This window comes from Hyperolius riggenbachi, chromosome 4 (genome assembly GCF_040937935.1).
Source record: "Hyperolius riggenbachi isolate aHypRig1 chromosome 4, aHypRig1.pri, whole genome shotgun sequence".
In the NCBI taxonomy this organism is placed as follows: domain Eukaryota; kingdom Metazoa; phylum Chordata; class Amphibia; order Anura; family Hyperoliidae; genus Hyperolius; species Hyperolius riggenbachi.
Window position 1 is genome coordinate 465947584 of NC_090649.1, and position 144179 is coordinate 466091762.

The 144179-nt window shown below is 45.3% G+C and overlaps 1 protein-coding gene across 5 annotated transcripts; it reads left to right on the forward strand.

Moving 5' to 3' along the window:
• Window positions 1–10425: 10425 nt before the first annotated feature.
• DISP1 (dispatched RND transporter family member 1) lies at window positions 10426–113773 on the forward strand. Of its 5 annotated transcripts, none has more exons than XM_068232869.1 (9): window positions 10426–10559; window positions 23692–23796; window positions 68693–69207; window positions 91340–91369; window positions 94162–94285; window positions 95735–95862; window positions 97403–97500; window positions 99540–99637; window positions 106747–113773. In XM_068232869.1, the coding sequence occupies exons 3-9, from the start codon at window positions 68726–68728 to the stop codon at window positions 109375–109377; spliced, it is 3591 nt and encodes a 1196-aa protein (XP_068088970.1). In that variant the 5' UTR covers window positions 10426–10559; window positions 23692–23796; window positions 68693–68725; the 3' UTR covers window positions 109378–113773. The 5 variants fall into 5 exon arrangements, with proteins under 5 accessions (XP_068088970.1, XP_068088965.1, XP_068088967.1 ...); XM_068232864.1 differs by having other exon boundaries at window positions 10427–10559; window positions 95735–95865; window positions 106747–113772; XM_068232866.1 differs by lacking the exons at window positions 10426–10559; window positions 23692–23796 and adding an exon at window positions 30651–30689 and having other exon boundaries at window positions 95735–95865; window positions 106747–113772.
• The last annotated feature ends 30406 nt before the right edge of the window (window positions 113774–144179 follow it).

Sequence of the window (144179 nt, forward strand, 5' to 3'; positions counted from 1 at the left end):
AGTCCACCACTGCCTTCTCATGTTTTAAACTTTTTAGATTCTTTTATCCTTTTGATGCCTCTGTATCCATACTAAGCTATATTAAGTCCACCCCTGGTGGAGGGGTGTTACCCCCTTTTTTCCTCATCTACGGAGAATGACTTCTTAATCCTGAGTGGGGTCAGGTCTAATCTCCCCACCTGCTTATACAGTGCTTGCCTTTGAGGTAACCCTGCTTTGTGAGTATAGCTTATTACTCTATCATACTTCATTTCAACTATCAGTACATTCTACACTATACTTGGCTCTTGGTGTCCCTATTCTGTGTTTTATTATGTAGGCTTGTGGACAATGGCTTCAATTCATCAAAGGGTGTTCGATAACAAAACCCCAGTCCTTAAAATACCGCATTCGGTATTTTACACTTCACTGTGCTAATTCATCAATATTTTCCCATGTGTGGTAGAGGTTCCTTAAAGGGACTCCGAGCAGTGCAGAAACTATGGAAAGATGCACATCATTTTAAAGCTCTCTTTCTCCTCTTTCCAATGATATATAAACTGCCACCCTACGCCTTTTAGTTTTCGCTATTTTCGCGATTGAAATTGCCGCGGCCGCGATTCCGATCGCGAAAATAGAGAAAACTAAAAGGTGTAGGTCAACGATTTAGGTGTCGTCAGAAAGAGGAGAAAGAGAGCTTTAAAATGATATCCATCAAGCCATAGTTATATTGTATTACACAGGGCGACTTTTTGTCAAAGTCAGCAGCTGCATTCAGCAGAATGGAGCTGCTGACACTGGGGAAAGTGTCGTCCTGTTTAATACAATATAACTATGGCTTGATGGATATCATTTTAAAGCTCTCTTTCTCCTCTTTCTGATGACACCTAAATCGTTGCCCTACACCTTTTAGTTTTCTCTATTTTCGCGATCGAAATCGCGGCCGCGGCAATTTCAATCGCGAAAATAGCGAAAACTAAATGACGTAGGGTGGTGGTTTATATATCATTGGAAAGAGGAGAAAGAGAGCTTTAAAATGATATGCATCTTTCCATAGTTTTTGCACTGCTCGGAGTCCCTTTAAGTTACCGAACTACTAGGCTTCAATTCATCAAAGGCTGTTCGATAACAGCAGAGTGGTGCAGAGCAGCTTGGAATGTCCCTGTGTTGTTACAAGCTGATAACAATAGAAGGCATCCAGACATCCCTTTAGATGTAAAGGTGTTATAGTTACTGTTATTTATACTGCCTCTGCTGCTCTGAATCTGTCGATCAGTCTTTCTTAACATTTTATTTATTTGCCACAACGTAGATGAACTTCCTGGAGACATTACAAATGCCATGCTTGGTGATTTCACCACCAGCATCTTTGCATTATCAAACAGGGCCTGAAAGGGTTACACCACCGAAGGGAATCTGGGGATATATTTTGACCCGTTCTCTCTGCTCACTGCCTGGGGCTTCTGAAAGCTTGTGTGGAGAAGCTTGTGTGACCTATCAGCGGCACTTGCAGGAAAACAGGGGCTGTTTCTATTGGCTGCCTGCTCCTGCTAATCATGAAAACATTCACACAGAAGGCTTTCGAAGCCTGTAACGACAGGGGAGAGCTTGAGATAAACACCGAATGTGTTAGCGAATGTGGGAACCTTGATGAATTAACATTTGTTGAGCACATGTCGGTAATTTATCTCATTGCTGTGTCATTTCAGCTTCTCATTTGGTAACAGCTTTGATGAATTAACATTTTCTAAAGTGCTTCGTTAAGTCAGCTGTTTTCAGCATTACCGAATGCGGTAATGCTTGATGAATTGAAGCCAATGGCTTCAATTCATCAAAGGGTGTTCGATAACAAAATCCCAGTCCTTAAAATACCGCATTCGGTATTTTACACTTCACTGTGCTAATTCATCAATATTTTCCCATGTGTGGTAGAGGTTCGTTAAGTTACCGAAGTAGGCTGTTAGATAACGGCAGAGTGGTGCAGAGCAGCTTGGAATGTCCGTGTGTTGTTACAAGCTGATAACAATAGAAGGCATCCAGACATCCCTTTACATGAAAACGTGTTATATTTACTGTTACTTATACTGCCTCTGCTGCTCTGAATCTGTCCATCAGTGTTTCTTAACATTTTACTTCTTTGCCACAACGTAGATAAACTTCCTGGAGACTTTACAAATGTCATGCTTGGTGATTTCACCACTTGCATCTTTGTATATTCAAACAGGGACTCAAAGGGTTAAACCACCGAAGGACATCTGGGGATATCTTTTGTCCCGTTATCTCTGCTCACTGCCTGGGAGGTCTGGAAGCCTGTGTGGAGAAGCCTGTGTGACCTATCAGCAGCACTTGCAGGAGAACAGGGGCTGTTTCTATTGGCTGCCTGCTCCTGTTAATCATGAAAACATTCACACAGAAGGCTTTCGAAGCCTGTAACGACAGGGGAGAGCTGGAGATAAACACCGAATGTGCTAGCGAATGTGGTAACCTTGATGAATTAACATTTACTGACATTTGCTGACATGTGTTGAGCACAAGTCGGTAATTTATCTCATTGCTCTGTGATTTCAGCTTCTCATTCGGTAACAGCTTTGATGAATTAACATTTTCTTAAGTGCCCTGTTAACTCAGCTGTTTTCAGCATTACCGAATGCGGTAATGCTTGATGAATTGAAGCCAATGTCTTGGAGGACCACCTAGACCAAGATTGCCCAACTCCAGTCCTCGAAGGGTCACATCCATGCCAATGTTTAAGATAGATTGAGAAATGTGTTCTACTTGATGAACAACACCTTTTACAATTCAGTCCCATAAATTCATTTGAGCTGTGCCAAAAATGTGTGAGGACCTCGAGGATTGGAGTTGGACAGCCTTGGTCTAGGTGGTCCTCCAGGACATTGTCCACCATGCAGTCAGCTCCTCAATCTTGAATAGCTCAACGGTGGCCTAGTCTACTTACTGAAGGGGAGGACAAACATGGGGGTGGTGGTCATAAAGAGATTTTTTGTTCAAATAACAGTCTACAATTTATACCCCCTGCTAAAACTACCTGTTGCAGTCTGAGGCTCATCCTACGTATGACAATTATGGCCAATGTCGTCCACCGTCCCCCCATTCCCCTCCCTTGACAAGCTGCATAGCTACATTCTGCCCCCTCTCCTCTTTCAATCTGGCAGCATGTCATTCCATTGAATATTTTAGTGATGGGAATTCCGGCTCTTCTCAAAGAATCGGCTCTTCTGAATCGGCTCCCATTAAAGAGCCGGCTCTTACGGCTCTGAATCGGCTCTTCATTAAATATCACTGGACACCACACAGAATCGGAGTAAAAGCCCCGCCCCCGTCTCCATGACAACTCCAGACTGCTTCTCTAACTGGGGCAATCCCTCCTGCTACTGCTCTACTCCGCCCCATACACTCCTACAAGCTGCACGAGGAGGACTACATCTCCCAGCATGCCTCAGCACCCTTTATTACAGAGCAAAGCAGAGCTGTGTGGGGCGGCTGAGGCATCGGCTCTCCTTTTTTAAAACTGAGAACCGGCTCTTGTCGTTCGCAGCAAAGAGCCGAACTAGAATATTTGCCCCATTTGTGAACTTTAATGGGAACTTGAAGTGAGAGGAATATGGAGGCTGCCATCTTATGTCTGTAATACACAATGCCAGTTGCCTGGCTTCTGGCAGATGCTCTGTCTCTAATACTTTAGGTTGCTGGCCAAGAATGAGCATGCAAATCAGATGTTGTGACGCCACTGGCTGCATTGCTTGTTGCAGGTGTGTGACCCAAACAAAACTAAGGCCATACACTTAGCAGGACAGCCAGGCAACTGTTATTGTGTATAAGGGAATGAAGATGGCAGTCTCCATATTCCTTTCACTCCAGATTCCATTTAAAACCTTTGGAAAGGCAGCTTTTCCCATTGTAAGGGAGGGACAGCACATCCAGTATCCTTTACCAAATAAGTTCCATGGTAAGTGCCCCTGTATAGGTTAGCCAGGTATAAGTGTCTCTAGTATAGGTTAGCCAGGTATAGGTGCCCTAGTATATGTTAGCCAGGTATAGGTGCCCCAGTATAGGTATACCTGGCTAACCTATACTGGGGCACCTATACCTGGCTAACCTATACTGGAGCACTTGTAAGTGCTCCAGTATAGGTTAGCCAGTTATAGGTGCCCCAGTATAGGTTAGCCAGGTATAAGTGCCTCTAGTATAGGTTAGCCAGGTATAGGTGCCCCAGTATAGGTTAGCCAGGTATAAGTGCCTCTAGTATAGGTTAGCCAGTTATAGGTGCCCCAGTATAGGTTAGCCAGGTATAAGTGCCTCTAGTATAGGTTAGCCAGGTATAGGTGCCCCAGTATAGGTTAGCCAGGTATAAGTGCCTCTAGTATAGGTTAGCCAGGTATAGTTGCCCCAGTATAGGTTAGCCAGGTATAAGTGCCTCTAGTATAGGTTAGCCAGGTATAGGTGACCCAGTATAGGTTAGCAAGGTATACGTGCCCCATTATAGGTTAGCCAGGTATAGGTGCCCCCAGTATGGGTTAGCCAGGTATAGGTGCCCTCAGTATAGGTTAGCCAGGTATAGGTGCCCTCAGTATAGGTTAGCCAGGTATAGGTGCCCTCAGTATAGGTTAGCCAGGTATAGGTGCCCTCAGTATAGGTTAGCCAGGTGTATGCACCCTCAGTATAGGTTAACCAGGTATAGGTGCCCCCAGTATATGTTAGCCAGGTATAGGTGCCCAGTGAACCCAGTCGCCAATGCTAAGCCCCATGCAGTCACTGCATTGCTCTGCAATGCCCGCTCTATAAACAATAAGACAGCCATTATTGCGGACCTTATTCAGACATGCGATTTTTCATGCATCACTGAAACCTGGATTGATGCCAATGCGGGCCCCACATTGGAAGCAACCATCCCATACAATTACTCAGTCCTAAGTGAGGGAAGACGAGACCGCAGAGGAGGGGGTGTAGCAATTTGTGGCAAAACAACTCTGCAGCTCAGGGCCCTGAATGTTGGCTTAACAAAGTCCTTTGAATGTATAGGTGCCCAGATCTCAGCTGGTAAAGGCTTCAAAATTTTAGTGGTTTATCGTCCCCCCGGAGATGCTGACCCTTTCCTACAGGAATTCCCAGAACTTCTGGCCATGCTGGCTCTGTCTTATCCGAGATGGATCATCCTTGGTGACTTCAACATCCGGGCTGATAACACTCAATCACAAGATGCAAATGAACTAATAAATCTCATGGGTGGACTAGGCTTCACACAAGTTGTAAAATCAGCTACCCACAGAGGAGGGCATACGCTAGACTTACTGTTCCACCTCGGAATGGACATTAGTAACATAACAGTAACCCCAGTGGTGTGGTCAGACCATCACATAATACAGTTTACTATTGAACATCACCCTATCAAGCAGCTCCCTAAAGAAACAATCAAAACCCGTCCCCTGAGTAAATTAACACCGGAGAGGATAACTGCCAACCTGGATTTTACAAATCTGCTCCACAGTCAAATGGACCCAAACTCTCTAGTAACCCAGTACAACAACACGATATATGAAACACTTGACAGTATTGCCCCATGGCGCACCAAATCAGCAACCAAAAAGCAGAAAGCTAATTGGTTTGACAAAACCATCATGGATCTAAAAAAGAAAGGGCGCAGACTAGAAAGACAGTGGCGTAAATCAGGGACTGGGGAGCACAAATCTAGCCTAGTTCAACACCTCAGACAATACCAACAAGCAATAACCAAAAAAAAATCAGACTTTATCTCGCACAAAATATCTACAGCCAACAACAGAGCTGCTCAACTCTTCCACACAGTGGAATCACTCTGCAATCCTTCCTGCCTAAAAGCCCCAACCACATACTCCAGGGAAAGGTGTGAAGAATTCTCTGCCTTCTTCACAAACCAGGTGTCTACCATCCGTGCCAGCATTACACCAACAACATCAATTGACCACTGGACGTTGCATATGCCTACTACCGTACCACCATGGCAAGTCTTTGAAACTCTGAGTGTAGAAGATTTTGGAATTCTCATTCAAAGTCTCCGCCCCACTACCTGCGACCTGGATCCTGGCCCAACTGGATCCTTAATGCAGTGCCCAGCGCTGTTCAGGCCAGCACTTCACAAAATCACTCAGTGCTCCTTGCAAAGTGGTCTTTTCCCAGAAGAACTAAAGAAAGCAATCATAAAACCCCTCCTGAAGAAACCATCACTAGATCCTGATTCTGTAACCAACTACAGACCTGTGGCGAACTTACCATTCCTATCAAAAGTTATCGAGAAAGCAGTCGCCAACCAGCTAGAAGCCAGGATTACAGATAACAACATCTTTGATACTTTTCAGTCAGGATTCAGGAAAAGGCACAGCACTGAAACAGCATTAGTCCGAGTAATGAATGATCTACTTACTGCAAGGGACAAGGGTGATTGCTCAATTCTGATTCTTCTTGACTTGTCAGCAGCATTTGATACTGTGGATCATGAAATACTAATCCAGCGACTGAAGAATTACTGTGGCCTAAGGGGTACTGTTCTTAGCTGGTTTCAGACCTTCCTATCTGGCAGGACACAGCAAGTATGTCTGGGCACACACTACTCTAATCCAGTGCCACTTGCCTATGGAGTTCCACAGGGTTCTGTACTATCACCATTACTCTTTGCAGTCTACATGCTCCCACTGGGCAAAATAATCCAGAACTATGGTTTAGGATACCATTGTTATGCAGATGACACACAACTGTATCTGTCCTTCAAGCCTGGAACCCAAGACCCATCAGCATCCATAAATGCGTGTCTAGTGGATTTACAAAATTGGATGAACACCAGCTGGCTGAGGCTGAACTCTGACAAAACAGAGGTGTTGGTGGTAAGTGGTCCACACATGATGGATAAAGTTCAAAACGCTCACCACCTCAAACTAGCAATTGGGGGAGATACTGTACAGTATAAAGACTCTGTGCGAAACCTTGGGGTGATCCTGGATGGAAATCTAAAACTCAGACAGCAGGTATCAGCTGTCGTCAAGTCTTCCTTCTTCCATCTAAGAAATATAGCGAAAATAAAACACCTTATCCCAGCTGAAGACCTACCTGCCCTGGTTCACGCATTTGTATCCTCCCGCCTAGACTACTGCAACGCCCTGTTCATCGGATCTACAGATAAGGTTCTGCACCCCTTACAGCTAGTACAGAATGCTGCAGCCAGACTCCTAGCCAATGCCCCCCGCAGCTCACACATCACCCCAGTACTGCAAACTCTTCACTGGTTGCCAGTAAAATGGAGAATCAATTTTAAGATCTGCCTGCTGACATTCAAGGCTCTACACCACATGGGACCCAAATACATAGCGGATCTATTGGAACTTTATGCCCCTCCACGCACCCTCCGCTCTGCCAACAAGATGAAGCTGGTTATTCCCAGGATACACTTAACATTTGGTGCTCGGGCCTTTTCCTACGCAGCCCCTACTCTATGGAACTCACTTCCACAATCAGTACGAGAGGCTCCTTCTCTGGACAGCTTTAAAAAAAGGCTAAAAACTCACCTCTTTTCCCTAGCCTTTGAGACTGCATAATGCAGGGTCACAGCGCTTTGAGTCCCCAGGGAGAAAAGCGCTATATAAATATTATTGTTATTGTTGTTATTGTTATTATAGGTTAGCCAGGTATAGGTGCTCCCAGTATAGGATAGCCAGGTATAGGTGCCCTCAGTATAGGTTAGCCCGGTATAGGCCCCCCAGTATAGGTCAGCCAGGTATAGGTGCCCCCAGTATAGGTTAGCCAGGTATAGGTGCCTCAGTATAGGTTAGCCAGGTATAGGTGCCCTCAGTATAGGTTAGCCAGGTATAGGCGCCCCAGTATAGGTCAGCCAGGTATAGGTGCCCCCAGTATAGGTTAGCCAGGTATAGGTGCCTCAGTATAGGTTAGCCAGGTATAGGTGCCCCCAGAATAGGTTAGCCATCTATTGGTGCCCCCAGAATAGGTTAGCCAGTTATAGGTGCTCCAGTATAGGTTAGCGGCGAGCCAGTCATAGGTACTTCAGTATAGGCTGTTCAGGCTCAGTGTTAAAAGCTGAGCCTGATCTGGCTGGGCAGGCACAAGGCATCCTGTGCAGTGTTGCCACATACATTCACGGACGGGAGCCAACTAGACCATATCCAAGAGGTTCGGGGTTGAAGGGTAGGGGACTTTTTTCCCCTTCAGTTACACTTTTAATGGCTACTGCATAGCTTACAACCGTCCCTCTTTTGGAGGGACAGTCCTTCTTTGGGAGCCCTGTCCCTCGGCCCTATTTCTTCCCCATTTTTTCCCTCTTCCAGAACTGATGTACAGATCTGTGTGTGTATATATATTTTTTCCCTACTAAAAAATATGATTTGTTTAGTATTACCTCAAAACGGCTGAGAAACTCTTTATCATCTAAAAAATTGTAGGTCAAATCTGTGATCTGGCACCTCTTGGGATACGTGCCTTTGGCTGCTGTCATAAGCCTATACGCTATGCTACTATTGATAATGCTTTTAATAACTTTGTAATGCATCCTAACACTATATGCACTTAATGCACTGCACTTTTCCCTTGAGAAAGCTTCCAATTAGGAAGTGAAACATGTTGGGTTTTTCATGTATGGTGGGGGGTCTTTTGTAAACAGTTATTATCTGGTTGACAGTGGGAGGAGTATTTGACTCTTTATATTATTACCTACCATGTCAACCTTCTATGTAGATACTAATATGACAGTAATCCTAGTTTTTTAATGTAATAATAAATGTTAAGTTTTATCCTTTTGTGAGGGAACTCTTGTTATATGCTGACTAATTCAGGTTCTGTGTTGTATACGTGTATCTTTATAATATTTTGCAAGAGTTTGTCCTTGTAATTCCAGGTCTATATTGTGTCTCTCAATTTTCTCTAGCTCTTTAAGATCAACTGTGTTACTGTCCACATCTGCTAAAAATTGACAGTCGTCTTCCACATAATTTAGAATGTGTTGGATGTCATCATCGAAATAGGAAAATTGTGGAACAATAGGGTTTGCATTGCAGTTTCTTTCTCCAGTGCAGACAGATTATTGGAGGACATGTATAACCAAAAAAGGTACAAAAAGAGAAAAAGAAAAAGCATCAAAAAATCATAAAAAATAAATAAAAGTGGTAACAATGTATTTCAAATATTATTGAAATACAATAATAAAACAAAGAAAACCCTGAGTATCCCCTATGAGGAGATGGACTAGTTGAAAACCTGCAGGCTCTGTCAGATTTTAAGTGGCTACTTTTTTTAGCGATAGTGGTTCTTTAATTGACTCTAAACTGTATTCACATCTCTAAATGTATATATTTCTTATATTCAAATGTTAATATGAAGGAAAATTAACCAGGATAGAAAGGATCAGTGTGGTTTGAAAGCTAATTTCACCAAGCATTGCTTACTAGTAGGAGGGCTTTTCGGTCTCTTTTATCCCCCTGTACACTCCTAGTGGTTTGGGTCACCCCGAGCAGCTTGGTTACTCTGTTGAATTATACAACATACAGTTTTTTCTCATAAAATCTTTGTGGTATGTGTGGTTAGGGGTGTGTCATGGGGCGTGGTTAGAGGTGTGGCGAGGGTGTGGCTTAAGTGTCCCTCTTTCTTATCTCAAAAAGTTGGGAGGTATGCTACTGTACATATATTTTTATCTCATCATGTTGCTTATCACTTCAGGGTGACGATTAAGGGGCAGAGAGAGGTGATCAATAATCAACAAAAAACATAAACTCAGTTCCTTCCCCAATCTCTGATTTTAAACCATTGCATAATCTGTCTTTTTACAGCATCACTCTGTTTAATTTGAATTCATCCAAAAGATGTTTGTATGTTTTCCCGTGTCTGTGTGGGTTTCCTGCAGGCACTCTGGTTTCCTTCCCCACCCCCAAAACATACAGATACGTTAAATGGCTTCCCCCCTAAATTAGCCCTAGACTACAATACACTACACAATATAGACATATCACTATGGCAGGGATTAGATTGTGAGCTCCTTCGAGGTACAGTTAGTGACAAGACCATATATACTCTGTACAGCACTGCGGAAAATGTCAGCGCCATATAAATACATAATAATAATAATAATAATAAGTACAGTATAAAACTTTTAACCAAGCATGCCGTTCCACTTTCCTCCACCAGATGGCACTGCAGTACCACACATTTTATGTCGTTCTGCTTTTGCTTTATAGATTTTGCGGGCTGAATGTGTGAGCGCAGGGCTAGCAGCTCTGGGTATGAGCATTGCGCAGCATTGTTAGGGGTCGCGCAGCCCCCCTGCTCGCACAGGCATACAGTGCAGGTGTTGTACAGCGAGCAGTGGTGTCATGAGGTGGGAGGTGCATGGATCTGCCTGCTGGGAGTCGGGCTGGATAATAGTACAGGGATTATGGCAGTGACACGGGAAGCAGTCTGTCCATAGCTTCCTGTGATCAGAGGAGGAGCTGGGCGCTGCACTCACATACAGCCAGCTAGGATGTGCAGCCAGTGCTGGAGGAGGACTGGACTCAGCGCTGAAAGCTGCCAGGACTCTGCCTACCCTGCAGGTAAGGCAGCCAGATCACCCCACCACTAGGGTCACATCTACACCAGATCACTGGGATCACATGTATTCCAGATCACCCCACCACTAGGGTCACATCTACACCAGATCACTGGGATCACATCTATTCCAGATCACCCAATCACTGGGGTCACATCTACACCAGATCACTGGGATCACATCTATTCCAGATCACCCCATCACTGGGGTCACTTACATACTAGATCACATCTATTCCAGATCACCCAATCACTGGGGTCACATCTACACCAGATCACTGGGATCACATCTATTCCAGATCACCCCATCACTGGGGTCACTTACATACTAGATCACATCTATTCCAGATCATCCAATCACTGGGGTCACATCTACACCAGATCACTGGGATCATATCTATTCCAGATCACCCCATCACTGGGGTCACACCAGATCACCCAATCACTGTGGTCACATCTACACCAGATCACTGGGATCACATCACTTATATGCCAGATCACTGGGGTTCCATTACATATATCAGATCACTGGAGTCACTTCAGATCACCCCATCACTGAGATTACATCTATGCCAGATCACCCATCACTGGGATTACACCAGATTAACCCACCACTGGTTACTTATATATCAGATCACTGGGGTCACATCTATACTAGATCACATCTATACCGGATCACCCCATCACTGGGGTCACTTATATATAAGCTCACTGGGGATGAAATCTATACCAGATCTCCACATCATTGGGGTCACATCTATACTAGATAATATATATACCAGATCACCCCTTCACTGGGGCACATATATACCAGATCACTGGGGTCACATTTATAGTAGATCACCTCATCACTGGGGTCACATATATACCAGATCACTGGGGTCACATTTATAGCAAATCACCCCATGAGTTGGGTCAGACCAGATCACCCCATCACTGGGATCACATCTATACCAGATCACCACATCTCTGGGATCACATCTATACCAGATCACTACATCCGTTTAAGTTCCAGCCAGGGCTCTATCCGCAAGGAGTTTGCAAGTTCTCCTGTGTCTGTGTGGGTTTCCTCCGGGCACTCTGGTTTCCTCGCACATCCCAAAAACATTCAGATAAGATAATTGGCTTCCCCCTAGATAAATAAATACTAAATTATAATCATCACTGGGTTCACATCTATACCAGATCACTAGGATCACATCTATACCAGATCACCCCACCACTGGGATCACATATAGTACAGGCTACTCCTGCACCACTTTTCTGCATAGCGAGTATGTCTTCTCTTTGAAAGCAATGGCTACTGTAAAAAAAAGTCTGGGCTCTAGTCTACTTTAGGGGACCTAGCAGGAAACCTCATAGGGAGAAGTTCTCCAATCACAGCACCCTCTGCAGCACAATGCGTTGTTATTGGCTGAATAGTGTGGGCGTGGTTTACTACAACCTATTGGAAACAAAGCAGCTTGAGATGCTGTCCACCCAATCACTTTAGCAGAATTTCCCTATGAGGTTTCCTGCTGGGTCCCCTAAAGTAGAGTTGTGCCAAATTCTGCTTGTGTATTTTCCATCCATGCCAGTTTCACGTCTCTAGGTTGTTGTACGGGGTCTGGGTGATGTTCTTGTTTTGGAAATAATAAATACTATTGAAAGCCAGCTTCACTGAGCCCTCTTAGCAGGCATTGAACTGGACTTTTGTACAGGGCTTATCAGCTGATGATTGATTAAAGAAAACTTGTAACACAAAAAAGTGCCTCCCGGGGGGTACTTACCTCGGGAGGGAGACCTCTTTGGATCCTATTGAGGCTTCCCCCGTCCTCCTGTGTCCCACTGTGGTCTCACTGGGCCCCTCCGAATGGCGGTCATGTAAAGATTTACCTCCTCGGTGCAGGCGCAGTAGCGGCTCACGGTCAGGCGGAAATAGCTGATCCCAGTTGGATCGGCTTTACTGTGCAGGTGCAAGTTGCCTGCGCAGCACAGCGTATCTGACTGGGATCGGCTATTTCTGCCTGATCACGAGCTGAGAGCCACTACTGCGCCTGCCCTGGAGCTGGGGAAGGTAAGTATTGCAGGCGCTATTGCGCCACAGCCTGACAAATTGTCGACTGTGGCTTCGGAGGGGCCAGCAAGACCACCGTGGGATGGAGGAAGACTAGATGGGATCCAGAAACTTCCCCCTCCTGAAGCAAGTATCCCCCAGGGGCTCTTTTTTTGCTACAGGGTCTCTTTAACTGACAGCTTAATTAAACGAATGACTCCATAGCTTCCATATCCAATTAGCGCTGTGCAGTTTGGGCCCGTTTTTTGACAGATGCTACAGATTGAAAAATTTGGATAAGTCAAACTTTAAATTTGCACAAAAGGTGAAAAGTAAATCTGGCCATACATGCGTGGATTAAGACCTGATATGCCAAAACGATTGATCCCCGTTTGGGGCTAGATTCACAGTAGGACGTTGCGTTGTGATGCAACGTAAAATCTTAACACAATTGCAACGCAACAAAAAGTTGCAACTTAACGCTGTGTTACCGTCGCATACAGTACAGCACACAGACAATGAAAAGTATGCTTACCGTACTCAGTAACGTGGACATTTAGAGGGAACGCACTGCAGCAGTGCATCACAATAAGTGCAACATTTACGTCGCACCGTGAAGGTTGCATGGGGTTAACATTGCAGTGCGGTAACCTGCGTTATGTGACTTTATAAACCAGGGCTGTGGAGTCGGTACAATCTTCCGACTCCTCAGGCTCCAACTCCGGGTACCTAAAATGTCTCCGACTCCTCGACTCTGACTCCTGGCTTAGTCTAATACTTAAAGGATTCCCCAACTGGCACGTGACATAATGAGATAGACATGTGTATGTACAGTGCCTAGCACACAAATAACTATGCTGTGTTCCTTTTTTTCTTTCTCAGCCTCAAAGAGTTAAAGAGAACCCGAGGTGTGTTTAAAGAATATTATCTACATACAGAGGCTGGATCTGCCTATACAGCCCAGCCTCTGTTGCTATCCCAAACCCCCCTAAGGTCCCCCTGCACTCTGCAATCCCTGATAAATCACAGCCGTGTTGTGAGGCTGTGTTTACATCTGTAGTGTCAGTCTCAGCTGCTCCCCCGCCTCCTGCAAAGCTCCGGTCCCTGCCCCCGTCCCTTCCCTCCAATCAGCAGGGAGGGAAGGGGTGCAGGCGGGGACTGGAGTTCTGCAGGAGGCGGGGAGAGCAGCAGACTGACACTATAGAGATAAACACAGCCAGCTCTGACAAGCTGTTTGTCAGCAGTGTGGCTGTGATTTATGAGGGATTGCAGAGTGCAGGGGGATCTTAGGGGGGTTTGGGATAGCAACAGAGGCTGGGCTGTATAGGCAGATCCAGCCTCTGTATGCAGATAATATTCTTCAAACCCACCTCGGGTTCTCTTTAAATATCAGGTATGTAAGTGGCTGACTCAGTCCTGACTCAGATAGGAAGTGACTGCAGTGTGACCCTCAATGATAAGAAATTCCAACTATAAAACACTTTCCTGGCAGAAAATGGCTTCTGAGAGCAAGAAAGAGATAAAAAGGGGAATTTCTTATCAGTGAGGGTCACACTGTAGTCACTTCCTGTCTGAGTCAGCCACTTGCCTACCTGATATTTAACTCTTTCAGGCATAGAAAGGAAAAAAAGGAACACAGCCTAGTTATTTGTGTGCTAGGCACTGTACATACACATGTCTATCTCATCATGTCACATGTCACCTCAGGTATCCTTTAACAGGGCTGTGGATTTTGTACAAAAATCATCCGACTCCTCAGCTTATGAAATCAGCGACTCCAACTCCGACTCCACAGCTCTGTTATAAACACCCCACTTTGAACCTAGCCTGATGCGCTAGTAATTCATTTCTTCTCTACAACCCAACCCCCCCTACCCCTCCCCCACCCCTCCCCCACCCCTCCTTCCCACATGAAACAAAAAAAAATCTTATGATATAATGAATTGCATGTATAGTGTGAATAATGAATAGAACATCAGTAGGAAAGAAAAGCGGTTTTCAGTTATATAGCCTCATATTTTTGTATTCGGTTTTATATAATTTTTTTTCATTGCGTTGCATCATTCTGTCATGCAGTTTGCAAATTACATTCTGTATTATAAATGACTAGTAAAAAGGCCCGCCTGTTAGAAAACAGGCGCTAGGCCACCACGGCCGCTATTCCGCGCGCGCAATGCGCAAAGATGCGTCCAGCTTGCCCATCCCCCACCACTGTCCGAAGTATATGCACACGGGGAGGTGTGGCTTGGCAGTTGGAAAAAGCTGATATTTCCCACAATGCAATGAGGTTCACAGACCGCAAACTGTCAGGTCTGGAAGCACAGGACACTATGTCAAAAGAACAGATAAGTGTGGCACTCCAATGTGGCAGATGGAGAATATGTGGGAAATACTCCGTCGAGTCGAACACCCCCACAAGACGTTCACCTTCACGCATGCATTCACATAAGTCACTGACATGTGCTCCGTACAAATTGAACAGGAAGGAAGAACATCAAGTAAATCTTTGTTATGAAGAAGCAGCTACGAGCACCTTCCGTCATTCAACTTCATTTAATTTGCAAAGTGACAAACATGCTCGCTGCGTTCCACAGCACACAGCGTGACCAAGCGTCCTATTGGACGCGAAACGGCTGTCGCCGACCCTCTTGCAGTCCCGACCACCCACTTCCACCCCCGCACCAGCCACCGCAACATGATCAGGTGATGTTTGACGATTCCTACATCTCGCATGTTTGTCACTTTGCAAAATAAATGAAGTTGAATGACGGAAGGTGCCCGAAGCTGCTTCTTCATATCAAAGATTTACTGGAAGCACAGGACACAGAGACACAGGGGTTTTATTATTTAGGATGAAGCAGAGTAAAGCTAATGACCCTTTGAACTTCCTAGCAGTAAAACCTTAAACGAGAAACCGTGAGACAGGTTGAGATAAGTGCTTCAGAAAATAGCACCGCAGCCAACCAAGCTAAGAGAAGTTCTTTTGCATAGATAACACGTTTCTTAACTCTTCCTGTTCTGGAAACAATAGGAGACGTATATCTGTGCTACTAATGTTCTTTTACTTAGCTGTTCTACACATACAATTCATTATATCATACGTTTATTTTCACTTCAGATTCCCTTTAATTAAGTTCTTCTTGACCATCTCTACAGGACAGGGTGATAGTCCTACTTACCTCCCAGGTAGTCTACTCATCCCTACAGGACAGGGTGATAGTCATATTTCCTCCCTCATCGATTTCTTTCTCCTCTGCTGCGTCCTGTTTGTCCACTGTGATTGATGGAATTCTCCGCCCTCCATTTTAAAAAATGGCGATGACCCTGTAACAGCTTCCTGGTCAGCACACTGTTAATTTGTAATATCGCCCACTTGAGCCATAGGGAATGATGTACATTACCTTGCACATCAGTTGTCCTTTCAGTTAGCAACTGATCTAGTGGAAAAGGGCCCTAAGGCTTTCAGTTCTGACAAAATCTTATCAGAACTGGAAGAAATTGTAAGAAGAAAATGGTGAGCTTCTGAGAGGAACTGACGGGGAGGTAAGTATGTAATATTCAACTGCAGCTACATCATGTGTTTATTTTAAATAATTTTACTTGGTTCAGGTTCATTTTAAATACAAGAATGATATAATCCGTGTCCATCAGACGTGATATAATGGGTGACGTGGCGTGCAATTGGTGGAGCTTTGCAGTCCTGGCTCTAATTCTGGAATTTATGTTAAGATGTTGGCACCAGCGATTGCGCTAAAGAATAAAGGGAACGGCCTTGTACAGACGTCAGACTTACTGATGCCCCCAAAAATGTTATTCATATGCAGGCGACATTCTTATGTCTGTACAGGCGTCCTCTGCGGCCAACACTTCCATGGGAGGAGGGTGGGGATTGTGACGGGCCGTGTTGGATTCTTTAAAGAGACACTGAAGTGAAATAAAATTATGATGTAATGATTTGTATGTGTAGTACAGCTAAGAAATAAAACATTAGGAGCAGAGACATCAGCCTAATATTGTTTCCAGTACAAGAAGAGTTAAGAAACTTCAGTTGTTATTTATGCAAAAGAGCCATTGAGCTCCCAGACTTTTTCAAAGTCGCAGAGAGCTACAGTCTTCTGAAGCTTGTTCTCTCAAGTGTCTGTCAATGTAGCTTCTTTTTCCCTGCAGAGAAGGGTTCAAAAGTTCACTAGCCTACTCTGTAAAATATTTTAGAATGCTGAGTAGTGTGTAAACTGCAAATATTGGAGAATTATGCAATGTTATAAAAACACTACATAACTGAAAATAAAAAAAAAGAGAATATTTTCTTTGCTGCTAATGTTCTAGTAATTATCCGTTCTACACAACCAATTCATTATATCAATTTTTTTTTCGCTTCAGTGTCTCTTTAAAGGATACCCCAACTGAAATGTGACATAATGAGATAGACATGTGTATGTACAGTGCCTAGTACACAAATAACTATGCTGTGCTCCTTTTTTTCTTTCTCTGCCTGAAAGAGTTAAATATCAGGTATGTAAGTGGCTGACTCAGTCCTGACTCAGACAGGAAGTGACTACAGTGTGACCCTCACTGATAAGAAATTCCCCTTTTTTTTATCTCTTTCTTGCTCTCAGAAGCCATTTTCTGCTAGAAAAGTGTTTTATAGTTGTAATTTCTTATCAGTGAGGGTCACACTGTAGTCACTTCCTGTCTGAGTCAGGACTGAGTCAGCCACTTGCATACCTTATATTTAACTCTTTCAGACAGAGAAAGAAAAAAAGGAACACAGCATAGTTATTTGTGTACTAGGCACTGTACATAAACATGTCTATCTCATTATGTCACATTTCAGTTGGGGTATCCTTTAAAGCAGCAGAGACAGCCCTACTATCCCAGGAAAAAAAACACATATGTAAGTAGATAACTACTTGTTTTACTTACATAACATACAGTATGTATTGTACTGTCCATGTTTTGATTTCAGTGAATTTTATACAGTAAATAAAGAGAATTCCTTTCCTGACATTTTCCATCTTGGTTTCCTTTGACTGAAGCTGCATTGTCATAGCTAGCTTGCTTTGTAATCACATGTGAGCACAGCATAGATCAGATTCACTGAACTGCCCTCAGCCAGTCAGTGCGGAGCAGGAATGTGGGTGAGGACAAGCTTCCTTCTCCTCGGCAATGGAACAAATAGAGCAAGACTGACTGAGATAAGATTTATTACAGCAGAATCATTTACGAATAGATTGGAGTGCTTGCAATGCAGGGTCAAGTTGCAGGCTGCATGTTAGGGCCCATTTACACTTGCACTTTTGCACGGGTGGTTTTACCGCGATTAGCACAGTAAAATCACTGTACTCGCGATTCCGAGCGATCGCGATAAGTGCTTTTTTCCCTTATGCATTGTGTAGCGATCTCTCCAGAATTGCGGTAAAGTGCTGCAGTGAATGTTTTTTGCGATTGCAAACCGCGAAACACCGGTCGGCGGCAATCGCGGCAGTGGGATCACTGCCATTATGTTTATATTGCGCTAACACTTCAGCAAATAGCAGGAATTACCCACTAATTGCCCGAGTGAGAACCACTTAACCACTTGACGACCGCGGTGTTAAACCCCCCTAAAGACCAGGCCATTTCGCATTAAATTGGCCACTGCAGCTTTAAGGGCTCGCTGCAGGGCCGTCCAACTCGGCACACAAGTGATTTTCCCCCCCACCCCTTTTCCCCCCCTCCAGCAGAGCTTTCTGTTGGTGGGGTCTGATCACCCCCCCCCCCTTTTTTTTTTATAAGTATTTAATACATTATTTTTAAATAAATTTGCCTATTTTTTTTTTTCACTCCACACCCTCCCCCCCTGCCCTCCCCCCCCGCCAGCCAATCGGCGTGATCAGCTGTCATGGGCTTCAGCCTATGACAGCCGATTACTTCCTGCACAACAGAGGGGACAGCCGTGTCACACAGCTGTCCCCAGTACAGCGCTGCCTTACATCGCAGCGCTGTACAGCAATAAAAGACGGCTGTTTCGCCACTGGGAAACTGAAGGCTGAGCAGAGCTCCGCCATCAGAGCGGGGATGCGCGCGCGATCGCCCACAAACCACGCCCCAAGGACCTTACGCCGATCGAGCAGTGGGTAAATGGAATTTGTTTTTGTGGCTTAGAATCCCTCTTTAACGACGTACTTCAGCTTGTGCAGTATATCTACATCCTGGGAAGCTTCATCTGAAGGCCCAGGAACGTAGATATTCATCTTTTGCCACCACGTACTCTAATTATGGAAGTAACACATCCACGCACTACTTCCTGTTAGCGTACTAATAGTATGCTTACAGGAAATAATGCTCGAGGACATCTTGTGGCCAAATAGTAGAATTACACACCTACATACATAATTTTTTTTTTTAAAATAAAACGCATACACATACATTTAAAATTAACCCCTTACCTCCCACACTCTCCCATAGTTACCCAAATAAAACTTTTGCATAAACAAAATAAAAATAAAAGGACAATAAAAAACAAACATAAATAGTTAGTTACCTTAGGGACTGAACTTTTTTTTTAATATATATGTCAAGAGGGTGTATTAATGTTATTGTTTTAAATTATGGGCTTGTAATTAGTGATGGACGCAACACTGGAAAAAAAATTACCTTTTCCAAATAAAATATTGTTGCCATACATTGTACTAAGGAAATATTTTTATAACCAGGGCAAGTAAAATGCGTGGGTTTTATTTTAAAACTATAATCGCCGAAATAATTTTTATAATTTTTTTCTTATTATTCCTGTTAAAATGCATTTGGGATAAAATAATTCTTAGCAAAATGTACCACTCAAAAAAAAGCCTAATTGGTGGCGAAAAAAAACAAGATACTGATCGTTTTGTTGTGATATGTAGTGAAAAAGTTATTGGAGAATGAATGACAGGTGAAAATTGCTCTGGTCCATAGTATCAGTAGTGAAGTGGTTAAACAAGTCTGTAAACCCGTATCCGATCGAGGCATAAAAATGCAGTCATGAATAATTAGGTGACTGGAGCAGGATCCCTAGTTACTTACATTCAACACTTTGGACTAAGGCCGGGTTTCAGAACAGATTTTAACACTCCCATTTGGCAGGAACACTGCGGGATTATTGTACTTTGTAAGTACTAAAAAACAAGGTAGGCAAGCTGGGATATTTGCTATCAAAGGAAACATGAAGGGGAAAAAAGTGTTGTAAATAGTGCTTATCTCGGTAGAGGCAGGCCTCTGTCCCCCTCAACTCCCTCAATCCAGCGCTGGGACCCCCAAACCATTATGACAAGGGCCTGTGGGCGAGGCTGTGAACCCCCCGCGATCCTGTCGTGAACTAGTGTGTTTGCACAGTAGCACGGAGCTGCTTGGGTTGACCATAAAAAGCTGTGCAGGCGCGAGGCATCCTGTGCAATGCGGCTGCGCTCATTCAGGGATGTCGGCGCCGCAGCGAACTTCCTCAGGGTCCTGGCGCTGGATCGGTGGTCTCGAGGACCATAAACAGCATAGACCTTGCCTTAAAAGTGTAGCCATTATCAGGGGGTTTCTCAGAACTGATTATCGTGGTCTCTGGCGTCAGTACATTGAAGTCTGGTTGCCAGCGGTTACTGACCTCTGTACGCTGTCATCGCTGTCTGCCGCGTCGCATTTCGTAACAGACTTTTTGTCCGTGTTCCAAATATGCAAAGGGCATGACTGTGCTGAGAGCTGTCGGCTGTAGGAAAGACAGAAAGACAGTACAAAAGACAGTCATCCCGCCCCGGGTCTGCTGCTGCCGCCACCTTCACAGCACTCTCTTGTCATTGCTTCAGATCCCTTCCTTTATATAGTAATTTAAAGAGGCCCTGTAGTGACATGTAGTAAATTATTCAAGATACCATTGAAGACGCTGCTGCTCTATAAATCAATAATAGTAATACCAACTTTTACCTTCATTATCCAGGTTTCAGTACCAGAAACCCTTCCTATATCTGTATATTGGTATGCAACCACGCCCTCCCACTTATGTCAGAGCCTAGGCTGTTTAGCTATGCAGCGTTCTCCTCCCAGAGCACTGTGGGAGACCAGGTTTGTTTTCACCGGTTTCGGAACGCTCAGTAAACAAACATTCCGCAGAGCGTCACCTGACAGGACTAAAGTTGTTACCGCCAGTGATACATTTCAGAATGTAAATCAGGGTGAGGAAAGATTTTACAATTGGCAAATGCTGACTACCAGTAAATAATTTTTAAAGTAATGTAAAAAATAAACAGTTTTAATTATTATGTTACTTTCACTACAGTTCCTCTTTAACCGGAACTTTTTTGTATGAACTATAGTCTCTTTCCACTAAAAATCGCAAATGCGCTGTGAGTGTGATTTTCTCTACACTGTACACGTGACATATTTGGGTGGGTTTCATTGCAGGGTTGCGTTCGCAATTTTCAAAGGTAAAAAAAACAAAAAGTGACATCGGAGATCGCAAGAAAATTGCATTGACACCGCATGCAATTTTTTTTCTTTTCTTGAAATTTCTTGCATTCTTTGATTGGCCAAATGCTTCCGAGTTCTGTGACTGGGCTAAAATGACCGAGTTGCGGTATTTCTCGAAAAATTAGATTTCTGTTTTCCGGCCCTAATTGCCGACGTGAAAATTTCAATTCCACGAAATCCGAATGAGCATGCCTAGTGGATACCCAGTATTACCTAAATCTGAATAGAGAGCCCAGGAGCCCAGTGGTGCAGATAAGCATTTGGATGATGTATAAGCAATTGTGATTTATACAGACAAGGATGGGTTGCAGATCCCTGCAACCACTGTATAAGCCTGTGGGAAAATAACCACCCTGCTCCTTGGAAGAACCATAAGAGGTGGAGGTCTAAACTTTATAGTACTATGGTGGAGGCGCCCGGTATATTAAATAACCCTTACTAATTAGGCTATCTATAAAATGGTCACGAAAATAATAATTTCTTACCTTAAAGAGAGTCTGTACTCTAATATTCTTACACTAAAAACCATACCATTCTATTCATTATTTTCTCCTGTGCCCCTCTGTGCTGTTTCTGCAACTCCCTGCTGCAATCCTGGCTTGTAATTAACAGTTTTAGGCAGTGTTTACAAACAAACTAACCAGCTTGTGATAGGCTCACATAAACAGAGTGTGTAGGGGGCCTGCAGAGGGTGTGTATCGCTTCTATCCAATCACAAGCAGCCCTACACATTCAAGCCTTAGCCCAACAGAGGAAAGGAGATAAGATTTATTACAGAGACAGTGCAATTAGGAAAGGCTGCAGTAAGCCAGAGCACATTAGAACAGGTATAGGAACTTATAGGATAGAAGAACTAAGGCTGAAAAATTTGTTACAGAGTCTCTTGAAAGATACTCTGAAGCGAGTCTCAGTCCACTTTTTTAACTCTTATTAATGTAAAGGACTATAAGCCCTGCTAAACCGCCGCATCACCGTGGCAAAACGAGGGGTTTATACCCCCCAAATCCCCTCTGCTGAGTTCGGGGAGCGCTTCCTGCTTGAGGCAGAGCTTAGCGCTGAAGCTCTGCCTCTTCGCGCGTCAATCCCGGCTGATCGCTGCCTCTCCCCGTCCCTCTCAATCTGTCTTCACAGACAGGGGCGGGGAGAGGCGGAGATTGACGCGAATGGAGGCAGAGCTGCAACTCAAAGCTCTGCCTCCATGGGCAGCAAAATCCACGACCAAGAAAGTCGTGGATTTTGCAGAGGGGATTTGGGGGTATAAACCCCTCGTTTTTGCCGCGGGGATGCAGCGGTTTAGCAGAGCTTATAGTGCTTAAAGGGAACCAGAGACGAAGCACCCTTGTGTATCTTACCATATATATCAGTAAGAACATTAGAGAAAACACTTACCATGCTCTCTGTTTCATCCTCACTGCTAAAAGTGTCTGTTTTCAGCTGTGATAAGAATCCCAGACTGAGCATTCAGTCTGGCTTTGCAGGGAATAATTATAGCTGAGTCATTATAGCAGAGCCACAAGGGGGCAGGCTTGGGCTTGAAAAGACACCAGAGAAGACAGACTCGGCTATAATCTTTCCATAGCAAAGCTAGACTGAGTGCTCAGTCGGGGATTCTTATCAGAGGTGATAACAGTCAGATTAAACAGATTCAATGAAACAAAGAGCAGATTAGGTATTTACTGTCATGTTCCCACTGATTTATAAGGTAAGATACAACAGGGTGCTTCATCTCTGGCTCTCTTTAACATTAAAGGGAACCTAAACTGAGAGCAATATGGATGTTTCCTATTAAACAATACCAGTTCCCTGGCAGTCCTGCTGGTCTTTTTGGCTGTAGTAGTGACTTGATCTGCATGCTTGTTCAGGGGCTGTGGCTAAAATTATTAGAGACACAGGATCAGCTGGAGAATCAGGCAACTGGTATTATGTTAAAAGGAAAAATCCACATCCTTCTCAGTTTAGATTTCCTTTAAAAAAGAGGAGTTAGACTCGCTTCAGAGTCTCTTTAAACAAGTTGAACTAGATTTTTTTTTTATTTATTTTTTTTTAGCACAAATTTAGACAACACGTTTCACAGATACGTGCCTGCTTCCTCAGGTCAGTAAAAGATCAAATTATTGAGATCTGCTGTATATACCATATACTGGGGAGACAACGAGAGATTGAGCGGCCTTAAGGGGGTGTAAGGAAGCCCCAGGTAAGTATGGAACCTGACACTTCTTTCGTCTCAGGTTTAATGCTGCCGGCACGTTTGCAGATGCAGGGGAGCCTTATTTTGGCTTCACCCTGCGCCCAAATGCAAGCATGTATGCTATTTGATATACCGAGTGCCTCCACCCTAGTACTATATTACAGGGGCGCCTGTCAAGAGGTGGTGTATATTAGGCAACGAGTGATCAGTCAGGTTTTGTAGGTGACGTGCTGGAAGCAGAAAAAATGGGTGAGTGTAAGTATCTGAGTGACTATAGCAGGAGCACCTTGCAGTTGTCGGCAGCAGTCTAGGCTGGCATGCCCTGAATGATTCCTTATTTACTGGGCAGGGGAGGGGGCTGGTTGTATACTACAGGAATGTATTCTAGTCCCGCCCCCTTCTCCCCCACCTCACTGTAAAATATTTACCTTTTGTTTCATAGGAACCGACGGCGCTATCTGATGTTGGATGGGAGCCGGATGATTGGCGGTGCGGAGGCCTGGACCCTGATCCCTATGTGAGAATACACCCAGCACATTCCTCACAGGTACGGCGTGCATTCCTCTGATACTGCGGTATAAACAATCCGCCCTTATCTGCTGCTACCGCCATAGTGCGGCCCGCTGTGTGCATAAACTCCACCGGTTAACCCTTCAGTCATGGAGGCACTTTCACCCCGTCTGCAAAGGGGGCCATTAACGACTTCTAGCAAACGATCGTATTGTTTTATCAGATCATTGAGATCAAAAGTACAGGTTGGATTTCATGGATCCGCAGTATTAACGAAACCAATTTTCAACCGAATCTATGAAAAGTTCCACTGCGCCAATTGACCATTTCTTTGAGGACCCCTTTATGCTTTTATGCATTTCGTTATCCATTCTGCATACAGGGTAACACAACAGCAAAGAAAGTGTATGGGGCCCAGTACACTTTCTGCGCAGTATCCGATTTGCTGCCGACCCATTGCAAAGTCAACAACTCGTTACTGTGTGACTTCCGCGGTGACGGAATGCATTGAAGTCGATGCGCGATGCACAAATTTTAAATTTGTTGGTGGCGGTGCGCATGTGTGGAACGACGCAAATACGATGCCGAATTTGCGTTTGCAAGCGTGTTTGCCTGGGTGAACTCCATCCCTATTGGCCATTCTATTCCAGCTGACCTTAAAAATTTAAAGCATACCAGAGCCGAAATAACCTAAAGAAATGGGAGGAGCAGGCATATACTGTCACCTCTCCTGATGCTCACTGCTTCCCCTGTTCTCCTCTCTGCCCCCCCCCTCCCCCCATCCTACTTAAATGCCCCTCCGGCAGCCTCTTCTGGGCCGCTGAAGTCGGGCACTACTGTGCAGGCGCTAGCCGGGCTGCGTGCGCCATACAGCACGCACCCGTGGCCAGGAGTGCTTTGCACATGTGTATGACATCACTATGTCATACACATGTGCAGACTGCTCCTGGCCACGGGCACGTGCTGTATGACGTGCGCAGCCTGGCCAGCGCCTTCGCAGAAAAGTCTGGCTCCAGTAACCCGGAAGAGGCTGCCAGAGGGGCATTTAGGTCGGATGGGGGCAAAGAGGAGAACGGGTTGGAGTGGTAGGCATCAGGAGAGGTGACGGGATATGCCTGCTTCCTCTTTTCTCTAGGTTATTTCGTCTCTGGTATCCTTTAAAGAGAATCTGTATTGTTAAAATCGCACAAAAGTAAACATACCAGTGCGTTAGGGGACATCTCCTATTACCCTCTGTCACAATTTCGCCGCTCCTCGCCGCATTAAAAGTGGTTAAAAACAGTTTTAAAAAGTTTGTTTATAAACAAACAAAATGGCCACCAAAACAGGAAGTAGGTTGATGTACAGTATGTCCACACATAGAAAATACATTCATACACAAGCAGGCTGTATACAGCTTTCCTTTTGAACCTCAAGAGATCATTTGTGTGTTTCTTTCCCCCTGCAGCTATCTTCCACTGAAGTGTCAGGCTGTTTCTTCCTGCAGAGTGCAGACAGCTCTGCCTGTATGTAATTCCTCAGTATGTGAAAGCCCAGCCAGCTCAGAGGAAGATTTATCCAGCTTGTAAAAGATGAGAGAGAAGAGAGAAGCTGTCCTAATCTAAATAACACACAGGCAGTGTGCAGAGAGGGGTCGGGAAGGGGGAGTTCATAGCAGAACCACAACACTGAAGAACTTGGCAGCCTTCCAGACACAGGCTGACAAGTCTGACAAGAGAGAGATAAGTTGATTTATTACAGAGATGGTGATAGCTGAAAGTGTTGCAGTTAGCCAGAACACATTAGAATAGCTTTTGGAACTTGTAGAATGATAAAAAACAGGATGCAATTTTTGTTATGGACTCTCTTTTGTTATGATCCTGGCAAGGCATTCTGGGACAAAAACAATAGTTTGCAAACACCAGTGGTCGTGAACGTGCGTTCATGTTCACTGAGAGACAACCTCCTCACAAATAGTACATTTTCTTGTACGTCAGGGCCACTGTCAGCATACTAGAAACCACATACCTGATTCTTCAGAGACCAATGTGGTGAGGACTGTAGTTACGCTTGCAAATCGTCACCCACAATTCCTGGGGTTGGAACAGGAAGTGCAGAATGTCAGGATGGCTGGTGACCGTATCCAGATATGCAGCACTTCAATGGCAGATGAAGCCATCTCCAGATGGTCAGCCAGTAGGCAGGCTGGATTCACGTCAGCAAAGACAGGTACACAAGCAGGATACACCCTCCAGGCAGGATACACACTCCATCCAGTGAGCAGGCACCGGACCTGATGGAAGACTGCAATGTTCAGTGAAGGTGCAGGTGGTCGTACAAGCCGGGGCTATGGAGTGGGTACAAAAATCATCAGACTCCTCAGTTTATAAAACCACCAGCTCTGACTCCAGGTTCCCAAAATGACTCCAACTCGGACTCCTTATGGTGCCCATACACGGTACAATATAAACTTTCAATTTATTCGACCGAAACGATCGAATCGAATGAAAGTTTAAAATAATCTTTTTTTTCTATCAAGAAAAAAGGATCGATTATCCCGTTTTTTCACTAAAAATCTGATTGGACATGTTGGAAATATCTTTATATTCGAGGTAACGTAATAATTGAACAAAATTATCGAATCGGAAAAAAAAAATCAAGAAATTGTACCATCTATGGGCACCATAAGTCTAATTTTTACAAAGGCTATGTATTTGGTTCAAAAATCAACCAAGTCCGACTCCTCAATTTATTGAAGTCACCAACTCCAGGTACCCAAAATAGCTCCGACTCCACGGACCTGCTTGCGTGATGTGCAAAAAACCCTGGTATAAGTAGGTCGGCAATAAAACTGGTAGCCGGGCAAAGGAGAGGTCGGCAACAGAGCGGATTCTCGCTCAAGCCAGGGCCGGTATCAGTAACGGGTCGGGTACTCAAGATGGGCCAGGTTCAGCATCAAGACAGGTAGACAGGGCAGAGACAAATCAGCTGCAATACTACAGCAACTTACTAGTGGCCTTCCTCAGTTTCAGTAGGCCTTTTGGCGCCAATGTGTATATGCTTGCTCATGTGCAGAAAGCTTGCACCTTTACACTCATAGACGAGCGTGCAAAGCGAACGCGAGCACGCTACTACGCACTTCCGCAATGCGGAAATGCGCACAAGCGCACGCATGGATACCTGTTTGTAGCCACTGCCATCACTGAGACCGTAAGTGACTGTAAAAGGAACTTTATACTACAGAGTCCCTGGTATTCGGCACCAGCGGGGGGGTCACCTGATGCCGGATACATGTATTTGCCGGTTGCTTGAGCAACTGGCTGAAAAAGCACAAACCTCCCCCTGAAATACTTACCGAGCCTCCAGTAATGTCTTGTAGACTTCCTACAGTTCCCAGCGGATTTCCGTGCCCAGGGGAAGCCGGCGTGTCACCTGACCCGTATTGGGTCACATTGGGTAGGTGCAAGAGCAAGGCTGCAAGATGTCGCTGGAGGCTCTGGAGAGCATTTTTCTAGCACTTTCCTAGCGGTGTTATTATTTCCAGATTTTAGGATATGGAAGAAGTGCAATTTTTTCACAAGCTTTTAGACCCTAAAAATCATACTAGATAGATCTGTGGCAGCCCTGCACATTACTCTCCTCCCTTGGATCCAGCTCGGGGTTACCGCTCAGAGATGTGGAATTCCATCCCAAGCCTGACTCGGGGGCTGCCACTAAGGAGGTTGTAAACACCCCAAAAAGAAAGCCCTGTTATCCAACAGGCATGCCAGTTAGTGGAGGCTTCCAGTTGCCTGAGTTCCGAATAACACGGACTTTGCTGTATTTGGGGGACTGTCTGTGTACACAACGCTGGTATTGTCTATGGAGCTGCAGTAAATCCACAATGAGGATTTTTTGATCACAGAGCCTACAGGTAGATGACTTGTGTGATTTTATGGTACGCTGAGCCTCATGTAAGCATAACACGTGAGTATGCATGGAGAGACAGTCTGGCGGTACGGAATAGCAGCCTTCACCGGCCTGTCAGGCGACCGAAAGCAATGTTGTTATAACGGGTGATGCAGCAGAGCGTAAATCTCCTTTTTTCTTGCTTAGAAAAATATGATCACCCCCATTTCAGCTCTGCACATTGTGAGGAATATTATTGTCCAATTTTATGTCAGATAATACAAAAATAACGATAGATCTAATAATGGGTACTTTTGCTAAAGCTTGAGGCCCACTAGTGTGATTTCAGCTTTTGCATCACTAACCATTGCGGCAATCACAAAAAGCGCTATACTGATGAAAGTGCGTGCAGGTGAACCAAATAGGCCAAATAGCAATCGCGGGCCCTGCTTCAATTTTTGAAGCAATTGTGCGCCAATTGAATTGATCAAAACGGTTAGCAGGAATTCGGCCATTATTGGGCATGACTGATCATTTCCAAATGACCACCACAGAAATGATCAATCAGTCACGGGGTTGTACCGTTAAAGGGGAACTGAAGTAAGAGTTATACGGAGGCTGCCATATTTATTTCCTTTTAACCAATACCAGTTGCCTGGCAGCCCTGCTGGTCTATTTCTCTGCAGTAGTATCTGAATAACACCAGAAACAAGCATGCAGCTAGTCTTGTCAGATCTGACATGTCAGTAAAGCCGTATCTACACGCGTAGATGCGGCGGCGATGTTCCTTATCAATCGAGCCGCTGATGCGGCTCGATTGATAAGATCTGACAGGACGGATCTCCCCACCGCCGATTTCCTGCTCACTCCCCGTGAGGGGACAATGGCGGGGAATCGAATCCGCGGGGACGCGGCGGGCACGCACGGGGGCGCAGAAGAGGCGATCCGGCGGCTGATCGAGCCGCCGGATCGGAGCCTCATCTACCCGTGTAGATGAGGCTTAAAGTGTACCTTAAGTGTCCCAAAAAAAATGAGTTTTACTCACCTGGGGCTTACCTCAGCCCCCTGCAGCTGATCGGTGCCCACGACGAGTCGCTCTGATGCTCCGGGTCCCGCTGGCGGCCACCTCCGGTTTCGCCGTCAGGACCCGTCAGGCTGGGGAACGCGGCTGATACTACGCGTTCCCAGCCAAAATAGCACCCCTATGCGGCCATATGTCCGCATAGGCACCCGTATGCGGACATATGGCCGCATAGGGGTGCTATTTTGGCTGGGAACGCGTAGTATCAGCCGCGTTCCCCAGCCTGACGGGTCCTGACGGCGAAACCGGAAGTGGCCGCCAGCGGGACCCGGAGCATCAGAGCGACTCGTCGTGGGCACCGATCAGCTGCAGGGGGCTGAGGTAAGCCCCAGGTGAGTAAAACTCATTTTTTTTGGGACACTTAAGGTTCACTTTAACACCTAATCTGCCGTATGCTTGTTCAGGGGCTATGGCTAATAGTATTAGAGGCAGAGAATCAACAGGAGGGCCTGGCAACTGGCATTGCTTAAAAGGAAATAAATATGGAAGCCTCCGTATACCTCTTACTTCAGTTGTCCTTTAATGGGCCAAAAGCTCAGCACGGCAGCCAGACAACTGGCATTATTTATAAGGTAATGAAGATAGAAGCTTTTGTATTCCTCTCACTTCAGTTCCCCTTTAAGTGATTATATGTAAGAAGTCTTTTTGCTAAGTAAAAAAAAGCAACTTCCATACTTCATGAATTCGTAGATCCTCAGTGACTGACAGCTGCCTTCAAATGCCGAGTCTGGGGAGAGGGGAGGAGGTTATTGCTCTATCAACTGAAACCACGCCTCCATGGGGCAGCCCGTTAGCCACTGATTAGAAAAGTGTTATCAGTGTCGGGTATTTTGTAATATGTGGAAGTGGCAGTCAGCTATTGCGCACTTGATCCAGGAGGCGGAGCCCCGATGTGATTAGCGACAATGCCTTTGGTTGGCCCTGTGGGGGGGGGGGGGGGGGGGGAGGGGGGTTAGGGACGGTTAATGTTAGGCGTGGGGTAGAAAGAGTTACGATTAGCAGTGGGCAGGGGTTTGTAGCTGCAGGGACGGTTAATGTTAGCCATGTGTGTGTGGGGGTCAAGGTTAGGCACGGTACAATTAAAATGTTCAATTTTCCTGTTTACTCAACCAAAACAATTGAATAGAACGAAAATAATCCTTTTTATCGATTAAAAAAAAAAAGAACAATTAAGTCTGATCAGACATGTTGGAAAAATCTGGGCGATTGTTTGAAATTGTATAGGGTATGGTAGGTAGTATAATAAAATAATATATACTGTTAGATAAACCAACTTTTTCTAAAAACTATTTGACAGATCGGAACAATTGATTGATTTAATTTTTCTGATCGAAAAAGAAAAAATTTTACAGATATTTTACAGTCTTCTTGTACACTTTAACTGCTTGCCGACCGCGTCACGCCGATAGGCGTGGCCGCAGCAGCCTCCCCCAGGACCGCCTAAAGTCCTTGGGGCTCGCTTTGCAGGAGATCGTGCATGCATCTCCGCTAGGTAGGCGGAGCTCCGCCTTCAGCCTCGATTGCCGCTCGGAGACTGTTAAGACGGCGAAACCGCAAAAAAAAAATTAAAAAAAAATAAAAATAAATACAAAAAATATTTATAAAAAAAACAACACTGGGGGAGCGAACAGACAGCTCTGGTGGTGGGGAGAAAAGGGGGGGGGGGAGTCCCTTGTGTGCTGTGTTGTGCGGCCCTGCAGCGGGGCCTTAAAGTTGCAGTGGCCCTTTTTAAGCAAAATGGCTTGGTCTTTAGGGGGGTGTAACACTGCGGTCCTCAAGAGGTTAACAGAATATTGATAAATTTATCAATATTTTACTATCCGGTTTCCTGGGCGCCCAGATTTTCAGGCGCCCTTTTTTGACATACGCGTATAAATCGAACTTGACCTTTAAGCCCCCCCAGAGGCTGTCCTGTCTGCTGCCCGAGCTCAGTGCTGATTTAGCGTCACTATGACAATACAGCTGAAGGCAGCACTTGGAAAGTAAGATAATATTTTCTTTCTTCTGTCCTCAGCCCGGCATCGCTGGCTTTCTTAAGTGTCTAGAATCTGCAGTTATTTTTCTTTCCCACACAGGCCCGGCCCCCCTCCTGCCCTCATTAAACGCCTGATCATCTGGTTTGTGTCTTTCCGGCTCCTTCTGCAGGATGGGCTGTGATTTCCTCATCCCATGGGAAGCAATCTCTGCCTCTGGGATAAGAGGAAGCTGGAGATACTTCTCTGTATTCGCCATAAGGGGGGCTCCCACCCTCATGCATCCATCAAAGGGCCGGCCTAACATCTCAGGAAACCCCTTTGATTATTTTGTTACTGTATGTTGGTCCTGGTGGGAACCGTGTGCCCAGCCCAGACTCCTAGTCACCATGACAACATATGGACATTTACATGAACCATTTTTGCATTATTTTTTTTTAAAGAGAACCTGCAAGAAAAAAAGCCCCTGGGGGGGGGGGGGAGGGTACTTACCTCAGGAGGGGGAAGCCTATGGATCCTCCCCCTTCCTCTTGTGCAGCACTGAACCAGCGCTGGGACCCCTTTTTTCCTTACAGTGTCTCTTTAAGAGATCACTATCGCAAAAAGAAAAAAATGGGAAAATACCTACACATACAATGTATATTACTCAGAGTACCAGAGTAGAATGCACTATAATTTTTTTTATGTCACTGTCACTTACAGTGGGTAGTGAAAATCTGACAGACCTGTCAGGTTTTGGACTAGTCCATCACCTCATGGGGGATTCTCAGTTTTTTTTTATTTACAAAAACAGAAGGCTTTACATTATCCCTTGGGATGGGGAGCCCGGCCAGCATTGCTGTTTCTTCTGCAAGAGCTAAGTGAACAGAGTTCTGATGTATCGGTAAGAGAATTTAAAGGACACTTGAAGTGAGAGGAATATGGTGGCTGCCATATTTATTTCCATTTAAACAATACCAGTTGCCTGTCCTGATTATTTTTTGATGCATCAGTACTGTCTGAATCACTCACCTGAAACGAGCATGCTGCAAATCCAGTCAGACTTCAGTCAGAATTTAAAACCTCTGATCTTCATGCTTGTTTAGGGCCGATGGTTGAAAGCGTTAGGGGCAGAGGATCAGCAGGACAGCCAGGCAATGTGCATTGCCTAAAAGGAACTAAACATGTCAACCTCCAAATCCCTCTCTGGTGTGTTGTCTATTTAGGCTTCTTTCACACCAAGACGTTGTGTTAGGTGCCACGTTAAGGTCGCATAACGTGCACCTAACACAACGTATGGTGCTGCAAAAGCCGACGGTAGAGTGAGCCGCGTTCGGCGGCTCGATTCCTATAATGTCTCCCAGAGTGGCGCTGATTGGCCAGCGGGACCACGTGATGCGGAGCGAGACACTCCGCATCACGTGGTCCCGCCGGCCAATCAGCTGCCGCCAGTGCAGTGAATATTAAGTAGCCATGTGCGCGGCTACTGTAGCTGGCTCTCCCCGCCTCCTCTCCGCCCCCCCACTGCGCATGTGCAAACAGTCTAACGCGGCTATAGCCGCTCCAACGCCGTAGCATGCTGCACTTTGCACCGAACGTGCAGCATTACATGTAACGCAACGTGGGCTGTGTGAACAGCCCACTTGTGTTACATTGCTGTGCGTTCGGGGAGCGTTACAGGCGCACTAACGTGCGCCTGTAACGTCTTGGTGTGTAAGCAGCCTAAAAGGGAGTCTTTTAAAGAGGCACTGTAACGACATATAGTAGAGGTAGAGGATCAGCAGGACAGCAATTTGCTTTGTTTAAAAGGAAATAAATCCGTGAAAGGGATGCCTGCACGGGGCGGTCCTGCTAGCGATTGCGTCTAACTGAAGCCTCCCACCTGAATGCTAATGGCTGCTAGATGTGGTATGGCAGGTAAAGGGTGTATGACAGTGCATCCTGATTGGCTGATGAGCACCTGCTGACCACTTAAATGTAGCTGGATGCATGTACTGCTGTGTTCTATTGCTTGTGTGTGTTGAATTTAGCATTCAGTATGGAGCCAGTGTTGGTGGGTTTTTTGGATGTGAGAGGTCCAGAGCCTGGGTGTGAGAGGTCCAGGCCCACCTGCACTCCCCTCCAGGTATCGCATGTTGGCCTTGGGGCCCCGGCCAGTGAGAGAGGCCCGGGGCCCCTGGCCATCGTGTGAACCAATCGTGTGTTTTTAAGGAAATAAATATGGCAGCCTCCTTATCCTTCTTATTTCAGGTGTCCTTTAAAGAGGAGCTGTCAGCCCTACTATCTCAGAAAAAAACACACATATGAGTAAATATTTGCTCTACTTACATAACATATGTATTGCACTGTCCGCGTTTTTATTTATTCTACAGTAAAAAAAAAAAGAGAAGATCCTTCTTAGCATTTCCCATTTTAACTGTGGCTATTTTGAAGCCAATCCTGATGTCATTTTCCTCCCTTACTCTCCTCTGTCTGATTGTGTATGCATAGCCTGCCCTTTACTATAGAAGGTACATTGACTCAGCATGAAAAATATTGGCCAATCAAAGAGAAACAGAGGTGTGTGTGTGTTGGGGGGGGGGGGGGGGTTAGAAGGAACAGCAGGGAAAGAGGCTTCAGCTAGTCAGGCTGCATTAGTTAGAGGAACGCCAGTGAAAATAAAATGTTAAAAAAAGTGCTTCACTGTTTACAATAATTATGTATACATGATTTAGTCAGTGTTTGCCCACTGTAAACATCTTTTAAATCCCTGATTTACATTATGACATTTATTACATGGTGCCATTTTTACTGTTGGCAGCTGATTTAGCTGCTGCATGTTTTTTTGGCAGGAAACTGCCAAGAGTACGTACTCAGAATTTCTTTGTGGGAGAGGTTTCACCACAATATCAGCCATACAGCGCCCCCTGATGGCCTGTTTGTAAAAAGGAATAGATTTCTCATGTAAAAGGGGGTATCAGCTACTGATTGGGATAAAGTTCAATTCTTGGTTGGAGTTTCTCTTTAAGTCTGAGGGGAAAGTAGAGAAGAAAAAAAGGACAACCCAGCATGCCCTGCAACTTCCTTTGTGTGTGTACCAAATAAGAGTCAGGTAAACTGGGGAATGATCATTTATCAACAAGAAAAGTAATAGTGATTTTATCTCTTGAAATGCCGGGTTAGCATCCATTTTACTTGTTTACCTGATAAAAAATAATTGATTTTTGATTTTATGCCCGACAGTTACACTTTAATTATGAGGCTTGCGTACACATTAAGGCCTGGAACCCACTGAAATCAGCAAACGCAACCGCTAGCGTTTTGTCTGAGCGGTTTGCAAGCGGATTCATGTGCGTTTTTGGTCGTTTTGCAACATTGTATTTTTTTGCCCAGCGGGTGCGTAGAGTTTTGCGTTTTGCGTTTTGATCCTGATTGGTCCTGTGAATTATTTTTCATTTTGTTACAGTGTGCTGAACCGCAAAACGCTAGCAAAACCGCTCAGTTTAGGTTTTGCTGAGCGTTTCCGCTAGCGGTTCAATACTTGACATTGAAGCGCTAACGCTCCCAAAATGCTGCAGGTCCTGCGTTTGCGTTTCTGAGAAACGCAAACGCTCCTGTGGAAGTTGCCCCATCCATTAACATAAGCCCAGCGTTTTGGCAAACTGCTAGCGTATCGCAGTGCTGCCAAAACGCTACCAAAAGCGCTCCTGTGGGTTCCAGCCCTGATAGTATTGGCGAACTTTACATCAGTGTTGAATTTGCTGTTGTGCTCTGCACTAACTCTGCAAGCGTACTTGCTACAACCCCAATTGTTCTATTTTAGACGTGAAGGAAATGTTGGCGATGGTCTGACCTGGCAATTTCGAGTTATTAGTTTGACATGAGATTAGTGGTTCTGCATTTCTGGCTCTTTGAAGTCCACATCATGCAGGCTTATACTAATGAACTTGTACTGCGCTGCTGGTGGAGATTAAACCGGACCTGAACTCTTGCGCAGGACAGAAGGAAAACTTAGAGACATGCACCCTGTATGTAATTAGAGAGTTTAGTCTGTCTAATTCCCCCTCATCTGTGTTTTAATCACAACTGGAATTCGATCTCTCAGCTGTGCCGGCTGGCTGCCTCGGTAGAACAGCCTATTTGTTTTCACTGGATGTTAACCGTATGTCTGCTTCCATGAAAATAGACACGGCAGATTTATTACAGGATTTGTATCAGTTGTAACAAAGAAGTGTTTTTCTTTAAAAGTCGTCATGATGTTGCTTATCTTTTAGAGCAGAGAGGACATGAGTTGAGGTCGGCTTTAAAGAGAACCAGAGATGAAGCACCCTCTTGTATCTTACCTTTATAAATCAGTGGGAACATGACAGTAAACACTTAATCTGCTCTTTGTTTCATAGTTCTCTGTTTAATCTGACTGTTATCACCTCTGATAAGAATCCCCGACTGAGCACTCAGTCTAGTTTTGCTATGGAAAGATTATAGCCGAGTCTGTCTTCTTTGGTGTCTTTTCAAGCCCAAGCCTGCCCCCTTGTGCCCCTTGTAGCCTAGCGCTAGCTACATGATTGGCTGCTCCCTGCGGCGTCCCCCCAGCGTCTCCGATCGCTCTGGCGTGAAGTCCCATCCGGAAATCCCATTCTGAATGGGATTTCCTTTAGGGCTTCCCCCGGCGCCATGGCGACAAGCGGAGTGACGTCGTGACATCACAGGGACTCCCGATCCACCCCTCAGCGCTGCCTGGCGCTGATTGGCCAGGCTGCGCAGGGGTCCCGGGGGGGGGGCCCTCTTTCTCGTCGGGTAGCGGCGGATCGGCGGCGAGTGTCAGTGATCGAATTAAACAACAATCGAATTTGCGTGTTTGCAAAAAAATTCAAATTGGCCCAGCAGGGCCTGAGCGGTGACCTCCGGCGTCTCTGGACGAGCCGAGCTCGTCCAGAACGCTAGGGAGGTTAAACAGAATTTTCCATTTTATTAGTAGCCAGTGTAGAGAGCAAAGGGTTGGTGTTCTGTGGCAATGGCGGGGTTGGCTTTAACAGCCTTGCATCGGCATTATGTACTAATTGCAGGAGGTGCAGGTCTTTGTTTGGAAGGCCTATATAAACTCACCCATTGCATGCCAATTCCTATTTAGATAAATTACCTTGTGGTTAAATAATGGCGCATGTAAATTTGCATAGGAACGTACACACCCCTGCATGCTATATGCCGGAAGTCACATGGGATCCAACTGTGGAAATACTGCTCGGACATTTGGGAGACGATGTGACAGGTAATGTATAAATGCACAGGCACCGGGGGGCACGTAAAACATTAGGGGGGGGGACAGCGGCCAACAGTTTCCGTCATTTGTGATTATCGCACAGTTACCGCCGCACACCCGATCGACCACGTTGGCCCAAGATTTCCCCACATGTCTGAGTGATATATTTGACCAATTTTGGCCTAAAAACCTTTCAATCGTCGATTGGGCATGCTTATGGCAACACCGTGTGTTTGTTTTTTGTTTTTTTGTTTTTTTTTCATCGCATTCAATAATAATTATCGAATTGGATGGACGATTGGCCGCTAAGTATATAGGTGTATGGCCACCTTTAATCTCTTCAAAGTATGCTTTACCCTTTCAAGTTATATTTTTTCTTCCTATCGCTGATCTGTGTCTCTCCCTGACAGGAACAGAGGCTCCGATACAGATTCCTAACCTTGTGATGCTGTTTGTGTGTCTTTGTTGTGGATCGCCTCAAGGCAGAGAGATTAAGTTACAAAAACAGGAGCTTGCTTTGTCCCAGATTCCATTTATCAAACGCTTGTCATAATGATAATGATGATAAAAAAAGTGGAGTGATTTGAATTGGCTACAGTGGAACTAGCGTTGCCGGGACTTGTTCAGCTCCTGCTCTTTATCGGCTCGCACCTCCTGTCCGCGGCTCTCTCTGCGTCACTCTTTTGTGTCTGGAATGAATAATGTGGTTCCAGGTCGGCGTTTCAGCTCTGGGGTCTGACCGAGGCTCTTGTATACACCAGGGCTGCATGGATGTGCGTGTCCCAGCTGCGTATGACATCATTTCGGTAGGAGGCAGAACAAACTTGCCTCTGTTCACTCAACACGTCTTCACGTTTTAGGTTTTTATCGAGGCAGAATTACAGTCAAAAGTCAAAATTACAGTAAAAAACTGACAATAAGAAACTTGTTTCCCTACTCATACAGTTCTCCTACTAGGCAATCTAGTCATCTAGGCAATGTCATTTGTGTAAAATCGCAATCTAGGCAATGTCATCTGTGTAAAATCACAAGTCTCCACAGTTCTGAGTACATCATTGTCAGGAGCTCTCATTTCCCCTTGGTAAAGTTAAAGGACAACTTTAACGAGAGGGCTATGCTTTGGAGGCTGCCATATTTATTTTCTTTTATGCAATACCAGTTGCCTGGCTATTCTGCTGATCCCCTGCCTCTAATCCTTGCATGCAGACCCTGAACAAGCATGCAGCAGATCAAGTGTTTCTGACATTGTCAGATTTGAAAAGATTAGCTGCATGCTTGTTTCTGGTGTGATTTAGACACTACGGGCTGGAAAGTGTAGTGGTTAAGGGCTCTGCCTCTGACACAGGAGACCTGGGTTCAAATCTCGGCTCTGCCTGTTCAGTAAGCCAGCACCTATATCAGTAAGGAGTTTCTTGGGCAAGTCTCCTTAACACTGCTACTGCCTACTGAGTGCGCTCTAGTGGCTGCCTCGCAAGCGCTTTGAGTCCGTCCGGAGAAAGGCGCTATACAAATACTGCTATTACTGCAGCCAAATAGAGCTGCAGGGATGCCAAACAACTGGTATTGTTTAAAAGGAATGAAATATGGCAGCTTCCTTATTTTTCTCACTCCAGTTGTCCTTTAAATTGTCAAGTGCATTGACAAAACTGTACGGTGAAAATAATTTCCCCCAGAACATGACAGAAGGAAAGCAGAGAGAAATGTTCCATGTATGTATTTAGAGAGTTTAGCCTGTTTAATGCTCCCCTTATTTGGGTCTAATCACAAGTTGTAATTTGATCTCTCCCCGTGTCACCTGACTACCACAGCAGATTTTGAAAGGACACAGGATGTTAACAATATTTCTGCTTCCATGAAAGCAGGAAGTAGAAACTGCAGATTTATTTTAGGAATAGTATCCGCTGTAACAAATACGTTTTTTTTCTTTAAAGGTTATTATGCTGTTGCTTGTATTTAGCAGAGAAGTTCTGAGATATTTAGTCTTATAAATTGCAAGAAGTAATAAAAAAATGTAGGGACGTCTCCCCAAACTGCCAGTCGCACCTTCCCACTCCATAGACACCCATAGGACAGGGTTTGAATAGCAAGTCAACTGAATCCACTTCTCGCATTACAGGTAATCTTCCTGGTTTCAGCATCAGAAACACTTCCTATATACCTATTTATAGCTGTATATAACCCTGCCCTGCCAGTGATGCTTAGCTTAAGGCTGATTAAATATGCAGAATTCTCCTCCCAGAGCATTTTGGGATACCAGGTATATTTTCTACTGGCTCTAGATCTCCCGGTAAACAAACGTTCCGCAGAGCTGCACCTGACAGGATTAAAGACACCGCCACCTATGGAAAATTTCAGACTATAAATTGGGGTTAGGAAAGATTTTACAATAGGCAAACATTGACTAAATAATTTATTAAATATTATTGTAAAAAATGAAGCAATTTTATTTATGACATTAATTTCATTACAGCTCCTCTTTAATTAAGGATGTATATTTTTTAAAGCTGGTTTCTCAGCCATAAAATCAAATTTAATTTACCCACTTCTCTGTATTTATTATGTAGTCTACATCTTGACCCTACGTTGCAAGCATTCCAATATAATCCTAGATGTTTCTTGTGCTGTAATGAATCTCATCTCCTTCAGCCTGGCTCATTTCCCATACGTTGCTGGGGATAGGGAACCCCTCCGACATTCCTGCTCCTCACTGATTGGCCGAGGGCAGTTCAGTGTGACGGGGCTGAGAAGGGAAATACACCTTACTCCTCTGCAGAAGCTGCTGAAATACGATCTATGCTGTGCTCACATGTGTTTACAAAGCAAGCTAGATATGACAGTGCGGTTTTAGTACAGAGCTCAGTGGGGAGGAGGTCTGGCAATGCATACACCATTTTGGGCAGGGGTAGAAGTCCCAGCCCTGCATTCTGTCATCTCGCCCTCCAGACTACTTTTTCATTCCACCCGGCTGGAACAAATTTCTGGGGATAACACTGAAATAGTAATCCCAACTTCTGCTTGGGGTAGCCACCTGAGTCTGTGTTTCTACATCCCTCCCGGGGGATCCCGACGTTTGCCACCATTCTTCTTCCGCTCCTCCGAGGCTCTGCTTCCGCCTGCTGAGATTGCCGGCTGTCGTGATGACAACAGATGTCAGCCTGCAACTTCACGTTAGAGTTGCAGCGCCACCCGGAGGATGGAGGGAAAACTGCAGCGCTGGAGCCTGGGAGGTTTGTGGTTGTGGAACTGCTGCAGATCTCCCTGGCAGCATGATTTTTTTTTCCAGGTTTTAGGGTTGGGAAGGGGGCAAAAAAATTGCACCACTTTTAAAACCCTAAAATCCAGAAAGAATCATAATGGCAAGGGGGTTAAACCGGACCTGAACTCAGAAAGTCCTCTCTGCTCTAAAAGATAAGCAACATCATAATAACTTTGAAAAAAAACCATTTATTTGTTACAGCTGATACAAATCCTGAGATATATCTGCACTGTTTCTACTTCCTGATTCATGGAAGCAGACATATTGTTTACATCCTGTGCTTCAGATGAGCTTATCTGCCATTGCAGTCAGCACAGGGGGGAGATCAAATTACAGATGAGGGGGAATTAGACAGGCTAAGCCAGGCATGCGCAAACTTGGCCCTCCAGCTGTTAAGGAACTACAAGTCCCACAATGCATTGCAGGAGTCTGACAGCCACAGTCATGACTCATAAAGGCAAATACATTGTGGGACTTGTAGTTCCGTAACAGCTGGAGGGCCGAGTTTGCCCATGCCTGGGCTAAGCTCTCTAAATACATACAGTGTGCATTTCAACAGGGCTGTGGATTTGGTACAAAAATCATCCGACTCCAACTACGACTCCTCAGTTTATAAAACTACAGACTCTGACTCCAACTCCACGTACCCAAAATGGCTCCTCGACTCTGACTCCTTAGTCTAATACTTACCAGGGCTGTGGATTTTGTGCAAAAATCATCCGACTCCGATTCCTCAGTTCATGAAACCACCGACTCCAACTCTGACTCCAGGTACCCAAAATTGCTCCGACTCCAACTCCACAGCCCTGCATTTCACTATATTTTCCTTCTGTCCTGTGCAAGAGTTCAGGTCCACAGTAAGTAGGACGGAAAGCGCGAGCCAGACCTATACAGGCATTAAGCCGCCGGGCGGAGAATGGCGAAGAATCCTTTTGACCGTCAGGAGAAGTTTTTGAATGTCAGTCTGTACCTTTTGGATCAGAGTCAGGGCAGGCTATTGCGAAGGCAGACTTGTAAAAGCAGACAGCTGGTTTATATCTGGCTTCCCAGAGCCGTGGACAGACATACCTAACCTATTATGTGCGAGCTTCGCTTGTTTCAAGTAACGTCATCATGCCATGGAGGAGGATGCTAATAAATGGCAACGCATGAGGCGCAAAAGGTGCCTCCCCCCCCCCCCTCTCCTTCTACCACGGGGTTTTGTTGTTTAGCAAGCTGTAAATAATTGAGAATAAAGCAAAACTTCACTCACGATCAGGGATGTTCTTGGCTCGGAGTGCGTATAATTTCATTCGGTACGGTTAATAGGGCCGCGCTGCCAGTCAGTAACGGCGCTTGTTTGGCTCCAGGCTATCGGGGTATAAATTCTGCCTTTTTTATGTCTATCTGTTTATTATTAGGATAACGTTTTAAATTGCAGGCAGATGGCTAAATGCAGAGATGAAATTCGGTATAGGCGATTCGTCTTACCTGCCAAAAGATTTGTCATTCTGTCCGGATGGTTGTGCTTTCCAGACGGCTGGCATGAGCTGCTTTGCCCTCTTCCCCCTCCTACAGCCCAGAAACCCAACTGGAAAATGCCAGTTATCTCGACTGACTCCATTGGCTCCGCCTCCACAACTCCACTCTGTAAATCCCTCCACTGGCTCCCTATCCGCTACAGGATCACCTTCGAAATTCTGTGCCTGGTCTACAAATCTGTACGCAAGACCTACCCGACCAACATCTCTGAATTCATCCACAGACATCCACCTGGCCGCCCCCACTGATCCTCCGACCTGTGTCTCACCGCCCTGCACATCTTCCATGCGAGACTGCAGGACTTCTCAAGAGCTGCCCCCATTCTCTGGAACTCCCTTCCACCACCTATCAGGCTCTCCCCAGCCTTCAACACCTTCAAACAAGCCCTCTTCAAGATCGCCTACCCCCTGCATCAATGCCCTAACTCATGTTGCTGAGGACCTATTATGCAACCTATACCTATTGTGTCCCTACCACTTCCCTTTAAACTGTAAGCCTCATGCACCCCCTTCATCAGGTACCCTTCCTGCAAATTGACTTGGACTTGAACTAGGTGGTCTCTAAGACTTGCATGATCTTGGATCTTGTTGTTTGTTTCCCTTTTTACCTATTGTTCAGGCCCAGGACAGGCAAACAGGGTGCTGGACGTTTGGGGGCTGATGGGCGCCGCCATAGGCTGTAATGTGAATTATGGCTATAGCGCCGCTCAGAGGGTAATTTGGGCGCTGGCAAAAGACTGAGCCCAAATTATGAAAAATACAGTGCAATTCAGCAGCCATCATTAACTGTCAGAAGCCGATATGCATCTTCATTAAGAAGTATTAAATAAGAGGTTTGCACACCCTGAGCATAGTATGAAGCAGATCTGCTGGGTGCTTGGTACAGTAAGACAGACCCGTGGGGAGGTCCTAAATAACAATGTAACTAGAAAAATACCAGCACACCAATTTTGCTTAGTGAATATATATATTGACAAAGGCAAAAATACATACAGCATTAGCAGAAAAAGTTGAAGCACACAGCATAGCAGTTAAACTGGAATGACTGAAACCTTATGCAATCCAGTGAGAGCACAAAACAGACGCAGGAAACATATGTACAAAGTTTAGGTTGCTAGACAAGTAGCAGCAAGTGATGTGTATAATATAGTATTTGAACAAATGGCTAACAATCCAAAATGTACACACAGTTAACTGCACAGAAAATCACCCTGCATAGATTACAATGAGAAAAAAGCATCAGAGTTCAAAAAGAGCAAGTAGAGCTACAGGGATGCAGGGGATGCCAAGAAACAAAAAGTGCTCAGAGATCCATTTACCCTGACAGCGCTGTTTCGGAGTGAATACTCCTTCCTCAGAGGGTAGCCAGGTACTGCTGCAGTGAGCTCTACTTGCTCTTTTTGAACTCTGATGCTTTCTTCTCATTGTAATCTATGCAGGGTGATTTTCTGTGCAGTTAACTGTGTGTACATTTTGGATTGTTAGCCATTTGTTCAAATACTATATTATACACATCACTTGCTGCTACTTGTCTAGCAACCTAAACTTTGTACATATGTTTCCTGCGTCTGTTTTGTGCTCTCACTGGATTGCATAAGGTTTCAGTCATTCCAGTTTAACTGCTATGCTGTGTGCTTCAACTTTTTCTGCTAATGCTGTATGTATTTTTGCCTTTGTCAATATATATATTCACTAAGCAAAATTGGTGTGCTGGTATTTTTCTAGTTACATCTTCATTAAGAAGTGCCATACCCGCGACTGTTGCAAACGTAGGCACTTGTTATTGACCTGAGGAAGTGGACTAGTACCCGTGAAATGCATTGTCTTTTGTGCTTCATTAAAATGTTATATCTACCCTATTGGTTTGGTCCTTTATGGAGATAAGACAAACCTACTCCTACGTTTTATGACTTAGAGTATAGAATATCTTTGGGCACCTCCTACAGTTTCTTTAGCAATAGTTATACCCTTCGGGTGAAGTATTAGACACCACGTCCTTCCATAACCCAAGGAGAAGCAGGTTAGGTGAGTATGTGCCTGTTGCCGGCTCACAGAGAACAGGCACTGGGGAGGAGGAAGGACACAGGAGGAAGCACATTGGCTGGACAGGTAAGTGGTGAATACACTGCTGGTACTCTGCAGGGTTCCTAGAGGAGCACTACTAGCTTTGGGGGAAACCTGAGGGCCCTGGTGGGAGAAGGCCAGGAGTCTGAGGCGATGACCCGCTGTGTGTGAGCAGGTAAATGATCCCTCTCCGATCAGTTTCGATCAGAGAGGTAGCTGTCTAATGGATAATCTTGTGGCAGGTCGAATGATGTATGGGCACCTTAAAGGATACCCGAAATGACATGTGACGTAAGATAGACATGGGTATGTACAGTGCCTAGCACACAAATAACTATGCTGTGTTCCTTTTTTTTTTTTTTTTCCTCTGCCGGAAAGAGTTAAATATCAGGTATGGAAGTGGCTGACTCAGTCCCGACTCAGACTACAGTGTGACTACAGTGTGATCCTCACTGATTAGAAATTCCAACTATAAAACACTTTCCTAGCAGAAAATGGCTTCTGACAGTAGGAAGGGGATAAAAAGGGTCAATAGGTCATAGATTTTAGCTCTGGCATACTTCAATGAATGTGTCATTGAGCAAAAACAATAAAACAGTTAAAACTTAAAAAGTAGATTTAAATATATAATAAAACCGTGAAATATCTTAAAAAGTCATTTTTAGGAGAAGGAAGATAGATACAATCGTTTATTTCATTTGTTTATTTTCTGTTCGGGTGTCCTTTTAAAGTGAACCTGAACCAAGAAAGAAATTATTTAAAATAAACACATGATGTAGCTGCAAATAAATATTACAAATATTACATACTTACCTCACCGTCAGTTCCTCTCAGAAGCTCACCATTTTCTTCTAACAGCGATTCCTTTAAGTTCCGACTACATCTAGTCAGACCTGTCTCAGGAAACTAAAAGCCTCAGGGCCCTTTCACACCGAGGCGGTGCGGTATTTTTGCGCACCCCACTGCCGTGCAATGAAAGTCTATGGAGACTTTCATACTGGGATGTTACCGCGCAATGGGATGGAAGTGAAGTTTTCGCCGCATCCCTGAGGCAGGTCAAGAACTACGTTAACGATGCGGCGAGGGGCGGCGGCCCGGAAGTCATGATAGTCTATGGCGAAACATGCATCTGTAAAAATTCACCATTGCAGCGCGCATACGCGGAAGCGTATTTTAACAATGCGCTTCCGTGCACAAGCAGGCAGCGAAGAAAAGTGTGCATCATGTGCGTGTCACCTCCTGCTTGGCCAGGGGCCAGACAGGGAACACCGCGCAGTAGCGCGGTGTTCCCTGAAGGCCTGTTTTTGACATACCGTCCGTCAGGCGCAACGCATAGCTGACGCTGGTTTCTGGTGTGAAACCAGCCTGTGGGCCCTTTTTCACTATATTTATAATATAATCTAGCGCCAACATTTTCTGCAGCGCTGTACATAGTACAAAACAAGTATTGGGACACATACATTAGTTGATTTTCAAAGTTATGTCCATGTTTTCCTATGACTCAGTTCACACTACACATGACTACCTGAAAGCTTTTTCATCATTTACTGCTATGGAAAGTTAAAACACATCAGTTTTTCATCGTACGGCCCTTTTTTCACTATATCAGTTGCTGTCGGTTATAACTGAAAGGAGAACTGATGTGCAAGGTAATGTCCATGTTTCCCTATGGCTCAAGCGATATTACTGGTTCACAGAGCGCTGACCAGAAAGCTGGTACAAGGTCGTCGCCATTTTTAAAATGGAGGATGGAGAATTCCATTGACCATAGTGAGCAGGACACAGGAGAGAAGAAAGAGATTGATAAGTAGACTACACTGAGATAATTATAACATGTATGTTTTTGACTTTTTTTTTAATTTTTCAGTTCAGGTTTGCTTTAAAGGACAACTGAAGAGAGAGGGATATGGAGGCTGCCATATTTATTTCCTTTTAAGCAATACCGGTTGCCTGGCAGTCCTGCTTATCCTCTGTCTCTAATACTTTTAGCCATAGCCCCTGAACAAGCATGCAGCAGATCAGGTGTGTCTGACATTGTCAGATCTGACAATATTAGCTGCATGCTTGTTTCTTGTGTTATTTAGACACTACTGCAGCCAAATAGATCAGCATCGGCTTCCAACTGGCTCCCCATAAAATGAGTATCATTTCAAAATTAGCATGCTAACATTCAAATCCCTACACGACCTAGGCCCAGAGTCCAACTAAAAACCTTCGGAGCCAGAGCTTTTTCTCATGCTGCCCCAACCTGTGGAATTCCTTGCCAAACTGAATCAAGCTCCAACCCTGGAAAACTTTCAATGAAAACTGAAAAGTCAACTGCTTAGTCTGGTATTTATGATCACTTAACTTTTTCCCCTGAACACATCACTGTTTACTGATCTGAGACAAGCTTATGCACTTTTGAGTCCTACAGGAAAAAAAGCGCTTTACAAATGTTTCATTATTATTATTGTATTGTTTACAAGGAAATAAATATGGCAGCCTCCATATACCTCTCACTTCAGTTGTCCTTTTAGGCCTTGTTCACATTAGACGCGTTGCTGTCCATATTTCGGCAACGCATGTGGAGGGAGACGCGCACGAGCAGCAGAAGTGCATAGACTGCACTGTCTGATGTTCACATGACATGCGTTGCGTAAGTGTCCGATGCGCGAACGCACTGCTGCACGCATTTTTGGGAAAAACGCACAGCTGACCCATTCACTTCACGTTCCGATCACACGCACATCTGCGCGTCATGGTGTGAATGAGGCCTAAAGTAAACCAGAGCTGACTATATAGCAAAAATTGATAATTACCCGGGACTTCCTTCATCCCCACAAGCACGTCTGAGCCCCTCGCCGTCCTCCCTGGGTCTGCTGCTCAGCCGCAATCAGCGGAGATCCGTGCGTGCATTCCAGTGCACATGAGCATAGAGAAAAAAATACACCTTCATTTCCAAATACTATATTGTCACCATACTTTGTACTAGGGACATTATTAAAATCTTGTGATAACCAGAACAAATAGGCAGATAAAATGTGTGGGGTTTATGTACAGTAGCAGTGTTTATATTAAAACTATAGGGGATGAAATTGGAGAAATAGTGTATTTTTTCATTTATTCCTTGTTTTTCCCTTTAAAATGCATAGCAAATAAAGTGATTACTGAAAACACATATCCACCCCAAAAAGCCTAATTGGTGATGAAAAAAACAAGATATAGATAATTTCATTGTGACTAGTAGTGTTTAAGCTATTGGCAAATGAAAGGGATGAGTACGGAAAGGTGAAAATCGCTCTTGTCCGTTAGGGTAAAAACGCCTTTGGGGTGAAGTGGTTAAAGGGGTTCTGTGGAATGTAAACCCTCCCCCCCCCCAAAAACAGACACTTACCTGGTACTTCTATCGGCCCCCCTGTAGCTGTCATGTCCAGCGCCATCCTCCTATGATCATCCGTTCCCCGCTGCTGGTCCTGGTATAATTAGCTTCCTAGCGCAACTGCAGCTGCGCGGCCGGGAGCTTACTGCGCAGGCGCAGTACGAGAAAACCTCGTCCTGCGCAATAAGCTCCCAGAGTAAAGAGTGGGAGCGCACACTATTCGTCTTGTTAGACAACTAATTCACCGGTGCCGGCGGCGGGGAACGGAGGATCGTAGGAGGACGGTGCGAGACATGACAGCTACAGGGGGCCGATAGAAGTCCCAGGTAAGTATTTTTCTTTTTTTTTTACATTTCACAGAACCCCTTTAAAGTGAACCAGAGACGAAGCACCCTCATGTATGTTACCATATATATCAGTGGGAACATTAAAGCGCACACACCTACCCTGCTCTCTGTTTCATTCTTCACTGCTCAGCCTGCTTGTTATCAGCCCTGATAAAATCCCTGACTGAGCATTCAGTCTGACTTTGCTCAGGAATCATTATAGCTGAGTCTGTCTTCTCTGATGTCTTTTCAAGCCCAAGCCTGCCCCCTTCTGGATCTGCTATAATGACTCAGCTATAAAGATTCCTGAGCAAAGCCAGACTGAATGCTCAGTCGAGGATTTTATCAGGGCTGATAACAAGCAGGCTGAGCAGTGAAGAATGAAACAGAGAGCAGGATATGTGTTTTTTTTCTCTAATATTCCCACTGATATATATGGTAAAATACATGAGGTTGCTTCGTCTCTGGTTCACTTTAACCTTCCTGGCGGTAAGCCCGAGCTGAGCTCGGGCTATGCCGCCGGAAGGCACCGCTCAGGCCCCGCTGGGCCGATTTGCATAATTTTTTTTTTTGCTGCACGCAGCTAGCACTTTGCTAGCTGCGTGCAGTGCCCGATCGCCGCCGCTACCCGCCGATCCGCCGCTATCCGTCGCGCCGCAGCCGCCCCCCCCCCCCCCCCCCAGACCCCGTGCGCTGCCTGGCCAATCAGTGCCAGGCAGCTCTATGGGGTGGATAGGAATCCCCTTTGACGTCACGACGTCGGTGACGTCATCCCGCCCCGTCGCCATGGCGACGGGGGAAGCCCTCCAGGAGATCCCGTTCTTTAAACGGGATCTCCTGATCGCCGATCGCCGGAGGCTGGGGGGATGCCGCTGAGCAGCGGCTATCATGTAGCGAGACTTTGTCTCGCTACATGAAAAAAAAAAAAATTAAAAAAGATTTGCTGCCCCCTGGCGATTTTTTTTTTTTAGCAAACCGCCAGGAGGGTTAAGGCTTCATGCACACAGCGCTTGTGTGTCAGTCACTGGCTTCACTCTGTAAAATGCCAGGGCAAAACGTCAACACCGTATAAAATAATAATGGTAATAATTGGGTAGATGTGGCCAGAATAAAATAAAACCAAACACCCCGGCCATGTGCTTTAATCATCTCTCCATATATCTGTCTTTTCATCCTCCTCACAACCTGTCAGCACAGCTAACAAGCTCCTAGGCCCGTGTTTTCCATTTCCAGGGTCTCTCAGGGGTCCCCGGACGAATATTCTTAAAGGCAACTCACTGAACATCTGTTATCAGTTTGTCTAGGAGGATAAAACAAAACTTGGTGCCAGGAAACCAGAAATGAAATGAATTCTCTGAGTTTTCTAGCTCTGTGAGGGGGGCGCAGGACAGGCCGGAGCCCTAACGAGCACCTGGGTAATAGGTAGGTGATAAGCATTAGAGCAGCCTCTGTTGTGCGGGGTTACAGGGCAGCGTTTGATCCGGGCGGGGGCGGTAATTGTGTCTGGCGACACCTCATCACGTCCGCGGGGTTCCCTGTGCTGCAGAACAGCCAGGCCTTGTATTTTATCTTATTACGGTGACAGGCTGCACAGTATGGAAACTTTTCATTTTGTTTTATGGATTCCTCCGTGGGCCTTATTAAGCCGTCCGAGGCGAGCGCTTTGGTTTGAGGGATGATTTCCTGCTTCCTGGCTCGGAATTTCAATATTAGGATTTGTGGGCTGTTGAGGTTGCACCTCAAGCTGAGCTGTAATATTGCCTCCGAACTGCAGGGGGCGCTGGGACGTACACCTGTGTCTAACAAAGAAGGCATTGCAAGACAGAACTTTTGTCTGTTGTGCCTTCTGGACAGGAGCTTTCTGCACATGCGCAGTTTAAGTTTTTGTGAATTGGGCATGAGCAAAACACTCTGAAATGTGAGTGCAATCGAAGAAGAATGCCAATGGGACTGCGCATGTGCAGAAGCACCAACCAGAGTTCTGGTCGTGGTTCTTTCTGATGGGAGCAGTGGCACACTGGAGGGGTTTAGAAGACCTGGTAGACTTGGGAATGGGGGTGAGAATTTAGCAATTTTCAGTACCTTTCAGATATTGGGGGACATTTATCATAGTGTCTGAGACAAAATATTAGTAGGTTTTTAGAAATCTGTGCAGAACTGTGTCAGACAGCCTAAGAAATCCCTAAATAGTGCAGATTCCTTCTTAAACTGTTAGGAATAGGATGAGTTCGGAAGGTATCTGACAGTGCAGTGTGTGAGTGGAATTGCTGTTGCTGAGGTAACCAATACATCTGCTGTATTGCATCAATGCCCAGCACTGGAAGGGTTAAGCACAGAACAGCTTCACAGGACACCTGGCAGCAGGGGGGAGGAGCCTTTAACAACTCATGCCTAGCCTGCACTGCTGCACTATCTGTAGAACTGCTATGAAGCATTTCTTAATCTGCAGCAGTTTTGGGATGGATTTGCACTTTTCTTAACTGTAGTGCAGCTCTAGAAATCCACAGTAAACTGCTGTTATTAAGTAGGATTTGAGAAGTTTCGTATTGTCATGCAGAACAGTTCTGCTGCTGGTTAGAACAGTTTAAGAAGAAAAAACTGTCACTAATTCTTTGATAAATCTGGCCCACTGATCGGTTTGCATCAATCAAACCAGCAAAACTTGAATCGATTTATAATCTGTTCGTTTAAAAGAATCGAACGTGTAGGTCAATCGAACACCAAAATTGATCGGTGTGACATTAGCCTGATTGCTTACGTGTCCATGCGATTTTCACTTAAGATCCTATTCAATACTCAGATCTGACATTGATCCGATATAAAGCCCCATCTACACGATACGATTCTTTATACGATTCAATTACGATTCTATTTACGATCCGATTAAATCCAACATGTCCAATTGGGATTCGATTCAATTCGATTTGCCATTGTTTTGCAATGGCAAATAGAATTGAATTGAATCGAATCCTGATTGGACATGTTGGATTTAATCGGATCGTAAATAGAATCGTAATTGAATCATATAAAGAATCGTATCGTGTAGATTGGGCTTTAAAGAAAACCAACGTACACGTGTACGCAATTTATTTATTTAAATTCCTTTCAGATTTCTGATCATTTTTCCACTTGGCTATTGATCAAAAATAAATCGAACGGACATACACATAGCTAGTATTTCCATCGTTATTTTCCATCACGTCTGATCTGCTTCCAATCAAGAAAGAAATCAATTCTGAGCTTTTTTATTATTTAGTATTTCTATAGCGCGGACATCTTCTGCAGCACTTTACAGAGTGCATAGTCCTGTCACTGACTGTCCTCAGAGGAGCTCACAATCCAATCCCTACCATAGTCCTAGTCTAATGTTCTATCATTTATATGGCACTGACGTCTTCTGCAGCACTTCACAGAGTACATAGTCATGTCACTGACTGTCCTCAGAGGCGCTCTCAATATAATCCTACCATAGTCATGTTTTCATTGTCGCCTAGGGCCAATTTTTTTTTTTTTTTTTTAGAAAGAAGCCAATTAACTGATCTGTATGTTTTTGGGATGTGGGAAGAAACCCATGCAGACACGGGGAGAACATACAAGCTGCTGACTGAGTGGGTAAATATTTACCCCAGACACAACAATAGCAGGGCTGGGAGGAATGTGATGCTCTCTGACACTTGTAGCCCTGAAGGAGAGGCAGTGAGATCCAAGTGTGCGTTCTCACTCGGGGGCTGTTTATGTCTGGTAGCGTGATTCTGGCAGACAGACGTCTGTGTATCTCTACAGAGTGAAGTCAGGGTGTCCAACACCTGTACATAGCGGGGGCTGCTGAGCCGCTGTAGACTGAATGCGTATGTGTATAGCTTATTGGTACGCTGCTTAAAGGGAACCAGATACAAAACACCCTCATGTATTTTACCATATGTATCCGTGGGAACATTAGAGAAACCGCCTACCCTGCTTTCTGTTTCATTCTGCACTGCACAGCCTGCTTCTAATCAGCCCAGATAAAATCCCCGACTGAGCATGCAGTCTGGCTTTGCTCAGGAATCATTATAGCTGAGTTATGATAGCAGAGCCAGAAGGGGGCAGGTTTGGGCTTGGAAAGACATCACACAAGACACTCTGTTATAATAATTCTTGTGCAAAGCCAGACTGAATGCTCAGTCTGGGATTTTATCAGGGCTGATAACAAGCAGGCTGAGCAGTGAAGAATGAAACAGAGAGCAGGGTAGGTGTTTTCTCTAATGTTTCCACTGATGTACAGTATATGGTAAAATACATAAGGGTGCTTAGTCTCTGGTTCGCTTTAAGAGGAACTGTAGTAAAAATTTAATTTTTTTTACAATATTCATTTATACATTATTTAGTCAATCTTTCCTCTCCCTGATTTGCATTCTGAAATGTATCACTGGTAGTGACATCTTTAGTTCTGCCAGGTGATTTGTGCGGAATGTTTGCAACTGAGCGTTCTATGCACAGAGGAAGAAGCTGCTTGCTTGGCAATTGGAAAAAGCCGTTATTTCCCACAATGCAATGAGGTTCACATGCAGCAAACTGTCAGGACCATGGTCATGACATCACACTCTGGTACGGGTTTCACCACAATATCAATGACACAGGTCCCCCTTATAATTTATTCAAAAAAAGGTGAAGATTTCTCATGGGAAATGAGGTATTGCCTACTGATTGCAATGAAGTTCAATCCTAGGTTAGGCCTCTTTCACAGTGCGACGTTAAAGTCACACTTTAGAAAATGTTCCAACGCACACAGCAATACGAAGTCTGTGCGACATTCACAGTGCACACGTTGCGTTGTGTGCAACGTGTAGCAATATTTAGAGAGTGCTGCATGCTGTGCGTTTAGCAATACATTTGCTGCGTTATGTGTGTTGCACATGCTCAGTAATTTTTTTTTTAAATGTAACGCATGCGCCGTTTTCGTTCCATCAGTATGCGATGAAAACAGCGCACCAAGAGACACATAACGTAGTACAAAATAACGTCCAATTTTATAACCTACATGCGCTGCGTTAGGGGCATGTTGTGCGACCTTAACATTGCATCCAACACAATATCTTAGTGTGAAAGAGCCCTTAAAGTTCCTTTTTAAAGCCTGGGACCTGCTTGCGCTTTCGGAAATCAATACGATCTCCGAAAGTGCAAAGTGCCATGTTTTGTAGTGCGATTTCCCAATTTTCTCCTGCGTGAAATGGTGTTTGCATTGTCCGCCCTCCTCCCCACTGAGCCCTGTACAAGAATGTGCACTGTCCTATCTAGCTTGCTTTGTAAACGTGAGCACAGCATAAATTGGATTTGAGGAGCAGCAATGTGGGAGGGGAGATAACACGCTTCCCTCTCCCCGGCAATATACCAGAAGGGAGCCAGGCTGATCGAAATAAGATTCATTACAGCAGACACAGTTACGATTATATCGGAATGCTTGCAATTCAGGGTCAGGATGTAGACTGTATAATAAACACAGATCAGTGGGTAAGTGGAATTTGATCTTATGGCTAACAATCCCGCACGCAACAGTCAATTTTTGAATCGGGCCTTGCACCGGAGGCGGAGTTCTACCTTCACTCTCTGGCTGTAGGCATAAGTGACAGGTTGGCAATAGCACCTTTCAGAGCGGTGGTTTGATCTCTCTCTCCCTCTCTCGCCCGTCCCGACCTCCCAGGACGCCGCGTCCCTGAGCGATGCCGTTCCCGCGTCCCGGGCACATCTCCTGGAAAGTGGTGATTTCATGTTTTGATGTCGCTGGATTCCCCGGCAGAGAAAACATGGCCTCCCACGTCGAGGCCTGTGTAAAGTGATGTTAGTGGCTTTCTTGCGGCTTAATGGTTCCTAATTGGAAACTGACACTGGCTGCCAGGTGGGGCGCGTCACAAGGAGGCTCTTCACCCCGCTGCTAACGAGCGCCATTAGCTAAAAATAATTCCAGAGAGCCCCGGAGTGGTTGCGGCAAATTAAGGCGGCTGCCGGCTTAGGAGGAGCGTGTTTAGGAAACGCCAAAGTAGAATTCCAGATTAATTAATGTGATGAGCATTCAAGTTGCTTTTGCCATTTTTTAAAGTGGTGCTTGGAGTTCATCAGGATAGACGCCTCTGGAGAGCTCACCAATTGCAGATTTACTAATGACTATGTCACCTTTCATTAAAGGACAACTGAAGTGAGAAATATATGGAGGCTGCCATATTTATTTCCTTCTATACAATGCCAGTTGCCTGGCAGTTTGGCTGGTCTATTAGGATGCAGTAGTGTCTGACACCAGAAACAAGCATGAAGCTAATCTTTCAGATCTGACAATAATGTCAGAAACTCCTGATCTGCTGCATGCTTGTTCAGGGGATGTGGCTAAAAGTATTAGAGGCAGAGGATCAATAGTCGTACAGCAAAATCGCTAGATGTGTGGCTATTTTTTAGTTTCGATTTTGGCGATGGAGACAGACGCCGGCCACTGTGCCTGTGCCTCTCTGGCCGTGCGCGTCTTTGATTACGCTCCCACCAAGGGAGCGTTCTGTGCAAGTGCAGTACGGGATTTTCTTGCACTTTTCACTTCAATTCCTCTTTAAAGTGAACCTCCGGATTAAAAATCTACTCAGCAGAACTGAAAAGGCTTGGTGATTCTTTAACAGTTTCACAGCATCAGAACTTTGTTTTTCTTACCAAAGCCTCATTGTTAGCTGCATTTTTAGCTAAGCTCCACCCATCAAAGAAAAAAAAGCCTGAGATTTTTTTCCCTGATGCTGTGCAGAGCATGATGGGGTTTCCTATGTTGTTGTTCACGTTGCCTAGCAACTGGGAGAGGTGCTCAGGACACAGGACAGTTGGAACTGTGTCTCATGCTCCCTGTCACCTCCTTTCAACCAAAAAGATGGCTGCCCTCATGAAATCAAACATTTGCCTGTTCTTTTAAAACAGGGTGGGTAAGAGATTATATTACCTATCTATTTTAATTAACATAACTAATGTAACTTAATGACAGTATGTTTGTTTAGGCTGGAGTTCCTCTTTAACTACATGAATGTTGACTTGAAATTCTGGATTAATAGAGATGTCAGTGATGCTAATAATGCCATGAACAATTAATGCAAATTGCATGCAGCTTCAAATTGACCCTAATGCTCTTCTTAAAGTGTACCTGAGATATGCAGATAAATTCATACATACCTGTACTGCACAGGAGCGGCTATGGGAGCGCGCATAGCCACACTGCACCTGCGCTGACTATCTCCTACTGGATGACTTACTGGGGCCAGTTGTGGGGGCTGCAGGCAGCAGAGGACGACCTAGGAGGAAGCGATCAGGCTGGAGGAAGCCCCAGGCATGTATACTTTTTTTTTTTTTTTTTATATCCCCATCCCAGGTTTATTTCTTCATCGGCCCACATATAAGCTGCATGGACTTTTTAGCGAATCCATCATTCATCTTTTGCTTCAACAAAACGGAAGGATTGCCTTTTTAATTGTTCGTAGGGAGTTTATGGATTGAAAGTATGTTTGGGTATGTTGGAAGATTTCTGTGGGAGGGGGTGGAGCACTGTGGGGGAGCAAAGCACCATGGGAGGGTGGGTGCTGTGGGAGGGGGCGGGGCACCATGGGAGTGGGCGGAGCTGGGTAACGATGGCTGCAAAATGCCTTACTGCATCAAGTAGTACAAGGTTTGCAGTTTGAGTGATGCTCTGTTGGTTGATCATGTTTGAACTTGTCATGTGGTGTAGAAGTCAATGAGGAACAGATCAATTTCTAACTGTATTGAAATCGATTGGTCTTAGGGCTGCGGAGTCGGTATAAAAATCATCCGACTGTATTTCCGACTCCTAGTTCTGTGTATCTGAGGCCTTGGAAGATTGTTGTCAATGTTTTGTGTACTTTTCAGATTAGTGCTATATTTTGTCTCCAGAAGGGGTAGGCAATAAGATACAAATAATTCTGAGTTTATGCAGGATTATGCAATTTTTTTATGCAAATGTATGAAGCTTAAAAATGGACCAATAGAATCCCACCTTGGTGGAGCTTGAATGCTTCATTTTTAAGCTGCATACGTACCGTATGTGTACAAAATGTGCATATTCCTGCATCAACACGAAATGATTTGCATTTCAATGACTATCCCTAGTCCTGAGGTGGAAGTACCTTCTGCTTCTTCTATACTGTATATAGTAGGGAATAGATTGTGAGCTCCTCTGAGAACAGAGGAATTACTCTGTACTCTGTAAAGAGCTGCAATTTCAAACCGATAGAACGGGGTTTTTTTTTTTTTTTGAACCAATATTCTTGTTGTTTATTCTTTCTTTATAATTCCTCCAAATTGCGGACAAGGTATATAGATACAAAGACTGAACTTCCACTTCACATAGAAAGATTGCCTGACACGTGTTTCGAGGCTAGCAGCCACTTCCTCAGAGGCACATCGCATACAAACATCTGTTAAAAGACATATGAACCAACATACATACCGTTAGAGACCCATGCGCAAGTCAGGATAAAAAGCCAATCCAAAGAACAGGTAAGGGTCAAATGTACATGTTTGTCTAAAGCACCTTTAGACAAACATGTACATTTGACCCTTACCTGTTTTTCGGATCGGCTTTTTATCCTGACTTGCGCATGGGTCTCTAACGGTATGTATGTTGGTTCATATGTACACACGCACTACGGTCGCCAACGACTGGTCCGTCAGACCCTCCCGCTGGGCGGACTTTTAGGAGACAGTAGCGCGTGTTTCTGAGTGGATCGCTCAGAAATGGCCTTATCAGTCCGGCGACAGCACGTACACACACGCGTACTGTCGCCCTGAAAGTCCGCCCAGCGGGAGGGTCTGACGGACCAGTCGTTGGCGGCAGTAGTGCGTGTGTACGCACCTTTACCCGTAGGTCTACATCAGGAAACACCGCGATATGAAACAATGCAGACCATAAAATTATAAGCTGGAGTCTAATCTGTAAAGGGCTGCAGAAGATCTCAGTGCTGTATAAATACATAATAATAATAATAATAATAATAATAATATGGTAGGACATTAGACTATGACTATGGTAGGGATCAGATTGTGAGCTCCTCTGAGGACAGTCAGTGACATGACTATGTACTCTGTAAAGTGCTGCAGAAGATGTCAGTACTATATAAATACATAATAATAATATGGTAGGACATTAGACTATGACTATGGTAGGATTAGATTGTGAGCTCCTCTGAGGACAGTCAGTGACAGGACTGTGTAATGTGCTGCAGAAGATGTCAGTGCTATATAAAAACATAACAACAAGAAAGATTCTCATGACACAATATTTTTATTTAATTCTGTACAAATTTCCAACCTGATTGAATTTTAAAATTCAATCGATTTTAGGATGAGGTTTATTGCTTTTCTATCTAAACTCCTCTTTCTGCCGAAGTCATTATTTGGGGTCAAAACTCTGTACTATCTGCCAATCAGATCTTCCTGTGTGTAGCCAGCATTGGCCAGCAGACCGTCAGATCTGTTGCGGCGATCTCCGAAGCTGGCCATTAGCAGTACAATATTTCCCTCAGATGCGATCTTTCAATTAGATTTGCTTGCTCGAGAGTAATTGGAAGGTACCGTAATTATCAATTGTTCGCACAAACTGGACGGTTATGCTAGGTACACATGATACAATTTTCTGGCAGATTTACCCAGCAGATTGACTAATTCCAACATGTCCGATCTGATTTCAGATCGATTTTCTATTGAAGTGATCAGAAAATCGATTGGAAATCAGATCTGACCTGTTGGAAATAGTCAATCTGGCAGGTAAATCTGCCAGAACATTGTATCGTGTTTACCTAGCATTGGGGCTCTCTCTCTCTTCAGATACGATTGCAAAATCTAATATTCTGATCGACAAAATGTTGTATTCCAATCATTCGTAAAATCGTTTTTTGTAAAAGTCTGATCAAAAGAGCGCATCTGAGGGAAATATTGTAGGGTGAATGGGCACCTTAAGGGTGATTGGATGTGATCGGCCCCCTCCCTCCTCCTGCCCCCCCCCCCCCCTCCTGGGAGAGTTTATGAACTGTTCTGACAGCAGAAGCAGTAATGGGAGAGAGCAGCTCTCTGGAAGCAGGAAGCACGTAGCATCGCCTTGTCACCTCTCTATCCTGACTTGCTGACCTTGTGCTGCCTCTAAAGCTGTTACCACTAAACACATGGCCCCTGGGGGGAGACAAGAAAGGAGGCTTCATTCTGCTCTCCTATTGGCCCTCTTCAGCTGGGAGGACCCTCCCTCCTTCATGCCCAGTCTCAGAATTCAGCATGTTCTTGTCAGTCAGTGGAGAGAGAGCAGAGCTGGAGGGAGTCACTGGCCTCTGCCTGCCATCCATCTCTGTGCAGCTGTGCCAGTGTGCTGGGGGATGCCAGCCCTGTGCAGAGCCCCCTGCAGCTGCTGAAGGTAAATCACACACTCTCCTCATTGCATGGACTGGGAGATATAGGCGGATTTCTCACTCCTTCTGGATGGATAGAGAGGGGCAGCCAGGAATGTGCTCAGTATTTGCATTGCAGTGCGTACGTGAGTCTGCTGTCTACTTGTGTCTTTGTGTTATGTTGTGTGTTTTGTGTTTGTACTGTTATGTTTTTCTGTGTCGTTATGTTGTGTGTTTGTACTGTTGCATATTTGTGTCTTCATGTTATGTTGTGTGTTTGTTGTGTTTGTACTGTTATCTGTTTGTGTCATCATTTTATGTTTTGTGTTTGATCTGTTCTGTGTTTGTGTCTTCATGTTGTGTTGTGTGTTTGTACTGTTGTCTGTTTGTATGGTCATTTTATGTTTTGTGTTTGTACTGTTGTGTTTGCGTCTTTGTGTTATGCTGTGTTTGTACTGTTTTGTATTTGTGTCTTCATGTTGTGTTTTGGTGTTTGTATTGTTGTGTATTTGTCTTCATGTTATGTGTTTGTACTGTTACCTGTTTGTCGTCATGTTATGTTTTGTGTTTGTGTTATGTTGTGTGTTTCTATTGTTGTGTATTTGTGTCTTCATGTTGTGTTGTGTGTTTTTGTGTTTGTATTGTTGTGTATTTTTCTTGATGTTATGTTGTGTGTTTGTACTGTTATCTGTTTGTTGTCATGTTCTGTTGTGTTTCTATTGTGTATTTGTGTCTTCGTGTTGTGTTTGTACTGTTATGTATTTGTGTTTTTAAGTTGCTTATTGTTGCTTGTACTGTTGTAAATTTGTGTCTTCATGTTGTGTTTTGTGTTTGGTCTGTTGTGTATTTGTTTTTTGTTTTTTTCATGTCATGTTGTATGTTTTGTGTTGGTACTTTTGGGTGTCTGTGCCTTTGTGTTATACTGTGTGTTTTGTGTTTGTAGTCTTGTGTACTTGTGTCTTCACGTTCTATTGTGTTTTGTGTTTGTAGTGTTGTACATTGCGTTTTCGTGTTATGTTGGGTGTTTGTACAGACTGTTTACCTATAATCATACAGTATTTAGTTATATATGGATTTGTGCCTGTAATATTGTTTGTTTTGCTATAAACTAGATTTTCCCTATTACCGTATGAGTTATGTCATCTCACGTAACCTCTTATATATTTCTTAAGACTAAATCATGTATCGGCTCATTTTGTTGACTTATTGATCATTTTAATTGTGAAATACTTTTCAGGTTTACTTCTGTACGATTGATAATCTTTTGATCCCAAAGTTATCTATAATAGATTGATTATGACAAGTTATACAAGGTTCCCCCTGGGTTACATGTGTTGAGCGACTGACACAGAGGATGAGCCCACACTGGCAATGTGCGGCAGGATTAGGCTTAAAGCATCCGCAATTCCTCCAGTTGTGTTTGTGGGGGGATAGGCAGGCAGTGTGGGGGGATAGGCAGGCAGTGTGGGGGGATAGGCAGGCAGTGTGGGGGGATAGGCAGGCAGTGTGGGGGGGATAGGCAGGCAGTGTGGGGGGGATAGGCAGGCAGTGTGGGGGGGATAGGCAGGCAGTGTGGGGGGATAGGCAGGCAGTGTGGGGGGGATAGGCAGGCAGTGTGGGGGGGATAGGCAGGCAGTGTGGGGGGGATAGGCAGGCAGTGTGGGGGGGATAGGCAGGCAGTGTGGGGGGGATAGGCAGGCAGTGTGGGGGGGATAGGCAGGCAGTGTGGGGGGGATAGGCAGGCAGTGTGGGGGGGATAGGCAGGCAGTGTGGGGGGGATAGGCAGGCAGTGTGGGGGGGATAGGCAGGCAGTGTGGGGGGGATAGGCAGGCAGTGTGGGGGGATAGGCAGGCAGTGTGGGGGGGATAGGCAGGCAGTGTGGGGGGATAGGCAGGCGGTGTGGGGGCTGGTTATAATCGCTGTCAGACGACTGTGCGAGACATTCTGTGCTTTCATATCTGCCAATTCCTGTTCTCTATATCCCCCATAAACTCTGTATCCCCCATGTAGAGAACAGGGATTGGCCGATAAGGAAGCACAGAATACCTGTACAGTATTACAGCAAGGACCCCACTATGACCCCTCCTGTAACATTAACGCAAGTACCCCCTGGACAATTTATTCTCTTATTTGATCATATAATTGTGCATACATGACTTTCAAATCTTTCCTCCTGCCTACAAATATATATTTGAATTGATGTGTGTGTGTGTGTGTGTGTGTGTATATGTTTGTATGTATGTATATATGTGTATATATATATATTATATATATATATATATATATATATATATATATATATATATATATATATATATATATGTATATATATATATATATATATCATATAATTTATTTATTTTTTATTCTAAAACTTTTTGTAATTAATTGACTGTGAAAAGTTCAATCCCCCCGCCCATTATACATACCCTCTAGGGGTATGCGTTCCGAGCCCTTCAATCTCATAACATGTACCCCTTTAATAATGGCTGCACTGGCCTACACGCCCCTACAGGGCAGAGCTGTGGAGTTGGAGCAGTTTTTGGGTACCTGGAGTCAGAGTTGGTGGTTTCATAAACTGAGGAGTCTGATGATTTTTGTACCCACTCCATAGCTCTGCAAGGTGGGATCCTGGGTGCCCACACCGCCTTAGCATTTTTGGGGAGGAGCTGTCTGCACTGCTCCTGCCCCCCTCGAGGTGTGAGCACCAGGGGACCCCGCCTATTTTACATGCCTCTGTGTATTTTTACAATACCACTGGTAAGTTGGCTTCCAGGTCACATATTAGTGGTAGGGCCCCTTTAGACTTTTGGAGAGACCTCAACGTGGTGAAAGGGTCTAGTATGGAATGCCTTTGCATTTTGGAAGTGAACATCCTCCATTATTGCAACTGAATGCAAATAGTGCAACTCATTTCATGCAAGTTCTTTTTATCATCACTAGAGTTTCACCTATTCTGTGTAGTTGAGGGTCTCCCTTTAATTAAGAGGAGATACTGGGGTCAGTTCAGCTCTTGCATAATTTGGTACTGCAGTTTGAATGCACATTCTGTGCCTTGAATTTGCTGACGGGTTTCTGCAGACTCTTTATAAGGCCAATGCTGCTATGAGGTCAGTTCTTACCGATTTGGCTTTTTTTTTTTAATTTACTTTTAAACAATACCAGTTGCCTGGCTGTCTTGCTGATCTCTTTGGCTGCATCAGTGTCTGAATCATACACCTGAAACAAATGTGCTGCTAATCCAGTCAGCCTTCAGGCAGAAACATACGGGGGAGCCGTATGTATGGTTTTGAATGCACAATGGATTAATGTGGATCATTTATTTATTTTAAGTATTTATATAGCGCTGACATATTACGCAGTACTGTACAGAGTATATGGTCTTGTCACTAACTGTCCCTCAGAGGGGCTCACAGTCTAATCCTACCATAGTCTTATGTCTATGTATGTGTCGTGTAGTGTATGTATTGTCTATGTATGTATTGTATGTATCGTAGTCTAGGGCCAATTTTAGGGAGAAGCCAATTAACTTGTCTGTATGTTTTTGGGATGTGTGAGGAAACCGGAGTGCCCAGAGGAAACCCACACAGACATGGGGAGAACATACATACTCCTTGCAGATGTTGACCTGGCTGGGATTCAAACCGGGGACCCAGCGCTGCAAGGCGAGAGCGCTAACCACTACGCCACCGTGCTGCCCAATCATTACAGATTGAATCCACAGCCGTGAAGTGCCTGCTGTTAACTCCTCCAGCTGTGTTTCTTCTGGTCGTGTGGCCATAACTTTTGTAATTCTGGTTTTGAGTGGCAAATGCTTTGTTGTAGACAGTAAAATAAAGAGTATGTTAACATTCGGGCGAACCGCTTCCCATCAGATGGTATACAGAAGTGACATCTGGGGCTGGAGTTCTCCTTTAGTTGGATTTATAAATAGTTTTCTGTCTGGATGGCGCAGGGATGTCAAAAGCCCTTTAGAGTTCAGCAGTGAAGAAGGATATAATTTTAGCCTGTCTGCGGCTTGGAGAGTGTTTGAGATTTCCTGCAGTCCCGGTTGGTTTTCTGTAGGCGGAAGGTTCCTCAGTGTTGGCTGAAAGGGAGAGGCAGTCAGTCACGCAGCACAATGCACTTGTGAGATGGGCAGAGCAGCACAATGCAACAGTATGAGAACAGACCGCTGCCCCTGCTGGCATTACTGCTGCACTTCTGCTTCTCAAGACCAGTGACACAGGTGCCATCATTGCAGGACAGCTAAAGGGATGTGGAGGCTGCCATATTTATTTCATTTTAAAGGATACCCGAAGTGACGTGTGACATGATGAGATAGACATGTGTATGTACAGTGCCTAGCACATAAATAACTAGGCTGTGTTCCTTTTTTTCTTTCTCTGTCTGAAAGAGTCAAATATCAGGTATGTAAGTGGCTGACTCACTGATAAGAAATTCCAACTATAAAACACTTTCCTAGCAGAAAATGGCTTCTGAGAGCAAGGAAGAGATAAAAAGGGGAATTTCTTATCAGTGAGGGTTACACTGTAGTCGCTTCCTGTCTGAGTCGGGCTGAGTCAGCCACTTACATACCTGATATTTAACTCTTTCAGGCAGAGAAAGAAAAAAAGGAACACAGCATAGTTATTTGTGTGCTAGGCACTGTACATACACATGTCTATCTCATCATGTCACACGTCAGTTTGGGTATCCTTTAAACAGTACATATTGCCTGGCTGCTCTGCTGATCCTCTGCCTCTAATACGTTTAGCCAAAGACCCTGAACAAGCATGCAGATCAGATGTTTCTGATTGAAGTCTGGATGAGCCGCAATGCTTTTTTCAGGTGTGTCATTTAGACTCTCCTACAGCTAAATAGGTCAGCAGGACAGCCAGGCAACTGGTATTGTTGGACAAAAGGACATCAATATGGCTACCTCCTTATCCCTCTCACCTCAGGTTCCCTTTAAAGGACAACTGAAGAGAGAGGTATATGGAGGCTGCCATGTTTATTTCCTTTTAAGCAATACCATTTGCCTGGCAGCCCTGCTGATCCTCTGCCTCTAATACTATTAGCCATAGCCCCTGAACAAGCATGCAGACTTTAACCTCCTTGGCGGTAATCCCGAGCTGAGCTCGGGGTATGCCGCCGGAGGTCGCCGCTCAGGCCCTGCTGGGCCGATTTCAATTTTGTAAAAAGCAGCACACGCAGCCGGCACTTTGCCAGCCGCGTGTGCTGCCCGATCGCCGCCGCTCCGCGGCGATCCGCCGCGTGCAGCGGCGAAAGAGGGTCCCCCCAGCCGCCCGAGCCCAGCGCAGCCGGAACAAACAGTTCCGGCCGGCGCTAGGGGCTGGATCGGGCGGCTCTGACGTCAGGACGTCGACTGACGTCCATGACGTCACTCCGCTCGTCGCCATGGCGACGAGGAAAGCGAAACAAGATAGGCCGCTCATTGCGGCCTATCTTGTTACTTTCGATTGCCGGAGGCGATCGAAAGTACGCTTCCGGAGCGCCCTCTAGTGGGCTTTCATGCAGCCAACTTTCAGTTGGCTGCATGAAATACTTTTTTTTTAATTTAAAAAAAACCCTCCCGCAGCCTCCCTGGCGATTTTAATAGAACGCCAGGGAGGTTAAAGTCAGATCTGACAAGACTAGCTGCATGCTTGTTTCTGGTGTTCTTCAGATACTACTGCAGAGAAATAGACCAGCAGGGCTGCCAGGCAACTGGTATTGATTAAAAGGAAATAAATATGGCAGCCTCCGTATACCTCTTACTTCAGTTCCCCTTTAAAGGACAACTGAATTAAGAAGAATATGGAGGCTGCCATATTTATTACCTTTTTAAGCAATACCAGTTGCCTGGCAGCCCTGCTGGTCTGTTTGTTTCTGTTGTGATTCAGACACTACTGCAGTCAATCATGCAGCTAGTCTTGTCAGATCTGACAGTAATGTCAGAAACACCTGATCTGCTGCATGCTTGTTCAGGGTCTATGGCTAAATGTATTCGAGGCAGAGGATCAGCAGGACAGCCAGGCAGCTGGTATTGCTTAAAAGGAAATAAATATGCATCCTCCATATAACTTTCGACGGTCGTTATCGTAAGCACATCCCTAAGCGCCATTCGTAATTGTGCGCCTAAACCCACGTCACGAGATTGCAGAAACTATTCACTCGTTTCTCAAAAAAAAAATCACTGGTCGTCGGAAAAATCCTGGCTGTGGTACAGAGCCTTTAGGCTTTTTCCATTTGCAATTGCGTTTGCAAAAGCTTCTTTTTCCACTTGCGGCATTTGTGATGTGAGCCGCGGTAGTGAAACGCCATCGCACCAATTATCATGCCGCCCGATGATTGCGGTTCACGGAACATCAAAACACCCTAATGGAAAAGCATTATGATTTCACATGTAAATCACAGTGCACTAGTGATCGGCAAAACCCCAGCAATCCACTTTTTAGGCCTCTTTTCCATGGACAATTATAGTGTGTGCTCAGTAAGCAGTTGCCAGGCAGTAGTGAGCAGTTGCCTGCAGCAGTTGCCAGGCAGCAGGGAGCAGTTGCCAGGCAGCAGGGAGCAGTTGCCAGGCAGCCGCAGACAGTTGTGAGAGTTTGAGAGGCATTTCACTGCCTATCAACTGTCCGTGCAAAAGAGGCCTAAAGTGGATCGCAGAGCGGTTTATTGGTGCGTCAAGCATGTTCCACAGTAGAGTCAGCAGAGGTTGCTCTTCTTTCCCTCGGTCCAAGGGGAGGAAACTCTGTCACAGGTTTCTCATCTGGCTGCCTGTGAAGGAAATTAAATCATTTTAGAGTGTGAGACCTGCTGGCGCGCTGCCTCAGGGAGATGTAAGCATCGGGGTGACTTCAGTACGCCTGTTCAGGCCTCATCCCAGCCCTCTGCTTTCACCAGATGAAAGAGGCCGGAGCCTGAGCCAGAGTTCCCTCCGAAGTCTCCTCACAGAGAGTCCCATTCATGGCCGGGGCTGGAATTCATGCCACTCTGCGCACAGAACAAACACGCGCTCCCCGGGCAAACACACAGCGCCGCGCACTGAAACAACTTAACACTTCCTCGCATTCATCATCACCGTGTTACATTCACCGCAGTGCGACGGCGAGAACATCGGCCCCTTCCGACGACCTTCCCAGAGCCAAGGTATTGATTTGGTATTCAGTGGGAATCACACTTGTAGTTTAAACTTTTTTTTTAAAGATACTTTGTAATGTAAACCCCCCCTCCCCCCCCCCCCCCCCTCTGAGTGATACTTACCTTGGCAGGGGGAAACCTCCGGGTCCCAATGAGGCTTCCCGTCCTCTTTAGCTTGGGGGAATCCAGTGCTGGCTCCCCCAAAACCTCCCAACAATCTTGACAAGTGGCGCAATATTTACCTACCGCGATCGTGCGCAGGCGCAATAGCGGCTTTGTTAGGCTAAGGCAGAAATAGCCAGGCCCGTTTGTATCCGCGCTACTACGCAGGCGCGAGTCCTTTGCGCCTGTGCAGTAGAGCGTATGCAATCGGGCTCGGCTATTGTTGCTCAAACGAAAAAAACCGCTACTGTGCACTGGATCGCGGTAGTTATATTTACCTCGCTGATGTTTTGGGGGGGTTGCAGCACTGGATTGCCGGGACACCGGAGGACGGGGGAAGCCTCGTTGGGATCCAGAGGCTTCTCCATGCTGAGGTAAGTATCCCCTAGAGGTTTTTTTTTTGTTACAGGTTTGGTCCTTTGAAAGTTATCAGCTGCGGGACTTGTAAACTTTTTTTTTTTTTTTGTGAAATGGCTCATCCTGTTAGGAGTCAGGAGAGGGCCAGTGGCAGCAGTTAAATTAAAGCAAACTCAAGCTGAAGCTGGGGCGGAAAATAACATACTTACCTAAGAGAGGCTTCCCACACTATCCTCCTCCGGACCTTTGCCACTGCCTGTGATCCTTCGGAACATCGGGGCAATGCACTTTTCCTGGCATGACGCGGCCGCGCCTGCGTAGTGGCACGGAGAGGCTCATGCATGAGTGGCTCCTACTTACTGCACAGGCGTAGTCTGAAGAGTTGTGCAGCCCTAATGTTTGGCCCCTTTGCAATGCACCGCCTGTGTGGTAGGAGAATTGCTGTGTAACAGGTTGCGGTATGCTAACATGGTTACCGTTAAATGCGCACGTTATCTGTAAGTGTGAAGCATACTTTCCATTGATCGTATGCTTCACTATACCTGACACAAAGCGAGCATAACTTGCTGCGCCGCTGTCCCAATCCGTTGTGTTGCGTTCCTGGTGTCCGGAATAGCTGGCTCGCTTGAACGTCTGTGTATTTGCCCTTTAAGCAGGAATATTTCGCATTCTCGGCATCCCTCCTGTGTGTGGGTTTATATTGTTTTGCGGTGATGTTTTCATTTTGTGTTCTGGTTTTACAGTTCTGTCTTGCTGCTTGGCAGGAGAAATGCGTAAAATGTTGATCCTGTTGTCTTTCTCGGGGGGCTCTACCCATGGTGAATGTTATGGTTTCCCAGTTATGTAAATAAAATATACCTGAGGTGAAACAAACCAGGGCTGTGGAGTCTGAGTAAATTTTGGGTGCCTGGAGTCGGGGAAAAAAATACTCCGACTCCTAATGAATTTAAACTGTAATTAAAATAGAAAATATGATAAAATGTTCTATTTCTCAGATAATAGTCATCATAAATAATTTATATATAAAGTAATAGCTGTGCTTAGTCCACAAAAATGAAATAAACCAATTAAAAAATAGTTGTGCTGCTTCACTAAAGCAGTCCCCGTATTTTTAAAGTCCGATATACACATCTGATTGTGACTGTATATATGATGTGTACACAGGAATCTCTCATATATACTAAACATCTATGCTGTAAGAATAAAGCCTGATATGTAGCCGTGTCACTAATAGAGATGGTCAATGAGATGGAAATAATTCTGCGTTGATGCTGGTTTATGCAAATGTATGCACTCCCTTAGCTCATGAAATCAAGTAATTTGATATATTAAAATTTGGTCTGATGACTACGAATTAAAGGGTACCTGAGACGGATGAAAAGAAAAGTGTTATACATACCTGGGGCTTCCTCCAGCCCCCTTCAGACTAATAAGTCCCGCACTGTCCTCCTCTGCCACCTCTTCTGCACTTTTGCTATGAGTCCTGGTAATTAAGCCAGTCAGCGCAGTCCGGCCGGATGCCGCTCCCATACCATGAGCATTCTGCACCTGCGCAATAGTGCTGCGCAGGTGTAGTACGCTCCCAGCGGCGGAGTGTGTGCATGCGCACTACACCAGACTGGCTCAAGTACCTGGACTCATAGCAGAAGATCCAGGTGGCGGAGGAGGACAGCGAGGGACTGATTAGCCTGAAGGGGGCTGGAGGAAGCCTCAGGTATGTATAAAACTTTAATTTCATCTGTCTCAGGTTTTCTTTGTTACACAGTAGTACTATACTCTACATATGCACTCCCCACAGAGCTGCAGGGAATCCACTGAGAATGCTGTGCACATTGAACACAGAGGTGTTGTCTATCACCCATAAACCTGGTTCAGATTGTGCATGAAGAATGTGTAATAGAGGAAGAATCTCCTCATTCCCCTGTAGAGTACCTGCACATCACTCTTACATGTACCCACACTTACATTGCCTAGGGCCTGATAGATGTTCTTTGTTACTGTCTGTACCTTTTACAAGTACTCTTACCAAGGACTAGTTTTAGTTTATGACTAAAAGTATTAGAGGCAGAAGATCAGCCGGCTGGCCAGGTAACTGGTATTGTTTACAAGGGAATAAATATGGCAGCCTCCATATCCCTCTCACTTCAGTTGTCTTTTAAAATTCCTAAGTGTTGGCAGATAAGAGATGCATTTCATGTTACATACTTTCTATCAACAAGATTGTAATATGCAAACTAGAGGAGTCTGAGTCTGTGGAATCCTAACCTGAGGAGTCTGAGTCGGTGGATCTTTGTACCGACTCCACAGCCCTGAAACGAACACATCTCAAAATAGTTCCTTGTGGCTGAAATTATCAGCCAGTGGTCCAACTGCAGACTTGTTCTTTTTTTTTTTTTTTTTTTTAAATGCAAGTTGTGTAGGATATATCATAATTTTCAAAGTGCAATGTTCTGTGCATTTCACATACATTGTTTTTTATATTATTAATATATTTTTTGTGTTACTCTTCAGACTCCACCCACCCCCTCTGTGCTACTGCTCAGACCACGCCCCCCCCCCCCCCCTGTGCTACTGCCCAGACCACAACCAACTGCTCAGGGCTACTACTATTCAGGCTCCACCCACCCCCTGTGTGCTGCTGCCCAGACCCGCCCACCCCCTGTGTGCTGCTGCCCAGACCCGCCCACCCCCTGTGTGCTGCTGCCCAGACCCGCCCACCCCCTGTGTGCTGCTGCCCAGACCCGCCCACCCCCTGTGTGCTGCTGCCCAGACCCGCCCACCCCCTGTGTGCTGCTGCCCAGACCCGCCCACCCCCTGTGTGCTGCTGCCCAGACCCGCCCACCCCCTGTGTGCTACTGCCCAGACCCGCCCACCCCCTGTGTGCTACTGCCCAGACCCGCCCACCCCCTGTGTGCTACTGCCCAGACCCGCCCACCCCCTGTGTGCTACTCTCCAGACCCCACCTACCTCCTCTGTGCTACTGCCCAGACCTCAACCACTGCTTCTGTGCTACTACTCTGACCCCAACCCCACTGTGCTATTGTTTAGACTCCAACACCTTTGTGCTACTGCTCAGACCCCCCCCCCCCCCCCTTCCCTGCTCTACTAATCAGAACTCACCCTCCCTTTTTGTGCAACTGCTCAGACCTCACCGCTTATGAGCTACTGCTCTGACCCCACCCATTCTGTGCTTCTGCTCAGACCCCACCCTTCCCTAATGTGCTACTGCTTCCCCACTAACTCCCGCTGTGCTACTCCTCAGAGGTTAACACTTTGTATCCAGCACTGCAGAGCCTCTTTAGTTGCTGTCAAATTCGTCTGTGTGTAATAAATATTTTACCCTTCGCACACCTTCCCAAGTGTGTTTTTATAAAAAGTATAATTAAGAGTAGTGAGAAATCGGCATGGAATCTGATGAATCTATTGCACAATATGTCAGATTGATCATAAATTTTTTTATTTATTTTTTTTACTGAAAATCTATTTTGTTAGATTGGATTGAAAATCTCAGTCGATTGGTGGGGCAGGAACGGCGGTAGGGCAATGGCCCATAACACTAACCATGTGGCACAGATAACACTGTATGTGAATTTATCATACATGAAACCTTCTTGCGGGAAAACCTACAGGCTCTGAACAAGACGAGTCCATACAGCTAATCAAGTCAGACTTCAGTCAGTAACATCTGATCTAAATGTCATACATCAGGCGACTTGGAGGCTGATCAGCCATCCAATTCGATTATTACAATCGGATGAAAAGAGCATGCCTGATCGACGATGCAACCAATTTCAGGCTGTATCAATTGGACATGCTGCAAGATGTAGGGCCAACATGCTCGATTGGGTGTGGTAACAGCGTGCGATATTGGGCCGAGTGGCGAACATGACTGAACCCGCCGCGCTGTGTCCACCCCCTGTGCAGTACATTTTACCTGTCGGACACCGGCGCTGGCTCCGTGCTCCGTCTAATTGCACACGCCCCATGTGGGTGTCGCCATGTACGAGGGCTGCTCTTTCAGTACGAGAAAGAGTTAATTGAAGTTGCTAAGTTTAGATCTGTTGCCTTCAGTGGGGATTTAATAACAATTCAAAATTGGCAGCACTTATGTTTATATTCCCAGAAGTCTCTTCATGAACCTGCTGGCTCTTGAAGTGCTGCATGTATTAGTCTACCAGTAAGTCCACTCGTTGTTCAGGGATTTATGTCTTCCTTCTTGTCTTGTCTCCTCATAGACCCTTCGATGACTGTGAGGCGTTGGAAAGAGGATGGCCGCTGATAGCAGGAATAGCGACTGTACGTCACACAGCAATGGCAGCGTCTCAACCAAACCTCCTTGTGCAGCACACCCTACGCCTTGCGATGGAGACCAGCCAACGCCAGCCCCTGAGGAACCCTGGAATCAAGGAACTCCCAACGGATGCCTTCCTCACAATGGTGTAGCCAAACCATGTTCAATGTATCCGGAACCTCAGAGACCTCCCATCATGCCTCAGTGCTGCCACCACTGTTATCATCCGCCCCCTAGCAACCAGGAAGACTGTGTGTCCCGTACGGCCGGAACGGCGCCTTTGTTAAACTCGGAGTGCCCACAACTTCACAAAGAACACTCCTCCACCACCGTGTGTCCAAACCACCTACCCGTCTATCACCCGGTCTGCTGCGTGCAGGCTCCACAATCCTTCTGCATTCACCAATGGCGGGAGCACTTCCAGCACCAGCAGGTGCCGCCCCACCTGGTCAACATGAGGTCAGTACAAATTTATTTTATTATTCTACCCTAGGCTTAAAGGACACCCGAAGCAAAAATAAACTAATTAAATAAACAATTGTATCTATCTTCCTTCTGCTAACATTTTAATTTTGTATTTTATGTTTAAATTTACTTTTTAAGTTTTAACTGTTTTTTTTTTTTTTTTTGTATTTTTTTTCCCAATGACACATTCATTGTAGTATTCCAGAGCTAAAATCTATGAACTATTGACCCATTTTATCTCTTTTCTGCTCTCAGAAGCCATTTTCTGCTAGGAAAGTGTTTTTATAGTTGGAATTTCTTATCAGTGAGTGTCACATTGTAGTCACTTCCTGTCTGAGTCAGGACTGAGTCACTTACATACCTGATATTTAACTTTTTCAGTCAAGAGAAAGACAAAAAGGAACAGAGCATAGTTTTATGTGCTAGGCACTGTACATACAGGTGTCTATTTCATCATGTCACAGAGGACCTGAACTCTTGCACAGGACAGATGGAAAACATAGAGAAATACACCCTGTATATATTTAGAGAGTTTAGCCTGTCTAATTCCTGCTCATCTGTGACTAATCACAAGTTGTAATTTGATCTCCCCCTTTGTCACATAACTGCTCATTGAAAGCACAGACTGTTAACAATATGTCTGCTTCCATGAATCAGGAAGTAGAAACAAAACCTTTATTTTAGGATTTGTATCAGCTTTAACAAGGAAATGTTTTTTTCGTTTTAAAGGTTATTATGCTGTTGCTTATCTTTTAGAGCAGCGAAGACGTTCTGAGTTCAGGTCCGCTTTAACACCTACCTTACAATCTAGACCAACTTTTTTTTTTTTTTTTTTTATAATTATTGAGGGCAATTTTTGAACCATTCATAGAAAATCACAGGTGTTACAGGTATGGCAGATAGGGATGATCAGTGAGATGCAAATACTTCTGAGTTTATGCAAATGTATGTAAAATTTTATGCAAATATATGCTGCTTGAAAATGGACCAATGAGCGGCTTGCTAGCTAGTAATGCCGAGTACACATCATACAATTTCCATTCAGATACACGGGTTAAATCAATTATTTCCAACAGCTCCGATCTGATTTCCGTTTATCTGATCTATTTTGTATAGAAGTGATCGGAAAATCTATCAGAAAAACGATCGGAAATCAGGTCGGACCTGTCGAAAATAATCGATTTGACTTGTCTATCTGGTGGGAAATTGCATGGTGTGTACCAGGCATAAGGATTAAAGCATTCCAGCCACTTAGCCAAGTACATCTGTAGGTACCGGTAACTTTTCTTCCGTAATAGCACCATCATTTGGACAATCTGCTCTGCTCAAAAGCCTCTGCATTCCGTTAGTGATGTTTACAAGCAGGGCCGGTTCTCTCATGAAGCAAAGTGAAACATTTGCATCAGATGCAGTTTTACAGGGGCAGCATGTTTGTACTGTGTTTACACTAAAGGTGCGTACACATGCACTATTGTAACAAACGACGGGTCCGTCAGAGCCGTCGTTTGTTACAATAGTGCAAGTGTACGCACCTTAACAGCATGTAGTCAGAGTAGGAGGGAAAGTGAGAGGAGAGCGAGGTGCAGAGGTCATCATTGGGGAAAAGCAGCTTGTTGTGCAGTGTGAGGAGTCTGAAAGTGAGTGAGGAGGGGGAGGCAGAAGAGCATCATTGGGGAAAAGCAGCTTGTTGTGCTGTGTGAGGAGTCTGACAGTGAGTGAGGAGGGGGGAGGCCGGAGAGCATCATTGGGGAAAAGCAGCTTGTTGTGCTGTGTGAGGAGTCTGAAAGTGAGTGAGGAGGGGGGAGGCAGGAGAGCAGCAGTGTTTCATTTGACTTGCACAGCAGAAGGGAGGAGGTGGCACGGATGTCCTGACTGGGGAGGAATGGAATGGAGTGGCTGAGGGTGAGCAGTTAGTTTGTCACTCACAGCCAGCCAGTGTGCTATTGTGTTGAGCTGCAGCATGTCACGTCAGAGCATTTAATGAAGCAGAGGAAATTGTTGGGTGCTGTGTGACCATTCCAAATCGGTGGTGGGGTGGGGGGGATCATCCTCACAAGTTTGCCTCAGGCAGCAAAAAAATCCACAACCGGCCCTGTTTACAAGTGAGGAGGCAGACTTGCAATTTACAAGAGCTAGATGTGTAACCGTGAGGCCACAACCTGCTTACAGTAAACTTCTCAGACAGCGGAGCTCTGCAGGGATGGGTGCACAGCTGCAGGCAGACAGAGCTACACAGTACATTTTTGAACTAAGGTGATAGTCCTAATTTACACCCATCGACGTGTTTGCTTTGAGAATATACCATGATCAGTTTTGGTTAATAGGATTGACAGATTTTCTTCTTACTGGTCAAGCTTGATTGAAAAAGGTTGATTTTTTTAGCTTTCTTCCTATCGGGAACATTTGCTTGTCTTGCTCACAGCCCTGTCATGTTGGATCTTGGCTGGTTTTCAAGTCATGAGTCATAGAGCCATTTAAAAAAAGAAAAAAATGCATTATTGTGAGTTCAAAAGCATTTCATTTGACTTTCAGAGCAGCCTGCCGCTTTTCCCGGCCAAATCAAAGTGCTTCTGGAAGGGATGCATTCCTGCGTACGCTCACCGCGAGTGACGGCAGGGCTTAGCGGTGACGAGAAGCAAATGTCCCTCTGCTGCTTCTGCTATGCTTTGTTCTGCCAGTGTCCTCCTGATAGACTGTCCCTGGTGAAAGGGGAACTATGGACTGCCTGTACCACTTGCTGTATGGGTATTTGGCCACTGCTGGCATATTGCCGTTAAAGTGTATCGGCGCTATTGCTTTTGACTGTCCATCTATTTAGGTTCACTCTTCCTGAATAAAAGACAAACAGAAAAATCAAGTCCTTGGCGTGGCCCGTGTCACCACCATGGTATGGCTTTTGTCACCAGCCTTGGTGTGGCCCTTGTCGCCAGCCTTGACGTGGCCCGTGTCACCACCATGGTATGGCTTTTGTCACCAGCCTTGGTGTGGCCCTTGTCGCCAGCCTTGACGTGGCCCGTATCACCACCATGGTATGGCTTTTGTCACCAGCCTTGGTGTGGCCCTTGTCACCAGCCTTGACGTGGCCCCTGTCACCACCCTGTTGTGGCTTTTGTCACCAGCCTTGGTGTGGCCCTTGTCGCCAGCCTTGGCGTGGCTTTTGTCACCAGCCTTGGCGTGGCTTTTGTCACCAGTCTTGGCATGCCTTTTGTCACCGGCCTTAGTGTGGCCCTTGTTGGCCTTGGCAGGGCTTTTGTCACAAGCCTTGGCGCGGCCTTTGTCACCACCATGACATGGCTTTTTTCTCTGGCTTTTGCAACATCATTTTGTTTTAAGTCTGGGATTTGTAGTCCCTGTTCCACCTAGTCTTTGTCGCATGGTCACACAGATCTGCCCCACCCACTGGCTGAATTCCTGGAATGGCAGTTTAAACCTGAGCTTCAGTGCAATTTGTGCTCGTCCAACCTATATTCTGTCCATTGCTTTACCTCTGCTCCCCACCACTCCTTTTACCCACAATCGAGTTTTTTTTTTTTTTAAATGGTCGTGACCCTGGAGTCACGATACTGCAAGCTCTTCTCTGTAAGTCTCATCACAGAGCAGAGTGCAGGGAGGCGGGGAATGGGCAGAGAAGAGGCCGTGTAGGGGTCAAAGACAGCTAGGAAAGGGGCGTTCCTAATGCCAGAGGGGGCGTTTTGCAGGAGTGCCTCTCCTGCAAGGGACACCACAATAAGCTGTCAATAAACTGCTTATCTGCTTTTCTAGGGGTGACAGCGGGAGGAGGGGGGAGTGGAGCAAGGGGGGCACAGGCATGTCACAGAGCAGGGAACATGCCTCTGTGTCCCATCTGCCACCCCTGCGCCGCCTCGGGTACACTTTAACACCAAGCTATAAATTATTAGCATGGTTTCCGGCAAGTTTGCCAGAAACGTTTGACAGCTGCAGACAGAATTTGATAGTGGCCATTCTGTTACAAAATGGTAAACATTTCATATAGATTGTTTTTGCCCTAGAGTAGTGCAACCCTTTGCAGGCGAAACCTGTCGGGCGTGTAGCATCTGATCTGACGCACGATAGGGCAGCCGATAAACTGCCTCTTTGACAAGTTTGCATTCTGCGGGTTCAACCAGGAACTCTGTTTTCTGGGAGAACGCGTGAGTAATTCTGTGATCTAATGCAGGATAATGCACGGCCAGCGAGGGATCATTACGTCATCTGGAGCCACGATGCCAAGTCCCCGCTGCCTGCTATGAAAGATTGCATTGCGACATCTCACACGTTTTTTATTAGCTGTGAGCGCTCCACATAAACCGAGGTTTTAGCGTCTCGAATAACAAGACATTGTCCCGGCGCTGGCATGGGGCCTCCGCAGCCCTCCACCTGTCCAGACGTTTATGAAACTGCTGGGAACCGCGGATCGGATTTGTCTGCATTCTCGGCTTCTTCCTGGGACTTGTAAAGAGGTTGCAGCGATCCGGGCTGGACGGCGAGCCAACTGATAATACGCAGCTGAAATACGGTATATGGGAAACGCGCTTGCTGCCAGAGGATGCGTCATTCTGTGACTCACAGAGCGCTCCGGTTACAGCCGTCCACTACTCAGGGCTGTGGAGTCTGTACAGAAATCATCCGACTCCTCAGTTTATAAGAAGACTCCGACTCCAGGTACCCAAAATGTCTCTGACTCCACAGCCTTTGCAGGACTATGGAGTGTGTACAAAAACCATACAACTCCGACTGCTCAGTTTATGAAACCTCCGACTTCAGGTAAAACCTTAGGAGGCCAGCGCTACACCTAATATAGGAACAAACACTAAAAGCATCTATGAATTGGAGCTGCTCCTTCTAAAATAATCATAAATCGGTCCCCTTAGAACAGGCATGGGCAAACTTGGCCCTCCAGCTGTTACGGAACTGCAAGTCCCACAATGCATTTGCCTGTATGAGTCATGACTGTGGCTGTCAGACTCCTGCAATGCATTGTGGGACTTGTAGTTCCTTAACAGCTGGAGGGCCAAGTTTGCCCATGCCTGCCTTAGAACAAGGGTGTCAAACTCAAATACAAAGTGGGCTGAAATTGTACACTGAGACCTAGGTGAGGGCCTCAATGTCTACTGGCCACATTCCTACCTTTATAAACTTCCCAGGTGTCTAATTACCCCCCCAACTCCTATACAGTTCCCTGGTGTCTAGTGGTCCTCCTTCCCCTAGATGTCTAGAGGTCCCCACCCTCTCCTATACAGTTCCTAGTGTCTAGTGCTTTCCCCTTCCCTCCGCATATGCCTTCCCTGGTGTTCTAGGGCTTCACCTCCAATATAGCTTCCCTGGTGGTCTAGAGAGTGGGCCAAACATAATACAAAGTGGGGAAACCACTTGAGGGCCAAATATAATGGCTGTGAGGGCCAGATTTGGCTTTCTGAAATTTGGATTGATAGAACAGTCGTTCCTCATCAATCGGAATCTGACAGATTGTACAGTTGATCAGATTTTAGAAACGTGAATGGGGGGTTATGATGTACATTTCTAGTGTATCCACTGTAGATGTCAATATACTTTTTTTGGATCTGTTGGTGCCGGGGGGTTTTGGGGGGTAATTTTGATCAATTTGTCTTGGCCGTTTTTCCTTGAAAGCACTCATAAGAACATCAGTTCGTCAGACTTGGATTGTGTTTGCCGGTGTATGTAATTTACAGGACCACTGTCGCGAAGATCTTAAAATTTAAAATATATGTAAACATATATAAATAAGACGTACGTTTCTTCCAGAGTAAAATGAGCCATAAATGACTTTTCTCCTATGTTGCTGTCACTTACAGTAGTTAGTAGAAATCGGACAGAAGTGACAGGTTTTGGGCTAGTCCATCTCTCCATAGAGGATTCTCAGCATGGCCTTTATTCTTTATAAAGACACTCCCTGAAAATGATTTATATAAAGATGCTGGCCAGCCACCCTGCTCACTGTACACTTTTTTTTGTCAGTTGGACGGAGCAATTGCCATTCACTAAGTGCTTTTGAAAATAAAAACCTTGAGAACCCCCCATGAGGAGATGGGCTAGTCCAAAACCTGTCGTTTCTGTCAGATTTCTACTACCTACCGTAAGTGACAGCAACATGGGAGAAAAGTAATTTATGGCTCATTTTACTCTGGAAGAAATGTACTTCTTGTCTGTCTATGTTTACATATATTTTACATTTTCAAGATTTTCACAACAGTGGTCCTTTAAAAGGAACTTTAACTCAGGCTTGAACTTCATCCCAATCCGTAGCCGATACCCCCTTCCCACAATATTTTTTTCTAGAATAGATCATCAAGGACATCTGTATGGCTGATATTGGTGCGAAACCCCTCCCACAGTGTGATGTCAGCGCCATGGTCCTGACAGTTTGCTGTCTGTGAACCTTGTTGCATTGTGGGAAATAACAGCTGATTCCAATTGTCAAGCATACAGGAGTTTTGTGTGGCTGTGAGTCCTGGATCCAGAGCTCGGTCTCTGTCTTCTGGGGAAGGTTATCCTCTCCACAGGTAAAATCCTACAGAAAGCAGATCTGACAGGATGGAGTCTGGGATTCACTTTTTTTTTTCCGCCTTCCTGTGAACTGTCTCCAGGTGGAAGGAGACTCGCCGATAGCTGTCTGTCTGTCAGCCTCGCGCCCAGATCCCTCAGTCCCTCAACGGCGGCGCAGATTCAGCAGAGGAGGCTTCCGAGAAGATAAACGGCTGGAATACTCGGGCAAGAGGCTGAAGGGGATTACGGAGATAAACTGACAGTTTCCAGAGCACAGTTTCTCTGATTAATTGCTTTGTACTTAATATAATATTTCATCCTTTTTAAGGTAGAACTCCAGACGGCATGTAGAGGCCTATTTATGAAGAAGTGTAGAGAAGGGGGGTAACTACTGATCATGGAGGGGCCCCATGGTTTAGGACCGCCCTGCGGTCACAGGAGCAGCATCCCTATGGTTCCACCCCTGGTGGAGAGGTTTAGGGGGCATATCAGGGAAAACACCAGAATAATAAGTATGTCAGTGTAACGCTGCATTTTTCTTGAAATATATAATGATGATTTAAAGTGGTATGGAACGCAGCATTTCCTCTTTGTTGTAAAAGATTTACAGCATAAAATGTACTATCACAAAAAAATTGTAGCAGAACAGCCTTCAAACAGTTAAACACAACACTCATCAGTGGCAAGCGCCTTGCTTCAGTGGGCAGCTTCTGGCTGCATCCGAAGAGGTGATAACATTATCTTTTGTTTACATTCCTTTGTCAGACACATTCGGCAAACTGAAGAAAATGAGCTGTAATGAGCTGAGAAGTGATCACTAGATCAATTTTATTGTATAAATACAGCAGCTATGCAGTAAAATGCAATGGCAGCTTTCCGAGCAGATAAACTGTACTTTGAGAATGTGTAATTTGTAGACAGACAATATAACTTGTGCACAAAAGCAAATATGGCAACTGTATTGGTGATAAAAAGTAGGAAAACATAGTTTTATTGAATGTTATGCCAATAAGTTGTATCCCACTTTAATGTCTTTATGGTTATTAAAGTGGACCCAAATTAAAAATACAACATTTAAGAAATAAAATCTCTTTTCTAAATTATAATAGCAGCCTTTTTTCAGCTGCATGATGACAAATATAAAATATTTTACATTTATTGGAGGAACTCCTCCCTTCCTTTCATATTGCTGGGACAGAATCCGGCAAACTGGTGGAGTAGATGGTGTGCAGCAAAGGAGGAATTGCTAATGGCTGCCACCTGTATAACCCTAGTTATGAAAAGAGAAGGGTGAATAGCATGCACTGAAATGCTCATAGGCTTGAAGGAGTGTTTATTTATCTTTGTATGTGTCAGAGTGGTGCAACTAAATATTTTGAATTGAATGATTGGTTTGGGTCCGCTTTAAAGGGAACCTTAACTTCACTTACCTGGGGCATCTACCAGCCCCCTGCAGCCATCCTGTGCCCTCGCGGTCACTCATGGCTCCTCTGGTCCCCCGCTACCAGCTAGTTTCGTTTTTGCCAAATGGGAGTCGGCTGGCCCCAATGCGTACATTTTTACACATTCCTATTTGTACAGAAAGCTATTGCGGACATTAACAAGTACATTTTTACACGTTACGGGTGCAATGCGTAAATTGCGCATTGCAACCATAAGCTTAGTGAGTGGCTGCGAGGGCACAGGATGGCTGCAGGGGGCTGGTAGATGCCCCAGGTAAGTGAAACTCATGTTTTTTTAAGTTTCCTTTTAAGGTAGGCAGAGCACTGATTGCCAATATTTAAGAGGTATGGTCTAAGAAGAGATTGGTTGTATTTTTCAGTTTTTGGAATTGTGGACTTTTCTCTCGAGGAACTCCAGTGAAAATAATTTAATATAAAAAGGTGCTTAATTTTTACAATAATTATGTATACATGATTTAGTCAGAGTTTGCTCATTGTAAAATCTTTCCTCTCCCAGATTCACATTCTGACATGTATTACATGGTGACATTGTTACTGTGGGCAGATTATGTAGCTGTTCTGGCTTTAACAAACAGCTATAAACAGCCATTTCCTGTGTGTGTCATTGTTACATTGTGGCAGTTTGCCCAGAGTACCGTATGGTACCAGAGCCTCTTGTGGGAGGGGTTTCAGCACAAAATCAGTCATACAGCGCCCCCTGATGCTCTGTTTGTGAAAATCATTATATTTTTCATGTAAAAGTGGGTATCAGCTACTGATTGGGATAAAGTTCAATTCTTGGTCGGAGTTTCTCTTTTAAAGGGATACTTAAGCCATGGAGAAACAAAATCAGTTTTCCTCACTTGGGTCTTACACCAGCCCCCTGCAGCTGTCCTGTGCCCTCGCAGTCACTCCGGGATCCTCCTGTCCCCCACCGCCAGCTAGTTTTGTTTTCACCGACATGCACACTGCACCTGCGCAGGCCTGGCCACTCGTCTCCTTCGCATTCCAGTCCGCAATAGCGCCCTGCGCAGGTGCAGGACACTAATGCGGATGGGAATGTGAAGAAGACTACACGTGGCCAGTCTTCTGTCGGCGAAATGTAACTAGCTGGCGGTGGGGGACAGGAGGATCCGTGAGTGACTGCGAGGGCACGGGACGGCTGCAGGGGGCTGGTAGAAGCCCCAGGTGAGTAAAACTTTTTTTTTTTTTTTCTCCATGGCTTAACTATCCCTTTAACCTGCCTGGCGTTCTATTAAGATCGCCAGGCAGGCTGCGGGAGGGTTTTTTTTTAATAAAAAAAAAACTATTTCATGCAGCCAACTGAAAGTTGGCTGCATGAAAGCCCACTAGAGGGCGCTCCGGAGGCGATCTTCCGATCGCCTCCGGCGCCCAGAATAAACAAGGAAGGCCGCAATGAGCGGCCTTCCTTGTTTTGCTTATATCGTCGCCATAGCGACGAGCGGAGTGACGTCATCGACGTCAGCCGACGTCGTGACGTCAGCCGCCTCCGATCCAGCCCTTAGCGCTGGCCGGAACTTTTTGTTCCGGCTGCGCAGGGCTCAGGCGGCTAGGGGGGCCCTCTTTCGCCGCTGCTCGCGGCGAATCGCCGCAGAGCGGCGGCGATCAGGCAGCACACGCGGCTGGCAAAGTGCCGGCTGCGTGTGCTGCTTTTTATTTCAGCCAAATCGGCCCAGCAGGGCCTGAGCGGCAGCCTCCGGCGGTACTGGACGAGCTGTGCTCGTCCAGACCGCCCAGCAGGTTAAGGCCTTTACCCATGATGCGATTTCCCCGACGACCAACAATAGACCATCAATCGTTTCCACGATCTCTTGATGTGGGTACAGGCGTGCAATCACACAAATGTCTTCAGGGCCAGATTTACTATAAGGCACTGTAGGCACGTGCCTACAGGCGCCTGATGATGGAAATGCAGCTCAGTCCCCTCCCTGAGCGCCTCCCTCTCTCTCTCCCTCCCTGTGCAGAGTCCTGATGAGAGTGTAAATGAGAAGTTACTCACCCAACTCTCAGCATTCCACTGATGAGATCTCCCTTCAGTCTGGGGCACCTCTTGCTACCTAATACTTGGGAGCACCTCTAGCTACTTAATTTTGAGGGTACTTCTGGCTACCTAATACTAAGGGGCACCTGTAGCTACCTATGATAGGCAAGGGAAGTAAGGGAGAAGTGACAGATGGGACAGCCAGCACACTTGCGGGGCAGTTTGGTGGGGGTTTGTAGGTTCATGGAGGGCAATGTCTAAGGTGCCAGGACACCTGTGCCTATAGGCTCCTGTGAGGTAAATCTGGGCCTGAACGTCATTTAGCGTCACGCAGCGATGACGACCATCATGGCAGATCGGATCTGATCCCTGACTGCTCCGCGCAAAGTACTACGATTGCTTGACTTCACGTTTTGCACCTGTCTTGTGATGCCAGCATACCCACCAGTCGAAAGTTGGATCATGGGGTACTCCTTGTGAAGGGAACATCGCTGGATCCATCTTCCTTGGTCGGTTGGTAAGTATTTATCTTCAAGAGAAACTCAGACCAAAAATTGAACTTTATCCCAATCAGTAGCTGATACCCCCTTTTAACATCAGAGATCTTCACCTTTTCACAAACAGACCATCAGGGGGTGCTGTATGGCTGATATTGTGGTGAAACCCCTCCCACAAAGAAATTCTGAGTACGTACTCTTGGCAGTTTCCTGTCTGTGAACCTTGCTTCATTGTTCGGAAATGGCTGTTTACAGCTGTTTCCAACTGCCAAAACAGCAAGCAGCAGCTACATCACTTGCCAACAGTAAAAATGTCACCATGTAATAAATGTCAGAATGTAAATCAGGGATTTAAAAGATTTTACAATGGGCAAACACTGACTAAATAATTTATACATCATTATTGTAAAAATGAAGCACTTTTTTATTACATTATTTTCACTGGAGTGCCTCTTTAACTTGTGGCTGGAGCCAAAGGGAGTGTTTTGTGGTGTATTGTCGTTCCAAAGATCATTAGATCAGTTACCGGAATAAACACAACTCCTACTCGCTGGATCAAATAAGTATTTTTAACTCCACCCCCTCCCAGTAACTCATTTATCTACTGATATACTTACTTCCTTCCTGATTGTTAAAACCCTTTTCTGGTATCCCTTTGAAATGTCTCTCCTCCACGTCCGCTGGTGCGTCTGAAACTGATCTGCCCAGGACAAGTATGCACAAAAGTGCTAATGCCAAAATTACAGCCCTCATCCAAATTGCTGGGTAGTACTGTAGTGTAAGAAGAAAAAAAATCCCATCATGCAATGCTCCTATTGAATGGAAAAGGGGGGGGGGGAGAAATGGCGAATTGCTATGCTTATCTTCACAGAGCAGCATAGCAAAATAATTTCTGGCCAAGGGGATAATATTCCTCATTGAGCAGCACTATAAAGACATCACGAGAACAGCTGCGCGGTGTGGCTTACACGGCTGGAATGTCTTTGGTGGACGCACATTGTTACGCACGCTTTTTGAAGCAAAAATATTTAACGATAGCAGGTGTGACCTCTGACCCCCGGCTAAGTGTCAGGTCTTGTTTTACTTCATAAAATCTGCAGGTTGGAAGCCCAAAATAAGTTACAAAGCGCTGATCCGTGTGGGAATGGGTGCTGGGGCCGCTCACGTTTCCAGGGCTGAGCACCCCCTACACCTACAACTGCAGCAAGGAGCGCACTTGTCAACGCGGTTTTCCCTGCCAATCCCGGATTTCTCCGGTTCCACGTTGAGACGGCGATTGCATTTTCCCACGCGCAATTATCCACATTCGTTCATGGTGCGGCCGACTTAGCAGGTGGTTTCGACGTTCAGCGGCAAGCGCCAAAACTGAGCACCCCATAGACGTAATGTCATTCTGAGCTGGACACGTAAGCTAAATCGCTAGTGGTTTTTAACTCGCTAGGGTTGCTACTTTATCATTGAGATCCTGAAAAGTATTTTCCACTGTAGTGATTGGATTGGCAAATCGCAATTGCTTTCTGGAGCGATTTTTAAGGCCCTTTTCCACTTGCAGTGCATGGGATGCTGAATCGCAAATCGCTAGCGATTTTTGAATCACGCTCGGGAAAGATGTTTACCCGCCGATTTTGCAAAGTAAGTGTGTTGTGTATGCAAAATTGCGATTGCGTTAAAAAATTTGTGACAAAGTGCAATCGTTAGTGTTTAGCGATTGCTAGTGGAAAAGGGCCCTAATGCTGGGAATACACGGCTCGATTCTGAGCCATTTAGATCACTTCCGACATGTCCGATCTCCCGCCCGATCGTTTCGTCGCTCGATTCCACATTGAAGACCATGCAAAAAGATAAGAAAAACGAGCGGAAGATAAGAGAATCGCCTGCGGAATCGAGCGGGGAATCGAGCCGTGTATGCCCAGCATAAGAGTCATAATGCAATGAAAACGAAAAATCGCAATCGCTGCGTCTGTGATTGCGATTGCTAGTGGAAAAGGGCCCTTAGAGATTCGAGGCCACAAATTACATCTCCCTCCGGGTTGCGAGGACTCATAGGGGGAAATAGCATTTTACGGCGCCGGGGATCTGAATGGTGGCAGGCTGGGCTGCCATACGGCTCACCCTGCGCCCAGCTCACCGGCGGTGTACATATACGTACACCGGGCTGGATCCATTATATTTGCGAACGCGCATATCTTATGGAAAAAGCTGTCTGATTTAAAAAGGGAAGACCACAAGCGGCATGTGATTCCTGATCGGGTTTTTGCCTACTATGGCCTATGCGGGGGTACGCTTCTTGCCATGTATGCACAAATCCGATAAGGCCAGGGGTCACACTAGTTGAAATTACAGTAGTTTCGCTGCAATGCGAAAACGGCAGTAAGCCATCTGCGACACTGTATATCCTTCTAATAAAACATACAAACTGGCAACACAGTGGCGTAGTGGTTAGCTCTCTCGCCTTGCAGCGTTGGGTCCGCAGTTCGAATCCCAGCCAGGTCAACATCTGCAAGGAGTTTGTATGTTCTCCCCGTGTCTGCGTGGGTTTCCTCCGGGCACTCCAGTTTCCTCCCACATACCAAAAACATACAGGTAAGTTAATTGGCTTCCCCCAAAATTGGCCCTAGACTACGATACACACACTACACAATACATACATAGACATGTGACTATGGTAAAGATTAGATTGTGAGCCCCTCTGAGGGACAGTTAGTGCCTAGACAATACACTCTGTACAGCACTGTGGAAGATGTCGGCGCTATATAAATACTAAATAATAATAACCTGCACTACTTTTTCGCACAATGCATTTCCCATTGAGGCAACACACACTATAAAATTGCTATAGCTATAGCTATACAATTGCTATAAAAGCGCTTGTGTAATTATTTCCTATGACCGTGTTCACATTTGAGCATTGCTATTTTTTAAAACTTGCAAATGCGCTACCTGTTACATTTTCTGAGCATTTTGGCTCAATGGCAGGTATAGGGAAATCGCAAACCTAGGAGAAACATTTACAGTGCATTTTAATCTGGGGGAAAGGTACCTCTTATAAGTATGTGTACACATGTATTTTAAAATGGATCCGAACGCAGAACTTCCTCTCTGCTCTAACAGGTCAGCAACAGCATAATAACCTTTAAGCAAAAACATTTTTGTTACAGCTGATACAAACCCTGCAATAAATCTGCAGTGTGTCTACTTCCTGCTTTCATGGAAGCAGGCATAGGGTTAACAGCCTATTTGTACCAATTCGCTGCTCTGCCCTGGCAGAGGAGACTCCTGAGCGGACACAGCTGAGGGATTAAATTACACTTGTGATAAGTCACGGATGAGGGGGAATTAGAAAGTCTAAACTATCCAAATACATACAGGGTGCATTTCTCTGTTTTCCTTCTGTCCTGTGCACGAGTCCGGGTCCAATTAAGGCTGCTTTCACAGTAAGACGGCAGCCCACCGCACAGCAATGATAAATCAATGGGCTGTTCACAGTGCCCACGTTACATTGTAATGCAGCACGTTCAAACAAAGTGCTGCATGCTGTAAGTTATACTAGGCTAAGCCGCGTTAGACTGTTTGCACATGCTCAGTAATGTTGGAGGAGGTGGTCTACCCTCCTCCTCCGCGGCCAGCCACATGGCTAATTAATATTCACTGCACTGTGACGTGCAGTGTTTGCTCCCTGGAGCGGTCGCTCTGTGCGGTGTTTGGCTGGCGGGATCACGTGATGCGGATCACGTGGTCTCCGCATGCATAGCACAGAAAAGGCGCACCAAGAGCTGCATAACGCGGCTCTTGGTAGCGTCCTCCTACAACACCACCAGGCATTGCGTTAGGGGCACGTTATGCGACCTATAACGTCCCCTAAAACGCAACGTCCTGGTGGGAAAGAGGCCTAAATGTTACTATTTTATGTGATAGTGGCCCTGTAAAGAACTGATCCTATGGTACACACAGACCGTGTCCTCCCAGACCGGATGAGCCGATCATCGCACAGTGTGTACAGGACAGCATTGCTCCTCCCACTGTACTTCCAGCCACTCTGCCCCCTGGATCTCCTCCAGCTGTCCTGTCACTCTGATCCAGCCCTTCTCCCTCCCACCCTTTGTTATTCTCCGCATTCCTTCTTCCAGTAAGGAGACTGTCAGCCATAAACATGGGAACTTGACATTTAAAGTGACTTTGTGTTGACAGATATATGGGGGCTGCCATTGCTGGCTTATTTTCCTGTGTATTTCCATTTGCATCTTCCCCGGTTGTTCTTTCTTTCTTTCTATTTGTTCACTACTAAACCACTGTATCAATAATAATGATCCCAAATAAGTTGATGTTCACATTTCTTGTATATTTTTGTATATTTAAGCAATGCAAACTCCTTTTTTGTATAAAGGGTCCATGTTAATCTATGACCTTAGTTAAATCTTATTTAAAGTGATCCTGAACCGAGTAAAATTATTTGAAATAAACACGTGATGTTCCTGCAAATGAATATTACATACTTACCTCACCGTCAGTTCCTCTCAGAAGCTCTCCATTTTCTTCTTCCGACGATTCCTTCCAGTACTGACAACATTTTGTCGGAGCTGAAATATATCAGTACCTGTCAGTTATTTATCAGTTGCTGTCAGTTACAACTGAAAGGACAACTGATGTGCATGGTAATGTCCATGTTTCCCCATGGCTCAAGTGGGCGGCATTACAGTTTAAAGGTACTCAGAGCACCTCTCAGGGGCATGCCTTTAAGACTCCGACCAGTACTGCAAAGTACTTAGATGCATACCATTCTGTAGCTTGTGCTCTCCTCTTTCATTTGATGTCTTAATAGCTGTTCTACACCAAATAGTTTTCGTTCGATTTTTAATTTAAAAATCGCGGCTGCCATCTTGGCTATGTTATAACTTCCGGGTCACTCCTGTCTTCTCTGTTAGAGAAGTGCATCACTGAATGAAGCAGGAAGAGGAAGTGACACGCATGGCCATTGCAAGAGGCTCCTCCGGAGGGGTTATAGCACGACTTTGTTGGAAGTCGTCTATCTTAAAGGCATGCCCATGAGAGGTGCTCAGAGTCCCTTTAACAGTGTGCTGACCCACAAGCTGTTATGGGGTCATCGCCATTTTTACAAAGGAGGACGGAGAATTCCATTGATCACAGTGGACAAACAGGCCACGGGAGAGGAGAAAAAGATTGAGTAGACTACACAGGAGGTGAGTATGACGTGTGTATGTTTATTTTGACTTTTAATATTCAGTTCAGTTTTGCTTTAAAAAACACCTCCCCTCCGCCCATAGGCAGCAAAAAGTGGCCGCACACGTGTGTGCGCATATGTACATACACGTGTATGGGCGCCCCCTCCGTTTTTATACTGTTGCTTATCTTTTAGGCCTCTTTCACAGTGCGACGTTAAAGTCGCACGTTAGAAAATGTTCCAACGCACAGCAATGCAAAGTCTGTGCGACATTCACAGTGCACACGTTGCGTTGTGTGTAACTTGTAGCAATATTTAGAAAGTGCTGCATGCTGTGCGTTTAGCAATAAATCTGCTGCGTTATGAGTGTTGCACATGCTCAGTAATGTTTTTTTGTTTTTTAAATGTAACGCATGCGCCGTTTTTGTTCCATTAGTATGCAGCGAAAATGGCGCACCAAGAGACACATAACGCAGTGCAAAATAACATCCAATTTTATAACCTACATGCGCTGCGTTAGGGGCACGTTGTGCGACTTAAACGTCGCATCAAACGCACCGTCCCAATGAGAAAGAGGCCTTAGAGCAGAGAGGAAGTTCTGAGTTCATGTCCGCTTTTATGATGAAAAAGCTGCCCCAACCCCAACTAGCCTTTTAATCCTGTGACTATGTCAGTAACACAAGCCATCCATCCGTTGATGTTCTTGTTTGAACTCTATCAGATTTGATCACTGCGATCAAATCTGCTAGAAATCTATTGCATCACCTTGGCTTAAAATCGATTATTAGTATCGATTGAACAGTATGTGAAATTTAGGTCGAACAGGTATTGCACAGTAACGATGGTTAAACGATGGGCCATAACGTTGCACTGCATCAAAAACGCTGCATTTCGATTCATTTTTCTATAGATTTCCTGCTGAATTTTTTGGGAAATCGATTGTGTTGTGTGTGGAAGGCATTGAACCTCTTCTGATCATCAAGTCTGGTTCTGAGAGTGATCAATGGTTTTTCCGCCTTTGGGGGAGATTGATGCGTGTATGGGTGCCTTAAAGAGAACCAGAGATGAAGCACCCTCTTGTATTTTACCCTATAAATCAGTGGGAACATGACAGTAAACACCTAATCTGCTCTTTGTTTCATTGTTCTCTGTTTAATCTGACTGTTATCACCTCTGATAAGAACCCCCGACTGAGCATTCAGTCTAGCTTTGCTATGGAAAGATTATAGCTGAGTCTGTCTTCTCTGGTGTCTTTTCAAGGCCAAGCCTGCCCCTTTGTGGCTCTGCTATAATGACTCAACTATAATTATTCCCTGCAAAGCCAGACTGAATGCTCAGTCCGGGATTCTTATCACAGCTGATAACAGACACTTTTAGCAGTGAGGATGAAACCGAAAGCATAGTAAGTGTTTTCTCTAATGTTCTTACTGATATATACGGTAAAATACACAAGGGTGCTTCGTCTCTGGTTCCCTTTAAGTTAGCACCAAGCAAGATGCATGCTGGGAAGTTTACATTAGCAGAGGCTACAGGCTGCCCTGAGCACTCTCTGCTTCTCTATAGTTCTGCGACTGAAAAGCCTGATTTTTTTTTTCCAATAAAACTTTATTGAACAGGCCGAATTGTCACAAAAGAAAGGCACAGGCAGGAGAAATGCAGAGATGAAACAGAGGTCTATAGACTAGTTAGGAGCTCAAAAAACCCACATTACTGCCTGGCAGTAAAATCAGTACAGTTTGTTAACGGAGGTGCGCTTTTACAATTGAGGTCAAGTTTAGTTGCCAAACTTTCTTTTAAGCAAAATCCAGTTTCGAAAAATTAATTACTGCAGTTTGCCCACTATATAAAATGCTCCTTTGCTGATTTCGGTTCCTCCTTTTATTTGATGATATATTGGCCTCTAAATGGATGACACAGGTTGTGGAAAAGTAGCCAGTTGGATGGGAAACAAAGTGTTTTAGGGAAAGAAAAGCGATTAAGAGAAACTAGATCTTCGCCTTCCACCTAAAGCTGTTGAACATCTGTTGGCGAATTCCTTCCAGCTTCAAAGGGTCTCTCTGCAGGGTTTGTCTGTGCCGATATTATGATTCTCATATGTGCTGTGTTTTATTACCTGTGTAATGAGAAGCCGCAGCCTAGATCTCTGATCTGGTGCCCGTGTAGATTAGTCGATAAGGCATGATGGGTAATTTTTCAGGGAATTCTGGGAAACGACCTGGTACTTTCTAAAAGTGTGCTATCTTATGTAGAAGTTCTCCCATGTCTGTGTTGTTTGGTACATGCTGTCCTGTTAAAATCTCATTGGTCGTACAAAACAGAAATGTACTTTCTTAAAGAGGAACTCCAGCCTAAACAAACATACTGTCATTACGTTACATTAGTTATGTAAATTAAAATAGATAGGTAATATAATCTCTTACCCACCCTGTTTTAAAAGAACAGGCAAATGTTTGATTTCATGGGGGCAGCCATCTTTTTGGTTGAAAGGAGGTGACAGGGAGCATGAGACACAGTTCCAATTGTCCAGTGTGCTGAACACCCCTCCCAGTTGCTAGGCAACGTGAATAACATAAGAAATCCCATCATGCTTTGCACAGCATCAGGGAAGAAAAGCCCGGGCAGTTTTCTTTGATGGGTGGAGCTTAGATTTTGTACAGCTAAAATTAAGGCTTATGTAAGAAAAACAAAGTTCTGATGCTGTGAAACTTAAAGAAACACCAAGCCTTTTCAGTTCTGCTGAGGTATTTTTAGTCCGGAGGTTCACTTTAAAGAACCGCTATCGCGAAAACCGCAACATTAAAAGTACATGTAAACATAAAAATAAGCAGTACATCTCTCCCAAAGTAAAACCTGCTATATATTACTTTTCTCTTATGTTGTTGTGACTTACAGTAAGTAGTAGAAATCTGACAGAACGGACAAGTTTTGGACCAGCTCACATCCTCATGGGGGGTGTTTTAAGGGCTTGCTTTATTTTCAAAAGCACTTTGTGAATGGCAGTTGCCCCATCCAACTGCCAAAAAAGTGTGCAGCGAGCAGGGAGGCTGGCCAGTATCTTTATATAAATCCTTTTTATGGATATTCTTTATAGAGAATAAAGGCCATGATGGGAATCCCCCATGAGGAGATGAGCTGGTCTAAAACCAGATCAGATTTCTACTACCTACTGCAAGAGACAGCAACCTAGGAGAAAAAAACTTTAGTGCTCATTTTACTCTGAAAGAAACTTACTACTTATTTGTATGTGTTTACAGCTATTCAAAACGTTATACTATTTCACAATAGTGGTCCTTTAAAATGGACCTGAACTCTTGCACAGGACAGAAGGAAAACCTAGAGAAATTCACCCTGTATGTATTTAGAGAGCTTAGCTGGTCTAATCCCCCCCTCATCTGTGACTAATCACAAAGGTGTAATTTGATCTCCGCTCAGGAATCTCATCTGCCATGGCAAAGAAGCTAATTTGTTAACACAGGAAGTTAACACTGTCTGCTTTCATGAAAGCAGGAAGTGGGCTCACTGCAGATTTATTGCAGGATTTGTATCGGCTGTTACAAATAAATGTTTTTCTATAAAGGTTATTAGGCTGTTGCGTATCTTTTAGAGCAGAGAGTAAGTTCTGAGTTCAGGTCCGCTTTAAAACAGAAGGCATTTGCGAATATTCAGGTTGGAGTGAGCTTATGAGATCTCCCACAATGCATCACTGCTGAATATGCAAATTGTCCCTTTGTTGTCCCTGATAGCTAAACACACCCCCAGAGCAGCTGGGACAGTATGATTTCAGCTTGTTCATTGTACAGAGCCACAAATAACCCCTCATGCATACAGGCTGTTTTGGACTGGTCGGTCCTCATCAGTGCATGGCATGGATTCTGGGCATACTGTTCAGTGCTGTGTGTTCAGTAAGTGCCAGTCTGACTACAGGTCCACTGCATTGTCACCTTCTGGTTCTGCAGATTTCTTCTTGGGGCTAAGCGGTCCCAGGAACTAAGTGCAGGGAGATCAGATTTCTGGGGGTGCAAGTGGTTGGGGAAGCTGGCTAACTAACATCTTTGTATAGCTCCTCTCCTGGAAGTGCTCTTGTAAAGAATAGAAGTAATACTGAGAACTCCGCATGAGGAGATGGACTAGTCCAAAATCTGTCAGACCTGTCAGCTTCTTACTACCTACTGTAAGTGACAGAAACATAGGGAAAAAAATATATACAGTTCATTTTACTCGGGGAGAAAACTACATTTTACATGTATGTATGTACAGAAGATTGAGGCATGGCTCTTAAGCAATATTGACAAATATTATTAAACGTGTAGATTGTAGCTACTGCTGCTCCATTGGGTAACATTTAAAGGACAACTGAAGTGAGGAGGATATGGAGGCTGCCATGTTTATTACCTTTTGAACAATACTAGTTGCCTGGCTGCCCTGCTGGTCTATTTGGCTGCAGTAGTTTCTGAATAACACTAGAAACAAGCATGCAGCTAATCTTGTCAGATCTGACAATAATGTCAGAAACATCTGATCTGCTACATGCTTGTTCAGGGGCTATGGCTAAGAGTATTAGAGGCAGAGGATCAGCAGGGCTGCCAGGCAACTGGTATTTTAAAGGAAATAAATATGGCAGCCTCCATATCCCTCTGACTTCAGTTGTCCTTTAAAGGGTATCTGAAGTGATATGATGATAAAAACGTGTTTGTACAGTCCCAATCCTACTTAGACCTATAAATGTGCTCCTTTTTTCTTTTTTTCCCCCTTAATGTAAGAGTTAAGAATCCAGGACTCTAAATGAGAGTTTATCTGCAGTGGATTGCAATGGATTGTAGTAACTCTCACTGATAACTCATTAGGGTCATAAAACTCTGTGCAACATGAATGCAGGAGGGTCAGTATTTGACTGTCAGGTAAGTGAGGTACCTCCCATACAGACAAAGGTGTTTTTAAAGGGGGTTTTTAACCTTTAAAGGATACCCGAAGTGACGTGACATGATGAGATAGACGTGTTTGTACAGTGCCTGGCACACAAATAACTATGCTGTGTTCCTTTTTTTCTTTCTCTGCCTGAAAGAGTTAAATATCAGGTATGTAAGTGGCTGACTCAGTCCTGACTCAGATAGGAAGTGACTACAGTGTAACCCTCACTAGTAAGAAATTCCCCGTTTGTACCTCTTTCTTGCTCTCAGAAGCCATTTTCTGCTAGGAAAGTGTTTTATAGTTGGAATGTCTTATCAGTGAGGGTCACACTGTAGTCACTTCCTGTCTAAGTCAGGACTGAGTCAGCCACTTACATACCTGATATTTAACTCTTTCAGGCAGAGAAAGAAAAAAAGGAACACAGCATAGTTATTTGTGTGCTGGGCACTGTACATACCCATGTCTATCTCACCATGTCACATGTCACCTCAGGTATCCTTTAAAGGGGAACTGAAGAGAGGGGTGTATGGAGGCTGTCATCTTTATTTCCTTTTAAGCAATACCAGTTGCCTGGCAGCCCTGCTGATCCTCTGCCTCTAATACTATTAGCCATAGCCCCTGAACAAGCATACAGCAGATCAGGTGTTTCAGTGGTTCAGACTTTAAAGTCAGATCTGACAAGACTAGCTGCATGCTTGTTTCTGGTTTTATTCAGATACTACTGCAGAGAAATAGACCGACAGGGCTGCCAGGCAACTGGTATTGATTAAAAGGAAATAAGCATAACAGCCTCCATATACCTCTCTCTTCAGTTCCCCTTTAAATAAGACTCTGGGTATTTCCAACAAGGACCTATTTAGTATTGGGACTTCAGAAATGCTTTTGTCAAGTTTTTCAGTTCACTCCAAACTCTACATGACCTAGGCCTGGATACCTGAAGGATTTGTTGCAACTGCATCACACCTCCCCACAATCAAAAGGATCCCATAACTTGAGCACCCCCAGATTCCACCTCAAAACCTTTGGAGCCAGAGCTTTCTGTCATGCTGCCCCTGTCCTGTGGAATGCCTTGTCAGACTGCATCAAAACAGCTCCAACCCTGGACACGTTTTAATCAAAACTGAAAAGCGCCCTGTTTAGTCCGGCATTTATGATCACATAACTTTCCCCTGTACCCATCACTATGTACTGATCTGAGACAAGCTTATGTGCTTTGGGTCCTCAGGGAGAAAAGCGCTTTACAAAGGTTTTGTCTTCGTTAATAGCGGCTACTTAGCATGTGACATAATCCCTCTCCCTGCAGTAAGGTTGGTTAATTAGATGCTAATAAATCAGCGTTTATGCAAATATATGCAGCTTGGCAATGGATCCATCAGATGCAGCACTTGGTGTATCTTCAAGGTGCATTCGTTTGCCTAAAATTTGCACCAACTCGGAATTATCCACATCTCATTGACCATCCCTACCTTACTGGTGTAATGTGGAGTGATGGTCTAATGATGATGATTTCAGCACAATTTATTCATGGAAATGACTGGCTTTATCCTGTTTTACATTTCTTAACTGATCATTTTTTGTATTTTTTTTCTTACAGAACTGCAAAGCTTTTCCAGCTGCCTAAAAGGTAGGAATGTGTTTTTGTCGTATGTTACGCATCCCATGTATTACCGGGGTAAGAGCACAGGTGACTTATGTAGTTCTGGTTATACGGAACTCAACTAACCAGCAGTCTCAACCACCCAGCACAAACCGCCGGCAGTACTCACTGTAGTAAAGGACATCTTCTGAAGCTGTTTGTGATCCCCGCTGTGCTCCAGGAAGCGGATCGCAGCAGTGTTGCTGTTCACCGCAATATCGCGGTGCTCATTTCCCACTAGCATGTGTCGCTGTTTCCGAATCGCAATTGTCGGCCAATCGTGCTCCATTCCCGGCAGCTATATGGCGCAATCACGGGTAGTGGAAATTGCAGGTTGCGTGATCGCAGGGCGATTGCGATCGCACTTCCTAGTGGAAAAGGGCCCTTATTTCCCCACCGGGCTACTTTTTCATGCCACCCGGCTGAAAAAAATTCTGGGGAGAACACTGTGCTATATTGACTTAAAGTGGATCCGAGATAAACTTTTACTCATTGCATAATTGTGTTACTTTCATATAGTTTATAGGGCATTCCTCAAGCCAAATACTTGTTTTGTTTTAATACTCTAATTCCCTATAAACTAAACAAGCCTCGCCCACAGCTCCTTTTGTGCCTTGTCACTGTAGCAAGGGCTTATGGGAGCTCAGTCTGGGCAGGAGGAGGTGGAGGTTACTAGCCAGAGATTTCAGAGGCAGAGGGGAGGAGGAGAGGGGACTGAATTTGCACACAGGCAAGCTGATAGCATCTCCAGCCCTCAGCCTGTGGCAATGTGACAAACAGAACATGGCTGCCCTCATTGCATCACAGGGATAAATAATCATAAACTTTTGAAGATGTTTGCAGCTAGATTTGCTGTGTAAACTATCTAAACTTTAGATAAGATATATAGACAAGTTACTTGTTATAGTTAGTTTTTCATCTCTGATCCGCTTTAAAGGACACCTAAAGCGAGAGGGATACGGAGGCTGCAACATTTATTTCCTTTTAAATATTACCAGTTGCCTGGCAGCCTTGTTGGTCTTCTGGAATCCTTAGTGTCTGAATCACAACTCTGAAACAAGCATGCAGCTAAACCAATCAGATCCAGTCCAGTCAGAGCAGCTAAACTGCATGCTTGTGCAGGGTCTATGGCTAGTGTTAGAAGCAGAGGGATTAGCAGGACAGCCAGGCAATCTGCATTGTTTAATAGAAAATAAATATGGCAGCCTCCATATCCCTTCTCACTTCAGGTGTCCTTTAAGTGGAGCGTTCCTGCTGAGTCAGCAGAGGATTGTAGATTGGGAGTCTGAGAGGTGTTTTATTCTGTGTACTGATTACGGCGGGATACATCAACTTCTTTTACTGATTATTCTGTCCTGTCACTAAGGTCTGGTTCACACTCGAGTGCTTTTCAGCGCTTTGCTGATCGCCGGTGATCAGCAAAACGCTGTTGCTAATGTATCCCTATGGGATTGTTCTCACTGCAGCGTTCGCGATTCGCATAAATTGCAAACGCGCTGCATGCAGCACTTTGGAGGAGATTGTGTTGTGATTCTCATTCTGTTGAATGGGAATCTGAATGCAAAATCGCAGTTGCAATTCGCAATTTGTGTTCTGAGTGTGCTTCAGACGATTCCCCCTTTGACCTCTCATCAAGTTGCACTCCTATTAGATAACCTAAAAACACACCTAACCTAAAAATACTGCGTCCCCCTTGTTTCCCCCTATTCCTTTACATTGATGGCTTTCTCACCCTTTTGTGTCTTGGAATTTGTTACATATTTTATTCATGTTAAGGTGCCCCTAAAGTGTACAATTTTTCCTTCAGATTCGATCTGTCGATGCAATTTAAAATTATCAAAACTAATCAGAAGGCAGTTATCAATTCTTCCCATGAAAGTGAATGGGAACCGCATTTTTAAAAAAATGAAGCAAATACCTAAGGAGAGGGAAGGCTCTGGGTCATATAGAGCCTTCCGTCTCCTCTCTCGGTGCTCTCTATCCTGTGCTGGCTCCCACCCCCCCGTTTCAATCCCCCCGCCGAAAGGGTATTTGGAAGTCTTCGGGAGCCGTGTCCTCCAGAAGACGTGCGGCTCCATACTGCACAGGCGTGAGCGTGCAAGAGAGCGTGCTTGCGCAGGCGCAGTACAGGGCCGCCCTTCTTCAGGAGCACTGGGGCTCCCTGAAGACTTCTGAAGCCTCCTTTGGCCGGATAAAGCAGTATTTGACTAATTTAGTCAAATACTGCTACCGGGCGAGCCAGCACTGGAACGAGGGGACCAGGAGAGGAGCCGGAAGGCTCTATAGGACCCAGAGCCTTCCCTCTCCTTGGGTAAGTATCTGTCTCATTTTTTTTAAATGCGGTTCCCATTCACTTTAAAGGAACGATTTAAGAAGGTTTTACATTCCAATTCGATCATAAAATCCAACTTTCAGGATCGATACTTTTCCTTTTCAAAACGAAAAAAGAATCGTTTCACATTGATTTGCGCCACAAACGGCACAGTTTTCTATACAAATCGATCATAAAATTTGCATCGAAAGATTAAGGGTGATGGAAAAATTGTACTGTTAATGGGCACTTTTACTTTGTCGCTGTGATTACCAACTTTGTATTTTGTACCATTTCTGTATTGTTTTGTATCCCATGTTTGTTTCTTACTGTGTACAGCGCCACGGAATATGTTGACGCTTTATTAATCAATAATAATAATACTTTGTAGAAAATCCATTACAGAAGCATTTCGAGTCACCTAAAATACATTTCCCAGCTTGTGACTCCGGTTTTGTTTCCCTTTCAGTTATGCTGCCTTAATAGCAGATTGGCCGGTCGTGGTTTTGGGGATGTGCACCGTATTGATCGTTGTCTGTGCCCTGATCGGCATATTGGTTCCCGATCTACCAGATTTTTCCGATCCGCTTCTGGTAAGTGTGCTCTTATTATGTTTAAAGAAAACCTGTAACAACCCACCCCCCTAGGCACCAGGGTGGGCACTTTACACTTGGTGGGCACGCAGGTGGAGATGGTGTCGGTAAGGCGATACCGGATAGATTTCATGTTTGAGTCTATCGGGAATCGTGGTCACAAATAAAGTTGCGCATAAGTCACAATGCTAACAGGTAAAGCAAAACTTTATTGCGCAAAAAGGTATAGACATACATCAACCATCGACCTCAAATTTGCCAGTAAGCCAGGCCAGGAACTCATACACTAAAATCGATTAAAATTGGTAAAGTAGGTCTGCCATCCGTTATCCATTCAATAATCTCCCAGTAAACCCCTAATAATGATCTATCGTTGGCATGTTTTACCCATAGGGCTATATGAGCAGCACACTCATTTACACTGCCTTATAATAATATAATGCAGCAAGGTCTTATTGGGAATCCACCTGCAGCGTATAAGCTGCCAACACATCTCTCTCTGATCAGATTTGATCACAGAGAGATCGGTCTAGGGAACCAGAGGCCCCAGAATGAAGATTTTATACAAACCTGGGGCTTCCTCCAGCCCCATACGCACGGATAGCTCCCACGCCGCCCTCCTCCGCTTCCTGTATCCGGCGGTACCGGGTCCCATAGTTTCGGCCAGTCGGCGGCAGCACGGGGACAATTGTCCGCATTACAGGGGCTCCCGGCATACCCGTACGCGTGCAGCTGCATACTGCGCAGCCGCACGCGTAAGGGTATGGAGGGAGCCCCTGCTCATGCGAACATTTGGCCGCGTCCGCCGGAAGTGACGGGACCCGGTACCGGCGATCCAGGAAGTGGAGGATGGCGGCGTGGGAGCGATGCAGGCTTATGGGGCTGGAAGAAGCCCCAGGTATGTATAAAATCTTTTTTTCTTTTTACGATTGCGGCGTCTCTGCTTCCCTTTAAGGCCAATCTGCCCCATACATCACTAGATGTATAGGAACCTTTACTAAGTAGCTAGATTTGACCCTGTATGTACCTATAACCAATATTCCTTGTCTGTGGTTTTGACTTTGTGTATAGAGCTGTCTGACCAAGATTACCTTCTAAGAAAGAGAAGTCCGTTCAGGAAGTTGCATTTCATCCCTCACAACTTGTAGTGACTTGAGGAAGATAACTGACTGACGTGGGAACAGTCAGCCCAACTATGGCATTTATGAGCGGGGTGAGGTGATGGGCCTGTGTCAGGCCTCTCCTGGGGGCACGTAATACACCCAGCCATTCTTCCCAGCCCCGGGGCTCTCTCTTATCATCCACCTGTTAGCAGGCCGTGACCTCTGACCTGCATCCTCTGACCTCTCTTTGTAGTTGGGGGCTGCACATTAGCTTGTTAGCAGTGTTTGTGTTGCAGAGATCCCCTCATCACAGCGTGGTCATTCACAGCATTCCTTCTTCCCACAGGGGTTTGAGCCCAGAGGGACGGCCATCGGCCAGAGACTGGTCACCTGGAACAACATGGTGGAGAACACCGGCTACAAGGCCACGCTGGCCAACTACCCCTTCAAATACGCCGATGAACAAGCCAAAAAGTAGTTAAGTCGTTTTTATGTTTATTTGTTGGAGTTCTTGAGATATTGACGTCCTTATGTCTTTCTTTATCTAACATTTCAGTGTGTGCACATTTATTGATAACCTTTATGTAAACTTCTAAAGCTGAATGCCCAACAGAAGAGGGATCGGGGAACCTACGGCGACCCCCGAAGGAGCGTTCCCCCGATTCAGCTTGTAACGTGGGAACACGTGGTGGTATACGACGGGCACGGACCATCGTTAAAACGATTGCGGTACTTTGCGAAGGAGTCATCGAGGGTATTAAAGATCTGATCCGCCATGACACTTGTGATTAGCGCACATCGCAAGAGAGTCCTGCAAACGTACCCACAGCATGAAAACGATCTCGCGATGCAGGAGAAGTCACACGTCTTGGGAAAAATCATCAAAAAAAATTGCATCCTGGGTACTGAGCTTAAGGCTCGGAACCCACTACAAGTCGCAAATCACAATCGCTAGCGTTTTGAATTGTTGTTCTGTATGCGATTTCATAAGCGTTTTCCGGCGATTTTAAAAAGTAAGCTTTTTACCAGTGACTTTGATAGCAATTTTAATTCTGATTGGTCGTTTCAAATTATTATTTTTTTACAGTGAGCAGGAATTCAAAATCACACACCAATCTCAAAGTGTAACGATTCATGAGCGATTTTCCAGCCCATCAATACTTTACATTGGAATGCCAACGCTCCCACAATGCTGCAAAAATGCGATTTAAAGCTCTCCCTAAGGGCCTATTCACACTAGGGTGATTAGTGGGCAATTCCCGCTAATCGCCAAAGCGCTAGCGTTTTTTAAAAGCGCTAGTGCTATTTTACCCTATGGCAGTGGTCTCACTACCGCAATTGGCGCTGATCGCAGGCGTTATGAAATTGGCGCCGATCGCAAGCGTTTTGAAATTGGCGCCAATCGCAAACTGGTTACCCGCAGTATTTTTGGAGCGATTGCGCTACAGTGTTAATAAAGTGCTGACCGCAATCTCTCTGAAATGGCGGAAGTGTCTAGTGGTTTTTACCGCTCTAAGTGCTAGAGTTTTGCAACTTTAGACGCTCAAAAGAAAAAAACGCTGTAGTGGGTTTCAGCCTTCATTTAGAGATGCAAGGGTGGGTGAGTGTCAGCAGCAGCAACTCATCCGCCACCTGTAAAATCATTAGAGCTCTGTAACTCTGCCCCCAACCCCTCTGCCCCAAAGCAAACCATCCCCCCCCTGTACTCTGGACAGCGGCACCATAATTTGGTCCAGTTTTTTTGCACCTGTTTTGATAAATTGTCCCCGCCGCACCCCCGATCTGTTGGTAAATCCCCCCCCCCCCTTCTGTCTGCAGATGTCCCCCAGCTATGTGTGGTGGAGGCCATATCTACGATATCTGATCTGCTGTCAGGCCTCAACATCACCTCCACTTTGTCCCTGGCAGCCCTGTAAGCCACACAGCGGAGCTGATGAGTGAGCTTGTCAGGTGTCATCTCCGTCCGTCTCTCTTACCTGCCGTGTAATTATGGGATTTTGTGTTGTTGTTGCAGCCATCAAGCTGACAGATGGTCAGACGATCACTACGACCGGGAGAAGAGACAAGCGGACTGGGACTTCCACAAAGACAGCTCCTTCTGTGCTGTGCCAAGTGAGTCCCCTCCCCCTTCCCCCGAAATAATGGGAGACAGTAGCCTGGTACACACATACAGTTCTGATTGGCTAATCTTAAAGGAGTTCTGTAGGGGGGAAAAAAAAAAGAGTTGAAATTACCCGGGGCTTCTAATGGTCCCCCGCGGACATCCTGTGCCAGTGCAGCCACTCACCGATGCTCCGGCCCCGCCTCCGGTTCACTTCTGGACTTTCAGACTTTACAGTCGGATAACCACTGCGCTTGCACGGCCGTGTCCTCGCTTTAGTTGACGTCGCCAGGAGTGTATTGCGAAGGCCCAGTACAGCCTGCGCAATACACTCCTGGAGCTGGTGATGTCAGTGGGAGAGAGGACACGGCCACGCAGGCGCAGTGGTTATCCGACTTTAAAGTTTTGAACCGGAGGCGGGGCCGGAGCATCGGTGAGTGGCTGCGCGGGCACAGGGTGTCTGCGGGCGACCATTAGAAGCCCTGGGTAAGTTCAAATCATTTTCCCCCCTGACCCCCCTACAGTAGTCCTTTAAGCTACATACTCACCTCACCGATGCAGGGTAATGGATCCAGCAACGTCTCCTTGAGAATGAGCGCTCCCCCAATCCATCTTACAGCTGGTAGACATGCCTGATGTCACACGACGGGCGCAAGCGAGACTTTAAGCGATCACGGTACTTTGCGTGGGAGTCGTCTTGACGGTCATTATCACTAAGCGACGTTGTGTGAAAATGCGCCTGTACCCACCTCGCGAGATTGCAGGAACTACCGCTTGTCGCTCAAAAATACGCCAACCATTGGAAAAATCGTCGGAAGAATCGTGAGGTGGATACGGGCCTTTTGCACTTCCATGTTGTATGAACCTCAACAGATTTTGAACAGATTGAACAGATTGCCTGAGTAGGCCTGATTTCATACTACATGAAGGTGGTAAAAGTAGGCAATCAAAACTGGATGTGTCTACGCATCCTAAAGCCTGGTACAATGTTTCAATTGTTACTACCTCTTTGTAGTATGAGGGTCACCAGCTATTGAATACTATTAGTAGATTGCGGAGGTAAACCCTCATACTACACGGAAGTGGCATTTTTCTGCCAGGCGATCTCTGCGGAATGTATGTTTAGAGACACACTGCAGAGTGCATTGCAAATCGTTCGTGCCGCATTTGCGTTTTTAAAAAACACTCATTGACTTGCATTAAAATCGCAGCACAATTGCTGCGATCACAAAAAAAAAAAAATAAATAAACCTACGATTGCTGAGATTTTTCATGATCATCAGAATTTTATTGCTAGTCAATAAGTTTTTAAAAACGCAAAGGCAGCAAACGGATTGCAGAGTGCTCTGGAACCCTTACTGAGAGTTCCAATGCCAGTAAAAATAATTACTGATCTCCCAGAATGCTCTGGGAGGAGAATTCTGCACAACTAAACAGCCTAGGCTAAGATGCTAGGATGATAGGGCAGCGCTTCATACAAGTATACAGCAATAAGTAGATATAGGAAGTGTTTCTTATGATGAAACCAGGATCATTACCATAAAAGAGGGTGTCCTGAATAGTTTACTGTATTTACTGCATTCTACTAGCTGTTACTACAGGGCCTCTTTAAAGAGAAACTCCGACCAAGAATTCAACTTAATCCCAATCAGTAGCTGATACCCCCTTTTACATGAGAAGTCTATTTCTTTTCACAAACAGACCATCAGGGGGCGCTGCATGACTGATATTGTGGTGAAACCCCTCCCACAAGAAGCTCTGAGTACCAAGGTACTTCTGGCAGTTTCCTGTCTGTGAACCCTGTTGCCTTGTGGAAAATGGCTGTTTCCAACTGCCAAAACCGCATACAGCAGCTACATCACTTGCCAGCAGTAAAAATGTCACCATGTAATAAATGTCAGAATGTAAATCAGGGATTTAAAAGATTTTACAATGGGTAAACACTGACTAAATCATTTATACATAATTATTGTAAAAATGAAGCAGTTTTTTTATTACATTATTTTCACTGGAGTTCCTCTTTAAATTGTAATCTTTTCTCTCCCTCTAGATGACCATTACTCCCGAGTGGTCTTCTCCTCTGTGAGCGGGGAGAGCCTGTGGAATATTCAGTCCATCCAGTCCATGTGCAATATCGATCGCAGTAGGGTAAGCACGGCAACGCCAAATATTTGTGACATTCCTGACATTCTTTCAATAAAGATTGGACATTCTGAATAAACCTGACAACACCCGGGTCACCCTGTGCAAACAGCCGCGCTATAATGGGTGCTGCGAGTCCTGTGTGTTTGGACAGTCTTGTGTTTGCCAGGTCATAGGAACCATTCTGAGACGGAGCGGGGGAGCAGGAAGTCTACAGCCTCTTTTGTGCATCCCTGGATGTGTCCCCAGGGCAAGAGACCCAGCTGTGTGACAATCCCAGCCTGTCTCTATAGTTTGGACAATTTCTTTACAGAGCCAATTCACAGTGGGAAGTGACAATCCTCTATGATCACCAGGGGCAGACTGTGATGGTGGGACAGAGATTATGATGTTGTGATAGGGTTGGGGTTATTTGCAGAGTAAGGACTCATTCACACTGGAGACGGTTTTTGGATTTATTTTTTTTAAAGCACCTGCGATTTTTCAAAATCACCCTGAAAGCACTTACACCATGTAATCCTATTATCTAGTTCAGATTGGGGCGATCCGTCCGCTTTACGCTCAGAGAAGCGCTGCATGGACCATTTTCGGGCGATTTTGCTACAATGGAAGGTATAGGAAACGCTCACAAAATCGTTTTGTGCAGTGATTGCGTTCACGTTTTTAAGAATAAATACATTGTATATAATATTTTCCGGGTCAAAGATTTAACTTCCTGACTGACCTCAGGAATTGGAAAAACGCTTACCAAAAACGCCAACGCACAAAAATCACGGGAATGGAAAAAAATGGCTTCAAAAAACGCCTAACGCCAAAGCGATGTGAACAAGGCCTAACTGATTTGAGCATTTCTTAACCACATCAGGTTTCGGGGTTTTTAACCCCATACGTTTATGACCATTTTGACACTTAAGCTGTGTCACTATTGATAAAGAGGTTAAAAAAAAAATAAAAATATATATATATATATATATATATATATATATATATATATATATATATATATATATATATATATATATATATATATATATATATATGTTTTTTCATGGGACAATCTAGGCCTTATTTGGGTAATATTTTTTTCCCAAGAATTTTCATTGTCATTTTAATAGGTTAAAAAAAAATAGGCATTAAAAAAGAAAAAAATGAATTTTTCACCCTTTCTAATTTTCATATGATAAGTGCCACAGTTATAAAACACCTCAAAGTACGTTATTTGGCTCGTTAGGGTTAAAATTCTACAATTTTCATCACTAGTTTAAATGCAGTCGCTAGGCTGCACAGTTTGGGGACCCCAATGCTGTACAGAAGCATTGCTAGGCAACAACACAGCGATGCATCTATACAGCATTGGGTCCCCAAACTGTTGCCCTGGCGATCACATCCAAGCAGATCTTAATGCCAAGTATAGGTGATACAAATTATGGGATTAATTAGTTTGGTAGGGGTTAACACTTCAGGGAAAACTTAATTTTAACTACCAGTATTACTATTACTTTAATTTTAAAAGAAAACTTTTTATACTTTGTTTTAACTTTCAATGAATGATTGATAAATCCACAATCATTTGACACTTCCCCTTCATTACCATGCAGTACTGCGTAATAAAGGAATTACACTGGCACGCATGTAAGGGGTGGAGCTACAGCCTGCATTCTGGTCCCCTCCCCGCCACTGATGCTGGGACACCTCCTTTCCAGGAAGTACAGACCTTTTGGTTGCTGCCACAAATCCCAATCTCCCATGACAGATCCCCCTCCCGCATGCATAAAAAAAGGGAGGGAGGGGGGTTAGGGGGAGAGGCCTGGTTAATCAGGAAATAGGATTGGATAGGGTTAAAGTGAATCTGAAAATAAATTCTATGTGTAGTAATAATAATAATAACAACTTTTTTTTGTATAGCGCTTTTCTCCTGTCGGACTCAAAGCGCTTGCGAGGCAGCCACTAGAGCGCACTCAGTAGGCAGTAGCAGTGTTAGGGAGTCTTGCCCAAAGAGCTCCTTACTGAATTACTGGCTTACTGAACAGGCAGAGCCGAGATTCGAACCCTGGTCTCCTCTGTCAGAGGCAGAGCCCTTAAACCTTACACCATCCAGCCACTAGTACAGCTAAGAAATAAAACATTAGTAGCAATGAAAAGAGTCTCATATTGTTTCCAGTACTGGAAGAGTTAAAGAGACTCTGAAGTCTCAAGATAATTGTCTTTTTATTTAAAAAATGTGTTTAATATGCTAGCCCTACCTAAACCGCTGCATTCCCGCCGCTGTAATCTATCTAAATCCCCCCCTAACTCCCCGGGGGGCAATCCGGGGAGCGCTTTCATGTGAGGCAGGGCTATGAGCTGCAGCTCTGCCTCTCAGCGCGTCTGTCAGCCCGGATCGCTGCCTCTCCCCCGCCCCTCTGTCTTCCTTCACTGAGAGGGGCGGGGGAGAGGCGGAGATCCGCCGCGGATTGACGCACATGGAGACAGAGCTGCGGCTAGTAGCTCTGCCTCCTAGAGCAGCAAAATCCACCACCAAGAAAGTTGTGGATTTTGCGAGGGAGGGGGAGTTAGGGGGATTTAGTTAGATTACAGCCGCGGGAATGCGGCGGTTTAGGTAGGGCTAGCATGTTAAACACATTTTTTAAATAAAAAGATGATTTTTCTGACACTTCAGCGTCTCTTTAAGAAACTCCACTTGTTATCTGTGCAAAAGAGCTTCTTTTCTCTGATCTCTCCGACTAGATTACATTGCTGTTTTCTGAAGCACTTTTACTTCAAAGAAACAGTGACAGATAAGATTTTTACTGCAGGGAAGTTTGAAGGGTCATTAGCTCTGCTCTGTTTCATAGTTTAAAATAGAGTGTGGCTTGAAATTGCAAATATTACAGATTGATACAATGCTATGAAAAATACCAACTATATACCTGAAAATAAAAACGAGACTCTTTTCTTTGCTACTAATGTTCTATTAGTTATCCGTTCTACATGTACAATGCAGTATATCATAAGTGTTTTTTCGCTTCAGTGTCACTTTAAGAGGGCAAATTTATCTTTAAGGGTGCGATTCCATCTAGAGCGGCGCGCGTCTGCGAGACGCGAGCTGGCTCTTCCGGGTCTGCGGGGAAAGAACACGAATCCCATCTCCCGCGCCGATTCGGATGGAAAAGCCGGCTGAATCACTAGCGGTAGCGATTCGGCCGGCGTTACCATTGCACCCTATGGCAGAGTTTCCCCGCACTATTCGCCTGCGGGGAAACTCTGCGGATTCGCGTCGGTTTCCGCTCAAGTGGAAACGCGCCCTAAAGGATACCTGAAGTGACATGTGACATGATGAGAAAGACGTGTATGTACAGTGCCTAGCACACACATAACTATGCTGTGTTCCTTTTTTTCTTTCTCTGTCTGAAAGAGTTAAATATCAGGTATGTAAGTGGCTGACTCAGTCCTGACTTAGACAGGAAGTGATGGCTAACCTTGGCACTCCAGCTGTGACAAAACTACAAATCCCATCATGCCTCTGCCTCCTCGAGTTATGCTTGGAGCTGTCAAAGTATAGTAATGCCTAATGGGACTTGAGAAGGTTAGCCAACACTGCTATAGTGTAACCCTCACTGATAAGAAATTCCCCTTTTTATCGCTTTCTTGCTCTCAGAAGCCATTTTCTGCTAGGAAAGTGTTTTATAGTTGGAATTTCTTATCAGTGAGGGTCACACTGTAGTCACTTCCTGTCTGAGTCAGGACTGAGTCAGGCACTTACATACCTGATATTTAACTCTTTCAGACAGAGAAAGAAAAAAAGGAACACAGCATAGTTATTTGTGTGCTCGGCACTGTACATACACATGTCTATCTCATCATTTCACATGCCTCTTCGGGTATCCTTTAATGAAACAAAATAAAAGGCAGAGGTATTAATTTGCAAAAATTCGGGAATAGGGGCAGATCCTGGATTTTAAACGGGTTGAGTTTCTTGTGGCCGCTATGCAGTTAGTCTCAGAGCGTTACAAAGGGTTAATGAATTGTCAAGTTGCGTTCGGGTTTAATTTATGGGTTATTTCTTTAAAGCGGAACTGTAGATCTAAAATAAACACATTGTTTCACTTACCTGTGACTTCCCCAAGCCCCCAGCAGCCGCCCTGCCCTGTCTCAACGAGTCTCCGTTCCCCCGCCGCCGCCCGGTTCTGTACCTCGACTTGTAAGTCGATGCCAGCGCAGCTCTAGCCAAGCGTATCCTTTCTTCGCATTCCCCTCTGCAAGAAAGGATACGCGTGGCCAGAGCCGCGCTGGCGCAGTGGCCCGGCGGCGAAACCAAAGGTAGCTGGCGGCGGGCGAACGGAGGCTCGTTGAGGAGCGGCGCGGGACAGGACGGCTGCGGGGGGCTTGGGGAACCCCCAGGTAAGTGAAACAATGTTTATTTTAGATCTACAGTTCCGCTTTAAGGCCTCTTGCACACTGCATGCATTTCCGATTCCGCTTTTTAATCGGTTTTTACCTCCGATTCAGATTTTTAATCTTTCCTGCATGCTGCGTTTTTTGATCCGTTTTTCTGTTGAATGTATTCAGTGAAAATCGGAAACGGAATCAGAAAATGGATTTGCAGTGTGCAGGGAGCCTTATATGTTTTATCAACATGTTTTGTTTTGGCCTTTTGTTTTGTTTTCTTTGCTATTTTATTGCACGACAGTTCGTGCCTCGCAGCCCTGATATTTGTTCCCTTTTATAATATCACATTCTTGGCCGCCATATTTGAGCTGCCTTTGTGCCAGTGTGAATATTAACAGGGATTGGTGTCAGCGTGAGGAAATCCTCCCTGGTTTTATGTGCGGGGTAATTGTGGCCGGAAGACTAATGAGTTTCAGATGGCCGCAGCGCTGGGATCCTACGGCTTAATCACTGCAGGGCATGCAGACAATTAAACATGAAATACAAACTGTGGGAGCCCTTTGGTTACGGTTCACGTCCAGCAGTAAAAACAGCCTCATTAAGGCAGTAAAAATGGAGCTGTAATCTGTTTATGGAAGACATAATGATTTAAGTAAGCAAAACTTTCGGCTTCGCACAACTATTTAAAGCTGCCAGTTGGAGATCTGTTTGGCTATATGCGAAAATGTATTATTAAACTTAGAGGAAATTACTGCATTTCTGTTTTTTTTTTCGTGGGGTTTTTTGTTTCCTTTGTTTCCTGATAACAAAAATTTTATTTCATGTAATTTAGTAGAGCACAAAAGAATTGCTAAATTGCATTAACTTAAAGCACACCTGAAGTGTCATGATGAGATAAACATTGGCACACACTTATAGTACTAGTCCTACTAAGGAATTGTCTGAAGTCCCGTTCTGTTTTCCAGAACAGGAACTAGAGTTATCTATGCAAATGAGCTTGTCCAACAGCTTGTAGAATTCAGTCCTTTTCCTGAAGAGTAAATAGAAGCCAAAACCGCTATATACGAGTGAGAAAAAAAAGTTGCTACTTCAGTTTTGGCCAGCAAGCTCATGGTGAACCAGAACTTCTAGGAGTATGTAAGGGGCTAAAAAGGACCAAAACTCCCTCTTACTACAGCAAGGCAAATTTGTCATTGGCTACCATTAAAAATGAAGTCTTAAAATTAAGCCCTTACACTGAACATAAAAATTTGACACTCAGTTATTTGTTATATTTACCATTAGTAAAATAAATACTATTGGTAATTTTATATCCAGTTTATTTTCACTTCAGGTTTGCTTTAGGTCTAAAGTACATCTCTTTCAGTTAAAATGGCTGTTTCTTGTTTAGCCATCGCTGATCTACACTTCAACTCCACCGTCACTGTTCTTCCACTTTCTCATCCCACTCCTCCCATCATTCATCTGCACTTCCTCCTTTCCCATCTTACTCCTTCATCACTGATCTCCACTTTCTCCTTACCCATCCTACTCCTCCATCACTGATCTGCACTTCCTCCTTACCCATCCTACTCCTCCATCACTGATCTCCACTTCCTCCTTACCCATCCTACTCCTCCATCACTGATCTCCACTTCCTCCTTACCCATCCTACTCCTCCATCACTGATCTGCACTTCCTCCTTACCCATCCTACTCCTCCATCACTGATCTGCACTTCCTCCTTACCCATCCTACTCCTCCATCACTGATCTCCACTTCCTCCTTACCCATCCTACTCCTCCATCACTGATCTGCACTTCCTCGTTTCTCATCCCACTCCTTCATCACTGTCCGCCAATCCCATTCCTCCATCACTGATCTCCACTTCCTCCTTACCCATCCCACTCCTCCATTACTGATCTCCATTTCCTCCTTTCTCATCCCCCTTCTCCATCACTGATCTCCACTTTCTCCTTTCCTATCCCACTCCTCCATCACTGATGTCCTTTTACTACTTTCTCACCCCTTTCCACCATCACTGATTTCCACTTCCTCCTTTCCCAGCCCCCTTCTCCATCACTGATCTCCACTTTCTCCTTTCCCATCCCTCTCCTCCATCACTGATCCCCTCTTCCTCCTTTCCCATCCCTCTCCTCCATCACTGATCCCCTCTTCCTCCTTTCCCATCCCTCTCCTCCATCACTGATCCCCTCTTCCTCCTTTCCCATCCCTCTCCTCCATCTCTGATCCCCTCTTCCTCCTTTCCCATCCCTCTCCTCCATCACTGATCTCCACTTTCTCCTTTCCCATCCCTCTCCTCCATCACTGATCCCCTCTTCCTCCTTTCCCATCCCTCTCCTCCATCACTGATCTCCACTTTCTCCTTTCCCATCCCACTCCTCCATCACTAATCTCTACTTCCTCCTATCCGACCCCACTCCTCCATCACTGATCTCCCTTTTCCTCCTTTCTCACCACTCTCCGCCATCACTGATCTCCACTTCCTCCTTTCCCATCCCTCTCCTCCATCACTGATCTCCACTTCCTCCCACTCCTTCATCACTGATGTCCACTTTCTCCTTTCCCACCCCTCTCCTCCATCACTGATCTCCACTACCTCCTTTCCTATCCCACTCCTCCATCACTGATCCCCTCTTCCTCCTTTCCCATCCCTCTCCTCCATCAATGGTGTTTTAAACTGACCTCTTTTGCAAGTACATCTAAAAATACTAGAGTTGTAATCAGTTTATCTGTTGTATTCTGCAGATCCGCTCCCACCCTCAGTTTGCCGACCTTTGCCAGCGGACCACAGCAGATTCTTGTTGCCCTAGTTGGACGTTGGGAAACTACATTGCCATCCTTTACAACAGATCGTCCTGCCAGAAGATTGTAGAGCGAGATGTGTCTCACACATTAAAGCTAATCCGGTCATGTGCCAAATTCTACTACAACGGAACCTTGGGACCAGATTGTTGGGATATGGTGGCCAAGCGGAAGGACCAGCTAAAGTGTACAAATGTGCCTCGTAAATGTACCAAGTACAATGCCGTCTACCAGATTCTCCACTACTTGGTAGATAAGGACTTTTTCAGCCCAAAGAATGTGGATGCCACCTCTCCCGTTTTACGTCACAGTATGCTTTTCTCCCCAACAGAGAAAGGCGAATCTATGATGGACATTTATTTGGACAATTTTGAGAACTGGAACTGTTCTGATGGCGTGACGACCATCACTGGGATTGAGTTTGGTATCAAACATAGCTTGTTTCAAGACTATCTCTTAATGGATACTGTGTATCCGGCCATTGCCATTGTCATCGTCCTTTTGGTCATGTGTGTTTACACAAGATCAATGTTCATCACGCTGATGACCATGTTTGCCATTATAAGCTCCCTCATTGTGTCTTATTTCCTCTATCGCGTAGTATTTAATTTTGAGTTTTTCCCCTTTATGAACCTCACCGCTTTGATAATTCTTGTAGGAATTGGGGCTGATGATGCTTTCGTCTTGTGTGATGTTTGGAATTACACAAAGTTTGACAAACCCCATGCGGAGACCTCAGAGACGGTCAACATCACCTTACAACATGCCGCCCTTTCTATGTTTGTCACCAGTTTCACCACCGCTGCGGCTTTTTACGCTAACTATGTCAGTAATATAACCGCTATCAGATGCTTTGGCGTCTACGCTGGCACTGCCATAATAGTGAACTACCTTCTCATGGTCACATGGCTCCCTGCCGTCGTCGTACTTCATGAACGCTACCTTCTCAACATCTTCACTTGCTTCAACGATTCTCAGCAGAGACCCTACAACAAGAAGAGCTGTTGGAACAAAATGTGCCAGACCTTAAAGAAACTTTTTTTCTCAGTCTCGGAAGCCTCAAGGATCTTTTTTGAGAAAGTTTTGCCATGTATCGTTATTAAGTTCAGATTTGTTTGGGTGTTTTGTTTCCTCATGTTGACCATTGGCGGAGCCTATATCGTCTGTGTTAATCCAAAGATGAAGCTCCCATCGTTGGAGCTGTCAGAGTTCCAGGTGTTCAGGTCCTCTCATCCCTTTGAACGATATGATGCAGAGTACAAGAAGATTTTTATGTTCGAGAGGGTGCACCATGGTGAAGAGCTGCATATGCCCATCACAATTGTCTGGGGGATTTCTGCCGAAGACAACGGAGATCCCCTCAATCCAAAAAGCAAAGGTAAGCTCAAACTGGACAGTAGCTTTAACATTGCCAGCCCTGCCTCACAAAAGTGGCTCTTGAACTTTTGCCAAAAGTTGAAAAACCAAACCTTCTTTTACCAAACTGATGAACAGGACTTTACGAGTTGTTTCATAGAGACCTTCAAACAGTGGATGGAAAATCAAGATTGTGATGAACCTGCTCTCTACCCATGTTGTAGTCAGTCTGGCTTTCCTTATAAGCAAGAAGTCTTTGAGCTCTGTATTAAGCGGGCCATTATGGAACTGGAAAGAAGCACCGGTTACCACTTAGACAGCAAGACTCCAGGTCCGAGGTTTGATATCAACGATACCATCAGAGCCGTTGTTTTAGAATTTAAAAGTACTTACCTTTTCACATTTGCTTACGAAAAGATGCACCATTTCTACAAAGAGGTGGATGCTTGGATTTCACAAGAACTTAGGACCGCTCCAGTTGGTCTCGGCAATGGCTGGTTTGTTAGCAACCTCGAGTTTTATGATCTACAAGACAGCCTTTCTGATGGAACATTGATTGCCATGGGATTGTCTGTTGCTGTAGCGTTTACTGTCATGCTTCTTACAACGTGGAATATAATAATCAGTCTTTATGCTATAATTTCCATTGCAGGAACCATATTTGTCACCGTTGGGTCTCTTGTCCTACTGGGGTGGGAACTAAACGTCTTGGAATCTGTCACCATCTCTGTTGCTGTTGGGTTGTCTGTGGATTTTGCCGTACATTATGGCGTTGCTTATCGTCTTGCTCCAGATCCAGACCGAGAAGGAAAGGTGGTCTTTTCACTAAGCCGTATGGGTTCTGCCATAGCCATGGCCGCATTGACCACTTTTGTGGCTGGAGCAATGATGATGCCTTCAACTGTTCTGGCCTACACCCAACTGGGCACCTTCATGATGCTCATCATGTGCATTAGCTGGGCTTTTGCAACCTTTTTCTTTCAATGTATGTGCCGCTGCCTAGGCCCACAGGGAACCTGTGGCCAAATACCTTTGCCAAAAAAATTACAGTTTAAAGCCTTTTCTCAAGCCTTATCGTCAAGCAGTTCAGAGCGAGGACAGAACAAAATAAATCACGTTAACAAATACCAGTTGGACGCTCGAGGCATAAAGCCAGAGGCAGACCATGAACATCATGAACTGGAGCCGTTGGCGTCACATAACTCTAGCACGTCTTGACAGATGGATTATGGAAAATTATTTCTCAGATTATGGTGAGAGATGGGACTTTGTGTCTTCACTGCCCTGTGTAAATTCACTAACTTATTTTTATTATTATTGTTGTAACATTCTTTATGACTGTGTATATAAAATGAGGGACCAACGATCTGGTTAATGCTATTTTCAAGTTGGCCTTACACACACTGGTATAGTCCAACTGGTACAGCTAACCCCTCTCTATGTAGGAGATGGAAAAGGTTCAGTTACCAACGGTAAACTTTTTTCGCACTCAAGAAGCCGCCACATGTAAGCGTTGGGTTGGTAGACCTGCCAAATCCAGTCAATTTGGAACATTTGGTCCTGGTGGTCATGTGCTGTTAGATGAGGTTCTGTGACCATTCTTGGCTGCAGGTGGCCTCCTCTCTAGTAGATCAATCTGACAGATCTAGTTCAGTGCTAGCGCTGGTTGCCCCACTTGTCATAGATGATCATATACATTTTATACCTCGTATAACCATTTCTACCATCCTGGTGGTTTGATGAACAAGCAAAAATCTGTCAGCTTTGATTGCAGAATATGCCCATTACATTTTTGGTAGATCTGCTGGCTGTGAAGATCTAGAACTGTCTAGTTAGCCCACCTTTTCTGTGAACAATAGGTGCTTGCTGTAGAGTGCATCTTTCACTTCCTTCTGGTTCAAAATCTCCAAATTAAGTACATCTGGTGACATGGAAAGTTAGACTACATACTAGAAATTAGTGTTGTTGTCCAAATTCGGCATATTGAATTTAGAACACCCGAATCCTGCTTAAAGCGGATCCGAGATGAAAAACTAACTATAACAAGTAACTTGTCTATATATCTTATCTAAAGTTTAGATAGTTTACACAGCAAATCTAGCTGCAAACAGCTTCAATAGTTTATAATTATTTATTCCTGTGATACGAGGGCGGCCATGTTCTGTTCGTCACAGGCTGAGGGCTGGAGATGCTATCCGCTTGCCTGTGTGTAATGTGACAAATTCAGTCCCCTCTCCTTTTCCCTACTCCCCTCTGTCTCTGAAATCTCAGGCTAGTAACCTCCTCCTGCCCATACTGAGCTCCCATAAGCCCTTGCTACAGTGCCAAGGCACTCTAAAAAGCTGTGGTCGAGGCTTGTTTAGTTTATAGGGAATTAAGAGTATTAAAACAAAACAAAGTATTGGGCTTGAGGAATGCCCTATAAACTATATGAAAGGAACACAATTATGCAATGAGTAAAAGTTTATCTCGGATCCACTTTAACGTTACACTTCAGCACCATTTCGGTACCGAACAAGCTGACATGATTGGGGGCAGTTTACTTACTTGCGCTTCATGGCGTGTTTCACGTGACTCCAATGCTTCCTCTGCATGCATGGAAAAAAGGTGCCTAGAAAAAAGGGTGCAGGGGATTGCCAATTAGTAGAATATGGCTAAAATTATTGATATTATACCACTGGATTCCGATAGTAAAATAATGGTAATCTTTACCAATACTTTACTAAGGCTAAATCTAACTAATCTCACACAGATCCCTCCACTACTGATGCCTAGCCTCCCTCCAGTGGCGCCTAATCCTAACCTCCCCCCAGTTCCTAAATCTTAAACAACCCCGTGGCAGAGCTGCAATTTGTAGCAAAGAAGGTACTTTTTGGCGCCCGATAGGGGGTGCCGCCGTTTGCCCAAATTTCCCTTTGCTGCAAATTGCGGCTTCTATAATGCATATGGCTACGCCCTTTATCTGGTAAGGGCTCCTGCACCCATTTTTTCTGATTCGACTTCCTCCTTCCCATGCTGGAAAGAGTAAGCATTGGAGTCATGTGACGCACACATAAGTGAACTGCCCTCTGTCCGCTTGTTCGGTACTGCAATGGTTCTAAAGTGTGATGTTCAGCAGAATTCGGGTGTTCCGAATTCAAACACTAACTAGTAGAGATATATCTCACCACCTGTATGTGTTGCCTCTTCTGTACTCAAGTGAGTCTCCGCAGGCCTAGGCTGGAGTCAGATGTCCTCCTTCTGGTAGAACACTCCCTTGAAATCAAAAGCTCTTCAACTGCTACTGCATTTCATTGGTCCATTTTTCAAGCTGCAGACATTCAGGAAATTTAAAGGTCAACTAAAGCGAGAGGGATATGGAGGCTGCCATATTTATTTCCTTTTAAGCAATACCAGTTGCCTGGCTGTCCTACTGATCCTCTGCTTCTAATACTTTTAGCCATAGCCTCTGAACAAGCCTGCAGCAGATCAGGTGTTCCTGACATTACTGTCAAATCTGACAAGATTAGCTGCATGCTTGTTTCTGGTGTTAATCAGACACTACTGCAGCCAAATAGATCAGCAGGGCTGACAGGTATTGTATAAGAGGAATTAAATATGGCAGCCTCCATATCCCTCTCACTTCAGCTGCCCTTTAAGTAAAAGGTATGTTGTCTTTATACACAATTTAATGCCTCCTAGAAACTGCTTTATGTTGATGCAGCAGGGGATGTGAAAAAAAATCTCTGACAGCAGCCTAACTTACTACATTCACATGCATAGTGTTAGCTGAAACTTATTTTTGATGATATTTCAAAGAATGTCATTAGCAGGAGTAACAATTGGTGACATTTTGTTATATCTGACAGAAGTATGCGTACTTCCATTTAACACAATCTGGAGTTCCCCAATGAACGCCGAAGGGGACCCAAGTATATGAGTCCACCACTATATCCTCAAAAAAAAAGTCTGTACTAAAAGCATTGTTGCTGCTTTTTACCCTGTATTCGTTTTTCTCATCTAACCAACTGAAAATGGTTTTGAAGCTTGACCCCTCCCTTCTGATGATGTCATGCTGTCTGCTCTGGTGACAGCTGCTTTGTGTGCTCCGAGCCAGCCTGTGCAGTGTACACAGGAGAGCGGACAGCATGACTCATGAGAGGGTAGGGGTGAGGGTGGAGTTAGGAGAGAAAATGGGCAGAGCTGCGGATCCTAACATGCTATGATCCGATTTCAACATACTTTACTTTTCAGATGGCTGGATTCAGAAGAAGAAAACTTTTGCTGGATAAGAATTAAAAACCATACTTTGTTAGTCATTGCTCCACTTTCAGGATTTAGTGGTGGATTTATCTTCTTGGATCCACTACAGAGTTCCTTTTAAATATTTCCCTGGTTTCATTTATTGTTACAATTCCTTCCTATTGTTCCAAATGGTTTTCTTCCTGACTTTTGTAATGCACTTTGAAGAATTTCTGAAAACTGCATTTCTGTTCTTGAAATGCTGTGTATAATGGGCGGAGTTTAAACCAGCTTTCATACACGGTTTAATTTGCATCCCCTGCTGAGTCAACCATGTAGAGGGCTGTTTCTTTTAAACTGAACCCGAGGTGAGAGTTACATGGAGGTTGCCATATTGATTTACTTTTAAGCAATACCAGTTGCCCTGCTGATTCTCTGCCTCTAATACTTTTAGCCATAGACCCTGAACAAGCATGCAGCAGATCAGGTGTTTCTGACATTGTCAGATCTGACAAGATTAGCTTCATGCTTGTTTCTGGTTTTATTCAGACACTACTGCAGCCAAATAGATCAGCAGGGCTGCCAGGCAACAGGTATTGTTTATAAGGAAACCAATATGGCAGCCTCCATATCACTCTCACCTCGGGTTCACTTTAAAGATAATAGTCGTTCTTATGCTTCCTATACACCATGCAATTTCCCATCAGATGGGTCAAATCGATAATTTCTGACAGATCCGTTCAGGTTTCCGTTCCATTCGACCCATCGATCTGACAGGAAATTGCATGGAGTGTACCAGGCAATACAGCTGTAATACAAATAATCATTCTCTCTGTTCCCACCCCAGTCATTTGAATAGGATGAGTCTATCTGGAAGGGGGGTGGGGTTAAACATGTGCAACTAATTTTGTTAAGTACAAAACATATTGTTGGAGGTATAACTGATAAATCTTACTGCTAAAGATTTGCCTGAACCCGTGGGACTTCAACTTCTGTTAAAAGTTCAGCTCAATCATAACAGAAGATATTTGAATTTTTGTGTGGAGTCTAGTTTAATAAATAACTTCTTTTTCTACGGTGGCTGGTGACACCTTAAAGGGACCCTGAAAATAAAAATAAAAGAAACTAGTACTTACCTGGGACTTCCTCCCGCCCACTACAGGCCGCAAGGTCCCCGGGCGTCCTCCTGGCTCCTCTCCCGGTCCCGCTGGCGGTTCCGTTACCCCCGACTTTCGGGTTGAAAGTCGGCCAGTTCTTCCTGAACGGGGGCGCTCCACGCCATCACGCCCGCTGCTACGCGTCAGCGTGACAGTCCTGCGCACTGTGAACCGCGCATGCGCAGGAACCTCACACCAGTGCGATGATGTGTAGCGGCCAGCGTGATGACGTGGAGCGCCCTCATTCAGGAAGAACCGATCTTCAACCCGAAAGTCGCCAGTAACTGAGCCACCAGCGGGACCAGGAGAGGACGCCGGGGGACCTCGCGACCTATGGTGGGCTGGAGAAAGCCCCAAGTATCAGTTTCATTTTCTTTTACTGCCCAGGTTCCCTTTAATAAGCGTCTGATGTCATCATTCTCCGTCACAGGAAATGGTAATGGCCTGACGCCGACCTGCAGAACCCTTCCATAGCTGATATACTGACCTGAGCTGTGTAACTTTACTAAGTGCAATTCTGTCTGTCTTCATTTTTTTCCGTTGCCAAACACTGACGCCAACGTGCCTGCTGTACCAAGAGAGATATCAGCGTTTAAGCCAATAAAATGATATAGAGTATTGTGTATTGCTGTGTTTTTATGCAGTCTTGACGCTTTCCAAGTCATTTCTCTATTTCATGTTAGCTTGTCGGCATCACCATTACTTCACAGTTACTGCAAGAGATTTCTTTTTCGCCCCTATTAAAGTGGACCTGAACTCTTGCACAGGACAGGAAAAAAAACCTAGAGAAATGCACCCTGTATGTATTTAGAGAGTTTAGCCTGTCTAATTCCCCCTCATCTGTGTATAATCACAAGTTGTAAATTGATCCCTCAGCTGTGTCCCCTGACTGCACGGCAGAGCAGCTAATTGGTAAACAGAGGATGTTAACAATATTTCTGCTTCCATGACAGCAGGAAGTAGACACACTGCAGATTGATTGCAGGATTTGTATCAGCTGTAACAAAGAAATGTTTTTTTTCTTTAAAGGTTATTATGCTGTTGCTTATCTTTTAAAGCAGAGAGGAAGTTCTGAGTTCAGGTCCACTTTAAGCAATTTAGAACATTGAAGCTATAATGTGCAGAGGCCTTTCTGCTTCAGACATGGAGAGCAGATGTCCACCCAAATCATCGGAAAATAATTCAGTTGGTTTCTGGATTTTCCTTTGAATCGTCCAAACTCTGCATTATCACTGAAGCCTGGTACACATTTTCAATTTTGATTGGCCAATCACTGACCAATTTTACCACCTGCATGTAGTATAAGGGTCAACAGATATTGAATACTATGAGCAGATTGTGTAGGTAGACTCTCGTACTACATTGAAGTGGTAACATTGATTATTGATTGACCAATCAAAATTGAAGGTGTGTACCAGGCTTCACACTGATCAGCTTGAAGATTTTAGCAACTTTGAAGCGAGGAGAAAAAAAAAAAAAAAAGTTAAAGTTACACATGGAAAGAGGGTGCTGCACATGGAATGGAGGGAGGGCTGCTGTACATGGATGTTACACATGGAAGAGGGGGCTGCACATGGAATGGAGGGAGGGCTGCTGTACATGGATGTTACACATGGAAGAGGGGGCTGTAAATGGAATGGGAGGGGGGCTTCTGTGCATGGATGTTACACATGAAAGAGGGGCTGTACATTGAATGGGAGGGGGCTGCTGTACATGGATGTTACACATGGAAGAGGGGGCTGCACATGGAATGGGAGGGGGCTGCTGTACATGGATGTTACACATGGAAGAGGGGGCTGTACATGGAATGGGAGGGGACTGCTGCACATGGATGTTACACATGGAAGAGGGGCAGCACATGGAATGGGAGTAGGGCTGCTGTACATGGATGTTACACATGGAAGAGGGGCAGCACATGGAATGGGAGTAGGGCTGCTGTACATGGATGTTACACATGGAAGAGGGGGCTGTACATCGAATGGGAGGGACTAATCTACATGAAGGATACACATGGAAGAGGGAGCTGTACATGGAATGGGAGGGCCGCTGTACATGGATGTTACACATGGAAGAGGGGGCTGCACATGGAAGGGAGGGGCTGCTGTACATGGATGTTACACATGGAAGAGGGGGCTGCACATGGAATGGGAGCGGGCTGCTGTACATGGATGTTACACATGGAAGAGGGGGCTGTACATCGAATGGGAGGGGGCTGCTGTACATGGATGCTACACAAGAAAGGGGAGGTTGCACGTGAAATGGTTGGGACCCTATTCCACATGCATAGGGAGCATAAAGAAAGTTGCTGGCTCTATAGCTGTTTACTTAAAAGGTACCCGAGCTGTGAGACCATGGAAGCTGCCATATTTATTTACTTTTAAACAGTACCAGTTGCCTGGCAGTCCTGCTGATCTTTCTGGTCAATAGGGTCTAAATCACACACCTGAAACGAGCATACAGCGAATCTTGTCAGATTTGTCATAGACCTGATCTGATTTGCATGCTTGTCATCAGCATCAGCAGGACAGCCAGGCAATGTATATTGTTTAAAGGATACCACAACTGACATGTGACATAATGAGATAGACATGTGTATGTACAGTGCCTAGCACACAAATAACTATGCGGTGTTCCTTTTTTTCTTTCTCTGCCTGAAAGAGGTAAATATCAGGTATGTAAGTGGCTGACTCAGTCCTGACTCAGACAGGGAGTGACTACAGTGTGACCCTCACTGATAAGAAAATCCCCCTTTTTTATCTCTTTCTTGCTCTCAGAAGCCATTTTCTGCTAGGAAAGTATTTTATAGTTGGAATTTCTTATCAGTGAAGGTCACACTGTAGTCACTTCCTGTCTGAGTCAGGACTGAGTCAGCCACTTACATACCTGATATTTACCTCTTTCAGGCAGAGAAAAAAAAAAAGGAACACCGCATAGTTATTTGTGTGCTAGGTACTGTACATACACATGTCTATCTCATTATGCCACATGTCAGTTGTGGTATCCTTTAAAAGGAAATAAACATGTCAGCCTCCATATCCCTCTCACCTCGGGTTCCCGTTAAAGGGAATCTGAAGAGAGAGTAAGCTCATGGCTGCCATATTTATTTCATTTTAAACAATAACAGTTGCCTGGCCGTCTTGCAGATCCTCTGCCTCTAATAGTTGTAGCCATACACTGTGATCAAGCATGCAGATCAGATGCTTCTGACAAGATTATCCACATGCTTGATTCAGACACTACTGCAGCCAACTGCAGTAGGCAACTGGTATCTTTTAAAAGGAAACAAATATGGTAGCTTTACCGTTTTTTTATTAAAAAAAAAAAAAATTCAATTGGAAAATTACAATGACTTTAGTCTGATTTATAGAACATCTGAAAAACAGACCAATGTTTCACACACGTGTTCACATATGACATAGCTAGGTTCACATATGATATAGTGTGAAAATCGGGCGTTTTCCGCAGGTGTGTTTCTTTAAGGGCCCATTTCCACTAGAGCGAATCTGCGTGCGTTTCCTGCATGCAGATTCGCATAGACAGTACAAGTGGATGGGACTGTTTCCACTTGTCAGGATTTCTGAGTGGTTTTCTGTGCAGAAAAAAACTGCACGGCAGAGCCCTCAGAATTAGCACACCGCTATGCGATTCACATACAATTTAATAGGGGATTCGCATGTGGTTTTGGTATGCGAATTTGCATGGAATCAATGGAAAAGCACACAGGCACTGCCATGGTTAAATTCGCATACATCGTCATCCATGAGAATTCGCATGAAAATTCGCATACAACCGCATGCGAAATTTGCATCCGCATGGGAATTTGCATCCGCATGGGAATTTGCATCCGCATGGGAATTTTTAAGTGGAAACGGGCCCTTAGTGTATTGCATTTCTTTGCATTTTTTTCTCGCAGATGCGTTTTTCAAGCGTTTTGTGTGCATATGCGTTTTGTATGCGTTTTTACATTTACATATATGGAAATCAGTGGGAAGACAACAGGAAGCGGAAATACGTCACATCTTTAACTTTAAATTTAAAACACATCAAAAAACGCATTGCAAATGTGTTACCAAGGACCTTCATTATGTGCGTTTTGGCAGCCAGCCTGCATATCATGCAACACTACAAGTGTCTGCAGAACACTTACTGTAAGTCGCAAGTGCAATGCTGGAACTTCTGCGTCCCATAGACTAACATTGCTGCAGAAAACGCAGCGTTTCCCGATATGCAAGCGTTTCTGCCATGTGTGCACCCGGCCTCAATTAAAAAAATATGATTAAAAACTCTGGAAATAAGTATTGCTTGGGTCTATAAATCCATAAACTGACAATCTATCTTAAGATGGCCACTAATGATACAATTTGCTGAGTGATTGATTACGAACGGTTTTTCGTATGAAAGATCGTAAATGATCGTTTCAGACCACTAATCGACAAAAATTTCCTAACCAATCAGATTGATGGGATCAAACCACAGCATATACAATGAGAATGTTAATGAAAATAACAAATGCAATACCTAAACGCGGTCACCGCGCGTTAGGCGCAACAGCGACAAACGCGTTTACGGCGCGGTCTCCGCATGATAAGTGCAACAGAGACAAGCACGCCACCCTAACGAATGAACACAAATGAACAAATAACAGGAACGCTTACTAAACGGCTGCCTTACCTCAGGCAACCGAAAGCGTTTGCTCCAGACAGACAGACGAACGGAAAACAGGAATAGGTCAGATAAGATCCACCGCTCTTCCGCCAGAGCGGTTGCGATCCGGGTTCAGGGACAGGAAGGATCCACTGCTCTTTCCGCCAGAGCAAGTGTGAACCAAGTAGAGAAACAGAGCTAGCAGGATCCACTGCTCTTTTCCACCAGAGCAAGTGTGATCCAAGTGCAGAAACAGAGCTAGCCGGATCCACTGCTCTTTTCCACCAGAGCAAGTGTGATCCAAGTGCAGAAACAGAGCTAGCAGGATCCACTGCTCTTTTCCACCAGAGCAAGTGTGATCCAAGTACAGAAACAGAACTAGCAGGATTCACTGCTCTTTTCCACCAGAGCAAGTGTGATCCAAGTACAGAAACAGAACTAGCAGGATCCACTGCTCTTTTCCACCAGAGCAAGTGCGATCCACACAGCAAGACAGACAGGAATAACCAGTAGCAACCGCAGCTCTGGCTAGCACCCCTAAGACAGTACACAGAAGGAAGCACTGCCACTACCACTAGGGCGAATGCAGTCCAGACAGATGGAGTAGCTAGTAGCAACTGCAGCTCTGGCCTACACTCCCAGACAGACAGGACGATTCGCTGGCGACAAGGCAATTGAGACAGAGAGGGAGAACAAGGCAATACAAATAATACAACCTGACTGCACTAGAAGGAATGCCTAGTGCAGTCCCCAGGAATACTCTAAGATAATCTTTAGCAAACAATAGCAAGGCTGACACTCCAGGAGTGTTTTAGCAGTAACAAACCATCATGACCAGCAAAGGATCCTGGGAGAACATGGTATTTATACTGCAAGCCTTCAAAGGAGGCGGCTAGGCAATTTGCATGACAAGTGTATGCAAATTCCTCAGTGACAGAGCAAGTCTGAAACTTGCAAAGTAAAGACAGGTCTATTTTCCAGAGACCTGCAGCCCTCAGACTTAAAGAATGGTCAAACAGCTGTCTGCCTGTGCAGACAGCTGAGCGGATCATTACAGGCATCCTTTAAAATCCAACTCTCCGCTTGATCATTCTTCCTTTTCCAAAGACTCGTATCACAATCAGACAAAAACAGTTATTCCCAATTGATTTATATTGATTAATACAAGAAATTTAATTAGTATTCTCACTGTAATTAGAAAAAAAAAACTTTCAATGTTTCTGTTCAACCGATCGTTTTTATCGAATGTAATATTTGTATTGTATGGTGTGTGACCACCTTATGAGAGCGCTCAGTGACTACAGGCATCTTGTGTTGGCGCACAGATCCTCATAAGTATCGCAGCGGAAATCCCCCGCCTCTAGGCCCCATTATTGCCTATTTGCTATTTATACCCCTCATTTGCCTTTTCCTGTTGGATGTAAACATTCCAGATAGGATCTTTATCCTGCCGTGGCGTCGATGTCCAGCCTCGATCCGAACAAGAAAACCGGTTGAGCCGAGCGCAGGACCCTTCCTTCCGCCGTCATTGTCTGCTGGCCGGCCGGAGGAGACGACTTGCTTCCCAGGAGCAGGAAGTCATATTTCTCAGTGGCAGGGCCCTATCACTGTACTTCCACCACTATTACTGTGCTGAAAGGAGAGGAAGCAGCGGTGATGTCACAGGAATGTCACAAAGGCCCGCTGTTCTCAGAATGGTATCACTGCGCTCATTTATCTTCCCAATTCAACATTCCAGCATTTTCTGTATCGGACGGCTTTGTAACCCCTACGTGGTGAGATATCGTCTTCAAGCACACCTGAAGCAAAAATAAAGTTGAGAGATAATAAATTGTATGTGTGGTACAGCTAAGAAATAGAACATTGGCAGCAAAGAAAAGAGTCTCATATTGTTTTCCAATACAGAGTTAAAACACGTCAATTGTTATCTATGCAAAAGAGCTTCTCTGAGCTATTACCCCCCCCCCCCCACTTGTTTGAATACATTCCTGTTTTCTGAGGTGCTTATCATGACCTTGAGACTGTACTGTGTGTACTCCTATTTTTTATTGCCTGAGTAAGCGGGAATATACCTGCGAAACGCATTGCAAAAACCCCTGGAGTGTACCACTAAATTTGATTGTTTTGAATACACAGTTTTTGTGTCTGCTTGCGGGGGGTGAGTCCACCACTGCCTCCTAAGCACTTTTAAAAGTTTTAAGAATTGATTTTATCCTGTTGGCGCCTCTGTTCTTCATTACGTTATAATTGATATCCACCCCTGGTGGCGGGGGATACCCCTTTCTATCCCCTGTCTACAGAGAGCGATTTCTAATCCTGAGTGAGGACAGGCTAATCTCCTCACCTGCCTGTACAGTGGTTACTTGGAGGTAACCCTGGTTTGTGAGTATACAGTGGGTTGCAAAAGTATTCGGCCCCCTTGACGTTTTCCACATTTTGTCACATTACTGCCACAAACATGCATCAATTTTATTGGAATTCCACGTGAAAGACCAATACAAAGTGGTGTACACGTGAGAAGTGGATCGAAAATCATACATCATTCCAAACATTTTTTACAAATAAATAACTGCAAAGTGGGGTGTGCGTAATTATTCAGCCCCCTGTAGAACCACTTTTTGCTGCAATTACAGCTGCCAGTCTTTTAGGGTATGTCTCTACCAGCTTTGCACATCTAGAGACTGAAATCCTTGCCCATTCTTCTTTGCAAAACAGCTCCAGCTCAGTCAGATTAGATGGACAGCGTTTGTGAACAGCAGTTTTCAGATCTTGCCACAGATTCTCGATTGGATTTAGATCTGGACTTTGACTGGGCCATTCTAACACATAGATATGTTTTGTTTCAAACCATTCCATTGTTGCCCTGGCTTTATGTTTAGGGTCATTGCCCTGCTGGAAGGTGATCATCCGCCCCAATCGCAAGTCTTTTGCAGTCTCCAAGAGGTTTTCTTCCAAGTTTGCCCTGTATTTGGCTCCATCCATCTTCCCATCAACTCTGACCAGCTTTCCTGTCCCTGCTGAGGAGATGCACCCCCCAAGCATGATGCTGCCACCACCATATTTGATAGTGGGGATGGTGTGTTCAGACTTCAGAGTGATGTGCAGTGTTAGTTTTCTGCCATACATAGCGTTTTGCATTTTGGCCAAAACGTTCAATTTTGGTCTCATCTGACCTGCTGTGTCCCCCACATGGCTTGTGGCAAACTGCAAACGGGACTTCTTATGCTTTCTGTTAACAATGCCTTTCTTCTTGCCACTCTTCCATAAAGGCCAACTTTGTGCAGTGCATGACTAATAGTTGTCCTATGGACAGAGTCTCCCACCTGAGCTGTAGACTTCTGCAGTTCGTCCAGAGTCACCATGGGCCTCTTGACTGCATTTCTGATCAGCGCTCTCCTTGTTTGGCCTGTGAGTTTAGGTGGATGGCCTTGTCTTGGTAGGTTTACAGTTGTGCCATACTCCTTCCATTTCTGAATGATCGCTTGAACAATGCTCTGTGGGATGTTCAAGGCTTTGGAAATCTTTTTGTAGCCTAAAGGTCCGTACACACGCCGGACTGGAGGCAGCGACAGGTCCGTCGTTGCCTCCCGCTGGGTGGGCGTGCCAACGACAGTCCGGCGTGTGTACGCACTGTCGGCGGACTGATACGGCTGTTTCTGAGCGATCCGCCCGGCGGATCGCTCAGAAACAGCCGTATCAGTCCGCCGACAGTGCATACACACGCCGGACTGTCGTTGGCACGCCCACCCAGCGGGAGGCAACGACGGACCCGTCGTTGCCTCCAGTCCGGCGTGTGTACGGACCTTTTGCCTGCTTTAAATTTCTCAATAACTTGATCCCTGACCTGTCTTGTGTGTTCTTTGGACTTTATGGTGTTGTTGCTCCCAATGTTCTCTTAGACAACCTCTGAGGCCCTCACAGAGCAGCTGTATTTGTACTAACATTAGATTACACACAGGTGCACTCTATTTAGTCATTAGCACTCCTCAGGCAATGTCTATGGGCAACTGACTGCACTTAGATGAAAGGGGGCCGAATAATTATGCACACACCACTTTGCAGTTATTTATTTGTAAAAAAATTTGGAATCATGTATGATTTTCGTTCCACTTCTCATGTGTACACCACTTTGTATTGGTCTTTCATGTGGAATTCCAATAAAATTGATTCATGTTTGTGGCAGTAATATGACGAAATGTGGAAAACTTCAAGGGGGCCGAATACTTTTGCAACCCACTGTATATTATACTCGTTTCATTTACCCAATTGTCAATACTTACTACACTATATTGGGCTCTCGGTTCTCTTTTTACATATATATACCTTTACGAGCTGTTCTCTGAAGCTCTTAATCAGCTAAGAAACAGTGAGCGCCAGCTTGAGATAAGGCTTTACTGCTGGAAAGTTTAAAGGGTCATTATTTTAGGAGTGTGGTTTCTAAACTGCAAAAATGACAGGATGATGCAATGTTGGGGGGGGGGGGGGGGAGCTATATAACTGAAAATAAACATGACTCTTCTTTGCTACTAATGTTCTATTCCTTATCCGCACTACACATACAATTCATTATATCATACTTTCTTTTCCTAGTTTTGCTTTAAAAGCCAATATTAAGCAGAGTTTTTTTATGTTTATCAGAACAGTATTTTAAATTAGTCATGCACAAAAAATTAAAAACAAAAACCCTTTGTACAAATGCTTTAGCAACTGAGAGATCCTAAACTGCCTCCTTAAGTGTACCCTAGAGGTGGCCACTAACGATCAAATTTCTAGCGAAAAATCGTTTGAGCAATCGGTTAATTCTGATCGAAAGAAAAATCGTTCACTACACCATCACCGAACCACTCTTTGCTTCCTATCTACCACAACTACAAGAAAAGCCAAATTTTGGTTTGACTAAAATCCAATCGGACGTCTGTTTTTATAATCGTTCCTAATCGATTGTGCTCATCAACTGAGATTATTTACAACCAATCCGATCAGAATTTCTGATCGCTCGAATGATTTTTTTTGCTAGAAATTGGACCGTTAGTGGCCAGCTTTAGTTAACCTCGGACCTAAATTCATATACAGTAGAGCAGTGGCATAAATACCATGCATGGGGCCCCCCAGTGAAACTTTGACGCCCCCCCCCCCCCCCACCATTGTTCACATCTCTTCCCTTGCCTCCCCTTGGGGCCCTTCACAGCCTGGGGTCCCATCTTACAATACCGTAATGAACAAAAGTGCTAATTTTTTACAATAATTACGTATAAATGATTTAGTCAGTGTTTGCCCATTGTAAAATCTTTCCTCTCCCTGATATACACTCTGACATTTACCACATGAGGTCATTTTTACTGCTGGCAGGTAATGTCAGTGGAAGGATATGCTGCTTGCTTTTTTGGCAGTTGTAAACAGCTGTTGTTTCCCTCAATGCAACAAGGCTCCCACAGTGTGATGTCAGTACCTCAGTGCTATGAGGCGCTGACATCACACTGTGGGAGGGGTTTCACCACAATATCAGCCATACAGAGCCCCCTGATGATAGATCTGTATGGCTGATAGATTTCGTGTGGGGAAAGGGTATCAGCTACTGATTAGGTTGAAGTTCAATTTTTGGTTATGGTTTCTCTTTAAATGTTGAGGTACTCTGTTACTGAAAGTCTATTATCCTTGGGGTATCCATGGAAGCCAGTTTTACAGCACAGCCTAAGACGTTGGCCTTCACTGCTGCGAGTACTGCCAGTGATTTGTGCTGGTTGGTTGAGACTGCTGGTTAGCTGAGTTCGGATAACTGGAACTCTACTGTACTTACCTGAGAAGAGGGGGAAGGCTCTGGATTCGTTAGACTGGGCTTCCCATACTGTCCTTCATTCCACTGTTGATTAGTGCAAACCCCACCACCACCACCACCCCATCCCAGGGTGCCGTCAGTAGAGCTACTGTAACCTGAGCGCTGAGCCACCTCCTCCCATGTCCAGTGTCTTCTCTCCCGGGGCTCCTGTGTCATGTGACTATCGCTGGAAGCCAAACGCTAGAGGTCTAGTGTGCAAGTCGCGCTGCCTCTAGTATCTGTCCCCTAGCATTTGTCACATGACACGGGCACCCATGGGGTAGCAGAGACAGGGAGGATGGAGAGAAGACACCAGTCATGGGAGGAGGTGCTCCAGCGGAGAGGTCAGAGTTATGTCTGCTGCAAACACTCTGTGTTGGTCGTTTGCAAATTGAATGTCACTATGGTCACCGGGGCATAATTGGGGGGGAGAAGCCCCTGCGACCGCAGAGGAGCCCAGAGCTGTGTGGGGCAACCTAACTACTAGCTTTCCCTTCCTCCTATACAGGGAACTGTGTAGGAAGAGGTGCCTGCTGCCTCCACCCTGCTGCTGCTCCCTAATGTATAAATAAATTGATCCCTCCATGTGCACATTATACATTACCTGTCCAGTGTCAGCCTCCGTGCTGTGTCCGTAACCTCCGGGCAGCTCTCCGTACACGCCCCTGGCGCATAGCGAATGACATCAGAGGTTACGGACACCGCGCCGAGACTGACACAGGACAGGTAATGTATAATGCACACATGGGGGGAGGGGCACATTTATACATTACAACAGCAGCGACCTGGGGGGGAGGTTTCATCGCTCATTCCGAAATCGGCCGCCGTACCGCTGCACACCCGAGCAACCAACTTCGGCCCGACATCTTGCTTCCAATTTCATCCCAAAATTGGTCGTATCGGCGATCGGCCTGCACTTGGCGGCACCGATTTTCAACCAATTTGATAACAATAATCAAATTGGTTGGTCGATCGGCCGCCAAAGTCGCCTGATGTATGGGCACCTTTAGGTGAAAAAGGGATTTGCATATGGCCCAGGGGGTTTTGTAGCCACAATTGTTAGGGGTGTGGAGAGCATGACACCACACTTGTTTTATGACCCTTGTGAGATGGGCCCCCAGGCTGTGAGGGTCACAAGGGGTAGGCAAGTGAAGGGGGATGAGCATTGGGGGGTCCTGAATTGTAGTTATGTCACGCTCCCGCTCCGCGACAATCAATTGACCATTAAAAACGATAATGCATGGCCACCTTTACTTAGGGAACTCGCCGCTGAGCAGCATCACAGTAACTTCACCCTCACCCACCTCATGATTTTTCCGACAATTTGGCAACGACCAAAGATTTTTTGAGTGACGAGTGGTCGTTACTTTGATCACACGACATGGGTGCAGGCGCAGGATCACCCGAATGTCATTTAGTGGTGTGCGGTGAATTGATAACTACCGTCATGGCGGATTGGATCTTTAAGATCCCCATCGACTCTCGTGTAAGAGATTGCGATAACTTGATGTCTCGTTCACCCCGTTGCGTGATGTCGCACTTGCCTGCTGTCTGGAAGATCAATCAGAGAACGCTCGTTGTCAGGAAGAAGTGGCTGGATTCATCCTCTTGCATCGCAAGGTGATTATGTAGCTTATACGACAGAGGCGAGGAAAAACTAGATCTACTTACCTGGGGCTTCCTCCAGCCCCTGGACGACGATCTGTTCCTCGCTGTCAGGGGCGTAGCAATAGGGGGTGCAGAGGTAGCGACCGCATCGGGGCCCTTGGGCCAGAGGGGCCCCGAAGGGCCCTCCCTCAACTACAGTATTAGCTCTCTATTGGTCCTGTGCTCATAATAATCACTTCTATAGATATTTTGAATAGTGGTAATCATTAACAAGCTGTTCCCCATCCCCTTCTTGCACCTCTGACGCTGTAGTTGCCATTGGCAGGTTTTGGTGCGCCGTATCAATTGTTATGTATAGAGTGCTTGGGGGGCCCACTGTAAAACTTGCATCAGGGCCCACAGCTCCTTAGTTACGCCACTGCTCGCTGTAGCTCCGGTGTCCACTCCATTGCAGATGCCGACCTCACCAGGTCGGCACCTTCTGCACACACAGGAGCACGCGGCCGCACGCCCGTGTAGTTCTTCACCTGCGCAGAACGCTCCAGGCCCAGTGAGCGTGATTGTGAGTGGCTCGGCCACCCACTCATCCAAGCCCAGAAGATGCTGCCCTGGCGAGGTTGGCATCTCCAACGGAGGAGATCCCGGGAAATCAGAGCTGTGGTGAGGGACAGATTGGCTGCCAGGGGCTGAAGTTAGCCCTATGTAAGTGATCTTGTTTTTTTGTTTTTCCTCACATCTATCCTTTAAGAGAGAAAACCAGGAAATAGTCACTGTGGTCACCAGGTTATGTTCCTACCAGCCACACAGCGCACTGGCTATATATAAAAGTTTCCCCCACGTCCTGTTTACAGCGTCCTACAGCAATGGGATATTCTGGTGCCCCGGCGGTCTGGGCCTGTGTGAATAAGCCGTGTGTGCTGACCTCTGAGGTGACACTGTGCCCTATTGTGCTGTGACGCCGAGCTGGCCCCTCCTCCCCCTCAGGCAGGCGATTCCCGGACCGCACTGGCCGGCTCACGCCTTGCTGTGGTCACTGGCGGCAGCTTTCAGAGTCCGCGGTGAGGCAGAGCATGCTTTTCTTGTGGCTGTTCGTGACTTGTCTTTTCTGGAAATGACAGGGCAGCGTTTTATAAATAAATATCTGAAGCTTCTGGCACACTGGCCCTTTCTCCACATCTGCTGGGGCCTTGTGTGAGGAGGAACAACTGCGTCAGCCACAATTTCTCTGCAGCGGTGTCGCCAACTCATTCCTTCAATTACTCAAACATGAATTGTACCGGTCTCTTGGGGCTAGTCAAAAAAGGAACCCGAGGTGTGAGACCTATGGAAGCTGCCATATTTACTTCCTTTTAAACAATACAGTTTGCCTGACGGCCCTGCTGATCTATTTGGCTGCAGTAGTGTCTGAATCACTCACCTGAAACAAGCATGCAGCTAATCTTGTCAGGCTTGTTCTGGGTCTATGGCTAAAAGTATTAGAGGCAGAGGATCAGCCGGACAGCCAGGCAATGTGCATTGTTTAAAAGGAAATAAACATGTCAGCCTCCATATCCCTCTCACCTCGGGTTTATTTTAAATGCAGTTTAGGCACCGATTACTGTATATACTCGAGTATAAGCCTAATTTTTGGGCCCAAAAAAAGTTGTCCGAAAGTTGGGCTTTTTGGCTTAAACTCGAGTCACTACTGTTTGAGTAACCCCCACTGTGCACCCATCATCTGAGGGAGACCACACACTTGACATTTCCATTGTAGGTCCCAGCTAACCTCATCTGGAGTTGTAGCCTTGGAAGGCATAGAGGGAGTGTCTCCTGAGTGTAGAGAACCCTTGGATTATATTGAGTTTAGATACATGACTATGTGGCTCTGAGCTTAAAGTGGCTGGATAGAGTACTGGTTAAGGGCTCTGCCTTTGATATGGGAGACCAGGGTTCGAATCCTGGCTAGGGTCAGTACCTATTCAGTAAGGAGTTCAAGGCAAGACTAAGGCAAGAGTTCAAATCAAGGCCTAACACTGCAGGGTGGCCTCCTGAGCGCGTCCCAGTGGCTGCAGCTCTTGAGCGCTTTGAGTCCGACAGGAGAAAAGCGCTATATAAATGTTCAGATTATTATTATTATTATTATTATTATTATTATTATTATTATTATTATTAAAGATCCGAGATGAAAAAATAACTATAACAAGTAACTTGTCTATATATCTTATCTAAAGTTTAGATAGTTTACTCAGCAAATCTAGCTGCAAACCGCTTCAACAGTTTATGATTATTTATTCCAGTGATACAATGAGAGCGGCCAGGGGCGCCGCCAGCATACAGGCGAGGCACGCCCCCGCTTGGGGCCTCACACTGCGGGGGGCCTCCCTCTGCTGCTGGCGGGGAGTGTGCGGGCACCAAGCGGAGCGGCAGGTGGCTGTGCGCAGCGCTCCGGGGAGAGTCCGAAGTTTCCACTTAGTTGCCTGGATCCTGCGCAGCTTCTATGTACTTCCTGTCCTGGCGTCTGTCGCTATGGTAACAGTGCCCCCCTGTGATGACGTGACCGCATGTCATCACAGGGGGAGCTCTTACCGATGCGACGCGCACCGGGAGAGGCTGAAGATAGAAGCTGTGTGCAGGATTGACCGAGGCAGGTAAGTGGAAACTTTTCTCTCCCCACGGCACTGCGCACATACTGGAGGCATATTCCTATCTAACCTATACTGGGGGCATATTCCTATCTAACCTATACTGGGGGCATATTCCTATCTAACCTATACTGGGGGCATATACCTACCTAACCTATACTGGGGGCATATACCTATCTAACCTATACTGGGGCCATATACCTACCTAACCTATACTGGGGGCATATACCTACCTAACCTATACTGGGGGCATATTCCTATCTAACCTATACTGGGGGCATATTCCTATCTAACCTATACTGGGGGCATATTCCTATCTAACCTATACTAGATGCATATACCTATCTAGCCTATACTGGGGGCATATACCTATCTAGCCTATACTGGAGGCATATTCCTATCTACTGGGGGAACCTAACTATCTAACCTATACTGGGGGCAAATACCTATCTAACCTTTACTGGGGGAACCTAACTATCTACCCTATACTGGAGGCATATACCTATCTAACCTATACTGGGGGCATTTACTTTAACCTATACTGGGGGCGTATACCCATCTAACCTATACTGAGGGGTACATACCTATCTAACCTATACTGCAGGCACCTACCTATCTATCTTTGTTTTGAGATGTGGCTAACCATTTTTCATGTTCTGTTTGTCACATTATACATAGACAAGCTGCTCTGCATCTCCAGCACTCAGCTTGTGAAAACTTCACTCCCCTCTCCTCCTCCCTCCTCCCCTCTGCCTCTGAAATCTCTGGCTAGTAACACCACCTCTTCCTCCTGCCCAGACTGAGCTCCCATAAGCCCTTGCTACAAGGGTCTCAGAGTGCTAAGGTAGAGTGACCATATTTTTGTGGGTCCAACCTGGGACGGGGGGGGGGGGGGCGGCGCGCACGGCGCGCCGCGGCGAATAGTGGGAAGGAGTGAGGAGCACGCAGCGGCGAAGACTGGGGGAGGGCCGAAAAAATGGGCGTGGCCATGACATTGTATGGGCGGAGCTAACGTAATGATGTAACAGCGAGGCATAAGAAAGCAGTATTTACGCCATGATGTGGACAAACGAGACTTTGTATCATGGGTGTGCAGAAACTGTGTGATGCTAATAGTATACCGTAACCACAAAGCAGCAAACATAGCCATCTATGACCATTAAATAATAAATGCAGTAACAGTTACCCCGGACACCAGAAAATAAACGCAATAGGCAACATGTCAGTATAAAATAAATGCAATGCGGGCAAACATGTCAGTACAAAATAAACGCAATGCGGGCAACATGTTAGTACAAAATAAACGCAATGCGGGCAAACATTTCACCAGACAATAAACGCAATGCGGGCAAACATGTCAGTACAAAATAAACGCAATGCGGGCAACATGTCAGTACAAAATAAACGCACTGCGGGCAAACATTTCACCAGAAAAGAAACGCACTGCGGGCAAACATTTCACCAGAAAAGAAACGCACTGCGGCCAAACATTTCACCAGAAAAGAAACGCACTGCGGGCAAACATTTCACCAGAAAAGAAACGCACTGCGGCCAAACATTTCACCAGAAAAGAAACGCAATGCGGGCAAACATTTCGCCAGAAAAGAAACGCACTGCGGGCAAACATTTCGCCAGAAAAGAAACGCAATGCGGGCAAACATTTCGCCAGAAAAGAAACGCACTGCGGGCAAACATTTCACCAGAAAAGAAACGCACTGCGGCCAAACATTTCACCAGAAAAGAAACGCAATGCGGCAAACATTAAGCCAGAAAAGAAACGCACTGCGGGCAAACATTTCGCCAGAAAAGAAACGCACTGCAGGCAAACATTTCGCCAGAAAAGAAACAATGCGGGCAAACAATAACATTTCACTAGAAAAGAAACAATGCGGGCAAACATTTCACCACAAAAGAAACAATGCGGGCAAACATTTCACCGGAAAAGAAACAATGCGGGCAAACATTTCACCTGGAAAAGAAACAATGCGGGCAAACATTTCACCAGAAAAGAAACAATGCGGGCAAACATTTCACCTGGAAAAGAAACAATGCGGGCAAACATTTCACCAGAAAAGAAACAATGCGGGCAAACATTTCACCTGGAAAAGAAACAATGCGGGCAAACATTTCACCAGAAAAGAAACAATGCGGGCAAACATTTCACCAGAAAAGAAACAATGCGGGCAAACATTTCACCTGGAAAAGAAACAATGCGGGCAAACATTTCACCTGGAAAAGAAACAATGCGGGCAAACATTTCACCAGAAAAGAAACAATGCGGGCAAACATTTCACCTGGAAAAGAAAGCATTTACTCACCTGGCAGAAGTGTCCGGCCTCTGGCGCGCTGCTCCGTCCCGGGACCGTCTTGTTCCTCCTGCTCTGGTCTCCCGCGCTGACAGGGCTACGGCAAGATGGCGCCCGAAGCCCTGTACTAGTGACACAAATAGGTCTCCAGTACAGGGCTCCGGCAGCCATCTTGCCGTAGCCCTGCTCGCCTGCTGGTGTCGGAAACAGACACCGGAAGAGGAGGCTGGAGCGGGGCTGCGGGCAATGAACTGGCACGGCGTCTATAGACGCCGCTGCCAGTTCATTGAGGAGAGAGTGGCCAGAGTCCCGAGGCCGGGACGTCCCGCTGCTGAAAGCAGGACGTTTCCCGGGACCTCATTAAGCCTGGGACAGCGGACCCCGAATCCGGGACGTGTCCCGGGCAATCCGGGACGTCTGGTCACTCTAGCTAAGGCACTGGAGGAGCTGTGGGCGAGGCTTGTTTAGTTTATAGGGAATTCGAGTATTTGGCTTGCGGAATGCCCTATAAACCATATGAAAGGAACACACAATTATGCAATGAGTAAAAGTTTATCTCGGATCCACTTTAAACTATTATTATTATTGATTTATAAAGCGCCAACATATTCCGTGGCGCTGTACAAAGTAAGAAACAAACATGGGGTACATAATAATACAGACAATGGTGTACACCAATATACAAAATACATAATTAGTGACAAAATACAAAAAATGATGCAGCATAAAGAATACAAAATACAGAAGTGGTAATGACAGTAATAAAAGTTAGATGATGAATAAAATGTATAATGATTTCCAAGACACAAAAGGGGGAGAGAGCCCTGCCCTTGTGAGCTTACAATCTAAAGGGAATGGGGGGGGGGGGGGGGGGGACAGGAGGAGGGGTAGTATGCAGCAAATATATAGAGGCTTTGTGTTTTAGGATACCTAGTAGGAGTGCAATTTGGTCTTAGGACAAAGGGAAGTGGCTTAAAGTGAACCTAAAGTCACTTAAAAAAAACGAGATTAACTCACCTGGGGCTTCCCTCAGCCCCCTGCAGACGATCGGTGCCCTCGCAGCTCCGCTCCGATGTCCCAGGACCCGCCGGCGAGCACTTCCGGTTTGGCCGTCACCGGCCGACAGGGATGGGAACGCGAGTGATTGTTCGCGTTCCCAGCCTGTATATTGCCCCCTATGCTGCTATTGCGACCTCCTGGCCGCAATAGCAGCATAGGGGGCGATATACAGGCTGGGAACGCGAACAATCACTCGCGTTCCCATCCCTGTCGGCCGGTGACGGCCAAACCGGAAGTGCTCGCCGGCGGGTCCTGGGACATCGGAGCGGAGCTGGGAGGGCACCGATCGTCTGCAAGGGGCTGAGGGAAGCCCCAGGTGAGTTAATCTCGTTTTTTTTAAGTGACTTTAGGTTCACTTTAAGGTAACGATTAGATTGGGAGCAGTTAGGACAGTTAAATGACAGGGCTCTCCTCTGTACAGCGCTGCACTAGACCGCAGTGCTGTACAAGTTTTCCATCTTTTTTTTTTTTAGAAAATAACAGCCTGCCAGCTCTGATGTCAGGCTGTTCTCTGTCCCCCGCTGTGTGCAGTGCAGGGGACATGCTTGAGTGAGTGCTCGTTCCCTGCTAATCTCTCGAGGCGCAAGCTGATGCAAATTGGCGGAAAGCTGCTTACCCACCTGGCAATTTTCCCGACGACTGGCGATTTATACACGACGTCGCCAGGTGGGTCCGGAACCACAATGCCAACAATGCTTAGCATCGCGCCGATGACTACAGACAGACACAGTGAGTGTTGGGCGAACAGTGTTCGCCACTGTTCGGGTTCTGCAGAACATCACCCTGTTCGGGTGATGTTCGAGTTCGGCCGAACACCAGATGGTGTTCGGCCAAACCATTCGGCCACATGGCCGAACTAAGAGCGCATGGCCAACGTTCCCCGAACGTTCGACTAGCGTTGTGATTGGCCGAACGGGTCACGTGGTTCGGACCCGAACGCGCTCTGATTGGCCGAACTGTCACGTGGTTCGGGTAAATAAATACCCGAACCACGTCATATCTCCGCCATTTGTCTGTGGGTTTAGCTTTGGGTAGGCAGGCAGGGTAGTTCGCGCTCCAGCCACGCTAGCCAGGGTCCCCCCAGTCATTGTGTGTCGCTGCTGGGAACAGTAGTACACCGCTCGCTCAGCCACACTATATAGCATTGTGTTTACTGCCACTCTGTGTACCTCGCTCAGCCACACTATATAGCATTGTGTTTACTGCCACTCTGTGTCTGCTGGGAACAGTAGTACACTGCTCGCTCAGCCACACTATATAGCATTGTGTTTACTGCCACTCTGTGTACCTCGCTCAGCCACACTATATAGCATTGTGTTTACTGCCACTCTGTGTCTGCTGGGAACAGTAGTACACTGCTCGCTCAGCCACACTATATAGCATTGTGTTTACTGCCACTCTGTGTACCTCGCTCAGCCACACTATATAGCATTGTGTTTACTGCCACTCTGTGTCTGCTGGGAACAGTAGTACACTGCTCGCTCAGCCACACTATATAGCATTGTGTTTACTGCCACTCTGTGTACCTCGCTCAGCCACACTATATAGCATTGTGTTTACTGCCACTCTGTGTCTGCTGGGAACAGTAGTACACTGCTCGCTCAGCCACACTATATAGCATTGTGTTTACTGCCACAGAAGCGTGGCCTTCTCCTCCTGCGCCTCCTCCTGTTCCATCACGTGTGCTGCTGCTGGGTTAGCGTTGCCGGTCCCTGTTTATGGAACCTCTTATCTTTATTACATTTATGACTGCATGGCGGTAAAAAGCATGCTATCCGCACGCTTCTTGTCCTCATGCAAGGCCTGGGTTGTTGTGTCTGAAAGCGTGGCTTCTCCTCCTGCGCCTCCTCCTGTTCCATCACGTGTGCTGCTGCTGCTGCTGGCCTGGGTTAGCGTTTCCGGTCCCTGTTTATTGAATCTCTCATCTGTATTACATTTATGACTGCATGGCGGCAAAAAGCATTGTTATATCCGCACGCTATTTGTCCTCATGCAAGGCCTGGGATGTTGTGTCTCAAAAAGCGTGGCCTTCTCCTCCTGCGCCTCCTCCTGTTCCATCACGTGTGCTGCTGCTGCTGCTGCGCCGATGACTAGCGTTGCCGGTCCCTGTTTATTGAACCTCTCATCTTTATTACATTTATGACTGTATGGCGGCAAAAAGCATAGCTATATCCGCACGCTATTTGTCCTCATGCAAGGCCTGGGATGTTGTGTCTCAAAAAGCGTGACCTTCTCCTCCTGCGCCTCCTCCTGTTCCATCACGTGTTCTGCTGCTTGTGCTGGGTTAGCGTTACCGATCCCTTTTCCTGGAACCTCTTCTCTGTATTACATTTATGACTGCATGGCGACAAAAAGCATGTTACCTGTGCAAAGAAACATGACATTTTCCACATTTAAAAGACAGTTTTTCCTTTGAAACTTTACAATCAATTTTCTCAAAAACTATAAGCTCTTTTTCAAATATTTTTTTCCTCTTGTACCCACTCCCAAGGTGCACATACCCTGCAAATTTGGGGTATGTAGCATGTAAGGAAGCTTTACAAAGCACGAAAGTTCAGGTCCCCATTGACTTCCATTATGTTCGGAGTTCGGCGCGAACACCCGAACATCGCGGCGAACGTTCGCGAACCCGAACATCTAGGTTTTCGCCCAACACTAATCACGACGACACTGCGCAAAGTACCTAGATCCCTGAAAGTCTCGATTGCACCGCCATGTACGTCACGTGACCTCGCGCTTAACCTGCTGGCAGGAAGAGGGGTTGTCCCAGGAGCCGTCGGGCTGTGAGTACGCAGCTTTAGTGAGACGCAAGAGAGCCCCACTCCCACCGCCAATCGGGGTGAGGCGGTCAGGAAGAGGTTAAAGGATACCCGAAGTGACATGATAAGTGGCTGACTCAGTCCTGACAGGAAGTGACTACAGTGTGACCCATAGACATTTGTATGTACAGTGCCTAGCACACAAATAACTGTGCTGTGTTCCTTTTTTTCTTTCTCTGCCTGAAAGAGTTAAATATCAGGTATGTAAGTGGCAGACTCAGTACTGGCTCAGACAGGAAGTGAATACAGTGTGACCCTCACTGATAAGAAATTCCAACTATAAAACACTTTCCTAGCAGAAAATAGCTTCAGAGAGCAAGAAAGAGATAAAAAAGGGAATTTCTTATCAGTGAGGGTCACTTATCACTTCCTGTCTGGTCAGTCAGGACTGAGTCAGCCACTTACATACCTGATATTTAAAGGGGCCCATACACCTAACGATTTTCCCGCCGATATACAGCAGATTCGATCACTGTGATTGAATCTGCTGTGAAATCGTTGCGCAAACGCTGACAGAACGATCGATTTCCATCCAAAATCAATCGTTCCCGTCGATTCCCATCAAGCCGTCCGTGCGTAAGATTTTTCTCGATTGCCGGTGGGTCGGGAGTGCGTCAATAGCGGCGTTCGAATGCCCGACAACCAACGAAATATAGCCGCAATACATTCCCTGATCCGGCCGGCGCGAGTCCTCCTGGTCACCGATGCCTTCTTCTCCACAGGGTTCCGCATTCTGGTCCGGCTGGCTTCACTTCCTGTCCCGGCAGGAAGTGTAAACAGTAGAGCGCCCTCTACTGTTTAAACCTCCCCGGACAGAAATAAGTGAAGCCGGCCGGACCGGAACGCGTAACCCTGCGGAGAAGAGGACAGCGGGGACCGGGAGGACTCGCGCCGGCCGAAGCAGATGATGTATGCGGGGGGGGGGGGGGATTGGGAGCAGCGGCAGCACCACCACCACAGATCGTGATCGGTTTCATGCTGAAATCGATTCACAATCTGTTAGCAGTAAAGGCAGCCATACAATCCCTCTCTCATCAGATTCGATCAGAGAGGGATCTATCTGTTGGTCGAATTTGATGGCAAATCGACCAGTGTATGGCTACCTTAACTCTTTCAGGCAGAGAAAGAAAAAAAAGGAACACAGCATAGTTATTTGTTTGTTAGGCACTGTACATACACGTCTATCTCATCATGTCACATGTCACTTCAGGTATCCTTTAACCACTTCACCCCAGAAGGGTTTTTACCCTAACGGACAAGAGCGATTTTCAGCTTTCAGTGTTCATCCCTTTCATTTGCCAATAGCTTAATCGTTACTAATCACAATCAAATGTTCTATATCTTGTTTTTTTTCACCACCAATTGGGCTTTTTGGGGTTGATATTTGTTTTCAGTAATTACTTTATTTTCTATGCATTTTAACCACTTTACCCCCGCGCGTACGTATTTCTCCGCCCCTTTTTCCATCCTTTAAAAACCAGGGACGGAGAAACACGTACTTTCCGCGTTCCCGACGCTGCCCGCGCTCCCGCTCGTAAACACGCCGCCCGCCGCTAGTAAACACGCCGCCGCCCCGCTCGCCCAGAGATCAATGAACGGGAAAATCCATTCCCGTTCGTTGATCTAAGCCCCGCAATGATCAGCTGCTCTCCTATGGGCAGCGCGATCATTGTGAGAAAAAACTCACGTGTCCAGCCTCCTTATTCTTCCTCCAAGCTTCCGGAAGGAAGCTTGGAGGTCGCATTAAAACAAAAAGTTACTGTGGCCATCTTGTGGCCAAATAGTAAACTACACCCTACACATTTTTCACATACAAATAAATGACTTTTACACATAAAATTAACTCATTACCTCCCACACTCCCCATTTTTTTTTTTTGTAATTAAAAAAAAATTAAAAAATTTACAATTAAAAAAAATACATAAATAGTTACCTTAGGGACTGAACTTTTTAAATATTTATGTCAAGAGGGTATAACACTGTTACTTTATAAACTATGGGCTTGTAATTAGGGATGGACGCAAAACTGAAAAAAATGCACCTTTATTTCCAAATAAAATATTGGCGCCAAACATTGTGATAGGGACATAATTTAAATGGTTTTATAACCGGGACAAAAGGGCAAATACGTTTCATGGGTTTTAATTACAGTAGCATGCATTATTTAAAAACTATAATGGCCGAAAACTGAAAAATAATTATTTTTTTCCCCACATTTTTCCTATTTTCCCATTAAAACACATTTAGAAAAAAATAATTCTTGGCATAATGTCCCACCTAAAGAAAGCCTAATTGGTGGCGAAAAAAACAAGATATAGTTCATTTCAGTGCGATAAGTAATAATAAAGTTATAGACGAATGAATGGAAGGAGCGCTGAAAGGTGAAAATTGCTCTGGTGCTCAGGGGGTAAAACCCCTCAGTGGTGAAGTGGTTAAAGGGAAAAACAAGGAAAAAATGAAAAAAACACACTATTTCTCCAATTTCATCCCCTATAGTTTTAATATAAACAATGCTACCATACATAAAACCCACACATTTTATCTGCCTATTTGTCCTGGTTATCACAAGGTTTTAATTATGTCCCTAGTACAAAGTCCAAAGTTGACAATATATTATTTGGAAAGGAAGGTGTATTTTTTCAATGGTGTTTTTTTTCTCACTATTTTCACGTGCACGGGAACGCACGCGCACAGCGGCAGCAGCACTGTCTGACTTATGAAAAGAGGCTCTAGCAGGACGTTTTTATACGTCAGGTTGTCATTAAGTGGTTAATAAGGCAAATTTCTGTTTGGCATGGCAGTTTAGTAAGGAGGCTTTTTGGACCTTTTTAGCCCCTTACACACTCCTAGGAGTTCTGTTTTACCATGAGCTTGGTGGGCACTCTGATAGGCCTAGTGCACACCAGAGCAGTTCGGCTGCGTTTTTAGGAACGCTTGCGGCTTAGGAAACGCTTGGATAATGTATTTCAATGGGCTGGTGCACACCAGAGCGGGTCGGTTTTAGCTGAAACAGAAACTCCCGGGCTGCAGCATTTTTTGGATTTCGGAGGCGTCTCTGCCTCCAATGTTAAGTATAGGAAAAACGGTTTTCCAGGCGTTTTTTCCAGGCGTTTTTGTTACAGTAGCTGTTCAGACAACACTTTGTCCAATAGTGTGTATTTTCACCCCATGTGCCATACTATTGGACAAAGTGTTGTCCCCACTGGTACAAACTACACCATCTTACATTCGGGACACTTCTGATTTTTTGACTAAAGTTTCTAATTTTAAGTTAGATCCAATGGAAGAAACATGGTTGGTAAGTTGGGACGTATCGTCCCTTTACACGTCCATTCCCCAGTCCGAAGGCATCCAGGCATGTCTAGAATTGGCTGAATCAGCTGGGACATACACACAACAACAATTATCCTTATTCAGCCCTTTGCTACATTTTGTGCTGGAGAATAATTATTTTCTTTTTAAGGAAACTTTCTTTCTTCAGCTACGTGGGACGGCAATGGGATCCAATGTGGCCCAGTCCTTCGCAGGTGCTTTTATGCACCAGTTTGAGACTCGTTATGTCGTTATGTCGTTCGCCAGGCACTGTGGCGCTTGGTGGCGATTCATAGACGACATTTTTGTGGTGTGGCGGGGCCACCTTGGATCCCTATTGTCCTTCCATGATGACCTCAACTCCATGCCAACATGAAGTTTGAAATTGTGTATGACCACTTTGAGTTAAATTTTTTGGATACTACAATTAGACGAGAAGGTGACATCCTGGTGGCAGATTTTTTTCGAAAAACCACTGATCGCAATCAACTACTCCGCTACGAGAGTTTTCACCCACCTGCTGTGTTCCGTTCAGTAGCAAGGAGCCAATTGCTCCGGGTGGACAGGATAGTCACTGATCAAGGGGTACTTGAAAATAGGAGACAGCAGATGGTTGAGAAACTCTCAGAGCGGGGATATCCACCTGACCTCATCCGTGAGGCACGAGATGAGATTGCTCAGGGGGATATTGGAAAAAGGATCACCGACCATGGACCACGCCTGCCCTTTGTTTGCCAGTTTCACAGTTTTTCCAATAGAGTTCTAGCTAGTATAAAGAAACACTGGCACATATTGGGCAGTGCAAATCCAGAGATACCTGAATTTAATTCACCGCCAATACCTGCCTACAGACGCAATGAGACTGTGGGCAGCAGATTGGTGAGGGCTGACATTCCTCCTAAAGTATCAGAGACCACAAGCTTCTTGGGTCCTAAACGTAAAGGCTCTTTTCCATGCCTTTCATGCAGCGAGTGTCAATACATGATTTAAAGGGTCTACCTTTGGGGGCAATTTTCAGATCAGACATTTCCTCACCTGCCAGAGCTCCTTTGTGGTATATAGGCTCACTTGCCCATGCAGGCTGAGATACATAGGGGAAACCACACAAAAGGCACGAGATCGTGTCTGCCAACATCGGAGCTCTGTCAGGGGGGGGGAACGTCTGACCTTCCAGTAGCTAGACACTGGAGATCCATGGGCCACAGAGAGGTGGATCTCAAATTTATGATTATTGATCACATACCAAAACCCAGGAGGGGAGGTGATCGGGTTCTGTTATTAAAGAAAAGGGAAGTCATGTGGATCCATAAACTGAGATCCCTACACCCATATGGATTGAATAGGGATTTCGACCTCCATCTATATTTATAATGCTGTTTCTTTTTAGGTTCATCTAATATATCTGAAATGGATTGGAAGACATGAACTGTGCACAGACAAAAGGAAATAGAACTATGAACTGACAGCTATGAGATAATTGTGAACTAACACTTATTACTCTTTATTTATTTATAATGATTTGTTTTGATCTTTACTTCCTTGTTTACCTTCTTGTCCACCATGTTGGGTGGCAATCTGCTATGTCACTTCCTGTGGGGGCAGGTATAAATTTGAATGTAATGCATTTGTTGAATTGGCATTGAGAAAGGTTTGGGACAACCGAAACGTCTGCCTGTATAACATAATTTGCTCAATAAAAGAGCCGTGTGCTGCAACTCCTCATTTCATTATTATATTACTTGGAGGGATTGGGCTCCCTCAGTTGCGGGCACACAGATCTACAAGTCTGTTAGTGTGAGCTGCTGAACCCCCTTGGACTTGATATATATCTATATATAGGAGATGGATTGTGAAATAGCGCAGTAGAATGAAAAATGACCTCCTCCGCTCCAACTTGAAAGAGAATGATGAAGACCTAATAGCAATATTTACCTAGATTCCTCTCTCCGTTGATCCAACCATTTAGACAAATCTCTCCTTGATGTAGTGAAGACCTTAATGCGGTCATAAAGGGGGTGACCGTTCTCCTTTAAAAGCCTACGCTAGGGGAGCGATGTATAAAGCGCCTAGGAGTGGATATGTGAGCGTTGGCTTGTGTATCCTCCTTGCATTCCTTTCCCGCTGATGTTACCCAGCAGGAGATGATAAATATCCACCCAGCATCCACTCACGTCAACCACCTCTATTAACACACTCGTCCTGAACTGGACATGACCCAAATCCCTGCAGCGTTATGAAAATATATACGGCAGGACCAGAGCTAAGGAGAAAATGTTTTGCATCAGGAGAAAAGAGATACCAGACAAATGATTCACAGGGAGACTTAGAATTCTGGTGGAAGATGAAGATGATGATGGGATTGTCCTGCTGGCCACACACACACAGGAATCTAATTGCGTAATCTTTTGGTCGTGTTAGGCTCGGTTCACATTGGTGCGGTAGCAGATCGGAATCCGTTTTAAAGGGATCCGTTTTGCCAAATTGTAGCATTCGTTTCCAGTACGTTTTTTTTATGTCAAACACGTCTCCAAAAACATGTCCTTCCTGTGAGTAATTTATTATGGTAATTTACCCCATTTTGATTACTAGGATGGAAGTGGGAGTGGTTATGCTGTAAAAAGTAATTGTGTAACCATATAAGGACCTATGTACTGTGGAGGATTTTGGTAGTGCATTCTCTGAACAACACCTTTTCCAACTACATCTGAGACGAGAGCAGGCAAGACCATGGATTCCATAGTTTTTCTGTATTACCTCAACTGCTTGGTGATATCCTCCCAAACAAGTTTGGTATGGTGCAGGTCGCTGTACTGTGCATGACGTTTGTCATAGAGCTCTGGCTGCTCCTGGACACGGTAAAGCAACGACAATACAAGGCAATGGGGCCTAGCACACTTACGGTGTTCCATTGTGGCAGAAGTGTCCGGTCCGCCGCAGAGCCACCACAGAGCCGCCGCAAAGTCAAGAGCATGTTTCTGTCAACCCGGCCCAGCCCAGTGATGTTGCCCAAAGGGATCAGCTCCTGATTCTCGATGGGTGATGTTAACTTGGCATGTGTACGCAGCCTCAGACAGTTGTAGTTGTCACATTCACTCCTTTTCCATTTTTGTGTGTGTGTGTGGGGGGGGGGGGGGGGGGGAGGGGGTGTCTGTGAATTATTGGCACCAGGTGTTACATACCCTAGGTGTGCCAATGGATGTGTATACACCCTTCAGGGGCAGACCCAGGATTTTTTTTATGGTAGGCTTATCGGTTCAGACCTCCCTCGTTGCTTCTTCTCCTGTCACAACAGAAGTAGTATGCTGATTGTAAACATTGTTATCTGTATCCACTGGCCTCTGCAGCATATTCAGTGAATACAGATGTTAATGAGGACAACCAACATCTGTAATGAAGGAGGAAGTGAAGCCTTTTGCAAGGTCCCACCTTCCTTCTTTACCAGCACACAGCAGGGCACAGGGCTTTGCTCATACATGTCTCTGTGCTCTGTCAAGTCCCCAAGAGCGGCTCCATGCTCTGTAACCATGTTGCTGCTAAATCCACAGTCAACTGGGAAATAAAGGGGGCGTGGCAGCACATAGTGCAGGCAGCAGCCATGGGCGTCCGCAGCATAGGGCAAGAGGGTTCAGCCACCACCCCAGCCAAAAGCTTGGCCTGAGGGGGGGATTCTGGGCACCAGTAATCCCCCCCTAAACTTACCTATGCCCTCATTTGAGAGGTGTAGGTGGGAGGGAGGCAGAAAAGTTAGACACTTTAGATGCACTTTATCAACAAAGAAACTTTTGCTTTTCTCCAAAACATCTCTGCAGTCCGTCAGATGGACATATGTTGCCATTGCTGTTTATTTTCAGCTATGCGCATATTTATACAAAGTTTTATCTTTCCCTGCAGCTTACAAAATAAAATAAGGAATCCACGCCGTGATTTCCCCGCCCCGCCAGAGGAGCACCTGCATGATGGAGAGAGCGTCAGAGTTTCCAGCAGACCTGGGTTCCTCCTACGGATGGACCATGGCTCTGACAGCCTCCACCATCTGCCTGGGGGAGGCTTATCAGTCTCACCTGCCACATACAAATCCTCCTGGATGACTGTCTAGGGCCGGAGGAATTCTGTGCAGGATCCCTCACACCGCAGCTCAGCCAGGCCTCAGCCCTCACCTCATTAAGAAAGAATTCCGGTAGTTTAGCTGGCTGTAACACCCAGAGGACTCACTGCTCCCCCCTTCCCCAGAGGCACTGATAAGAGAGACAGATGAGCCTCCTCTACCTCCTTCTGCTATTAGGCTGACTTCACCCCCACCAGTTTAACCCCATCAGAACCAGAGATGATAGATATCTGATATCAGGCTGATAAAATGGTTATGAGCAGGGGCAAACCCAGGATTTTCAAAGGGGGGGGGGGGGGGGGGGGGATTCCAGAAAGGTCTCCCTCAACCACGCACAATATAGTATAATAATATGGTAGGACATCATGCTGGGTACACATAATGCAATTTCCCGACCAACCAACAGCGAGATCGATCAAAAGCAGTTTGGATACAGATAATAATGAGGACAGCCGACATTGATAATGAAGGGGAAAGTGAAGCATTCACACACCAGAGCTGCTCCATGCTCTGTACACATACTGCTGCTCCATCCAAAGTCAACTGTAGCAGGGAAAGGAAGGGGGCAGTACTGTGAGCTGCAGGATGCCTGCAGATACTCTGGTGTCTCAATTTGTGCCAGTTCCCAGACACTGCACCGGCCCTGGTCTGAGGGGTTCTGGGCAGCTGTAATCCCCCCCTGCGTTTGCCTATGATGAGGGGTGTGTTACCACTTTATTAAAAAAAATTATACTGTTTGTGTACAGCCTGGGTCAGAATCTTGTACTGGAAATCCAGAAGAGTTGCAACAATCAATACAGACCAAATCCCAAACAATTAAAGCTTACTGGAAGTGTTTGTTAAAATACAGGGGCCGTTCCTCCTCTCTAGTGATGATCGTAATAAGCTCATTACGATTACGTACATTTTCGTAATTTCGCCTATAAGTAATTACGATTTGTACATTTAATTGATTTTGTACAGACATTCGTAATTTTACTAAAAATTTTGCATCCTTTTTGGGTAATTTCATGCCGACTTTGGCAGTGAATAGCACAGCCCCCATATATGCTATTGACACCAAAATTTCTAGATATGTTGAGGAGAATAGTGGTGGGTACAAGTCAAAAAAAGATTTTTCCAAAAAGACCTTGTAGTTTTTGAGAAAATTTTAAAAATGCAAAGAAAAAATGGTTTTAAGCTCAGAAAAATTACACTTTAAAAACCATTTTGTCTTTGCATTTTTAAAATCGACTTTCTCAAAAACTACAAGGTCTGTTTGAAAAATTATTTTTTGACTTGTACCCAATATTCTCCTTAAAGTGAACCTCCAGACTAAATATGATTGAAAACGATTAATAGAGGCGCCAAAACAGGATAAAATGCGTTAAAATCCGTCTAAAAAAGGGGGGAATGGGTGGATTCACCTCCCTCAGGTATATAAATGACCAGGCTAGATCCAGCCATTAATGGTACAAGATGTGTTTATTTTCAAAAACAGTCTCCAAATACAGTGGAACGCGTTTCACGGCAAACATTCCGCTTCATCAGGCAATTGAAAGAGGAGAACACAACTGTGGGTCAAAGTAAAGCTAGAGCGCCCTTTTTTAGACGGATTTTAACGCATTTTATCCTGTTTTGGTGCCTCTATTAATCGTTTTTAATCATATCTAGTCCACCCTTGGTGGAGCGGTGTATCCCCAATTTTTTCCTTTCTACAGAGAGCGACTTTTTATACCTGAGTGGGGTCAGGTGACAATTCTCCCCACCTGTTTTTTCAGTGGTCGCCTGTGTGGTGACCCACACTTGTGAGTATAATCGCATTTACATACATTCTTCACTTTTGTTGACCGTACTACACCAGATTTGGCTCTCGGTTTTTCCTTGTTTTTCAAGCCTCCAGACTAAAAATCGACTCAGCAGCACTGAAAAGGCCTGGTGTTTCTTTAACAGTTTCACAGCATCAGAACTTTGTTTCTCTTATACAAGCCTCATTTTTAGAAGCACAGAAGAAAACTGCCCGGGCAGTTTCCCCTTATGCTGTGCAAAGCATGATGGGATTTCTGATGTTGTTGTTCTCGTTCTGCTGTTTTGGTGCAATTTTTTTTTTCCTTACATTTTGAATTTGACATTTGAAGCCTAGCGCATGCAGCTGGGAGGAGTTATCAGGACACACTACTACTACTCCCTGTCACCTCCTTTTAACCAAAAAGATGGCTGCCCCCATGACAAAGAAGGCAGCTCCAAAGAAATCACAAACATTTGCCTGTTCTTTTAAAACAGGGGTGGGTAAGAGATGATATTACCTATCTATTCTAATTAACATAACTAATGTAACTTAATGACAGTATGTTTGTTTAGGCTGAAGTTCCCC

Bases quoted from the DNA above. Each gene is read 5' to 3' on its own strand.
- DISP1 (XM_068232864.1), top strand. From the start codon at position 68,726: ATGGCCGCTGATAGCAGGAATAGCGACTGTACGTCACACAGCAATGGC. The intron at 69,208-91,339 runs GTCAGTACAAAT...TTTTTCTTACAG, and splicing joins CCCCACCTGGTCAACATGAG to AACTGCAAAGCTTTTCCAGC. The intron at 97,501-99,539 runs GTGAGTCCCCTC...CTCTCCCTCTAG, and splicing joins CTCCTTCTGTGCTGTGCCAA to ATGACCATTACTCCCGAGTG.